The sequence below is a fragment of the Talpa europaea genome (assembly GCF_964194135.1).
Source record: "Talpa europaea genome assembly, chromosome: 9".
Lineage (NCBI taxonomy): Eukaryota > Metazoa > Chordata > Mammalia > Eulipotyphla > Talpidae > Talpa > Talpa europaea.
The window spans coordinates 101,205,970-101,350,148 of record NC_140076.1 but is presented as its reverse complement, the minus strand read 5'-3'; the positions used below and the strand labels follow the sequence as shown (position 1 = coordinate 101,350,148).

The following is a 144,179-nucleotide window of genomic DNA, read 5'->3' as shown; positions in this document are numbered from 1 at the left end:
CTGCTGGTTCGCACAGTCTCCAGCAAGAAAGGTCCCTGCTGCAAAATGGCGATGCGGGAACGAGCTCCCCTGCACGCCCGGTCTCCACGTTCTACATTTCTTACCTTTTTGAGGAGAGAGGACAAATTGCGGCAACAGAGAAATCTTTCAAAGAGGTTTGGAGGGCCTCCCCGGTGGCGCAGCAGTTGAGCGCTGGGTTGCGAAGCTGCCCGCAGCTTCTGCAGCGCCTGTTCCATCCCTGGCTGCTCCCCGGCCACCGGAGGAGGGTCCCGCATGGCGCGCAGACCTCTCCTGCTGCCCACTGCTCCCCTCAGCAGTGTATTTCGGTCCTTCTGCCTGCTCTGCTCCCCGCTCTGGCTCTGGTGAATTCTCTCACCCTCCCGCACTTCTGACTGTACCCAGTGCTTGTATAAATAATAAATAAATAAATCTTTAAACAAAAAAAAAAACAAAAAAAAAAAACAAAGAGGTTTGGAAATTAGAAAAAATGTACTTTACTCTTTTTCTATTATAGATAGGATAAATCATTGGGCTTTATTTCAAACAAGTCAAAAGCCTCCTAGTGTTTTCAAATTGCAAAAACCAAAATATATCAACTATCATCGCAAAGCAACAAATAGCCTGGATAACAAGTACAATTTTCTTTCTAGACTTATTGAGCTATGATTGACAAATAAACATTGTATATATTTAGGGCATAGAACATGAGTTTTTAAAGGTGTACAATGGGATTATTTAGGTATAATATAGGTATACAAAATGAAATGATTACCACATCAAGTTAATTAACACATGGTTACCATGTATTTGGTATGTCGTAAGAAAAATTAATATCTTAGTAAATTTTAAGCATATAACACAGTATAATTAACTATAATCATCAGATTCCCCAGAATCTGTTCATCTTGTAACTAAGTTTGTACCCATTGATCAACAACTCCCCTTCTCCCCTGCCCCAGGCAACCATGATTCAACTCAATGGTCCTATGAGCTCAACTTTTTAGATTTCATATACAAGTGAGATCATACAACATCTCTCTTTCTCAGTCTGTCTGATTTCACATAGCATCATGTCCTCCAGGTTCATGCATGTTGTTGGGAATGGAAAATTTTCTCTCATTTTTATAACTGAATAACATATACTTCATTTCGTTTATTGATTCATCTATTGGTGGACACTCTTTGCTTCCATATCTTGGTTATTGGGAATAATTTTCAGTGAACATGGGAATACAGCTATCTCTTTGAGAGACTAATTCATTTCTTTTGGCTCTATACCCCAAGTGGAATTGATGAATTATATAATAGTTCTATTTAAAATTTTTTGAGAAGGGGCCTCCCCGGTAGCACAGCAGGTTGAGCACAGTGCTGTGAAGCTGTCCACAGCCTTTAGAGTGCGGGTTCGATCCCTGGCCGGCCAGGGAGATACCCACATGGTATGGCAGACCTCTCCTACCTCGCCCGCTGCTCCCCTCAGCAGTGTCTTTGGTGTATCTGCCTGTTCTGCTCCCCACTGTCTCTGGTGAATTCTCTCACCCTCCACACCTCTGACTATACCCCAGTTCTTGTATAAATATATCAATCTTCTAAAAAAAAGTAAAATTTTTTGAGGAACCTCTACATTTATTTCCTATTTACATTCCCACCAACAGTGCACGTGTTCCCTTTTCTCCACATCCTCGCTATTACAACACCTGAAAGGTGATTATCTCATTGGGGTTTTGATTTGCTTTTCCCTGAGTGATATTAGGCATCTTTTCCTGTACCTGTTGGCCATCTGTATATCTTCTTTGAGAAAGCATTGATTCAGGACTTTTGTCCATTTCAAGAGGTTATTTGCATTTTTTGCTATTGAGTAGTAAGAATTCCTTGCATAGTTTAGATATTAACCCCTTAATAATATATGACTGGCAAGTATTTTTTCTCATTTCATAGGTAGCCTTTTTGTTTTGTTGTTTGTTTCCTTTGCCACTATAGAGACACTTTATTAGTTTGATGTAGTCCTAACTTTTTCTTTTGGTCACCGTGCTTTGTATGTTATATCTAAAAATCACCGCCCAAACCAATATCAAGAAGCTTTCCCCCTGTTTTATTCTAGAGGTTTTATGGTTTCAGTCTTAATCATGTTGCATTGATTTTCTCATGATTTGTGTAACAGTCCAATTTAATTATTTTACATGAAGTTTGCATTTCTTTTCATGCCCATACAGTGCTCAAGGGAGCAATGGTAGAATGGGTAAGAACAACAATTTTGGTGCCAAGCAAATGAGTTCAGATTCAGCTTCTGGAACTCACTGTGTAACTCTGCATGAGGTTCTCAGACTAAATGCTTTATTATTTTAAGGTGTTTAGCATGGTTCCTGGCATTTGGTAAGCACTCAATAAATAGTAGCTTATGTACGTACACACACACACACACACACACACACACACACACACCATGCTAGATCTGTGAAATGAAAATCTTAATAGAAAAGCCTGAAATAATAAAGGAAATATTAAATTAAAAACAACAGGTATTCTTAAATTTTCTGTACTAGTAATACATAGAAAATGACAAAACTCAGATTCTCAATACAGTTTTATGAATTAAGAGTTGAATCATCTGGCATTTACAAAGCACTAGATAAATGCCAGGGAGATGCAATACCTAAAATAATTCTTCTATTACTGTTTAATTAAAGTGTCCCAATATTCTATCAGTTCAAATGCAATATTAAATGTTGTGTTGTCTGTTACTCTATACTTGGTTTTAGATTAATCATAATAATTATAGGCTCTAAAATTATTTGTTATTTTTAAGGTTTTTATTTAATAGTGATCTGAACACTAGGCTTAGCTTCAGTTACACAGATCTTTTCAACATCACACAATTATTGTTTTAAACTTGAAAGTGCATGTACAAATGTCCAGAGTGTGGACAGCTGTCTGGACAATAAGAACTCTGTGTATCAGGACAGATGCTGTTACTATCCCCCAAATTCATAACACAACTGTTGCTTTAGAAAAGAGTTTAATAACCATTAATAATAGTTAAGTATCCCAGTTGTAAAACAAAGCAATGAATTTCAATTTATTCCATTCACAGGAATCAAACAATATTTAAAAAAAGGAAAATTGAAAAGTTTTTTTAAAAATTATAAGCAGTTGTATACTCCTTTGTAGAGAATTTGATACTTTATGATCTCTGATTGGGGATATTTATTGCAGCTAGGTGAGAAGCTCAAGATACTGCTTCAAAGTACTACTATACATCATCTGGCATGCTTATAAAATCTGAAGTATCAACTTAATTTATAAATTGTTAAGATGAATGAGTGACTTCAGAGCAAGGACCATCTTACTCCTCATAGTTTTGTGAATCTAAAGCAAATTAGGCACTGCTGACTGAAGACATAACCTACTGGAATAAAACCCATGTCATGGTCAAATTGCATCACTCCCTTGGATTAAAATCAGTGGCCAGATGACCAAAAGCAGTGGTTCTCAATTTGGCAGCAATTTTTTCCGCTGGGGGACTTTTGGCAATGTCTGGATCATTTTTGGCTGTTACCAGTATGTGGGGGGGGGGCTGCCAAACATCTTAAACTTATAGGACAGCTCCCCAAATAAAGGGCTAAAGGGTTCAAAATGTCATTAGTGCTGAGGTTGAGAAATTTTGTTCTAAAAGTTACCTGAATAGTCATGATAGCATCAGCCAGCCACTCAGAGCAAAACCCACTAAATTATACCTTGTTTAAATAAGTTTCATTATAAAGTTCAGAACTTGTTCTCCAAAAAAAAAAAAGAGAAAAGCTTCTTTTTTGGAAATATACAAGTAGAAGGAAAGGTCTTCCATATTCTCACTGTTAACAAATTGTTAAGCACCTTTATGTTGATCACTACATGTGCTGTTTAGGATCTGAACATAAGTGATAACAGAATGCTCACACACAGGAGTTTTATTTCACTTAGAAAATACATTTGTTAGTGAGAGTCAAAAGACATTAAATATGGAAGGACTAGATTTTATACTTAATAAGAAGAAAGAAATAGGAAAGGTGAAGGTGACAATGAAGACAGAGATAGTTAACAGCATCTGAGTGCTTTCAATCTGCCAGGTACTCTACTAAGCACTTCATGTGTATTTTCATTTAACAGGCAAGATCTATCAATTTCAGAAACTCAGTGTTCCAGAAAGATTATTAGGTGCTCATTTATATATATATAAAAAAAAACCAATTTGTCTTTGACATGTCCCTCTCATCCTCTAGACTGGGTTCTTCTATGAGACAGATCTCTTGTCTTATTCATGACTGTATCCCATGGCGTCTGCATTTTATCACAAAATGAGGGCTTCATTAGAGCTTTGTTAAGGGACTAAAAGAGATCACTGCTCAATGAAACTTAGATTTGGGGAAATGATCCACATTCTGAGGAGGAGAGAGGTTGTCACGAGTCTAGGCTGTGAGCTGCTTCACGAGCAGGATCTGATTTATCTCTGCAGTCACTAGAAGTCTAATTATAATAAATACTTAGAATATTCTGAATTGCATTTATCTTAAGACTGTAACTATTTAAAGTTTTTCCAAGACAGGGAACTGGGATCCACTCCTTTACATGGATCTCTGCTCAGCAAATAACAATCATTCCTTTTTACACACACACTTGTTTACAGCTCTTGTATGCTTCCCGCCCTTTACATGTTCAGTTCTAGTAACAACTAATGGCACTCGGATAAGGTTAAAGGAAGGAAATATTTCACTTGGGCAATTTCTTCAGTGAGCTATATATTTGTTATTGTGAGGTGCAAGATAGTCATGGAAATAAAGACAAATATTCTTTTTGAAATCTAACCCAGAGGTCTACATCTGCCCAGTTAGATTTGTTGCCTTATGTGTGAGATATCCTGCAGTCCTGTGGTGGATACCTTTCTGGTGGAAAAAAAAAGAAGAAAAGAAGTAGAAAGAACTAAAATGTGCCTGAGCAGAAGTGACATTTCTATTGGGCATATCAATCCGAGGCCACTGTCACTCGACCTACCTGATGTTTTATCAACAAAGAATTACATCTCTTCTCTTTATTGGCCACTCAAAACAACGCTCACTAAACCTCAACAATCAAGCATATTGAACAACAGCAACTATAACATGTTTGTTTGCTGTTAGATTCAGAAAGGATTTTTTCATTCCATTCAAGAACTGATATTCATGAAATATTATGCTTCTCGATCAACTACCACTCTGCTAATGTTAAACAGAAAAGTTTCCGGTTTTGTAGGGAGTGAAGGAGAGAAAAAAAGAAGTTCATATTCCCTCCCTCTAAAACATCATAATCAAAAATAATATAAAAATTATTATTGTAACCAGGTAGTATTGACAGCAGTAGAGATTTCACCAAACTGAAAGGAGACTATATGCTCTCAGAGGAAGAAGTGGGTGAGTAACCATGAAATATAACACCTTCCAACTTCTTCCAACACAAGTAATTTCTGTATTTGTTGATTCTTAGATGGGGGCGGAAGGTTCTTTAGATATCTGATCACTTCGGACCAGTCTCCAAAAGCAGATCCCTTCCCAGTGTGCCACCCAATGTGTGGAAAGACCCCAACGTGGATAGTCAGAGAGCTGCAACACATGCAAAGCACTTACAATCATACTTGTTTTCTTATTTTTCCTGTTTTCATTGGCAGAATTATTTCCCTGCCCAAAGCTGAGCTGCAAATGAAAGCAGCTGCCCCAAGTGGAGGAAGTTCAAAGAACAGAGAAGAAAGAGAAAGGAGGTGGAGGTCAAATGAGGAAAACAACTGAGGACAACAAGAAGACTCTTGGCAACTCTGCTTTATACAAAAGTCTAAAACCGAAAACATACTGGGGGACAGATGGACGGGTGGCAACCATGGGGCAGAATATGACCTCACAGGCTTTCAAGTCACTTAACTGAGTTATATTTTTACAGACTCACGGAGTTCCAACGACAAGAAATATTCCTAAATACTTTCCTGGTCACTTTTTTGGTTCTTACTATATATTCATTTATGTTTCTGAATATACTATAAATGAAAGTCATTTCAAATTGCCGTGTGAGCTTTTTCTTTTGATTTCATTACTTATAGTATATTGAGAAAATATAGTTATGGTTATTTTGGAATCTGACTTCAATAAATACATCAACAGGAATTAGTGTATATCTAGAGCTTATTTTTTTAACTACAAGGTTTAGCGCTTCATTCAATAATAAAATTTAATCTTGAAGTTATTATGAAAGGATTATCATTAAAATATCGCAATTGATTTATTTGTTTTGATGGAAAACTTAAAAAGTAAAATAAATACAATTCGTGGGACACTGCAGAATACATTTTAAAAACAGATTTAACAATTATAAATACCCTACTGTATTGTAGGATTTTAGAATTACAACTTTTTATGCAATTTAGTTTAAAACTTAGTTTATGCTAATAACACACAAATTTTATTAGAATGCTGAATTCCAAAACAGACTGGAAAACTCAGTGGAGTGCACAGATGCTGGGAGGCAACTTCTGAATGTATTTGCAAGTTCATGTGCCTACATTTTTAGCACAAAAAATTTTCGATTGCCCTAGGTTCTTTAAAAACTGTATTTACAATCAAGAATGATTGTGAAATAAAACCTACAAATGTTTGATCTATGCAGAAATTTCAGGAACGTAACTGTGGAACAGTAAACACTTTTTATAGACTTACTGCCAAATCTAGAAGCCTTTTCTTTCAGTCAACACTTTCCCACCATCGTGAGAACCATTTCTCATTAACAACCAAATTGTTTTCAGATGCTGTGCTATAAGGGGTTTCCTTAGAAACCATTTGGTAAAAGACTGTGGCTTTCTTCCATAGAAATCTCAAGCAGTGAAAAGGCAGATTTTCTGGCATAAATCAAACCCAATTTCTAGGGTTCACTAAACCCTTTCTCCTCAAAATAATGTTTTGTGACTTGATCTTAGCAGTTAATAGTACATGCAGGAGAGCTGGTGTGAACCAGTTTTAAATGAATTTTATTCTATTTCTTTTGTCATTCAGTTGAAATCACTTCCAGGGCTTGTTATACCTTGATGAAGGTTTAGCTGCACAACTAATAGAATAACTAGTACAAAATGTCATTTTTTTCTCCACTAAGTTTGTACAGGCAAATTAATCTTTATAATGTTCTAATTTCAGAGTTGTTATAGCTTAAAATATATATTTTTTAAAAAAGAAGTTAGGAAAACAAATAAGATTTTGCACAGAAAAAAAGTTATTTCAACTGGCTAAGATATATTAACAAATATCAGTAATGCCTAAGATGTTTCTAGATGCATACAAATTCATAAGAAAGACACCAAGAAGAAGCATACATATCCATTATTATGTCTCAAATGTAACTTGGTACTTTAAATGGAAATAAAAATGGAAATAAAATAAAAATGGAAAGCACCACTAAGCTCCTGGTTACACTTGAATATCAAATAATTCTACCTTAACCAGTAAGGACTATAATCACACTTTTCTGTATCTCCATACTGTTTGCACATTGTTCCTCTGCCAGCAATGTGCACCTGCTCCACAAAGAAATCATTCCTATTTCAAACTCTGCTCAACCATCTCCTCATTCACACATACAATAAATTTTTACTAAGCACCTATATTTGCTAGATTCTGTGCCAAAAGCTAGTGAACAAGACAAAGTCTTTTCCTCATGGAGTTCGTGGTTGAATGTGAATCATCTATCTTTCCCAAACTTCTTCACACCCATTTCACAAGGATCTAACAAGCACCAACTAAGTACTAGTCACCTGCCCAATCATATTATAATTGCTTAATTATAAATGTGCATTATCTACTAGATTGAGAGTTTTGTGAGGAAAGAGCCTTTATATGTGTTTGCATTTCCAATACCTAGCACAATTCCTGAAATAAAATTGGTACAAAGTAATGCTCATTAATGATGCAAACTAAAACATTCTAGCTGAAAGAACAGACTTTTTACTATTTGAAAATTATCAACAGCATGCCTTAGATTGATAAAAGTATTGACCCTGATTTGCTAAAAATGTCAGCTGAACATTTTAGAGATGTGAAGGATGGAATCCTGAGAAACAGTCAAGCTGTTTTGAGAAGTTTGGCAACTAGAGTCCCTGCCAAATTGCCAGGCAGGCAAGTCTTTCCCAAGATCACATGAATAAGTTAATAGGATGATCCATCCAAGTTTAAAAACGAATTCAAAAAAGAAATTAGTCCCTTAGTTAGGTAACACAAGACTTGTGACAATTTGGTTTGAGTTAAAATTTGAATTACATTTTGAATTAAAAAGTGCAACCCTTTGCTTCCAAAGGTATCTCACCGGGAGTTAATTCTCCAAATCTCTACCTTAACCAGTAAGGACTGTAAGATCTGCCACCTTGCCCCAGCCTCTCAGACCTCATTTCCTGCCTTTCCCCCTCTAACTCCTACCACTAAGCTCCTGATTACTCTTGAATATCAAACAATTCTACCTTATGATCTTGACACTTGTTCCCTCTGCCTGGACAGCTCTTTTCAGGTATCTTCAAGGTAGACTCTCTCCTTCCTTCAGATCTCTGTTTAAATATTAACTTTTCTTCCAGCCCTTCCTTGACACCATCTCAAACAGCAGCCCCATCTACTCCCAGCATTCCCTAGCCTCTAAGCCTGCTTTAATTTCTTCATAGTGTTATAGGGCAGCCCCGAAATGGGTGAAGCTTGGAAACCACGTTGGGCGCCAGCTGTTATAGGGCAGCCCCGATACTGAACAGGTTGCCTGGCTGTGGGTCCTCACCCGCACACTTAAAAGGGACTTATGAATACTCCACTACAGGCACACACAAAAGGTTAATAAAAGGTTTATTTACAAGGGAAAAGGAAATAAGGAAAATGTACAACTCAGGGAGAAAATAGGGAAATAAAGTCTTTAATGCGTCCTACCTGATCGCCGACCTGGAAACCCAAAGTCACTCTCAGAGCTGGCTGGACGCTGCGAGCTGGCGGAGAGCCAAAATGGGGGATCCCCTCCAAAGCCCACGTGTCTGGCTTTATACCAACCTAGCTGCTTAACCCCACCCTCAGGTCCCAGCCACCTTCCCTTTGGTGGTGATGGGATTTGGAGTTCCCAGTGTCTTTGGCTTTGGCCTGGGGTGGGAGTGGAGTCCACAAAGCCTGTATGAAATTAGCTTTAGGACATCCTTTCCCCCTAACAATAGTGCTGACATACTATACAATTATTTTTCTTTCAGTCTCTGTTAACTACTAGAATATACCTAAGGCAGGTGTTTTGACTGTAGACTTAGTAATCAGAAAGCTGCTTTACATATATAAGACAGTTTATAAATATTTGAATAGTTGTGTCTTCAGCATTAACTCTGTTGTACTGTGCTAATAATGAGTGTGGACTGCAAAGGTGGCATTAGAAAGCCCTGTAATTTGTGAATTCAGAATTTACTATTTTCATTATCTGCTATGTACCCTGAAACTGATTCACAAGCTCAAACCTACCCACTATAACTGTACTGCTGCATTTTCATCCCCCACACCACCCAAACCCAATCTTGCCTCAAAATCATTGCACTAACAAAAGCACTTTGGGGTTCACCAACAGATTTCTAAATGTTTCTTAGTTGTCCATATGACAATGGAGATGCAAGTAGGAACATGATTTCTCCCACTGGGTAGTTTCAATCCCGCTAGCAACCTCAAAGTGAAAGTACCATTTCCGTTACAGAGAAATTCTTATGAGAAAGTCTCAAGTATAGCTAATTATTTCTAAATGGAAAAAAAGCCTTTATATTATGAAACTCATTTCATTGACAATTAAGAGATATTTTCATCTTATTAAACCACTTATGCAAATAAATCAGTGGTTGTAGTCTGCTTAGTCAAAGTCGTCAAATGCAAGAAATTATTATCATGAGGTTGTAAAGAGACAATTAAACATTCCTAAGACATTTAAGATTCATTAAAAATATAAATTGTCTTTAAGTTTTAAATAAAAACATCTAGTCATCTCTCCCTATTTTTGATAATTATCCAATGCTTCTCAAAATTCCCTGTGAAATATTGATCTATTAAGTTAGGAATAACCAATTATTTCATTTGGATTTATATTAGATATTATACTAGGTTCTTATAGAGACATAATAAAATGCACCCAGGACTGACTTAATGTTAAAAAATAAAATTGAGACTAGTCTATTAATAAAGTAATTCTTAGTTATTAAGCTGCTTCCTATCTGTTATATTCAGTTGCTACCTTATTTCTAGTGATTTCCTCCCAGTTTTTAAATAGCATTTAACTCTCCCCATACCTAAATATACACATACATGCATATTTACATACTAACACAAGAAAAAAATTTTGGTTAAAACCTACCATTTAGCTTTACCTATGACATCATATAAACTTTTCATTCAAGCCATTTGGTTTTCTGGTCCCTGAAATTTTTAGGTGGCAGGCTGTTTTAATTTGCAATCTGGTATTGTTTTTAATTTGAAACTAGCTTGCTATTCTCACTCAGCACACACAAATACATTCCAGAAATTCAGCTGTCAGGTATATTACATCTTCTAATCCTCCAGATCTTCAGAAGACTGATAAACTTAGATTAGGGTAAACTGCAGATATGCTGAGACTTCAACAACGAGGGGAGGAGTCTGGACCAGGCTGGTGATAACATGAATAACTCATCCTACTGAAGATGGGATTTTCCTATGTCCCAGCAATCCCTTTAGTTCTAGACAAATCAAGAAGTTGATTACCTTCTGGGTGACAGGCTGAAGGAAACTAAACTGACAGGAGTACAATCTCTTAGGGAAGTTCAGTGAGCTACTTCCAAAGGACTCGTATGTGCAGATGTGGCTCATGAGGAGTCAGGGCTAACAGAATATAATTCACTTGATAAGGCAGGATGGGCAAAGACAGCAAAAAACGAGCCCAGCAATATGCACTGAGTTAATGCAGACTTATGGTATTTATAGAGCACAGGACATAACGCTTGTGATAGGAAGCTAGCCCAGGTTCCAGTAATTTGCTAATACTGATGGCAGTGAAACACTCTCTGACCTGCTGGAACTTGAGGTTGCCAGTGGAGAATTTCCATTGTATGTGAAGTACAATGGAAGACAGATATGGGTGAAATAAAGATTCAAAGGGGCGTAAGGATATGTAGTTAGGACAAAGCACAGCTAAAATTTAACTTAAGTCTTACCCACCCCAGGATTGTTGCTTGAGCATTCTTTAAAAAGGCTATAAAATAAACTCTATTAATGGAAATCTATTGTCTTGTAGTAGTTGTGTCCACATCATTTCCTATTTTCAGATTTTTGAATTTTTTAGTACTAAGAAATATTTCTTATATATCTTTGCATGCTTTCACTAGTCAAAATCTCAGCAGAGAAAAAAGTTTTGATATATCATGGTGAATAAAATTAAATGAGAATTTTACATTCCTACCACCTTGCTTTTATTCCTTTGGGATTTTTATTTATTTATTTTTTTTTTGGTTTGTTCACGCAATGTCCTTCCTCAAATTTTATTTAACTTTCAAAGTTTAGCTTAATTTCTAGAATCTTTACTTGAGGTTATAAAATCTCTCCTTTTCTGAACCCCACCTCAGATTTTATCTTTTCATGTATTTAAATCTTATTATTGCAAAAGGTGTATACTAGCTCCTTTGTATTCTTCACTGTTACATTTACAGCGGAGTAGTTAACACTTGAAATCCAGAAGCAAAAGTCTGTAAGTAAATCTGTTGTTACTCAACAATCCACAAGATGAACCACAAACTGAACATTCAAAACAGGAAAAGAATTCTAAACTTCCTAATAGCAGCCTGACATTACTATATCCTGGGTGTTGCTATTTAGTGTAGAAGACAATGTCTTCTTTTGGAACTTAAGCTCCACCACATCTGAAACATGGAAACTGCTAGCATATTGATAATTTATCTTTTTTAGGAAGAAAGCATTTCCTTATGAAAAGAAATTTTCAGTATTACTTAAAATAGGAAAATGTTGATATGTAACTGATATTAATACTATTAAAATTTTTTAAAACTTGCAATAAAAACTAGTATGAGCCCAATTAATTTTGGAGATTTAAACTGCAACAAACTCACTTGTGAAAATCACGTTTTTCTCCTCATATTTCCAAGTGATGGACGGGGGTAGTCAAATGAGACAATAAACATAGAAGAACTACACCACTTGTTAAGTATGAAAGTAAAAACAAATAAGCACTTTCTACTTTACTTTTGAATCAAAACATTGGCTTCTTTGTTTTGTAATCATTATAATTCTGCATTGCACATGGACTGAACATTTTTTTCCTCAATCCAAGTCATTAGTAAGCCCATTTTTTCCTACAGAGCCAAGGACTACTTAGTATACAACTGATTTTTGTCATTCCCACTCGTAGTAGGCATTTTCACATTTATATAATCATTTGTTATTCTTAAGAGATTTATATGTGTCAATTATTATTAGGTCAAAAGGAAAAGCTATGCTAGTGAAATGTACATACCACCACATAGGAACAAGTAACAAATATAAAACCGAACTTCATTTAGATGAGTGTATACCTAGTCAAAGGAATAATGTACAAAGGATTCCTATAGTGCCTGTGAGGGCAGTTGATAGCCTAAGCAGGTCATTTTGGTTAGAAAATATGAGAGACTCCCTACTAACTCATATTTAGGGCAAATGCCTGAAGTGGTTCCAGACTATGGCATAGATCAAAGAGCTTCTTTTCTTTTCTCTCTACTTAGATTCATTGGAATTTGAAAATGACAGAAGCGTTGTTCCCATTGGTTTGTTTTCAAAAGGGTAAGATGGTTTCTGAGTCTCAAAACTGCCCTTTCCAGACACTGGGGGCATAGTTAGTGCACTGACTCAAGGCAGACCACCTGGGTTCAAATCCTAGTGTGACCTGTGTTTTTAGACAACCTCTGTCTATATTCTTATAATCAGAATGGTGATTTTAAGAATTAAATAACTGGAGTTCATTCCAAGATGACAACACAAGAGGTTTCTGAATTCAACTCTGACCACTGTCGTGCTAAATCTATATATAGTTAAACACAGAGCAATTTCCTCAGAGCAAAATCCAGAAACCAAATGAGTGACTCCTTCACTTTGGAAGAATAAGAAAATACCCATATTGAGATAGGTAGAAAAAGTTGAGAAACACTTAAACTCCACCTCTGGCACATGACACACAATTGTGAGGGAACTCACCCTAGTGTCTCTGTAATGAGGGGTTTAGACCCAACATCCAGTGATCCAACTTTTAAGACTTACACCTAAGGGATGAGCCCTCAAAACAGCTAGCTCTGAAAACCAACAGAACTTGCATCCATGAGACCCATAAGGCTCTAGCAGAGAAGTAAGTAGTTCATTAAAAACTATAATGGACTTATAAATTACATTAGTTTTAGGCATACAGTATAATCTAATACATCCATATTCTGAAATTAGTGTTTAGTTAACATCAACGTAGTTATGATTTTTTTTCCTTGTGATGAGAACTCAAGACCTAGTCTCTTAACAACTTTCAAATACACAACACAGTACCATTAACTAGTCACATTTTATCCCCAGGTCTTATATCTCTTCTAGCTGTAAGTTTGCATCTTTTGACCACTTTTATTCATTTCACTAATTCTGACACTCAGCTGTCCTCTGTACATGAGTTAGGTTGGTTTGTTTTCAGATTCCACATTTGAGTGACATGTAAATATCTGTATTTACATATATACATATGCAGGTATGCATGTGTATATAGACCTCTCTCTCTCATTTTCCTTAACCATTCATCCATCCATGGACACTTACATTGTTTCTCTATCTTATAAATAATGTAACACTTGGGGAGAAATAACCCAAAAGGGGACACCTGTTATCATAGCCATATACATCTTGCTATTGGTTAGAATTCAACCAAGTGCTTTTATTAAAATAACCATTTATCATTTTTTTCAGTATGCTTGCTTTCAATGTAGTAGGAAAATACAGGTTCCAATCCTGGGCTTACTTTAAAAATACATAACCTATATCTACAATGTGAAATCAGACAAAACAATGGGAACTAGAGGATATTATTCTAAAGAATATGATTAATAACGGCCATGTGTTTTTCAGGCTTTTACTGGAACTGTAAAATAGTTTGTCTTCTTATCTCAGAGGAACAGTTGTCCTATTGCCTTTTCAACTAACCTCCCACCACTGTACTTGATAACCTTCCCTTCTGTCTCCCTGACCTGTGTCTAAAAACTATGCCTAAGTTTAATAGCTATCTCTCTCTGTCCATGTCTGTATTTATTAACCTATGTCTATTTAATATATCACCATACCTCTCTTTGTCAATGTGGCTTTTGCCTCAAACTACAATCCTGTTTCTCTTTCACTAACAAAGTTCTGGGGAAAAGTGCTCACTAACTCATTCCTTGGTGTCTTGCATTTTATATTCCTACTTCACCACATCTCTGAAGAAACTAAAATCCTTTGAAGTGGGGTGAATAGTATCCCCCCCAGATTCACACCCGTACAGAAGCTGGAGAATGTGACCTCATTTAAACAAGTCTCTAAAGTTCTTTTACTAGCAATGTAAGAGAATTCAGTTCTTTCACATCCTTGCCAACATTTGGTGGTATGAGTTTTTAATTTTAGCCATTCTAATGGGGATAATGTGCTCTCTTGTTAATATTTTCTTTTCTGTAATTAATAGTGATGCAGAATACCTTTTCGAAAACTATTCTTATTAGTCATTAATCAATCTTCTTTAGTGGTCACTCAAGTGATTTTTAAAGACTGAGTTATTTTTGAATAGCAATGTAAAATCGTAATATACCATGTCCTGAAACAGAGCTTCTAAGGCCTTTGTACTTTTCTAAGTGATAGGTGCATCTGACACTGAGTTCTTAAATCCCTTAGAATGTCTTGGGTAATAGGAACTTGTTTTGTCCTAATGAGGTGACACAAGGTGGGTTCCTGAAAAGGGATTGGTCACCAAAGATCAAGCTGTGAGTAGCAGCTCACAATTTTTAGCTTGCCCTCCCCCCCAATCTCTAAAAAGAGGAGAAAGGCTAAAGTGGAGTTAATTACATCGCATATCTATATTACATAGTATGAAGTTTCTATAACAATTCCAATAGTCTGCTTCAGGGAGCTTCCAAGCTAAAACATCCACGTGCTAGAAAACTCCCAACTTCTATTCCAACAGGAATAGAAAAGCTCCTGTACTTGGAATTCCTCTGGACCTAGTCCTATGTTATCTTTTCATCTTGCTATTCCTCTGTATCCTCTATCATATCCTTTATTATACAACAAGCTTGTAAACATACATGTAAATACACATGGATCAAATCCAAAGAAGGCACTGTGAGAATCTTCAATTTGCAGCCAAGTTGGACAGAAGTGTGGATACCTGCTGTGATACTGTGCTTTTGTAGTAAGATACTGTGCTTTTGTATTATGAAATATATGAGGTCTTTGTCAGCTGTTCCTGGCACATGATTCTTAAAGCCACGTAATTTCCTGCATAAAACGATAGGTGCATCTTTTGATACGGATTCCTAAATAGAGAGCCATAAAGGTGAAAGGACTGTCTTGTTATTCACAAGCCCCTTAACCACAAACAAGGTTAGGTTAATGAAGTGACTTAAGGATGGGGCCTGGTTATCAAAGGAACCATTATTAAAGGGTTTGAATCATCAATTCCACTGTCCCCAGCCCTTACTGACTAAAAGGGAGAGAGGCTAAAAGGTTGACTCAATCACCAGTTGCCCACGATTTATTTATTTATTTTCTTAGTGTTATTCATTTTGTACATTTGATTTCTCCCATCAAGTGTAGGCCCATAGTTCTCCCATCACCCATGATCCATCACCATAGTCTTATGTGGTCTTCCCTTCCATTTGAACCTCTTCCCTCCTCCTCCCCTGATGTATGCCTTAGATCTAAGGTCTGCTTGCAAGTTTTGTCTATTTCCTTTGCTTGGTTCCTGTATATTCCACAGGAATATACAGTATATTAGTAAAAGCACCCGATATTTTTCCTTCCCATTGATTACTTAGTATAATCTCTTCCAGCTCCATCCATGTTACCACAAATGGCATGAGTTCATCTTTTTTTGATTGCTGAGTAGTATTCCATTGTGCATATATACCACATCCTCTTGATCTCTCACCTGTCTGGGGCATTTCTATTGTCTCCATGTCTTAGCTATTTTAAATAGTGCTGTAATAAACATAGGAGGGTAGGTTTCCTTTTGAATTATTGTTTTTGTGTTCTTTGGGTAGATTCCTAGGTGCAGAATCAGTGGATCATATGGTTGATACATTTTTAGTGTTCTGAGGAACCTCCACACAGCTTTTCATAGTGGCTGGACCAGTTTGCATCCCCACCAGCAGTGTAACAGGCCTCCTTTTCTTCCACAAACTCACCAGCATTTGTTTCCAGTTTTTTTTTTTTCATATGGGCCATTCTCACAGGTGCAAAGTGGTATATCTCATTGTGGTTTTGATTTGCATTTCCCTTATAATTAGTGATGCTGAACATTTTCTCTTATGCAATGGCCAATGCTTTAATCAGTTCTGTCTAAAATGCTGCCACCATGAAAACCCAAAAGAGGGGATCTTATATAACTAGAAGTGTGTAATCTTTTACCAACCTCCCCCTATTTTCTGCAATCCCCAGCCCCCTGGCAACAACTTTTCTCAGTTTTTTGTTTATTTTTTAAGATTTCACATTTAAGTGATACCATCTCTTTCTCTGGCTTATTCCACTAAGTGTAACGTCTCCAAGGTCCATTCACATTGTGTCAAATGGCTAGATTTCCTTCTTTTTCATGGTGGAAAATTATTCTACTAAATATATACCACATCTTCTTTATCCATTCATCCACTGACCAACAATTCTATACCTTGACTATTATGAATAATGTTTCAATGAAATATTTCTTCCACATCCTATTTTCATTTGCTCTGGACCTTGGCCCTATATTGACAGGCTATTGGAGACAATTCTGAGCTATCAGCATAACTTAGGTTTCGATGATCATGCTTGGTTTTTATTTAGATGGTCTAATACTGTTGTATAAAGAATGTGATTGACCTCTATCTCTGGTTCCCATAGGATAGTTTCTAAATTATTGCAATTTCCCCAGTGATAGAAGTAAGTATCTTTGCTATTCAGTGTGATCTCTTAAAAAGTACACTAATGAGATGACTCAGCATGGGGACGGGACCGGATATGGCAGAAAGACCAATCATATGATTAAAAGGCTGGGAATCTGAGGCATACTATTTAACTTCCAGGAAGGTGGGAAGATGAAAATTAAGTTCAACTGTATTAGCTAATGATTTAGTCAATTATGTCTATATAATGGAGTCGCAGCGAAAACTCTTGACACCAAAGCTCATATCACCTGATTGGTGGTATGTTACGCATTATCATGTATCAACGTGGGATGGTATCATGTTCTGACTCCATGGAGAGAAGACACAAAAAGTTCATATTTGGGACTCTCCCAGACTTCACCTTAAGTGTCTCTTTTTTTGGTTGGTTCTGATTTAAATCTATTTTTCTGTAATAAAGCTGTAATCTTAAGTGTTTTCCTGACTTCTGTGAATTGTTCTAGGAAAGGGGTCATGGGGCTTTCCTAAGCTTGCAACCAGTTAGTCAGAAGTGATGATAGCCCTGGGAATTCCCAAGCTTCCCGATGGTATCAGAAACGAGGTAAGTTGTGTAGAGGATGATGCCTTAACCTATAAAATTTCACCTAACTCTGGGTAGGCTGTCAGAATTGCATTGCAAAGATTTTACTATACTTACTGCCACTTTTATTCCTAAGCTACTTTCTCATATCTCTAAGTTTTCGGCATATATAAGAGTTGCAATGATTTTTAAAGTGTAAAAACTGTTCTGCATTATATAAAAACAACGAATCATGCATGGTAGACAGTGTGATTATTTCTGAAGTAAATCATACATCAGCCATATTTTTCATCCAACAGACTTTTATTAAGTATGTTCCATAGGTTTATTCTAGTTGGCAAGACACAAAGATAAAATACCTAATTCCTGCTATCAGGGAGCTTACAGTCTATGAAAGACTCAGACAAACCATGACGGTAGGATTAATCAGTGTTATAAAAGAAACATGAAACAAGATGGCAATAAAGATGAGTGAATAAGAAAAAAAGAAGCAGAGTACTTGAAGATGTGACATCAGGATTCAAATACGAGTACTAAACAGGGCAGTCAGAAAAAAGGAGTAAGTAGCATGGAACAGTAAACTGGCCTCTGGGACCTGATACAAAGTTGAGTTACATCTAAGAGAGGTAAGTGTTATAGTTAGAGTGAAATCTGAAGCCACAAAATAAAATGCCTTACATACACTAAGTTAAGAAGTCTGGATATTATCATGCATGCAGTAAGGAAGGATTTCAAGCAGGGGATTAAAACAGTAATAAGAGATGTGTTCCCCCCCACAAAAAATGTGATATTTCAGAAACACATATTTTGGGAGCAGTGTGATGAAACAGATCAAATAAAAAATGAAATTGGGATCAGTCTTAGGAAGTGAGGAGGTAATATGGGAGGAAAACAAGCTTTAGAATGACGATACTAAGAAGGCAAAATTGGATTGGATTCCATTGAATTTGAGGGCGTAAGCACGAGAGGTATCAGATTTGGTCTGGATCATGCTTCTGTTTACTAAAGGAATTCAGGTAGAAAAATATCTATGGTACAAAGAGTACAGAGTTCAGCTTTGCACATATTGAGATGTTGTGGACAACTAGATGTTACAGACATGCAGTTGAATATAAAGGAGGGCAGCTTAGGAAAGAAATTGCAAGTGAAATATAAATATGAAAGTCTTACCTTTAAAAGTGATTTATGGAGTCCTGGGAGTAAATATCATCAAGTTGGAGTTTGTAGAGTGAAGAAAGAATAAGACCAAGAAGGGAAATATAAGAATATGAATATTTGGGAAGTAGAGGAATGAGAACATAAAGAAATCCAGGAGAAAATGGTGTCAGAAAAAATAGGATTGAGCAAAAGAAACAAAATTTGCATAAATTCATAGCAGAAAGTCTCCTGGTTGCATAAAGTACAGGCAAGAATGAATTCATTGTAGTAGAGATGGAAGTCAATAAAATGGATTAACAGCAGGAATGAGGAATTTGTGATGGCCTCTAAGTTTCCAGAACATGCGTGTGTGAAAGAAAGCTTAGGAAGTAGCCAGACGTGAGCAAAAATTAGAGGAAGGTTGTTCTATTTATTTAAGATGGGTACATTCTCATCTTTTGGAGGGGGAAAAGCCAGTGTGCAAGAAAAAGTTGCAGTTATGGAAGAGGATGATGGAAGCAGCTAGGTCTCTGTGAATGTGGGGAAAGAGACTCAGAGAAGATGAAGAGAAATACATGCTCAACAAAGGAGAGAAGAACTACTGCATTCTGCGTGAAAAATAAACAATGACAGGGTGGCAGGAGAGAAAAAAGTCACAATTCAAAGAAAAACCACATACAGGGGCAGGGAATTCACTGACAGTGAAAATCCCACCAGTCTGCTAACCTTTAAAAATGATACCAAACAGGCAACAATGTATGTACATATGAACAGCAACTGGACTGTAGCTTAACCAGTGCTTTTTTTTTTTAAGATTTATTTATTTATTTATACAAGCACTGGGTACAGTCAGAAGTGCAGGAGAGTGAGAGAATTCACCAGAGCCAGAGCGGGGAGCAGAACAGGCAGATTGATGGAATACACTGCTGAGGGGAGCAGCAGGTGGCAGGAGAGGTCTGCGCGCCATGTGGGACCCTCCTCCCGTGGCCGGGGAGCAGCCGGGGATTGAACTGGCGCTGCAGAGGTTGCGGGCAGCTTTGCAACCCAGCGCTCAACTGCTGTGCCACCAGGGAGGCCCTAACACAGAGACAGAATGTCACTATGAAAAGGTAATTCCAGAAAACAAGGAACTTGAAGGCTATGGGGTTCACAAAAAACCCACTAACTAGAATGTCTTGTGGAATTAATATTTCTTTATGCCTTTCAGAATCTAGGTAATATTATACCCACTTACTTGTTTGGATTTTATGCGCACCAAAATAACCTTCAAAATAGTATCTGAAAAGAGGGGTGTCCTAATTAGGAACACACATTCCTCATTTCTCCACAGACCCCAACATAGTTGACAAAATGGCAGTCAGATTTTTGTATCATAAACAGGCGATGTAGTTAGTCCATTGTTAAGAAACTGGCATTCTGGGAGAAATTTATCCAGTTAACATACTTGCAAGGTTGAAATCCATCTCCAACAAGTTGGGATCCCTGGACTGTTATACCCCAACAATACAGTTCCCTCAAACCATGACATAAGTAAACTTTGGTTATTTGGTGACCAGTCAAGCATCCAGAAAGAGGTTCCATGTGTTACCTAGATATCATAAAGAGAACAGAATTAGACCAAATGATTAGAGTAGTATCCAGTTCCATTAATCTCTGCCCCCACCTTCTGATCTCTCACTGTGTTACAGAGCAACCCCGAATGCATCCTACCCATTTCACTGACCTGGAATCCCAATGACCTGCTGAGAGCTGGTGAAAAGCTAAGAACCGTGAGGCCAAGAGAGCAACCCCAGCCCACTTTCCTCTTTCTGGGTTCTCTGTCACTCTCCCTCTCTCTGCTTCTCTTGGCCAATATAAATAGTGCAGCCATGGCCCACAAGAGTAAACGACACAACTGAAAATACCAATGTAACAAAATGCAGGTGCCCGCCATCAACTGTATTGTTCTCACCTCTACAGAGCATGGATGGCTCAAGATATGTTACTGTGCCAGACCGAGGGAGCATAGTCTATGTTGTTTTTCCCACTTGCAGGTAATGAATGAATAGCCTCTGCAGATAGTTATACTTCTTTTAATCCCTGAGAATACAGAACGCCTAGCCTGACATAAGACAGACACTCCATAAATATTTGTTCCATTGAACCAGGCACAATTAAGGTCAATTAGGTTTATAATTTCAAATTAATTGTAAAAGGAATTAACTAAATCTCTGCATAAACACTCATGAATATGCAAAAGAATCTTTCAAAAAAGTGATCCTCCAGAGTAAGTCAGTCTAGTTCTCAGGTAGTTTTTTAGGAGAAGAATTTGAAATGACTTACAGAAATGAGTAATAATCTCTATTCTTTATGCCTATTTATTCCTGTGTCTAGCTGGTTACACGAGAAGAGAAAAATTCCGCAACGCATTCTAATTTTGTTGATATTTCACCAGAATGTGGAGTTTATGTTTATAGCAATCAAGTGTTATGATAGTCCTGGGAAGAGTAAATGAAAGCTTTTCTAGGATCCATTTCTTTGTGGTTTTAAACATTATTAAACTAAACGTAGAGTACTGTTAACTTAGATTTGAATTTATTTTTATTTTTTTGACAGATTACATAAACTTCTAAAAGAAAGAAAGGTTCCAGTTTGGATTAAAGTCAGGTTTTAATCAATCCCTGCCCTCCCTTCCCCCATTTAATTATATTCATGGTCATCCACATTGATTTATATAATCAACACATCTCAATTTATACTGCCATTGAGTAGACTCAAGGCTTATTGTCACCTCATGCATAAATCACTGCGACAGTTTGCCAAATCACTTTTGAGCCTCTCCCCTCCGGGTGCCATTAACTATATCAAATAGACTGCTCACTTTCACCAGGACATTTTACAAATACTCATTTTGCATCTTTTATGAGCAAAGCACTGATATAGGTGACAAAATAAAAATAAAACATTGCTCTGGCCCTTAAAAATCCATAGGCTGGCTAGAGAAATAACATGCAATAGTAACAAAATATTAAAGGAAATAAAAAAGTGGAAGAAACAACGTGCAGCTTTGGTGAGGTGGGAAGATACCATATCTGAAGGACTTCCACACTAGGATAAGGTTCCTGTGGGATAAAGTAGGGGTGGAATACTGCAGGTAAAGGTGACAACACTGAAAATAGATCGCTACAAAATTGGAGACAAATTAACCAGAAGCAAGATACAAAGCAGATGAGATCAAATAATTAAAGATTACAAACACTGGACAAGAATCTCAGCACAGGACCTTCCTGGTAGCACAAGGGGTTAAGACGCAACCTATGAAGCTGTCCGCAGCCTCTGCAGCGCAAGTTTGATCCCCGGCCAGGGAGCAACCAACATGGCGCAGCAAACCTCTCGTGACATGCTCGCGGCTCCCCTCAGCAGTGTACTTCGGTCAATCTGCCTGTTTCATTCCCCACTCTGTCTCTGGTGAATCTTCTCACTCCCCCAGCCCCCATCATTGGCCTGTACCCCAGCTCTTGTACACATAAATAAATCTTCTAAAAAAGAAAGAATCTCAGCACATGTCCACTGAAGACCACGCTCTAAAAGTACTCTTCCAGCAGGTAGTGGTATAGCATATAACATTAACAAAAACAAAACCAAAAAATCAAGTAACACAAGATCCAGGGTATCTCTCTAAGAAGCAGCATAGCAGATGATCAACAATAGTTCAAAAAACTGGCAACTAGTCTCTGGAGCACCACAAACAGTTAAGCAGGTTGTTCGCAGTCCATTCGAACAGCATTTTCTGTTGTTTTGTTTTTTAAAAGATATATTTATTTTTATACAAGAATTGGGGTACAGGCCAGAGATGATGAGGGTGAGAGGATTCACCAGAGACAGAGTGGGGATCAGAACAGGCAGTCAGACCAAAGTACACTGCTGAGGGGAGCAGTGGGTAAGTCAGGTGAGGTCTGTCCCGCCATGTGGGTTTCTCCCTGACCAGCCAGGAATCAAACTCAAGTGGAATCAAACTCAAGTACTGCAGTGGTTGTGGATTGCTTCATAGGTTGCGTCTTCACCCTTGCACCACCAGGGAGGCCCTCGCACAGCATTTTCTGACGCAGTGGAGAACACACAACCTGCTCAAACGTATTCACTGACCCTGTCAGTTTCAGATAGGTAAGTGCCTAGCTTATTCGGGCAGGTGGGAGGGCTGGGGGGGTGTTTAGCATTGCAAAAGGGAACTCATTCATAGTGAGAAGAATAAATATTGTTGAATAATGCCAACTATGAAGACTAATATGATTCTGAATGTAATTTCCATCTTAGTATTATAGCTTCTTTAAGAAAAAGATTGGTTCCCAGCATCTCAAACTATTATGCCCCAAACACCCCCAACCTACTGATGGATTTTAACTGGCTATAACAAAATTATTAGCAAGTAAAACATATTATGACATCATTATTGGAGAAAAAAATGTTTAAACATTTATTTACTTTTTTAAAGATTAATATGACTTTCTGCTTCCTTTCATTTCAAATTAACATGTCAGCTATAATTTTTAAATAATTTTTAAAAGCTAATAATTTTTAATAATTTTTAAAAGCTATAGCTTGAAAATGCATCTTTTCTGACTGCTAGATATTTTAACTGCAAATTCACTTTCTGTGGGTGACAGAGAATGACTCTAATGTGCAATTTTTCTTGGACATATAGAAATTAGGGTAAAACAAATTGGCCAGACAACATCTTTGTCTGGTAGCAATATCATCTTACATTATGTACTACATTGGCAGGCCCTTTGATATGCACTTTACCTATGTTATCAGATTAAATCCTCACAAAAATCCTAAAGATACTAATGTTTATAATAGCAGCTAACATTTACTGAATGATTAGTAAGCACAAGACACAGTTTAAAGTACTTTACTATGTAGTATTACCTCATTTAAACCACAACAAGTCCTATGAGATAAGTAACTAATATTTGCACTTCACATGTAATATAATGTAATATAATCTATATAATTAGGGACTTGGGTACTTTCCTACGGTCACATGGCTAGTAAGAACAGTCAGAATTAAAGTCCTGTGGTTTGACCTTACGTCAACTAAAAAGCAAAGAGTTATTTCACCAATGAAATGGGTCCATTCCAAAACAACAGCAAAAGGCAATTTGAAAAGTATGAGACACATACACACTTTCCAGATCAAGAGCCAACACTCCTGTATGTAGCCTCTGGAGGGGCTGCTGAGTAGAGGACGTCTTCCTTCCTTCCAATGGTGTGTGAAAGCAGGTATCAATTCCAGTCAGAGATGGAAGACATGCTAGGTCCTGCCATTTGCTGACAACCCAAATGTGGGACCTCTTTTCTAGACCCTGAACCTTATTTAAATAGGGTCTCTCCATTAATTTTCAGACTCCAAAGACCAGTCTTGATCACAGCTTTTTACCACTTCTGCAATTGACATAAATGGAATAAACAGTATTTTTGATAGTACTGTTAGAATTTCTTTAGAACTTAAAGTATTACTTAATGCATGGCCAAAGACATGATTAAAGCAGATTTTATGAGAGTTTGGATCCTACTGAGCCATCATTTTAAAAAAATTTAACAAGCTCCATAAGGTGTTAAAAATCCCTGAAAAGAAACAATGCTGCTCAAACTTACAACACCAACTATTACTGCAAAACAAAGAAAATTCAAATAAAATAAATAGCTGTCTACTTAGGATTCAGGAAATGCAAACCAAATCCACTCCAAACTTAAGTTTATATAAATGCTGCAACTTGATATAGCAAAGGGTTTAATTTTGGTTGAAAAAATTTCTTACTTTATCATGGAGAAAATCACTGTATCCTAAGTGACCACACTGCTAAATCTGGATAACTCAAGTTCTACAGTTTTTTTGGTGTATACACTTAATAATAACTTGCATGGTTTTAAAAACAATTTATGCTGATTTCCAAGCTAAGGAATTATTTGGTTGCTCAGTATCAGTATTTGGTTGTTTAGTATCAAAATGTTAAAGGAGGTTAACGTAAGGAAGGCGGAAGAGGACAAATAGACTTATTATTGGGGTTTAGAATCACAAAATTAAGCAAAGCCCTGCAAGTACAAAGAGTCCAGCTTGATTACTAAGCTCATATTCTTTCCAGTCTAATCAGATTCTTCCACAGCAGGGAGTTTCTGAAGTTTACAGTGTTCTAGACATCACCAGCCAGATAGCAAAAAAGGTCCAAACCCACAGTTATTGCTAGCAGTGCCAGAATAAGTGAATATTCTGACCATGGCAATATAGTCTCTCTGGGTATAACAATATTCATTTTTACTGTTGTTTAATTTATTCATACAAGATCTGGGGTGCAGACCAGAGGAGCAGGGGGTGAGAGGATTCACCAGAGACAGAGTGGGGGACAGAACTGGCAGAGTAATCGAAATACACTACTGAGGGGAGCAGAAGGTGAGTCAGGAGAGGTCTGCTGTACCATGTGGGTTAGCTCCCTGGCAAGGATTGAATTCATGTCACAATGGCTGGTGATAGCTTGATAAATGCTGAGACTTTAACCCCTGTGCCACCAGGGAGGCATCATAGCATTATTCTTAAGGCACACAGTCATCAGAGCATGCATACTAAGACCCATTTAAAGAGAGTATGGTACTTAAAAGTATGTTCACTTCACTTAAAAGTATAGGTTCAGTACTTAAATCATTGTGGTAGGGGAAACAAATACTTATGCCTTTAAACAATAAATTTACCTAGAAGAGTTTTCAATTGATACTATCTTTAAAAACACTTTAATCCAATACAAAATTGATATTGATTAATTAATATTAAATCAAATTAAAGAATAACTCCACAAAAGATTATGTATCAGGTAATCACCATCACTAGTCATCAGGGAAAAAAATTAAAAACATAATGATAGCATGGTCACCGCAGGGGCAGACTGCGGGTGCAGGGAAGTGCCCTCCTGACTCGCCATTTTATTTTTTAATTTTTTTATTATTAATTTATTTAAAAAAAAAGATTTAGTTATTTATTTATACAAGCATTGGGTACAGTCAGAAGCACGGGAGGGTGAGAGAATTCACCAGAGCCAGAACGGGGAACAGAAGAGGCAGACTGATGAAATACACTGCTGAGGGGAGCAGCGGGCGAGGCAGGAGAGGTCTGCTGTGTCATGTGGGACCTGCGCCATGTGGGACCCTCACCGGTGGCCGGGAATCTAACCGGCACTGCAGAGGCTGCGGGCAGCCTCGCAGAGCAGTGCTCAATTGCTACGCTTCCAGGGGGGGCTCTGACTCGCCATTTTAGAATAGGGATCTTTGCCTCCAGAACCCACCAAGACTGTGTGAAATTGGGAAAGGGCTGCCCCCACAGCCAAAGGTGAGCTGAAGGCCCCCACAAGCCAGGGCCCACCTGGCAGGAAGTCTCAGCCCAAAGGGGGATCCAGCCACCCCACCTCCAGGGCAGTCTGTGGGACCTCGACACACCTTTGGAATTAAACTAATACAGAAGGAGGAGATATTCTGTGACAGCGACCATTGACATATTCATAGTACCACTGCCCTACGGACATCTGGCATAACAGTATTTGACTCAATTGGACCACCAGTTCCCGACATCCCAGAAAGAGCACACCAAAAAGATGATAGCCAGTACCAGCGACACAGTGTCCCAACACATTGGACAAAATAGAAAACAAGCAGCAGGGAAAATAAAAACTATAAGCAACTAAGCAAATCCTCAGAGAAAAGACACACCACAAAAAGATAATCACCTACCAGACTGCAACAACAGTGACTTGGAAAAACTTCTGAGCCTTCCAGAAAGAGAATTTTAAAATTGCCATCAATAAAAAACTGACAGAAGTCATGAAGGAAAACAATGATAAGGGAAAAATAATCAACAATCAGAAGAATGAAATTGAGTCCCTTTAGGGAAGTGAAATAAATGCAGGAGATCAAAGGATTAATGGAGGAGCTAAAGAACTCTGGGAAAAGCAATGAAAACAGAATAGATGAAATGGAAGAATGAATAAGTACTTTCGAAGACACAGAAATAAAAAAAACCAAAACAGAAAAGGACAGAGAAGTACGAATGAAGAAAAATGAAGAAAGACTTCGGGAACTATCTGACTCCAAGAGGAAAGGAAATATGAGTTATAGGAATCCCAGAAGGAGAGGACAGAGAGATAGGAACAGAGAAAATATTCAAGGAAATAACTGAAGAGAACTTCCCAAACATGTAGAAGGAGCTGAAATAGACATACAAACAAGCAAGAACACCAAACTTCCATGATGAAAGGAAAAATACAGCAAGATACATAACAGTAAAGCTCCCAAGAATCCAAAACAAGGAAAAAATAATGAAGCTGAGAAGAGGGAAGAAACAGATAACATGCAACGGAAAACCAATCAGGCTGACATCAGACTTCTCCAAAGAAACACTATCAGCAAGGAGAGAGCACAGGGATAGTCAACAGATTCCAAGACAACAAATGCCAACCAAGAATACTCTATCCCACAAAGCTTTCCTTCCTCTTGAAAAAAGAACAAGGACCTTCCCAGACAAACAGAAACTCCGGAACCCCCGCTCCAAAAAATACTACAAGGATTCCTAAAGCCAGAACCAACAGAGAGATGAATAAGAATGAAATAAGACAAAAAATTAAAAAAAATAAAAAATAAATAAAACCAGAAAAAAGACAAACAAAATGGCAAATACAGATGCTAACATATCAATATTAACTCTAAATGTGAGCGGACTAAACTCTTCAATAAAAAGACACAGAGTCACAGGCTGGATTAAGAAACAAAACCCAACCTTTTGCTATCTCCAGGAAACTCACTTAACTACAAAAGATAAAAATAGACTAAAAGTAAAAGGATGGAAAATAATCCTACAAGCAAATGGACCAAAAAAGAAGGTAGGAACAGCTATACTTATATAAGATAAAACAGATTTCAAACTCAAAAAGGTAAAAAGAGACCCAGACGGTCACTACATTATGATCAAGGGGACAATACTTCAAGAAGAAATAACACTCATTAACATATACTCACCAAATGAAGGCGCACCAAAATATATCAGATAACTATTATCATCTCTGAAAACACACATCAGAGAAAACACTTATGTAGTAGCAAACTTCAACACACCACTATCAACAACAGACAGATCAATGAGACAAAAAATAAGTAAGGACATTAAAGCTCTAAATAAGGATCTAGACCTCATGGGCTTAATAGAACACTAAACCCAAAAAAATCTGAGTACACATTTTTCTCAAGTGCACATGGATCATTCTCCAGGATCGATCACATGCTGGGACACAAGATAAACAACAACAGATACACCAAGATTAAAATCATGCCAACCATCTTCACTTACCAAGAAGGCATCAAAAGAAATAAATCATAAAAAGAAGGCAAGGAACACTACCACCTCATGGAGACTGAAACCCAAAGTACTGGAAGACCACTAGATTAATGAGGAGATTAAAGAAGAAATTAAAAAATACTTTGAGTTGAATGACATGGAGGACATCAATGTCCTAAATGTATGGGATGCAGCGAAAGCAGTAATAAGAGGAAAATATATAGCAATACAGGCTCACATCAACAAACAAGAAAGAACTCAAAGAAATAACCTAACCTCATATCTCAAAGAACTAGAAAAAGAACAACAACAACAAAAAACCCCTAAAACCAGTAGAAGAAAGGAAATAATAAACATCAAAGCAGAAATAAATGAAATTGAAACTAAAAAAACAATCCAAAAGATCAACGAAACCAAAAGTTGGTTCTTTGAAAATATAAATAAAATAGACAAACCCCTAGCCAGGCTCACAAAGGAGAAACAAGAGAAAGCACAAATAAATAGGATCGAAATGCAAGAGGAGAAATCACAACAGACACAGCAGAAATCAAAAGAATAATCAGAAACTACCATAAACAGTTATATACAAACAAGCTCAACAATCTAGAAGAGAAGGACAAATTCCTACAACTCTACAATCACCCAAATCTAGATAAAGAAGAAATAGAACACCTAAACAGACCAATTACAAGCAGCAAAACTGAAACGGTAATCAAAACCCTCCCCAGAAACAAAAGCCCAGGACCAGATGGATTTACAAATGAATTCTACCAAACATTCAGAAATGAACTAGTGCCTATCCTTCATAAACTCTTTCAAAAAATTGAGAAGGAAGTGACAATACCAAACACGTTCTATGAAGCCAACATAACACTAATACCAAAACCCAACAAGGACAACACAAAAAAAGAAAACTACAGGCCAATCTCCCTTATGAACACTGATGCAAAAATCCTCAATAAAATTTCAGCTATCAGAATCCAACAATGAATCCATAAGATAATTCACCACGACCAAGTAGGATTTATTCCAGGGACACAAGTATGGTTCAACATCTGAAAATCAATGTAATCCAACACATCAACAAAAAGAAATATAAAAACCATATGATAATATCAATAGATACTGAGAAAGCTTTCCACAAAGTACAACACCCATTTATGATAAAGGTTCTTGAAATTCTCAGGATACAAGGAACATACCTCAACATCATAAAGGCTATATATGACAAGCCTATAGCCAATATCATTCTCAATGGTGAAAAGTTGAAAGCATTTCCATTAAGATCTAGTACAAGACAAGGATGTCCACTCTCACCACTGCTTTTCAATATAATACTGAAAGTGCTACCTAGAGCAATAATACAAGAGAAAGACATATAAGGAATCCAAATAGGAAAAGAAGAAGTCAAACTATCACTATTTACAGATGATATGATACAATACATAGTGAACCCCAAAAACTCCACAGAAAAACTAATCAAACCAATCGATCAGTTTAGTAAAGTAGCAGGACACAAAATCAACACACAAAAATCAGTAGCCTTCCTATAAGCAAACAATAAATCTGAAGAAGAAGAAATCAAGAAAACCATCCTTTTTATTATTGAAACAAACAAAAAAATCAAACACTTGGGAATAAACTCAACAAAAGAGGTAAAGGACCTATACAAAGAAAACTATAAAACACTGTTAAAAGAAATAGAGGAAGACACAAAGAAATGGAAAGACATACCCTGATCATGGATTAGAAGAATTAACATTATCAAAATGGCCATCCTACCAAAAGCAATTTATAGATTCAATGCTATTCCAATAAAAATTTCAATGACATTCTTCAAAGAAATAGAACAAATATTGATGAAATTCATATGGAGCCACCAAAAACCCTCAATAGCCAAAGCAATCCTAAAAAAAAAAAAAAAGAAGGGTATGGAGGCATCCACTCCCAGATTTCAAACTATACTACAAAGCCATAATAATCAAAACTGCATGGTATTGGAACAAGAAAAGACACATGGTTTGTGGTCTTCTAGTGAGTCCTGGACCTGGGATGCAACGGTGAGGGAAATCAGACATGGGGGACTGTCATGTCCAGCATGCAATAAATCTTTATTGTCTTAGTGCTCATTATATACTATTTTAATTGCAGCAGATGTAACATCAAAGCATACCATATAATGATAACACATATGAATGCTTAGTCTACTTTGTTACTATTATCTATTTACTTCAGACAGTAGGGTACCAGATGGTTAGTTCTCACGCACATAATCTTATCGCCCCCTAGCTAGAGCTTGGGAAGTTTGCTCATTATTTTTGTTATTCTTAGACTGTGGAGACATAGAGGCCTGACTCCACGCAGGTCACATTCCGGGCACTCAACACCAGGTCCTGTCACTCAGAGGCTTTCCTCCAAGACACATGTGTTTTCACATGCCTTAGGGACTCAGGTCAAGGCCCTTCTGCTCACTGCACGGGATCTCTCCCAACATCAGATCAATGGAACCAAATAGAAAATCCAGAAATGAACCCACAGATTTACAGTCAACTAATCTTTGACAAAGGAGCAAAGAATATGCAATGGAGCAAAGAAAGTGTGTTCAATAAATGGTGCTAGGAAAACTGGGTTGCTACTTGCAAAAGAATGAAGCTTGACCACTACCTCACACCATACACAAAAACCAACTCAAAATGGATTAAAGAACTAGACATAAAACCTGAAACCATAAAATATATAGAAGGAAATATAGGTGAAACACTACATGACATACGCCTCAGTAACATCTTTAAAGACTCATCACCCAAAGCAGTGATAGCGAAGGCAAAGATAAACAGTTGGGACTACATCAAATTAAAGAGCTTCTGGACAGCAAAAGAGACAGTAAGCAAAACAAATAGACACCCCACCGACTGGGAGAAAATTTTTGCACACAACACTAATGATAAAGCACTGATCACAAAAATCTACAAAGAGCTGAAGAGTCTCAACAAAAACAAAGTAAATAATCCGTCAAAAAATGGGCAGAAGAGCTAAAAAGGAACTTCTCCAAAGAGGAAATGTGAATGGCCAACAGGCATATGAAAAAATGTTCAACATCACTTGTAATCAGGGAAATGCAAATCAAAACTACATGAGATACCATCTAACACAAGTGAGAATGGCACATATTAAAAAAACTAGCAACAACAAATGTTGGTGAGGATGTGGAGAAAAAGGAACTCTCCTGCACTGCTGGTGGGAGTGCAAACTGGTCCAACTACTATGGAAAGCTGTGTGAGATTCCTCAACCTACCAAAGATGGAGCTTCCATATGATCCAGCAATTCCACTCCTAGATATTTACCCAAAGGACACAGAATCATTAATTCAAAAGGGCACCTGCACCCCTATGTTTATAGCCGCACTATTTACAAGAGCTAAGCTATGGAAACAACCCAAATGCCCAAAAATAGATGACTGGATCAAGAAGATGTGGTACATATACACAATGGAATATTACTCAACAATCAAAAAAGATAAACTCATGCAATTTGCAGCAACATGGATGGAGCTGGAAGGGATCATGCTCAGTGAAATAAGCCAGAAAAAAAAAAAAAAAAAAAGGAAAAATACTGGATGGTCTCACTCATAGCAGGAACTTAGAAAACCTAAATAAGGGACCAGGAAAAAGACTAATTATAATAAAGCAAAAATCAAAATCCACAGGGAACTATAAACCAGAGAAACAATACTGGGCGGGGGTTAAGAAGGGATTAGGGTCAAAATAAGGGGGGTGGGAATTGCATGGGGACTATAACCAAGATGAAAATGCATACATTGTGCAAAAATGAAAAATGATGTAAAAATACATAAAATAAAAAAAGCATAATGCTAGCATGGTGACTATAAAATACTGTATTGTATAGTTGTAAGTTATCAAGAGAATAGGTTTTAAAAGTTCTCATGACAAGAAAAAAAAATTGCACTACCTATGGTGGTGGATGTTAACTAGACTTATTGTGATCAGTTTGATGCACTTAAATTTTGAATCATTATCCTGTATATCTGAAACTAACATCATGTTATATATCAATCATATCTTAATTAAAAGAAATGAGACATTGCTATACACCCAGTAAGATTCCAAGGATACATAATACCAAGGATATAGAGCAACTGGAACTCTCATTCATTGCTGGTGGGAATGGAAACTGTACAATCACTTTGGAAAACTGTTTGTCACTATGTGTTTATGTAAAAATGCATATGCAACTGCATTTCCTGGGTATGTCTTCCAACAGAAACGAGCAATCATCGCCACCAAAAGACAGATAAAAGTATGTTCACAGCAGATTTACTTGTATTGGAACAACAAATAGTGATAAATAAAAAAGATAAATTAATTGTGATATGTTCATACAAGACTATTACTCAGCAGGGGATAATTGCTACACAAAACAACAAGAAGCTAGTAGGTCTCAAACCATTCCCCCATGCATTGAGGGTAAAATTCAATGGAGCTTCTGATGATCCAGCTTTTCCATGGGCATGGCATTCAATACACTAGAGGCCTAGAGCGGCCTTCTTGCACACCCGCTGTGGGGATGTGAGGCTATGACACACAGCTGAAGCCAGCATAAACTGTCTTTTCAAAAGTTGGTGCCATCAGGTGACACAAATGCAAAAGGCGTAGGCTTTCCCTGTATTCTTTCCAGGAAGAACGGGTTCAATAGCGCCAGTCAGCGTTGATGGGCAAGCTCTCTCTTCTTTCCTTTGAGTTTCTTGGATGCAGGGACAAATCTGCCCACTCATTAGGAAAAGGAGTCAGGACACGGGCCATGTCCTCATCTAATTACTTCTTTTGGTTGAGCTCGGTCACTGATGTTATATTTCATCAAACAACATGAAATTCAGCAAGGATGCAACAGATATGGAGACAGAGTCTCTTGTTAGGGTTGTTGTTCAACATTTCTCCCCAATTTCTCCTTGAGACAGGGTGAGAACAGCACTTTCAGATGTCACCATGCAGAACCTTACTGGTAGATTTGTCCTTTACCTGAGGGTTATACTCCTTAAACAGAGAGTACCCCGGTTTGCTCTTGAGGGTGCACATGCAAGCTTAAGCAAAAAGAAAAAAAATCAAACTATGTAGCCCTGATATCTTTTAAGCAATGTTTTGGAGGAAGGAAGTGCAAAGTATAAAAATGGGCTAGAATTTAAAAAAAAATATTACTTATACACACACACACACACACACACAATCATAACGGGGAGAGACTCAAAAAACACAGGACTCTAGATGACTTTCTTACAGTCAATCCTTATGGTTAACTCTCTCACAATCTACTTAGCCAAGGTTAATGACAATAACAAAATTTCCATATTTTTCACTGATATAAAATGAGTAGATGACTAGATGGATTACTGAATTAAAAAAGTGACTTTTTCCCTAAGCAAATGCACAATAAAATAACTTTAAATCTTTTCTTAATATAATTCCTTTTCCTTGAGTAAAGCTACCTTTAATTGCCACTTATTTAAGAATTGTTAGAAACTGATGACTGTCAATCAACTCAGAATCTCTAAGCTCTATAAATTTTAATCAAGATTTCCTCTAACAAAGAGGCAATCTCGGGGAACATGTAGGTTAAAAGGGCAGCTTTAGAGTTAAATAATATTCTCTGTTCACAATAAGGTCAGATGGAGTTTACCCAATAGCCCTGATGTCTGCTTTTCAATAGACAAACACTGAGCTCAAACAGGAAAAAGGAAGGATGACTTCTTTTAGATGGGGAAGGTAATTACAATTTGCCCATAATGTTATACAGTTTCAATTGTTATCACTTTGAAAGCACTGTATACTTCAAAACAAAAGTACTATATGACATGTACCACAATGGAATGGAAAAGCCAAAAGTTTTAACTTCTTATGACTCTCTCTTTCTTATTTTATGATTATCACTTGAAGGTCTCTGATAAGACAGGAAGAAGAACTTCTGATAGTGAGAGTACTGAAAAGAATTACTGCAAAAGCTATAAACACTTCTTAAAGATCTTTTGGGTAAAGATCTTTCAGGGATGACTTGGGATCATCGTACCTGAAATCAGGAATATAAAGTAAGTTTAAACTCCTTAGGCCTTATCTATTCTCTCTGTTCTTTAAACTAAAAACATTTTGACTACATCCTTTTTATATTCCCCTTGAATCACTTTTCTCCATAACTACCCCTCTCTGCTAGATATGAGATTTTAGTTAGGACATTATAAATAAATATGTACTTAAAATAATTCCACAATTTTGACTAAAAACTAGTTTGAAATTTTTAAAAGATCTATCTCAAAGCCCACCTAAATCAGGTGCAGAAATGGTATCATTTCAGCTATATGCTTAGGTATGTTTGTTAATCTGTTACCTGGATGAAGGTAACATAATGCAATCACATATACTTAAGCCTACAATCCCTTAGATGTGCATCAAACAATAAAATGTGAGAAAGTAAATCCAGCAACTAGATTAACAACTGGAGAACCCAGAAACTGGCTATATAGGGATTTACAGAAAAATTGTTTCAATTTTTTTAGTTGAAATTTTAATAATAAATTGGGGGAAATGCAATAATAAATGAAAAGCTGTTTTATTTATTTTTTTGGATTAAATACAATTTTTTTAAATTTAAATTTCATTTTTATATTCCCCATACAATTACAACCCCCTTATTTTGACCCCAAGCCCTCCTTTCCCCTGCGCCCCACCCCCCATAGAGTGTCTCTGGTTCATAGTTGCTTGTTGATTTTGATATTCTCTTTCTTATAGTTATTCTTTTTCCTGGTCCCTTATTTAAGTTTTCTAGATTCCTGCTATGAGTGAGACCATCTGGTATTTTTCTTTTTCTTTCTGGCTTATTTTGCTGAGCATGATCCCTTCCAGTTCCATCCATGTTGCTGCAAATCGCATGTGTTTATCTTTTTTGAATGCTGAGTAATATTCCATTGTGTATATGTACCATATCTTCTTGAGCCAGTCATCTATTTTTGGGCATTTGGGTTGTTTCCAAAGCTTAGCTATTGTAAACAGTGCTGCTATAAACATAGGGGTGCAGGTGCTCTTTGGAATTGATGTTTCTGTGTCCTTTGGGTAAATACCTAGGAGTGGAATTGCTGGATCATATGGAAGCTCTATGTTTAGTAGGTCCAGAAATCTCCACACAGCTCTCCATAGTGGTTGGACCAGTTTGCACTCCCACCAACAGTGCAGAAGAGTTCCTTTTTCTCCACACCCTCGCCAACATTTGTTGTTGCTAGTTTTTTTAATATGTGCCATTCTCACTGGTGTAAGATGGTATCTCATTGTATTTTTGATTTGCATTTCCCTGATTACAAGTGATGTTGAACATTTTTAATGAAAAGCTGTTTTTACTGGTGAAATATTCAAGTCCCACAAAATACTACTACAAAAAAGGTTAAGTCTCAACACTATGAAGCTATCAGCAGCTACTGCAGCAGGAGTTTGATCCCCCGCCAGGGAAGTGACCCACATAGTGCAGCAGACCTCTCCTGTTTTGCTGCTCCCCTCAGCAGTGGATTTCAGTAGATCTGCCTGTTCTGCTCCCCTCTCTGACTCTGGTGAATCCTCTCACCCCCTGCACCTCTGGCCTACGTCCCAGCTCTTGTATGCATAAAAAGACTAGGCAAGACTTTTCTACCTCTATTTGTTGAGTTAGAGAGGAAAAATAGAGTTATCTCTAACTCTATTTGTGAGTTAGAGATAAATGCTATGACATTTATCTAATTTCACAAAAATTCCCAAAATGTAAAGTCCTATTGAAATGAAAGCAGGCAGAAAGGTTGGTTGGTTTGTTAAGAATTATATAGCAAAAGTAACTTCTTTTGAATGACTTCTGAAGAGTAAACACTAAAATTACTTCTGTACTGAAAAACATAGTATTTCCTTACCTACTCAAGACAACTTCTCTTTCAATATAGGTAATTCTTGGAGAAAATGAACATCTTCCCTTAGGTTAATTTTTAGCAATGCCCTTTCACTGTGAATCTACCTGAAATTATTCAAAGAAAATCTGAAACAAACAAAAGAAACCCATAAAAAATAACTAATGTGCATATGCAGTATATGTGATGTGTCCTAAGCCTTTCAGCATAAATGACTTTTTAAGTGATAAGTGCAAGGTCTGCTATGTTTGATATTTCTACATGACTTCTTGGTAGTTATCTAAAACGCATCACTCCCTACATGTCACAGAGATAGAAAAACAGATCATAACTCAAAGATACTGTTTAGATACTACAGATACAAAATTATCTATTCAGCACTTATTGAATACCTTCTATATGCCAGACATAGCGCTACAGGGATGAGACTATGAATGAGATACAGTCCCTGACTTCATGAAATTGATGGTTTGGGAAAGAGAACATACAAATGGACAATTACAACAGACTAACTGGTAAATACATGGAGTATGATTGTAATAAGAAGGAGATACCTAATTCAAGGCTCTTTGGGAAGGCTTCTTAAACTTAAGTCTTAAAGAGGAACACTGATGTGCAGAGAATGGAAAAGAATAGTTCATGATGTGGTGGCAGCTGGACTAAAAGCATAGAGGCACAAAGCATCATGTTGTGGGCTCAGAACAATACTGATAGAGAAAAACCTCATGGTATGGAATGGTGAGAAATGAAGCTAGAAGAACACAGCGGTCACACAATGGATGACCTTATGGGATATAAGGAACCTGGAATTTCTCTTGATTAAAAAGGGATTTTCCGGAGAATGATGTCTGCAGACTGTATGTGAGCCAGATGCTTGCTCTCTGGCCCCTGAGAAAGGGATGAATGTGAGGGTGACTACAGGGGTGACATAATGAAGACCAGAACCAAACAAATGTTGTGATGGGCAGTGTGGTTTCTACAGAGAAACTGAGAGATATGTCAGACAGAATGTGGGGTGACTGCCAAGTATCTGGTTTGGATGAGAGTATACAGATGACAATGCCTTCCAAAGTAGATATAATATAGAAGGAAAAGCCAAGTTGAAAGGAAAAGATGGAGTCAGTGTTTTGGGTGTGTTGAATCTGGAATGCCTCTTGGTTTATATGAAAGATTTTCAGTTGAAAGTTAAATATAGGAAGCTACGGGAGACATCTGAAAGGGAGGCTGAAATTTGAACAAAGTCTTAGAAATACCTGAAATTATGAGGATGAATAGTCAAGGTTTTTTATTTTTTATTTTGGACAATCCTCAAAGGTACGTAATGGTATGTCCTTGCAGTTTTAATTTTTATTTCCCTAATATGTAAGGGCATTTAGCATCTTTTCAAATACTTATTTGCTACTCATATACTTTCTTTGGGGATGTTTGTTTTTTTAACCTATTTCCAAAATTACTTTATTGTATTTTTAGAGTTCTTTATATAGTCTTGATTCAAATCCTTTACCAGACAGGAGCTTTAAAAAGATTTTCTACCAGTGTGCAGTTTCCCAGTTGTCTTTTGAAAAGCATACCTTTTTATTTTGTTGAAGTCCAATTTATCCATTTCTTTTGAGCACCAATGCTTTTTGATTTTGCACCTAACAAATCTTTGCCTAAATATAAAGTCACAAATTTTCCCCTTGCACATTTCATAGTTTAGGGTTTTCTATTTCAATCCATATCCAGTTTTTGTTCATGGTGTAACGAATACGACACTGTGAAGAGAGTGGAGAGAATCCACCAAGAAGAGCGTTTAGGATGAGACATGAAAAAGTGGATGGAACTACAGAAGAAAACATAAAACCCAGGCTTACAGAGGTGGGAGTGGGCAAAAAACGACACAAGTAATTGTTGGATAAGTACCAGGGATATCCAACACTGTCTACTATGAAAAGCAACGGAAATTGTCTGTTTAATTGAGATGAGGTCTCTGGTGATTTGAAGAGCATTTTCACAAACCATTCCGAGAAGAGCATTTACAAACAAAGTCGTTCCTACAGGGAAGCTACTTTTTGGGGGGTAGGGGGGGAGTGTTATTTTTTATTTTTTTGTTTTATATATTTTTTACATCATTTTTCATTTTTGCACAATGTATGCATTTTCATCTTGGTTATATTCCCCATACAATTCCCACCCCCCTAATTTTGATCCCACTCCCTCCTCACCCTCCCCGCCCCCCCGTAGTGAAACTACTTCTAACCAAGCACTTCAGAAAAATTCCCCCGGTAGATGCAATCAGGGAGAGGTCAGAAACCCCTGGGTACTCTTAAAGGTCACTTCTTAGGCACAGGCGGGTCTGGACTTCCCGACAGTGCGGGCGACCAAGGCCAATCAATCCCAGGCGCACACACCCCATGGAGACCTCCCAGAGATATTGGGGACACCGAGTAATCACTGCCCCCCTGGGAAATCACAACCACCCTCCTCACCGGGTAGGCAGCTGCTGAAATAAACTACAGTGGAACGAAAAGGCGAAGATGGAAATCTGCGTACTAGCACATCCCGGGCAAATTTAGAGAGGTCCCGCCTACCTGCTCCCCTGTCCCTATCCCCGCCCCCCAAAACCTCGCGTGTCTGGACCGGCGGAGGCGCCAGGCGTGGGAATCTCCCCGATCCAGGGGACTCGGCGGCCCAACCTCGGGTCCGCCCCGCCGCGCGGCGGCCTTGAGACTCACCTAGTCGCAGGGTGGGAGACATGCCCTGGGCTGAGGCCGCGGCGTCTCCTAGAGGCCACGCTGGGGGTCTCTGGGCCGACTCCTCCCGGCCGAGTGACCTTTCGCCTCGCTGCCCCAGGGGGTCGCGTCTCGCCATGCCCCGCCCGCCGCCCGCCCTTCCGCCCGCTCTTCCGCCCGCCCTTCCGCCCGCCCTTCCGCCCTTAAGCTACGCGGGTCGTAAAGCGCAGCCGACTCGCGGCGTTTTGCGGCACCGCTTGGAGGCCGCGGCGTGCGTGCTTCCGGGTTGCCAGACGCTGCTGCTTCTGCTGCTTCTGCGAAAGCCTGTAGTTAACCTTAGGGGAGATCAAAGGTCCCTGTTACGATTCCCTCAGCGGGTCGTCCACTGCAGCTAGGTTCGTGTAACCAGGAGCAGGCGGGGTGGGGGTGTGTGGAAACACTTGTTCTGACTCTTACTCCAGAAGCATGAAATGAGGTCCCCCAACCTCACGCCTCCGACAGGTTGCCCCTCCTCGTGCTCCTTAGGTTTTTTGTTTTCGTGATCATCCCTCCATTGTAGGTGTTCCGGGTGTAGCTGACACATGCTCTTGTTTTCCACTTCATCTTGCAGTCTCCCTTCCCCCCGGATTTTGAAATGCTTTACCTGATCGGCTTGGGCCTGGGAGATGCCAAGGACATCACTGTCAAGGGTCTGGAAGTTGTAAGACGCTGCGATCGAGTGTATCTGGAAGCCTATACCTCAATACTCACTGTAGGGAAGGAAGTCCTGGTAGGTGCTTAAGGTTCTCCGGCTTCCAGAACAGAGAGCTATCTAACAGCCGGTTTTTGTTACACTAAGTTGAACCGAATTTTCCGATCTTGCCTGTTCAAGTCCTTTAAATCACACCCCCTGCTCATTAAGGATCTGAGGGGTGCAAGGATGGAAATCGTGTGCCAAGTGACTGGGAAAATGAAAGTGCTTTGTCTTACTTTACAAGTCTAATTTTGTGGCTTTTCTGGTAAATAGGAAAGTTATTTTACGCTCCTGGGGATAGTTATCAAAATCCCTTATTTCATGAGATAGCCAAGAAATCCTTTCTGAGTTGAGTGCTAATGAGCTTCTGACACAGCCTTAATGAGTTAGTTATGTATTCAGAAACCAAGCTGGAACCTTCTCCCTTTGAAGTATTTCCATAGGGAATGATAATCTCCTTTCTGTCTGCATCATATCGAGAGAGGTCTTATCTTTGAATAAACATCTCCCAGTAAAGCTTACACTCATACACTTGTATATGTCAAGTGAACCTGGGACTTAATAACCTTAAGATTGTTAGTGTATGATACATTTAGCAGACTCATTGAAGGTTCAGTACATTTTGGAAGGAGGGTCAAGTTCAAGTTCTTTGTCAAATCCCCATAAAACATAAGTTAAATGAAAAGACTGAAGGATATAGGGAGAGGGAGTGGATTTTAAAATTCATATATGAAGTCTTCCAAACCCAGAGGTGATCTAGAGGATTTAAGGTTTGCCCTCTTAGATTCACAGCCCAGAGAATTCTGAAGGTCTCTTAATTACTTTAAAATCTTAAAGAAGTCACATTAAAAAAAATAATAAAATCTTAAAGAAAGAATTAAGGACTGCTTCTTGAATTTGCCATGCATTGAAATGAAAGTTGTGTCTAATGTTAAGATGACTTATTTGAAAGTGCTTAAAATTTTAAGTACCAGCTAAATTTTAATTTTAGTTACTATAATTTTTTAAACTTTTTTTATTTTTCCAAAAACATCGTTAGACAGGGCCTCCCTTGAGCGCCGCGCTGTGAAGCTGTCCACAGCCTCTGCAGCGCCAGTTTGATCCCGGCTGGCCTGCGAGGGTCCCACATGGCGCTGCAGACCTCTCCTGCCGCGCCGCTGCTCCCCTCAGCAGTGTATTTCGTCAGTCTGCCTGTTCTGTTCCCCGCTCTGGTGAATTCTCTCACCCTCCTGCACATCTGGCCTGTACCCGGGCTCTTGCATAAATAAATAAATAAATAAATAAATAAATAGATCTTAAAAAAAAATCGTTAGGCAACATCTGGGGCTGGGCCCAACTTAACCTACAAGTAAACCGTGTATACCTTGTTAGGGTGTTAGAATATCCGTTCCTCCACAATGATAGGTATTAGTATTTACACAGTACTTACTATGTACTATTTTAAATGCTTCCCATATACGACATGATTATTGCTCTGTAATTGTAGTTCACATTTTACAGGCACAATGAAACTTCCCCAAGGTCATATAGGGAGTGAGTGATAGAGCCAAAATATGAGCCAAGTCTGCTCGAATTGCAGTTCACCACTCTGCATTCTTAGAGAATTGTATTGTATTGTATCTCTGTATTCTTAGAGAAAGATAACAGCTTCACAAAATCAGGAAACTACAGAGAAGATAGGATTAGGATTCAAGCAAAGTAGTCAATCCTGGATCCTGCTGTCTCACAAAATTCTTTTGGTCTCTACTATCTATGACCTATATATTAGTCCTTAGTTCGTGTTCTTTCTTGAGCAGCTTGCTATACAACAGCAGCCATCTTAATGAATCATTTTTGGAATAAATTAAGGTCTAAATAAATTAATGCTTATATTGTCCAATAAAATCTCAAAGCCACTTTCTCTTTAACCACTTCCTGCCTTCCTTCTTTCCTGCCTCCCTTCCTCTGCCTTACCCTCTAGTGGTCCCTCCCTCCCTGCTTTCCCTTTATGTAAGTTTCTAAGTCTGATTAGAACAAAAAAGTGACCTATGGGGGGGAAAAAAAACCACCTCTGAACAGCCATTATCTTCCAGTCAGAACAAGTGAGCCAGCAAAGGAAGGAGTGAGAAAGCCTATTGTTGCCTCTTAGATGTATTTTTGTGGATGGGAAAATTCCTGAATGGGAATAGCTTGAAGCTTGAAGTGACTGAATCACTAAATTTGCCTGACTGAGCTTTCTACTATGGAGTAGAAGTGGAGACGCATGAAGGAAGTCAGAGAGAGAAGACAGCCCAGAGCGTTAACCTTGCGTAAAAGGAATGGGATTGAAGCATGAAAGTCATTATAGAAAGAGTGAAGCCTAAATATTTGTAAAAATGGCAAATACCGGAAAAGCTTTAGAGGCGAAATAATTTTTACTGGAAAATTAATCCGAGGTTCTCTTCCCATTTAAGGCTACTGCCTTAAACCTTTTCTTCTTTCCTCAGGAACATTACTTTCTTCTTTGTGTTTGAGCTACATTAATACCCTTCTTCCTTCAGCCTGATGCCATATTCAGTATACATTGTCCATTCTGAAAACTCTTCTCTTTTTAAAAAGTGTCTTTTTCCCACAGTTATTATTCTGTTACTCTTTATCCAAAAATTTTTTGAAAAAGAGTTTACTTTTGTTAACTTCACTTCCACTCATGTCTTAGATGCTAATAGATCAGCTTCCATTCCTCTGAACTATTTGTCTGTTGAATAATTATTTAGTAGCTGAGAACTCCAGAGGGTGGTTTAATTGATCTGTTTTACATCTTTTGACACTAGCTTGAAACTAGTTTTATTCCTACGATTCCATTTTTCTCAGTTCCCTTTGTAAGCTCATTTCTCTGTTCCTTGTTTAAATGTTCGTGGTTTTTAAAAAGAATTTATTTTCTCATTTGTTGTCACATACTACTTTGAACCTCTACTTTTCTAATACATCAAATGGTTTGAAATTCAAAAGAACTAAAAGATACACACATTGAAATATTTCAATCTAAGTCCTCTTTCCTGGAGGCAATCTTTACTAATTTTTTGTATATCCTCCCAGAAATATCCAAAAGTAATTTTAATTTATTTTTTTACCTTTCTCCCATGAATAAACCTGCTGACTTTAAAATAAGAATGAGTTTTACCATCACTTTCATAAATGGAGATTAGGACTGAGAATATAAAACCAGATTGGCCGATCAGCCATTGGATAATAGACAACATAAATTTGTATCATTTGTTAAATGGCATGCTTGTTTTTTATTATTTTCCTTCCCTGTCCCTTAGTATGTTTGATATTCTTACAGCAGATATATTGTGGTAGTTAATTCCCTTACTGGACACTATGCTCCACAGGGCAGGAGCCATGAAATCTCATTTACCTCTGTTTTCCAACATCAAGTATAGTGTTTGCATGGTGACTGTACACAAGAAATTTTTTTTGAGTGAGTGAACAAGTGGGTAAATTAAAAACAATGCATTGTAAGTCTCTTACTGCTTTTGCTATCACTTCCCCCCTTTTTTTTTAAAAACAAAAATTTCAAGAGGATCAGCTTTGAGATTATACTGGAGTATTCGTATGTATATTTCTCTTTAAAGGAGATTTTTGACTAACAGCCTATTTCTAATTAGATAATGAAATTATCTTAGGTTAGGATTAAGTGATAAATTAATAAATATCATAAATTAGATATGATATATGTTTTTAGGGTAGGGCTTTCTGTTATATTATTTATAAAATAATCAGCTAAGATTATTGCTAGCATTCAACTACTAGCATGTGCTTATTGATCTTTAAGAACTGTTACAAGTTGGACCTCTTTGGTGGCATAGAGGTTAAAGTCTCAGTGCCATCAACTATCACCAGCCACTTACTGTTGAATGAGTTCAATCCCTGGCCAGGGAGGTGACCCACATGGCGCAGCAGACCTCTCCTATCTTGCCTGTTGTTCCCCTCAACAGTGTATTTCAGTAGATCCTACTGTTTTGCTCCCCACTCTCTCTAGTGAATCCTCTCACCCCCACCCCGACCCCTGGGCTACACCCCAGTTCTTGTATGCATAAATAAATAAAAATCAATAAAAAAAAAGATATGGGCCTCCCCTGGTAGTGCAGTGGTTGAGCCCTGGGCTGCGAGGCTGCCCACAGCCATTCCCTGGCAGCCAGCAAGTGTCCCACAAAAAAAAAAAAAAAAAAGTTACAAGTTCAGTTATGTTAGAAGTTCTGAAAAAATACATTGTTTCCTTAACTGAAGGAAACATTTAGATATGTTCACATACTTATGAAGAAAAATATATTTAATGATTAAGAATATATATAGTAAAGTGAAAATAAAAGGACACTTTGTCTATAGAATCATTGTCATTGGAAACTTTTGGAACATATCTTCAAGAAGATATGCCGAGAAAAGGATGAGATCTTTGTCATATTTCAAGAACAGATTCTAGTTAAGTTTCCAGAAATAATTGCCAGATTTGGAACTATAGCCTTTATCCTAATCATTTGGTGATTCACTCATTTGCTTGACAAATGTTAAGTGCCAGATATTCTGCCATTATTATAGCAATCCTTATGATTCAAACAAACTTCTTAATATATAAGGAATGTTATTATTTATCTTTGCATTCATGCACTTTTACTTATTTGAATTATTCTGCAGGAAATCAGTTATAAGATTCTAGATCCCACATAATAGCTTGTAACCTCTATCACATAACCCACACTATCTTCCACTCCTTACTTACCTGCTGCTGCTCTAAAGTCAGCCTCCTGCATTTTTCTTTAGAGGTGATCTCCAGGGGATTAGTTTCCAAAGCAGTTTGTACAGAGACTTCATATTTATTTATAATTCTTTTCTTTTCTCTGCAACTTTGCCTTTTTAGCAGGAACTAGGAAATACAGTTTTAAATTAGTCTTTCCTGCAGTTATAAAAGAATGTTTGCTGGTTCTATGAACAACTATCTTTATTTTCTATTATTTCTCATTGAAATTACCTTTGGGTCCTATAGATTTTCCTATGGAAAATGTATCAAAACCCAAACTACCATGTGCATTATAATTATTATATTTATTCTGTATTCTGCATTTCTGAAGTAAAGCTCGTGCATACATTATTTTCTCTGTTCATTCTACAATGTTCTGCCTGGCCTGTTAGGCCCAAAATTAAAGGTAAATTTAAAATGCAAAAAGCCTCAGATGTTAGAAGGTCTACCTCCTCTTGGGATATTCAGATAGCCCCAAAGACACAGTTTAATTGCAACATGATATAGAGTGCTAGCTCATTGATGAGTTGAATTCAGTGATCTGTTTGGATGATTGCCAAGAGTTGCACCCGCTCCAGACAGATTGAGGGGTGAGGTGTGTGTGTGTGTGTGTGTGTGTTTTGAAATGTTTACCTGCTGTTTCATTTTTATCTTGGACTTAAATCTATAGGAAGAGTTTTATGGAAGAAAATTGATTCTTGCTGATAGAGAGGAAGTGGAACAAGAAGCAGATAATATTTTAAAGGATGCCGATGTTAGTGATGTTGCATTCCTTGTGGTTGGTGATCCATTTGGGTAAGTCAAAGCTGATATTTTGAAATTTTATTCATTTCCTTTTTTATTCAATAAGAATTATACTGTTACATATAAAACCTTTACCTGCAAGAGCCTGATAAGAAGATTCTGTTCACTTAGACTCTATCTAAAGTTTCATCATTTGACTTACAATCTTGGAAATTAATGAAGAAAATCTGATTGGTCAGGATATCATCTTATGTATCACTTACATAAATTATTAAGTGTCATCTCTAAAGTTTTTATCATTGGTTCTGCTGTTCTTTTAGGTCATTTAGATTAAATGGCTTCATTAGTATGTCACTATTAAATAGATGCATTGCTTTATCAAGAGTCATACCTACCTTTTGTTTAGCAGGTAATTGTCAGCATCTTTTTTTTTTTGCCTAAGCTTTTTTCCCTCCTTTTTTAATCATCTAATATTTAGCAATATTGCTGTCACTTTCCTTGTCAAGCCTCAGATTTCTATTTCTTATATCCATTGGGAGCTCTGTTCTTCTGCATTACTAAAAAGATGGCCTTCTACTTGTCTAGTCAAGCATCATCAATCTCTAATGTCAAACCAAACAGAAGAGTTCTTTGTCTCCAGCTGGTGACCCACGATTTATGTCACAGATTTAAGGAACATAAGGACAATTAAATCTCTCTGAGCCCACCACCAAGGATGTTTTTCAAAAGAATGGAGTTAACATGAGCATGTGTCTGTCGAAAAGTAATTTATTTCAGTATGAGGTACCAGGGACTGTGTCATTATCACACTTAGTTGCAAATGATGTTGGATAATCATACACTTTGAAATACTTAAATAGTCCATTTTAGTCTCTGATCTTGTTCTTAGAAAAAGTAAGGCTTCATCCAAATTAGCAGTGTATAGCTTCCCTTTTCTAGCCAGAAAATAGTAAAAAAAAAAAAAATTAGGGTAATGAAAACTCCCGTATATAACATATCTTAAGGGATTTTCCTAATACTATACCAACTTCTGCTGAAGTCCCATGATTTCTATAGGGACACATTCTGACACATTCTGACCCACCAAACTTCCTGACTTGTTAGTGTCTTAATTCTTTCACTTACCTACACTAGTAATCTCAGCATCCCCTTTGACTTTATGGCATCCTGTTGCTGAAATGAAGTACAATGAACCAACATGACACGGAATGAAGTTTGTAGACCGGTGCTAATGCACAAACTTTCACTTGTCCATGATGAGGTAACTACAGAAATAAAGAGCAAACATTTAGAAACATTCCTATCAATTTTAAAAACGATTTAGCTCTGCTGAATTCAGTAATTTGGAGCTCCTGTTTTGTATTATTTTCTTTTTCTTTACATTTTAAAAGGAATTATTAGGAAAAGGAAAAAAGGGGCACCTGCTAGACGCAGGTGGGCAGAAAACTGCTATTTCATTTTCTGATAGTTAATTTTTTACTGCATTTTATATAAAATTATTGCTCCGTGACAAGTTAAAGGGATATTGGCCTATCACCACAGTAAATTTGAGAAACAATTGATATCTACTTCTGATATCTACTAATGCCAAGTATTATGAAAGATACTATGGAGATTAAAAAGAAACTGTGAAGAAAATGGAGAACAAATCTAAAGAATAGATGTATCCATTTATTTAAAAAAATGCACTATAGGGATGGCAAACTGGTTGGTGTGAGCAGGCTTCAATACAGGAGTGGCAGGTCACAGGTTAGAAGGGCAGGTTGGACAGTATTTTTCATATCTGCCCTTTTTCTCATTTTGAATCCAGGTATGAATTTGAGCACAGTATAGGTAGACTTCAAAGTTTGTACTCTGACCAGGAGAAAGGCTACTAGAATAATCCAGGGTATATATGATGGTAAGACCTTGCATTAGGCAGAAAGGGGACAGCCAAAGTAATGAAAAGATGTGAAACATTTCATGAAAGAAGTCAATAGCAGGGCGTCCCTGGTGGTGCAAGGGGTTGAGTGCCGCACAATGAAGCAATCTGCAGCCTCTGCAGCATGAGTTCGATCCCCGGACAGCCGGGGAGCTACCCACATGGCACAGCAGACCTCTCCTGTTTCACCCCACTGTTCCCCTCAGCAGTGTATTTGTCAATCTGCCTGTTCTGTTCCCCACTCTGTCTCTGGTGAATCCTGTCATCCCTCCACACCTCTGGCCTGTACCCCAGTTCTTATATGCTGTAGGGGCAGGATGGGCACAGTGCTGGTTTTCTGAGAATTCAAGTGGACAGGTAAAGAAGAGTCCTGCAGCCCTCAGTGGCTTTCTCAGGCTTTTGTTGAGCTTCTACTTATAGTGCAGCAACCAGGTACACGGCAGGCAGGAGGCCCCGGGGGTGCCTGGAGGCCAATAGGCCTCCAGAACCCCCCGGAAAGTCTTCACTCTGGGCTCCTTGTGGCGCTTTCTCCCCTTCTCTCTCCTGCCTGTTTCTCTTGGTGACTATTCCAATACTGCAGTCATGGCCCACAGAAGTAAAAAATACAACTATAACAATGTAACAAAATGCAGGTGCCCCCATCAGGCAGGGCAATCCTGATGGTGAAGGGCAGAAAAGCCTGAAAACCATTTACCCTTCACATGCATAAATAAATAAATTAAAAAAAAAAAAGAAAATCCTTTCTGCAGAGGTGAAAATGAAGTAGTATCTAAAAGACAAGAGGAATAGCAGTAGCAAAGAACATTCTGAGCAGAGGGAGCTGCAAGAATATTTTCAAAGACGTGAAAGGAAAACCTGGTGGCACAAGGGGTTAAGCACCACCCACACTGTGAAACTAGCCACAGCCTCTGCAGCACGAGTTCTATCCCAGGCGGCCAGGGAGCTACCCACATGGCGCAGCAGACCTCTAGACCTCTCCTGACTCGCCCACTGCTCCCCTCAGCAGCATATTTCAGTAGATCCACCTGTTCCACTCCCTATTCTGTCTCTGGTGAAACCTCTCACCCTGCACCTCTGGCCTGTACCCCAGTTCTTGTATGCGTAAATAAATCTTTAAAAAATAAAAAGAAATGAAAGACTACACTTGCTGAAGCATAGTGAGTGAGGGAGAAGAGGATGTGAGAAAGAGTTAAAGAGGGAGGCAGGAGACTAACTGTGGCAGGCCTTGGAGGGGGTAAGGATTTTGTTTGAAGTACCGAGGTAAGCCTTTGGAGAATTTTAAAAAGTTAAGCATCACAGTTTGATCAAAATTCTTTAAAGATTATTCTAAATGCTTGGGTGGATGGATTGTAAGGAAGCAAAAGGTGGATCTGGTGGAAGAGAAAAAAAGATACACTGGGAAAAAGTTAGTAGGAAGCATGCTGGCATGTACATAGTAGCCTGAAAGGAAAGAGTGGCCAACTTTGATGAAGTAAAGGAAAGAAATATGCCAGGATTCTGCTTTTGTATGGTTTGCCCTACTATCCCAAAATAGAACATTCCTACGTGGTATAATTTGGGTAGGCAATTTTTTTGGGAACCCTTAGTATTACTTTATATGGAAAAATTGTCTCCAGACCCCAAAAGTAACTTACTAAGTTAGAACATTATATTTTCAGATAGCAGGGAAAATGTACAACTGAGTTTATGATAGTGCCACTTCTTGAATTGATGAAAACCAGTAGGGAAAAGGATGGGGGGAGCAAAATTAGTTCTGGATGTTTTTAGTTTGAGTTGTAATGTGGGATACTCATTATCTGCTACTGGAGCTCAAGGGGGAGGGAGGTTTAATCTGGACACATGACTTTAGAAGTCATTAGTATAGGGCCTCCCCAGTGGTGCAAGGGGATAAGATGCAGCCTAAGAGGCTATCCGCAGCCACTGCAGCACAAGTTTGACCCCTGGCCCGGAGGATACCCACATGGCACAGCAGACCCCTCCTGACTCGCCTGCTGCTCCCCTCAGCAGTGTACTTCTGTCAATCTGCCTGTTCTGTTCCCCACTCTGTCTCTGGTGAATCATCTCAACCCCCACACCTCTGGCCTGTACCCCAGTTCTTATGTGCATAAATAAACAAACCTTAAAAAAAGAAGTCATTAGTATATAAAGAGTATTTAAAGTCAGAGGAATGGATGGAATCTCTCTAAGGAAGAACAGAGGAAGAGAAGACCATCTAGGATCAATCCATAGGAATTGATGGTCCATGGTCTAGTAAGTGCCATGGATGAAGGAAAACCTAGTAAGTTAGTGTTATCACAGAAGCCAGCAAAAGAGACTGTTTCAGAAAGGAGTGGCTAACTTGGATATACTGGTGAAAAGTTGATTATAATATGAGGTCATAAAGTGTTTGTGTGAATGTAAAGGCATAGTGGAATTAATGGAATATGCCTTTATGGAGGATTTGGTGCCTGAACAGGGTCTAGGGAGAGTTTAATAGTTGGAGATGGTGGGGTTGACCTGACTGTAGGGGTAGGGGGCCAGGATGAAAGGGAGAATTCCATGTAAATTAAAAAAACTGAGGTCTAAAGAAAATACCTTGATGCTGTTACTGTCTGCTCAAAATCCCTCAGTGAATTTTCATGACAATTTTTTAATGGTATCTACTTTTTCCTTTGATTATTTTTTTGACTATGCTAGGGTGAAATTGACCAACGTTGGAATATATAGTTTTTGCAGTATTCATCCTCCACATCTTTGCTCATGCTTTTTTCTTAAAACTGTACCAGTTCACGTGCTTCCAGCAGTTCACAAGAACATTGATTTCACCATAAATCACTGAAAATATTAATGAATTTCCATATCACTACCTTTACCTCTATCAAATGTGGTGGTACTATGTCTACAAGCTAATGTTATAAAATCAAATTTTAAGTAAGCATATCAGATCTTATATATTCAAACTGACCACCTTTATGTACTTCATTTTTATTGATTCCATTGATCAAAACATTTTTGAATCTCCTCTTTTGAAATTGCCTTCATAGCAATGCCAAGTTACAAGCATATTAAAAAGACAAATGTGTTACTATTTCTGGGCATGTGGTTTTATCCAAAATTGTGTACGTGTGCGTGTGCATGTGCGTGTGTGAGAGAGAGATATTTTGGAGTGATCCACTTGCCTGGAAAAAGTAATCCATACATCTTCAAACACACATACTTTTCCAATCACCATAAATAAAACATTTTCATGAACTGCTCACTGGAAAGAATGCTGCAGGTAATGATTTAAGGCTTTGTTTCAAACCACGTTCTTCTTTTTCATGAAGCAGTATAATCTAGGTACTGGTGATGATGAAATACCAATTTTATCACAATCTTTCACAGCAGAAATCTGAGGGACTTAATTTAAAATAAATGACATTTATGGAAGTTTCAGAAAGTCAAATCATTTTGCAAGGTGATTAAATCTTCACTATACTGACCACATCTGGCTATCTTAAATGAACTTGTAAGGAGAGATGTAATTTGAAACGTATTGTTTTTTTTTCTGCTTATTTGTTTACAATACTCACCAAGTAACTAATTCATTTTCCTTATCTTAGTGTTAAGTAGTGAAATTCTACCAAAGGTCATGCTAAAAACATTCTTTACAGCTGGCAATCATATTACTTTTAAAAAGCTTACTCAAAATCAAATTAATGAGTTTTTCATACTAGTTTTTATTTTATGTATGTGATTAAAAACAGGCTTCCCTGGTGGGCATTTGTTAATCTGTTTCTGACTGCCTCATGGGGTGAAAGCCCTTGATGTTCCTACTTGGTATGCATTGACCAGTTGACAGGTCCTGCTTGTTTGTATGTAGTTTCTTAAACATGCTAATGCAGCTTTCCCCAATAGAGCCTGGAGTTTTCATCAAGAGGGTAAAAAAGCCTTTAATAAGGAAGTTCTAAATGAATGTGTGATTACGTTTCACAGTATCCATATTTATATTTACATATATTCTCTCTCTACCCCAATCTATCTAATTATAATCATTAGATTCATCTTTAAAAATAAGGAAAAGAAACAAGCAGAGGATGCACACATATACACACATAACCATTACACTTATGTGTAACCAGACTAAAAATATGTACACATGATTACTAGATAGATGTAAAGTCCAACCAGGATTCTATTGGATTTAACATTTCAGACAAAGATTGACAGGTTATTAAAATATTCTGTATTCTGCTTTGTATTTCAAAGTGCAAAAATAAAACCTTCGAAATAGAGCAGAAGTCAAGGAGTGGGTCTAGGTGCTATAATTTAGAACTTCAGTCATTTTAAGAGTTTAAAGGGACCTCAAACAAAAATGTTTGAGAATTGTTGCTCAAGAGTCAAGTTGCTGAGTTTCTATTCCATGCATTTCTTTTGCAGGTATTAACAGGATGAAAAGGCAAGTAAAACACCTCTTTTTTTCCCTGTAACTGCCAAGGCTACTTCAAGAATTGTACAGGTGCAGTTCAACATTGGGAAGGACACGTGTAGATTTAGACTTTTCTTGCCAAAAGCCCAGATGACAGCCCATACAGTCACCTAGCAGAATTTGAAGCCAAAAGCAGTGGCTTGACCTTTTGATTGAATTGAACTCATGAAATATTAAGCTTTACTGTCTTAAAAAAATCTGTGCTGGTTGCTTTAATCATACCTGCTCTTTTTCCTCTCTAGGGCTACAACACACAGTGATCTTATTCTGAGAGCAGCAAAACTGGGAATCCCTTACCGAGTTATTCACAATGCTTCCATAATGAATGCCATAGGCTGCTGCGGTTTACAGGTAATACTATAGTGAAATGTATTTTTTAAATTTGATTTACCAAAATAACTTATTTTGGTCTAAGTAGATTTTATTATGTTTCATTAATTATAAGGCATTAGTGGTTTTTTTTTTTTTTTTTTTAGATTTATTTATTTATGATTACAAGAACTGGGGTACAGGCCAGAGGTGTGGGAGGTGAGAGGATTCACCAGAGACAGAGTGGGGAACAGAACAGGCAGATAGACCGAAGTACACTGCTGAGGGGAGCAGTGGGTGAGTCAGGAGAGGTCTGCTGCACCATGTGGGTGGCTCCCTGGCTGGGGATTGAACTCATGCCTCAGAGGCCACAGACAGCTTCACAGCGCTGGCTCAACTCCTTGCCCCGCCAGGGAGGCCCGTTCACAGTAATTTTTTACTTGAACTTTTTACATATCTGATCCTCACAACCCTATGGGTGGGAAGGACGTATTTTATCACTATTCCCATTTCAGAGATAAAGACTTAGCCAGAGTAATGTCACATAGCTAACAATGCAGAACCAGAATTTGAGACCAGATTTTTTCAGTGTGAGATTTGGAGTTGGACTCACTTAAGTGAACTGTGCAGCTAGCCTGAACTAAGCAAGCTTCTTACATATAGAATGGATGAGAGGGGTGCATTTGATGGGAAAGGTTCAGGAAAAGACCCTCATTATTGAACTCCATAGTGAGAGAACAAATAGGGGCTAAAGTTAGACAGTAGAGGCTGGAGTGAGTATACAATGTGTAAATTTTTTTAAAAAAAGATTTATTTATGCATACAAGAACGGGGGTACAGGCCAGAGGTGTGTGGGGAACAAAACAGGCAGATTGACTGAAATATAGTGGTAAGGGGAGCAGCGGGCGAGTCAGGAGAGGTCTGTTGCGCCATGTGGGCAGCTCCCTGGCTGGGGATCGAACTCCTGCTGCAGTGGCTGTGGATAGCTTCATAGGTTGTACCTTAAACCCTTGCGCCACCAATGTGTAAATTTTACTGAGCTCTTTTGGTGCCAAGGAGTACTTCCTAAGCGTAAATTTGTGTTTCTTTATCATTACTAATTAGTTGTTTGAATGTGGGCAAATGTGTTGATCTTTCTAAGCTTTGGTTTCACCTCTGAAATGAAGATTATAATAGTAACTTTGTGAACCCTGCTGTGACTACTCAGAAGTCTTTGGGGAACTTATTTCAGTATTTTTAGAAGCCACAAAGCTAAATCATGACTTGGTTACATATGTTCCTATACTCAATGAAGAAATACTAGAAGCCTACTACTGGAAGGGCCTCAGAAAGTCACCAGCCACTAGGCACCAAAGAGAAATGTCATTATCTCTGTTGCAACAGATTTTATCCCTGACCCATGTCAAGTCTGATTCCCACTTTTTCTTTCAGTTGTTATTTATGCAATTATAATTAGTGAATTTTTCCATCATTAATTAATGCTTTTATTTTTTCCAGTTGTATAAGTTTGGAGAGACAGTTTCTATTGTTTTTTGGACAGACACCTGGAGACCAGAAAGCTTCTTTGACAAAGTGAAGAAAAACAGACAGAATGGCATGCATACCTTATGCTTACTAGGTAAGGGCTTCTTAGAACCATTAAAAATGGGGGTATGGGAGAGAAAGTGGCATTTATCTTCTAGGAAGGTTTTGGAACTGCAATTAGAAAATCAATTAGCAGATATTTACTGAATGTTCACTTTGCTCAATGGGGAGGAAGATTCTTTTGGAATACTAAGAAAATATTAGACATGGGTCCTGCCTTCAGGGTTTGAAGTATACTTTTTAACTATCATGCTATGTACATGCAAATTGAAGATCAATTGGACAGGCAGGAAGGACAAACCAGAGTTTTGGCTCCTAAGCTCCCTTTCTAAGAGCTGCCTCCTTTCTTTGCTTTCCTGGGAAAAGACAAACAAGGTTAAACAATATATCGTCCTTGTTCCATTAACAAAAGCAGGAAGAAGGTGTGAAGTATAAGATACCATGATTCCTAATCCTCAGATGCATCATTTAGCCATTTGGAAGTCTAGTCATTTAAATTAGTATGTATTTATTGAAGCTTGCCTTGGGCCCAACTCTGTAGGGATTGGTGTGAATATATCATGGTAGGAAACTACAGGGAATTTAAAGTTTACTTAGAAAGACAAGACTGACATATGATATAATTAGAGATCAATAAAATTTAGCATTAATTGTATAGCTATTTCAAAGAAAGAACATTTGAAGGGAAGTCAAAAGTTTATGAAGGAGTTGGGACCTAAGCGACTGAAGGAAAGAACAATTTAAGATGAGCTGGGGGTAGATGGTAAAAGTATCATGTGAGCAAATTTACTCAGTAAACATCTTGAGTAACTACCGGGTTCTTTGCATTATGCTAGGTCCTGGTACTAAGATGTATAGGAGATACTTATATTCTAGCAAGTAGAGGTACAGAGAAATAATTATGCCCTGCGTGTAGACAAGAAAAAGTTTTATTTAGATTGGTCTGATTTGAGATTAATTCGCTAATGCAATCTTGTTTGATTAAAAAGCATTTGCCTGTAAAAATTCTCCCTAACCATCTTTAAAAATCAGATTCTATAGTGCATATCATTTAAAATAAAAATATTGAAAATATTAAATAAAAAGCTTACTATCACAAATTTCAGAAGATCGAGATGAATATGTTGACTTTTAAAAAAATCTTATAAAAATGCAAATACATCATATAAAGGAAATCTAAGTTGCCTTATATTATTAATCATAACATAGACCACATTTTCAGTGACTGATGATAATTTTTCCTATATATGATGGACAAGTGAAAGTATTAAATAATGATATTTCAAAGCGGAAAAATGCTTTCACCTTTGGTTCTAAGCATATTTAGAAATACATGTATGAGTTTAATCTCTACTATATTTTCCAAGCAAACTGTTTTGTATCCTTTGTAAGAAAAGCTTTTATAATCACTTAATAGGAGAGTTGTAGAAGTCTATCAGAAAGACCCCTCCGTTGTACTATATTTATTTTTTTATAAACAAACTTTGGCTGAACCACTTGTTTTCAGCATGTAGAACAGGAAACAGCTGTTGCTCTTTCTGTTGTGAACAGAGTTCCTGTGAGGATGTAGTGATCTTGCTTTTTTACCTTTTACTAATAGTGCAGCTGAGCATCCATGATTAAATTGTAAAGTGTCAAATATTTGCAATGCTTGAACTGTGAGGCTTCATGAGAGCAGACTGCGTGTGTTCTGCTGCTGTGATAGCCCTCTATGTGCAGGGAGTGCCAGCCCTTTTAGAAATATATTTAGCTTTAAAGTGTTAATTCATAAGTTATTAGGTCATGTCTTACCATTCAAAGAAAGCAAAAGTTCCTTTCAAAATGTGCTAAGAATTTCATCTGTTGATGTTACATACATTCAAGCTTATATTCTGGTGCCTAAAAAATAGACAAGAATAGAAACATATCAAGACTTTTCAGTTGGATTTATGCAGTCACCAGCTAGTAGAAATGAATACAAAGATTTTGATTAGCTGTTAGGTAGTGTATATGCCAACATTTATCTAACTCTTTCCTGTGTCTTCTTTCCCAAGAGGAAATTAGGTCCTTTCAGGATGGTCTCAGGGCCGACTTCAGCTTGTTTTCTAACTTAGGATCTTTAAACAAACACAGACTTCCATTCTTCTATGTATTTCCATTAAAAAGTGGCTAGATGTATATGTGAGGAAAGACTCACAAACTCTCCAATGATATTTTGGAGACTGGTGAAGAAGTCCCCCAAAATTTAGATAATGAAACTGAAGTTCACCCAGAGGGTTTTGGATAAAGTGCTAATTAAATTAAAAAGAACTATTTATTGCTTCCTACAGACATCAAAGTAAAGGAGCAGTCTTTGGAAAATCTAATCAAGTAAGTTCTTGTTCTGAGAATACTTAGATTTCTTTTAAAACCGTGAAGAATTCAATTCAGTAAATTCTATTTAAGTGCCATTGTTGTAAAGATTGCTGAAAATCAACTTTTATTAAGTTAAAAACAGAATGAATGCTTTTAATCTTTTAAAATGATAAGCAGTGTGATAGAGTAGAAATAGCAATAAATTTCATAGATATAATCGGGAAAATAGTGAGTGGCACTTAATAGACACAGTATTTGTGCAGTGACATGCACTAGGAATCAGAAGACATACGTTTGAGTTCCACCTTTGCCTCTGGTTATATGCTCTTAAGCAAGTTGTCATTTTTCAGTCTTATTTTCCCCCTTTATGTAATGAGAGGACTAATTCTTTTTTACTTAGAGAGGCAGTATCTAATAGACTAGCTTCATGTGACTGACGAGCACATGAAATATGGCCAGTGCAACTGAGGAACTGAATTTACAATTTAATTTTAATTACTTTCAAACTATTTTTCAACTTAATTATTAGAAAACTTTTGAGAATATTTAGAAAAACTTCAATATATGAATCTATTTTTACAACTATAAATTTTATGACATCTAAATACAGATCAAGTGTTTCCAATGGAAATTTGTTTGAATTAATATGTGCTATGATTATAAAATACATACCAGATTTCAAATTTCAAAGATTTAAAACAAAAACAATTTTTAAAATTTTTTTATAGGAATAAATGTTGACATACAGTCTTTTGGATATATTGAATCTGTTGGTTGGAATAAAATATATTATTAAAATTAATTTTGTCTTTTTCACTTTTGTTAATATAGCTACTAAAAAATATAAAATCATGTTTGTAGTTTGCATTATATTTCTGTTGGACAGAGCTGACTTAGAAAATTGTTGAGAGTAAAATAATCTACATAAACTTTTTATAAGCTACAAAGCTATATTTTTTATTATGATCCTTGGGCAAACCTGGTAGACTTCTGAGCATATAGAATTATATATATCTTACCCTCCAAGATTTCTAGATATTTACTGCTTTTTTTTTTTAAATTCTGAGTTATTATTGCATTAGTTTACTTTTTCTTAGAGGAAAAAATGCAAAGAGAACTATGTGGTTTAAACATGATAATAAAAATGTGCACTACAGAGCTTGAGTAAGCTAGGATATAGAATATATTTCCACTTATTTTGAGTCTGCTTTTTGCCTGAGATAACACTTTGGGTGAAAGTAACTTTGGTTTAGATATTTATCTTTAAGTTACTGGACTTTTACTTCCTCCCAACATATCAGGAAGATCAATAAGCAGTTGAAATAGAATAATGAAATAAGCTTGAGAAACTAAACATAAACAATCACTGTATCTGTGCTTGAGTGTATATTTAAAGTGGGAATCTTGGGAAAGCTTCAAACAGAAGGTAGACTGTGTACCTAGGGGAGTAATTGCATTAATAATGTATTATATAATTTCATGGCTAGGCACAATGGCATCTAGTTTTGTATTTACAGGGGAAGGAAGATCTATGAACCCCCTCGTTATATGAGCGTAAACCAAGCAGCCCAGCAACTTCTAGAAATTGTTCAGAATCAAAGACTACAAGGAGAAGAACCAGGTACTTGGGACCCTAAAATAGTTCTCATTCTCCCCTGGTGCTGCACTGAGATGTGTATCTGATACATCATCACACACATGAACACCACTGAAGTAAAATTCAGTGTTTCACATTACTTTTTCTTGTCAATTTTTCCCTTTATTAACTTAAATCTCATATGCTGAAAGTTATACTGGAAGAACAATGGCTTTCTAGTCCAACTGATACCATAGAAAGTAAGCATTTTTTACAAACTATAAATCAGATTTGATGCAAATAGATTAATATGTAGATATTACAGAACTTCTATTTTAGCCCAGATCTGTGGTGACCTCTGTCCTGCAAAAAATATATTCTTTTTTTTATTCTCAACACGGACACCAGGAATAGCCTGTTTCAGGATAAAAACACAAGGATTTATCCTTGAATTCCTAGTATCTAGATCCCGCATGTGGCATAGAATACAATGTTACTGTCAATAAATAGTTAATGAGAGACTCTTCTATGAACCTGTTACCATGTTCTAAGTGCTGACTACCTTTCAATATCTACCTTTGATAGAAAAGATGCACAGAGATCTTGAGTGACTGCTGCTTAGTTGACTGTCTTCGGTGCACCTTATTAAAGTCATGAGACAGTCAGCGAGGGTGCCCTATATCTGTAACTGTGCAGAGCTCCTGGGGTGCCTGCTTCCCTTCATATTATCATTTATCCCATTTTGAACATTGTTCACTTAGGACAAATTTCTCAACTAAACAAGAAAGCCAGAAAGGGTTTTGACCCAGAGTAAATATTGTTAAAGTTCATTAATGTTGGTAATTTTGAACTTAAAAGCATAAGGAGTGTCAAAATTACCAACACTGTTAAGAGCCCTAGAGTCTGCTAAGTTCATATCTGTTCTGTGCTCTTACCCCTTAAAATTGCTGTTTAAGAAAGATATTATTCCATTTTAAAAAATGAGAAAATTTAAATTTGTCATATGCTTATTTAGTATTGAAGCACAAAGTCAAATTTAGGTATTAATATTTCATAACATCATGGTTTTTCTGGTATATCTTGGTCAATGTGAACATATTTCAAGAAATCCATTAAAAAATAAAACTTATAATAATAATAAATATTGTTCATTCTGAATCTGTTTGAAGACAAATGGTATGCAATCATAAAGTATTGGATATAAGTTATTGTTTATCAATTGTAAGATCTTAAACTATGCTAAACCTTTGGAATTTTGAAAGAGCCAAATTGGGAAGTACTACTTTATATGCCAGCTATTGCAAAACATTTAAAAATCTCAGTTAGGGGCCTCCTTGGTGGCGCAGGGGTTTAGGATGCAACCTATGAGGCAGGAGCAACCCACATGGCACAGCAGACCTCTCGTGTCTCGCCTGCTGCTCCTCTCAGCAGTGTACTTCAGTCAATCCGCCTGTTCTGTTCCCCACTCTGTCTCTGGTGGGTCCTTTCAGACCCCCACACCTCTGGCCTTCTTGTATGCATAAATCAATCTTTGAAGAAAAAAAAAAAAAAACCTCGGTGAAATAAAGTTCATAATGAGTGACTAAGGGGACTTAATATATTTAGGGCTTCTTTAAATGTACTTTTGGTACTACTGTTAGTTTGAATGTTAAACATGATAATGCATTTGCTGAACTGAATGGCACTATCTTACCTTTTTTTTTAAAACAGCAATCACCGAAGAAACACTCTGTGTTGGCTTAGCCAGGGTTGGAGCTGAGGACCAGAAAATCGCAGCAGGCACTTTGCAACAAATGTGTACTGTGGACTTGGGAGGACCACTGCATTCCTTGATTATCACAGGAGGCAGCATGCATCCGCTGGAAATGGAGATGCTAAGTCTATTTTCCGTATCAGAAAATAGCTCAGAATCCCAGAGCACTGATGGACTCCGAACATAGACATTTCCTTCTGTGTATGCACAGACATATTTGTATAACAAATGCATGGGGTTTTTTGGTTTACTAAATAAGTATAAAATAAGTGACCAAGAAGATGTTGACTCAGCAATTCTTTGTTTTCTGGTCGCAGAGTTTTTCCCTGGGATACATTCAGTTGCTGCTGCTCTTCTGGCTGTCTTTCAGGAAGAACACATTTGAGACATGTCAAGCTAGAGAACTTGTAAACAGACATCCCTAGACAGAGTTGTGAAAAAGCAATTTTTGCTTATGAAACCAGTTTATGTAAGGTGAAACTATTCTTTGTAAAAAAAAAGTCAGGAACCTTCTTGACTGCAAGATGGGTTGCTCAGGCAGCAGAAAGTATGAATGTGAATCTACGTGGTGGGAGGAGTAAGTCCCACCCCCGCACCCCCTAGGAGCTCTTGAAGCTCCCCTGAGCACATGCCATCAAATGATGTTCTTCTGAATTTCCTTGTTTTATTGGACTGACATCCTAATTATGTGGCTCATGATCTGCTGTATTTAGGAGGTTATATAATTGTTGAATTATGAATATTCCATCAGCCATATACAGTTACCATTTGTTTTTAAATAGCATTTTCACATTCAAGCTGATAAGTACAAAACTTGCTGATTACACAATTTAAAAAAATTTAAACTTGAAGACAACAGATTACTCAAGATTTTTCATCCTACTTAGTTAACATATATATATGTGTATACAAGTCATCACATTCTTCTTACTAGTTCTAAATAACACTTCATTTGTTATGTTTCATGACCCTGGCATTTTATAATGTTAGTTCATAACAGAAAGAACTTTGCTACAGGTGAGTTTAGTAGATCTCAGTGAGTATTTCCAAGGTCTAATCAACTTATCTTTGTTCAGTAAATTTGTTGAACAAGTATTTCCCTATTTCCTGGAAGCATCAGTTAACGAGATTAGTTTGACACATTTAATTTCATTTGAGATAAAGGATATTTAAATATATATGAAACATTCCATGTTCAATCTCTTGGACACAAAAGGAGACCTAAGGGCATTTAAGTAGTGGTTCTGCATTGTTTCCTTCTTAGTCATTAAACCAAGCATTTAAGATTTATAAAATGAAGGACTTCCAGATTTAGTAGTAGTGGAATAGCTTGTAATGTACAAACCCTCCCAATTATAAACTGTGGGGAAAAAACATAATAAATATCTGTCCAAAAGCACTGGGAAGTAACCAAGCCAAAGCAATCTGAGAACTTGCTAATATGACTTTTCCCCTCAGAGCATTCCCCAGGCTGACTCGCAAGAGATGTCTAAAAGTCAAGAGTTAGTCTGACGTGTTTGAGGTATTAGAGGAATTGGGGGGCTGCTAGAGGAAATGAAGGATGAAATTCTAGAAATGAAGGTGGCATGGAGACATGTAATACCTTAAATCTTTGGCTAACTCCCACAGTGTGCATCTGAAGGGAAAACTTGAAACAAAGTTAGTGGAAAATCAAATAGCTGGAAGGCTGGAAAAGCTGAGCAGAGATTATTGCTCTTCATTGCAAGCTTTAAGTTTGAATCTCAGCAAGTCAGAAGGATTTGATCAGCACTTTGGGCTTTGCAACAAATCCCTAGAATGACAACATATGAATAATAAAGACTGCCTACATTTGCGGATTTATGTAGAAACTAAGGACAAGGAATTTAATGTAATGAAAAGCATAAAAAATCAAGTATAAAAATTTCATTTTTCATGCTGTTAAGAGACCACTGACAATTTTTTTTTATTGAGTAGCACAGGCTTAGAGCCTGTATGTCACTCTACAATCACTTCTAAATGTCCGTCACCACCTGCCACCAATTATTTGGCCCCTCTAGCTTAGTCCCCTGACTCTTTGGCTCAGGTAACCACCATTTTGTTAACAGACTCTAAGTTTGGGGTTTCTTTTTTTGTTTCTTTCTATTCCCCCAGTGAGTGAAATTCTGTATTATTTCTTTCTCCTTCTGACTTATTTAGTCCATCCATGTTCATTTTAATATCCCATCTTTATCCAATCATCCACTGTTGGGCACTTGGTTTGCTTATGTATCTTGGCTATTATAAATAGTAGCAGTGTTCTTTTGTATAGATAAACTATAGATGTTTATCCAGTCACTATTGGTTATATAGATACACTACAGTTTGTTTATCCAATCACGAATGGCTGTTCCCTTCTAGCATTTGGTATAGTTTTTTAAACATTCACATACAGATTTTTGTGTGAACATAAGGTTTATTTCTCTAGAGTAGATCAACGGGCCATATGGTAAATATAAATAAAATTTTTAATAAACTGCCAAGATGATTTCTGAAGTATCATTTAGAATTCCCACCAACATTATAACAGTCCCCATTGTTCTTTGTCAACACTTCATAGTACAGTATTTTTTTTAACAAAATTTTATTGATTACCATGTTATATAAATTTCAGGGATACATCTTTACCTCTCCATGTTGGAAGTCAGTGGGAAATTGGCTCCAATTAATATGACTACAAATGCAGTAACTTTGCCTTGCTCTGAGGTTCTGTACAAAATAATATGACTTGTGTACAAAGTATTAAGGAGAAGTAGTATGATGAACACACAGGAAAGATAATCCCTATGAAGTTGAATAAGTCTGAGCTAACTTAGTGGCTTGATGATGGCAAATCAGACAGATGTTATTTTATTTATAATTTTAGAAGTGGTTGTAGTATTTTCAAAAGTTTAAGCCTAATGGCAGAGTTCTAATTGCTATGAAACTATGCCTTAGATGTGCATTTGAATTTCCTATTTACTAAATTTACTTACGCAGCGTCGCCCTTTTTAAAATACTAGTCTGTATTTGGAAAACACTTTAGAGTTGGTATTTTATTGTATTGTTTTGTTTTTAATCCTTTGGCTTTAGCAGTGACTGTCCTACAAAAAAAATATACTTCGGGCCTCCCCGTTGGCACAGCGGTTGAGCGCTGGGTTGCGAGGCTGCCCGCAGCCTCTGCAGCGCCGGTTCGATCCCCGGCCGCTCCCCGGCCACCGGAGGAGGGTCCCACATGGCGCACAGACCTCTCCTGCAGCCCGCTGCTCCCCTCAGCAGTGTACTTCGGTCCTTCTGCCTGCTCTGCTCCCCACTCTGGCTCTGGTGAATTCTCTCGCCCTCCCGCGCTTCTGACTGTACCCAGTGCTTGTATAAATAAATAAATAAATAGATAGTTAGATAAATAAATAAATACTTAAAAAAAAAAAACAAAAAGAATATACTTCACTTTAACAATCTACACAGAACCATTTTTCAAAGAGGAGCTAAACTTCATATTAAAAGCTAATTCAGCATTTAAAAAGATAAATTACATAAAACTATGCCAGACATAATGCATTTGAGTATTATCTTACTGTTATCATTTTAGTCCTCTTCATTTTAAGAATTTAGCAGTTAATGCTGAATTGTACAATTAAATGTTGGTAGCATGTGCTAAGTCTGAACTTCATGGTAGATTAATTTTAAGCCTGGAAGTAGTTAAATGAGCTGGCAGATGTTTGAATGAACTAGAATCTCATTAGAATACGATTCTGTTTTTATAAAATGAAAATGCTAAATTGCTGTCATTCTATCTGCATCTATCTATTGGACCTGCTTGCTCCTCCCCATTCTGCTGTTTCTCTAGTCGAGCTTAATGAAAAGTTTACCTAGTGCCACAGCATGGATAATGAGATTGAGTGAGAGGAGAAAAAACATGAGATTCTAAAGTTGTTCAGAGGACTGTGTCTTTGATGAGCCCTAGAGCTCATTAAGCTATTCAAGATTCCTGAGCTGGAGAACTAAAAGTAGAAATTGAGGAGTTTACTTATTCTATCAGTTTATTTACCACAGGGTGGCTTGTGGGGAGAAGGAAGCAAAACTCTAGGTAAGGTAAGACTGGGTAAGGAGGAGGTATAGGATATAACTGGCTTCAATCTATATGTAAACAGAAAGGCTTCTGGAAAGGGGTGACGATAGGTCACTGTAGACTTCAATCAGGCCACAGGCTAACTCCAGAGAACACAGGAAAGGCAGGGAGGACCTTGCAGGTGCTCCAGATCTAGCAGGTCAAAGACCAATATGCAGAAGGGCCAACAGAAGGTAGTCAGGAAACCTGTGTAAGGGAAATGTTTTGAAAAGGCCTGGGCAAAAGTCTGATTCAGCAGAAATTCCTTGTACTTCCTGCTGAAGGTCTGAATTATTTTGGTAGGGGGTGGGGCTAGGATTGGTGGTGGGGTGTTGAAAGGAAGGTGGCTAGCTCTGGGAATGGACTAGAGGGAAAGCCAGACATTTCCTCAAAGTCAATCTGCATTCAGGCAACAATGAAGTCGTGGAAAAAAAGGACAGTGGGAAAAGGTAAACTTTCAAGATTTCCAAGAATAAAGAAAAGGACTTTTGTGAAAGGGGATTCAGGAAATAGAAGTAGCAAAGGCACCGTTTAGATTTCTAGTAAGTTTGTAAAGAACTCTGACAGCAATTAGTAGTTGAGAAGAGATTTGAATACGGAAGATAAATATATTTTCTCTCTGTTGCATTTGAGATGCTGGTAGTTCTGTCCTATATTGATAAGAAGCCATTGGTGGCCTTTGATTATTAACTTCTAAGAAACAGAGAAGAGTAAAGCCTATTACTAGGATCTATGGAAATGGTTTGAAAAGAGGTGGAAGCAGCACACGTACACCACATACATAGTGTCTGACGATAGACACCGGGAATAAAGCTTTTATTGTGTGGCAAGTGTTCATAGACAAGAGGTAAGAATATGTTTGAGAAGGTGGGGGAGTGGGATCTCGGGTTTTGTAGCTGTTATTTTAAAGAATTGCTTCTGATAAAAGGGGAAAAGGTAGAACGATAAAGGAGGCTTGTGTCAGATGCTGTCTGTCTTCATTTCCTATAAACTGAAGTCATCAGAGAATGAGTTGAGAGAGCAGTTTGGGATTGGTTACTTCCATTAATCAACGGAAGTATCTGAAAATAAATTCATTGAGATGTGTTCATGAGGTAAAATAATAAAAGCTACAGTGAGAAGCTAGACAGTGTTATTACTAACCTTCTAGCATCTCTGCTATTCTGATGAATTTTGCTGTTTTCTGCCCTTGAATATCGTTCTTTCCCTTTCCTTCGTAAATCCTTTAGAATCTACTCCAATAACTGTCAAGCTCACGGTCTTTTTTCAACACATCAAAGTTACAGACACATTCAAGTAAAAAATTTTAAACAGAAATTTTATTGAAGAATTTTGATACAATTGTTTTTTACTCTTTTAAATACATCTGAGATTAAACAAAATATATACATGTTTTCAAGTAGAAAAAAGTGAAATATACATATGGATTTGTTGTATTTTACTTAGGCAAATCATAATTTTTCACTTAGCATTTTCAAACCAACTTATAACAGTCTTTGGAATTTGACATTCCAACCCAGCCTTCTCCACAATCTTCTTCAAAGGAATCAAGCTCAATTCAACTTGGTCATATTATTAGAAACCATTAAAGACAGGGAGGTAAAGTGTTGTAGTGATGTTAGAATATACTAAGTCATTTGGCAATTTTCATTCACAGTATTTCTGATATTAAAGATTCATTCTGTTTATTGGTCAAACTTACAAATGTTGGGGCAAAATATCACTCAGGCAGAAATGTCACTGAATTTGATGTTATTACCTGAAGAAATGGATTACTTGGTGAACTCTTAAAAGGATATATCTAGCTAATTATAGAATCTTCAGTGAAGCTAAATGATGCATTATAAACACAATTCAAATGTTAAAATTCAAAATCAAGCTTTTGTCCTCCACTAATAAAATGGGAAAAGTTTTACAGTGGCAGCAGCAATGTAAAGATAAAATATAAGTCAATAAATATAGCAAAGTTCCACTAACATGTAGTATTTAGAGGGGAAAAAGAAAAAAAGCAAACTATCCTGGGATATTTTAAATCACTTACAGATAGTGGTTTTTTTTTTTTTTTTTAATAGAAGCACCTTCAAGAAATAACTGTGGGCTTAAGATGACAATTATCTGGGGTTCAATGACAAGACATGTTATACAGAGGCCTTTAAAGTAATATGAGTATGGCAATTTTCCATAGAAATAGGAGATAATGTGGTTCCTTACTGAGCTATACAGAATATAAAAGTTCAAGTGACCAGGTCCCACAGACCCAGCTCTGCCAAAATCCTGTCCAACATGCAAGCATCTCTATACCTCCACTGTTCCTGTATTAAAATGAATGACTAGCTCACAGGGCTACATGAAAAGAAAGACAAACCAAAAAGTCCCCTATTTGTGCAAAAATGCCAAAGAAAAGCTGAGATGTCTTCTGTAACAAACTGCAAATTATTGGTTTTACCTGTCCCCAACGCTTATGTTTGTATCCACTACTAACTATAATATTTACTCAATAGTTAACCAAACATTTGTCAAGCATGTAATATAAATTCATGCTATTTTAGGATAAGGGAATGCATGAAACAAATACTTTTTTTTTTAAACAATCTTGATAACATCATGATCAAAATTATATCTTCAGTCACGGTAAGAGTTCAGTCAGACATTAAGTACAGACTTCTTCCTTTTGCAAAAGTATCTATGTCAGTCAAATCCTATAATCTCTCATATAGCATAAAATTATTTTTATTTCTTAGAAGACAACTCCTTAATAAACTTAGTTACTATCTTTTGGCCAGGAGTTGTTTCTCTATCGTTTGAGTCAGTCCCTTTTAAGCAGCTTGAGACTCTGTATTAATAAAACTTGCTACTTAAAAAAAAAAGTGCATTAGGAGTCTGATTGCTCTTTTTAGCTTGCACAATTTAAGTTCAAAGGGTAAAGGTAGGAAATAAGCATAAAGAGCACTGAAAAAAAACTGTTCTCCCATATCAATTCTGTCATGGTGATCATTCACTGATGTTACAGGCGAATTGGCTACAACTTATCAGAGCTTTAAATCATTGTAGAATGACTTATAAAACAGAACAGTCCTCAAAAAATGTGCTAGATTAAGTCTGTGCTCTACTGCTGGCTCTCCCCTAGGCAAATCATTTAAATTCTCTCCCATCAGTGTCATCATCTCTTAAATAGGGTTAGAAGTTCCTTCTTCAAAAGGATAAAAGGAAAACCAGAAGAGAAAATGTGTTTGAAAATGCCTTGTCAATTATAAAATCATGCAAAATTCTTTATAGAAATAAGGAGGATTTTAAATGTGGTAACATGAAAAAGGTCATACAAAGCCTGGCACATACTTAATAAAGGTTAATAAACCCCATTTTTCCATGTAATTTGGAATTAGGAAATGTTCAACAGAAACCAAAGATGCCCTCATCAAAAAGAATTACATTTACTTGGCCTTTACATGGAACTACTCTGCAAATACTTTCTTGATACGTAATTCGTCATTGTATTTAATCTTGAGTCTATGGTAGAGATCTGGATCACAAAGGCTTTGAGGGGAATCGGATTTTGAAACAATCTTCCATTGAAGGAACTCTTAATGAATGCTTTTCAAAGAAATAATTTCCTTTTTTGCCAAACTTCTTGTAAATTGGAAAATAATTTGTTTTAAAAATTATGACAAAGAAAAAAGTTTACTTTCTCAAGGTAATGCTCTTATGAAAAACTGAAAGTCGCACTTTTTAGCATCTGGGATTCTGTAAAGACTTCAAATTTTACTCTGCTGAATTAAAAGATTTGTTCTTTTTAACACTTAATGCCCAATTTTACATGGCTCTGCAGATAATCTTAAAAACGAAAAAATTCTCCAGTGACTGAAAACTACAGTAGCAAAACTGAAATGGTATGACCTGTGAATTAGCCTGGTTTCTAAAAAAGTACTTGTTCACAGAATTTAAACAAAATAAAGAAACTATGCAATCCGTAAATTGGATTTAGCCTTGGGCAATTAACAGAAAAAAAAAAAACTCAAGTTATAAGTATTCAATGCACAGAAGTCATCATTAAAAAAAAAAAAAAAACAGGAACTTTTCACAAGGGTAAAATGTAAAAAAAAAGAGTATAAAAATTATATCTTCCATAAAGATTATGGAATATGCTAAGCCTCATAATTAGATATGAAAAATGAGGCAATAAAAATCCATTTGTAAAGTGCCTTAGTATACCAAAAATGGAGGTCAGCTGTCCTTTATTTACAAATGCTTTTTGTCACATTTACAGAAAGGCAAATACTACATGGGAGAGGCAACATAGTAGAGTAGAAAGAACTTTCCACTTGGATTCAGAAGATCTGGATTCTAATTTTGGCTCTGCCACTAATTATCTCGGTGACCTTGAGTAAATGACAGCTTTTCTGGACTTCAATTTTCTCATCAGTAAAATGAGAGGTAGAACAAAACTGCTTTGATGTAAAGCAGTCTCCTTAGATGTAAAATTCTATGTTAGGCAAGGAAATATTTTTGTTCTTAAAGCCCACTATTATATAACAGGATGCTACCACATTAACAATCACTATAAAATGGCTTATTCTAAGTAGATAAGACATTATAGAACTATGACCAGCTGATTTGGAATCAATGATTTAGCTGCTTTCCAAGGATACACAAAGTCACAGTATTTTGGTAACTGGTTTGTAAGTGTAGGCTTTGAAAAATGCTGAAGTATTCTTAAAAGAAGGAAAATCACAATGCCAGTAACATGTTACCACTCATGCTTATGCAAATGACAAAGTAACACTGAGCTATAGATTAACTAGACACTGTCTTTCATAAAGGTACACAGAGAGGCAGCAAAATAAGGAAGCTGTACATATTTTAAGCCCTTTCATCTTGATTCATAAAATCCAGACTTAAAAACACACAAATAAATAGATATATTTCTCTTTGGGGAAATTTACTTGGCAAGGTAAACTTACCCTGAGCAATAAGAAATGTGTTCTCCAGAGAATATTTTATTTTTTAAAATATGAGCAAAATTATACTTTTTTTTTTTGACAAGTTAGACCAGTAGGGACATTCTAGATTTATTTTATAGCAATAATCACATAGTATTTCTCATTGAAACCATGTGTTTTAGCAGTACATTTGTGCCAAGAACTTGAATGTAACAAAAGTATATCCTAAGAGTGAGAAAAAAAGTAACATTTTTCTCCAATTTTTTACTGCTGCAGACACAGGCTTAATTAAGAACATTTAACTAAAGCATAAATGTTAATGCCAACCTGCTAAATGATATAAATTAGCAATCTCCTATAACAGTGACAAAATTAGAGTTCCATCAGCCAAGTACTCTATACATGCTACAAAAACACACTCATGCCCTTATGTTTTGAGAATACAAAGATAAAGTGATGCATCTTTTGACAAAAGCTTCACTTTGAATGGAGGGCTGCTCAGTGAAAGGCTGAACTGGATCTTCAAACTGCATTGTTGAACTTTACAGGCCAGTGCAAATACTATTTCCACACGAAACATCAGTAATATTACACATAATTAGCTTTTAAAGGCACACATTCAAAATCCCTGCCTTCATCTTAACCTGCTGTTTTCCCTAACATGCCAAATTTCCAGGGTTCTATCAGGCTTGGTAGTGGTTGCAAACTCCCAAATGACTTATTATACTTATAAGGAAAAAACAATACCATTATCAGGACTTGTAATTTTTTTATACTTTCCTCCTGAAATATCTCAACACTTGTTTCATTTATTTAAGTAAATTTTATTATGGGAATTCTCAGTTTTAGAATTGTCTGGCAGTAAGTAGAAATCTTCTGAAAACACTACTTAATCTGCAAAAAGAAGAACGTTCACAGTTCGCTACAATCTGCAAGAGTTTAGAAAAGCATAAAGTGGTCTAGTTTCCTTATATGGTGTACATAAATTGCAGGTTGGAAGTCGGGAAATAGATAGCTTGAAATTAACAGTGATTTCTGCCCTGTCAGTGAAAGGGTGCTTATGATTAACCTACATTCTAAACAATCATTTCCATACTGCAGGGTTTTTCCCCAACAGTTTCATTTTCTTAAAGTTAAAAGGGAATATACACAGTGATGAAATGAAGTACAATGGGGAGATGTTTATGCAGATCAATATTTCTTTGTAAAACATCAAGAACATTTGAGTAGAATGTTCAAAACATTTGTCATCTCAAATTGCAATTTTATTTTTCAAATACACAAGAACCTAGAAATCAACTTATTAATTTCTAAGATACCTGTGTTAGAAGAGTTCCATATTACCACATTTGTTCCGTAACTTCAATAGTTTGAATTCAATGAAAAGATTGCTTTAGGATTCCTGAAAGCAAATGTATTTGTGCAATACTTGCACAGAAAAACAAATTGCATGACATGGCATTTTGAAGAATAAAAAAGAAAAATAACATTGTCACAACTATTTCTGCCTTTCGTCTACACTGCTTTTTCTTTCTATTAATAAAATCCATAAAAACAGCAAGGAGAAACGCTTTTCACAGACACACTAGGCTTTATAGAAATTTGGAATTTAGTGGATGATTTAAGGAAGTCGACTGTCTTTATAACAGATGCATTTGCAAAGGTTTGAATGCACAGTCCACAAAGTCTAAAATGTGAAAGTTGAATCTGATTTCAAAAGCAAAATAACACATTTTATTTTTGATAAAAGGAAAAATTTCACATCTCTAACCCTAGGCTGGAAGTACATGAAAGACAACCTGTATACATTACTAACAAGAGTCTTATTTTTTACAGATTACAGAATATCCATTAAAAAAAAACAAAACACATATTACCTGTGATGGTAGAATTCTATGCTGGCACATACATTTTCTGATACAAAGGCACTTTGAAAACCCAATATGGTTTGGTTCATAAGTTTGCAAGGTACAAACAATTTTACAAACATATGATTATACTGAAGAACGTCAACAAACTGTGACATTACATATAAAACAGATTTCTGGTGTATTTTTTTCGAATAACACTGGTTTTGTGGGAATGAAAGTAGTGGTTTCCAGCAGTTTCACTGAAGACATTCCAGGTGATCGGAAACCTACAATTTGAATTTCTTGCTGGCGAGGATGAGGGATGGGAGTGAGGGCACATTTAAAATGGAAAAAAAAAAAGGAAAAAACAACACCCTGGAATAAAAGCTCAGAAATGAAAAGGATTTGAAGGGAAGTGTACAAAAGACAAGGCCGGAAGTCCAGGAAAGATCCTGTTAATTCTGATCCCTTAGTTGTGAGGTCCTGGCAGAGTACAAATGGCTGACTCTACCTGGTCTACTTGGTACTAGGGAGTTGTAGTGATGATTTCTCTATTTTAAAAAGCTGGGTACAATGTTTTGGATTGTACAGTACCAGAAAAATTAGGTCCCCCAAAAAGCATAATTTCTCTTTATTCATTACATGGCTGCGAAGTCAATCTGTACATAAAGCTGTCTCACTCCAGCCTGAAAAGTTTAAAAAAAGAAAAATTAGAAACCAATAAAGTCAATAACAGACTATATGTTTCAAAAAAATAGAAAGAAAAAAATCTCATTCTTTGGAGAGAGGCAGAAATTATTTTTCTATTCTACTTCTGGGAAATCTCCATTTCTCATCAGAAAGCACTAGTAATTTTATTTTAGAAACAAGTATATCCATAAGTTCCAAAAGATACTTCATGTACCATTACAGAAGCCAGTCATGCTACCAATCACATACTTTGTCCAAGTGATATTTAGAAAAATGAGGTGAGCCATCTACCATTACCCTGCTAGAAAGCGCCACAGTGCTTTGCTACTAAAATCATACCCAGTCTAAACCCTCCTGTGATAAAAGGCTAGTAAACACTTAAATATCTATTGGTAACTTTCTTACACTCCAACCCTTTCAATTTTAGATATGAACTTGCTACTCAAAGACACTGCTCTTAAAATTGCTCCCATCTCTCCTTGGTTATCAAGTTTTCTTATTTGCTGTCTCTCTTTTCTCTTGAACCCATTCCAATGCCAACTTTTGCCACCTACCACTTCCCAAAGATGTCTGTTAAGGTCACTTCCAAGTCGCCCAGACCAAGGCTCAATAATCAGTCCTCATTTTAATACTTAATTTACCAACAAGGACACAAGAGATCACTCCCTCCTACTGAAACATTTTCTCCCCTCTTGGATTTCAGATAAAACTCACTGGTTGCCTTTTTACTTAACAATCTTGCTCGAGTCCTTTGCTGGTTCTTCCTCCCCTTTTCCTCCCCATCTTTGTACACCCAAAGGCTCAGTTCTCAGATCCTTTTCTACACTTGCTCTTTAGATGAGCTCATCTAGCAGCGAGACTTTCAGTATATCTATACACACACACATTTCTATGTCCACAGATGCGTTGCTATATTTATCACTCACCCACCATTTACTTGACCAGCTCCACTTGGATGTCTGACAAGCATCACAACTCAGCCAAACTGAACACTAGCCTCCCACCCCCCCTTAAGCCCATCCATTCTGTTTTCTACAGCTCAGTATCATCTTTAATGTTGCAACTTAAAACAGCCTTCTTTCTCTCACACCCAACCCATTAGCAAAACCTGTTTGTTTTAGGGCCTCCCCAGTGGCGCAGCGGTTGAGCATTGGGCTGCGAAGCTGCCTGCAGCCTGTTCAGCACCGGTTTTATTCCTGGCCACCAGTGAGGGTCCCACATGGTTCAACAGACCTCTCCTGCTGCACCTGCTGCTCCCCTCAGCAGTGTATTTCGTCAGTCTGCCTGTTCTGCTCCCGGCTCTGGCTCTGGTGAATTCTCTCACCCTCCCGCGCTTCTGACTGTACCCAGTGCTTGCATAAATAAATAAATAAATAAATAAATAAATAAATAAATAAATAAATCTTTAAGAAAACAAAAAACCTGTTTGTTTTATCTTCACATAATGCAAACCCAGAATCTGACCACGTTATATTACCTGGTCCATTGCTACCACCTGACCGAAGCTACCAGTATCTCTATCTTTGCCTTCCTTTGGTCTGTTTTCAGTGGAGCAACTGGAGAGATGCCACTCCATTACTCAAACCCCACAACAGTTTACCTTCTTTAACCCTTACAAAGCCAAGTTCTTAAATGACCTACAAATCCGCTCTAGATTTGGTCCTTGATTACCCCTCTGATCTCACTCTTATTCCTCTCCTTTTCACTCTGCTTCAGTCAGACCTGCCCTTCTGCCTGGTACAATGTCTCTGGAGACAGTCAAACAACATATTCCTTCTCTACTCAGACATCAATGAGGCCTACACTGATCACCCTATCTAAATGCATTCAATTGATTGACACAACAAGTACTTTCTGGGCATTTATTGTATTTTGGGGGCCACTCTGCTGAGAACACAAGAGGGAACCAAATAGGTTAAAAATATCCTTGCCCTTATGGAGTTTATATGCTATTTTGAGGGGAGATGATAAACAAGTAAGTAAGTAAATGCTTTGCAACCATCCCAGGCTGGGTATGTTCATGGTTGGTTCTAGCAGTTTGAAGGAGAATTTTGGAGACCTTGGCATCATTTTCACAGTTTTTTTTTTTTTTTAAAGATTTATTTATTTATGCATACAAGAGCTGAGGTACAGACCAGACCAGAGATGCGTGTGTGTGCATGTGTGTGTGTGTGTGAGAGAGAGAGAGAGAGTGAGAGGATTCACCAGAGATGGAGTGGGGAGCAGAACCGGTGGATCTACTGAAATACACTGCTGAGGGGAGCGGCAGGCGAGTCAGGAGAGGTCGGCTGCACCATGTGGGTAGCTCCCTGGCCGGCTGGGGATCAAACTCGTGCTGCAGAGGCTGCGGATTGCTTCATAGTGCAGTGCTTAACCCCTTGCGCCACCAGGGAGCCAGCAACTTAAGCCCCAGTATATCTTTATGCTTTCTCTACACTCTCTCTGGCATTCTCTCGTGGCCTCTTCCTTTCGTAGCCGTCATTCCTCCTCTCGTAGCCGCACTCCCATCTCTGAGTAGCAGCGCCACCCTTATATCCCTCGTAGCCATCTCTGAGTAGCAGCGCCACCCTTATATCCCTGATCTCTAGGCTAAGGTGCACACACTTGCGCATGTACACACTGCCATGCTCAGGTGTCCAGAGTCAGGCACAGGTGCCCCACACGCCAGTGCCCTCTGTGTTAACAAGATCAAGGTTGCAGGTGATAGACACAGAGCCCAATGGCATAAAAGTCTGACTATCTTCATTTACCCTACAATGTAGTATGTCAGATGATGAGAGATATATAGGTAGGTAGGCAGGTAGATATATGGAAACTGCCTCAGCACTCACCATCTCCCTACTCTGTTCTTCCTCTCCATAACATTTCAGACCTTCTGATATAACAGTATTTTGCTGTGTTGCTATATTATGTTCTCCCATCATAATGTAATTCTAAGTTAAAGCATTTCTGCATCCCTCCACACCCTGCTGTAACAGGGATCTAGACTTGGGACCTAGACTTGCTTGCCTAACCTTCCTGTTATTGAGGCCCTCAGGAGAACAGATTTCAGCCAAACACAAAAGCACAAGTTAAAAACAGGCCTTCCACCCTCCAGAGACTTCCTGCGTTCCAGCAATGGCTCCAGAACCAGCAGAAACCTGATGGCTGACCAGACTCAAAAGCAGAAAGCTGTCACAGACATCACTGAGGACTCATTAGCATGCTAAAATACCCACCCCTGGGTGGAGACTTAAGGTGCTAATGAGACATTTGATGAAAGAAAAACAAGTAACCCACTGGGCTCCAGTGTAGCCCAGGCTAAAATACACTGTGACTCTGCCCACCCCCTCCCCCACAAGCCTGCCTTGGTTACCAATCCCGTAAAACCAGGAACCCCACAGCTCTCAGGCTAGAGTGTGGCTCAGGATAGTTGCTGCCCCTTTCCTAATGTGTATCCAAAATAAAAGCTCTTCACTTGAAATCTATTACTGACCATTAAAAAAATCTGGGGGAGGGCCTCCTGGTGGCGCAGCGGTTGAGCGCTAGGTTGCGAAGCTGCCCGCAGCCTCTGCATGGCCGGTTCGATCCCCAGCTGCTCCCCGGCCACCAGAGGAGGGTCCCACATGGCGCTCAGACCTCTCCTGCCGCCCGCTGCTCCCCTCAGCAGTGTGTTTCGTCTGTCTGCCTCTTCTGTTCCCCGCTCTGGCTCTGGTGAATTCTCTCACCCTCCTGTGCTTCTGACTGTACCCAGTGCTTGTATACATTAAATAAATCTTAAAAAAAAAAAAAAATCTGGGGGATTAATTGGTGGAAGCTGGATGAAGACATTTTATAATTCTAACACAAATTACCAGAATCTCAAGTACTACTCAGCACAATGTAAGTGAATAATACATATTCATTGGTTAAATTGAAATGTTATAATTTCCTTCTTTCAAATAAAAACTATTAAAAAATAAAAGCATTAGTTACAAGAAGTGTTTTCTTGTCGATACCTTAGAATGAAAGGTAAATTAGAATATTTAATGGAAAGGAAAAACCAGAGTGGGAGATAAAATATGAACACTACTTCTTGCAGTTATTTCTAGCATGGCATTTTTTTCCTAATGCTAAGTAGAAGGACCCTGGCCCAGCACTAATGAATGCTTAGGAAGAGTTAGAAACTATTCTAATGGAATAAAACTCTGAATATGCTCTAAGAGCTTACCAAAACAGGAAACTTTTTAGGTTCTTTGCCTCATTGAAGAAAAAAAAAATCCTTGCTGTGGCAAAATTAAAACTCTCTTTAAATGCATGGGAAATGCATTTAATAGCACCTTCTCTTTATGAAAGAAGAGAACTTAGTATTTGCAAGACTTTGTGCTAAAAATTAAAGCCAAATCCATTTTTTCTCATTTTAAAACTGCTGATGAACACCAACCTTACTTTCTCACAAAATTATTATATATTCATCCAATATTTGACAAATATTTAATAAATCCTTGCTACATACCAGGGACAATTATAAGGAGCATGGGAATAAGAATTGCATATGCTACAAAAAGCTATTAAAAGAAATTATCGTGATTGATTGCAATTATGTTTTGTTTACTCAATCCAGTCAGCTCTTAAAATAACTATACTTAAGAATTCTTTAAAATGTTGTATGTCTAACCTTAAGAAAAAACAACTATTGCCTAAATGAATTATCTTAATTTCTTTCTCTTTTAGCAAATACATAGAAGTAAAATGGGCAAAAAAAAAGCTATTATCTCTGCCATTTTACCTCTACTACAGTGAAGACGGTAATGAGAAATGAAGTAGCCCAAGGCAATAAAAAAGAAAGGAAAAACAAAAAGGCTAGGTAAATTGATCCTTGCATAATCATGAGTTAATTACTCAAGCTGATATCTCCCCCCCCCCCCCCCCAGGGGCTACAGCTTTACATAAAAGCTCAGACTAATAGCAGAAAAAGTCATTTTGCTTCACCCATCTGTCCTGATGGGGACAGCTTCAAATTTTCGAGTTTCCTATTTTCTCTTTTCAATTTCCTTCAAAGTAGAATTTCCAAGGAATCCTGTGGAAAGTCACCTACTCCCTAAATGAAAACTAGGTTGTCTATATAGTTTATTCATACCACAAAAACATGACAAATACTCCAGCACATCAAAACAGTGCTTGGTTCTATCATATATCTACCACTTGGTTCTATCATATATCTACCAAGAATCAGAACTGGCTGAGGGATTGTCCTTAGAATGCAAAAAACATATAATATTCATACTGAGAATAATGTACAAACCATAATCAACACTTTTTAAAACTGAAAAGACAATTTAGTTAAACAGATAAGCTTCTATGAAAATAAGTGTTAACCTGGACTACTGACTTAAAATATCCCCAATAAATATTCATTGTTGTGCAAAGGAAAACAAATCAAAAGTAAAAAATTTAGAAAAATAAACATGGCTATAGAAAATTATAGTTTGTATTTTCTACTAATTTCTCAAAGATTAAAAAAAATTGCTGTTTCAGTTTTTAACTAAGGATATATAATATTAATCTTCGTTCTTAAATGAAGTCTTGAAAAACAATTTGACTCTTCCATGTGAGAATTAAGTAAGTGAAACAGCAAGTGGGTACGACAATATCATGTGTGGAGAACAATACTGTTCCCAGTTCCTTTTTCTGTAAACAGAGTATAATCGTACTTGTCTTGTGCAGATGGGTTGATGGGATAGGTCCCTTACAACCTGGTGGGCATTCAACAAAGGCCAGTTGCTGCTGTTATTATTTCCACAACTAGCAACCAACCAACAAACATTTAACTGTGTATTAAATAAAAACAATAACCCTAGAAATTTGTTGGTCACATTCTATGTTCATCTCAACCTCCACATGAGGTGATGGACATCACCAAAGGAATTGGAAATACTGGTAAGAAACTATTCCAGAGCACACAAGTAAAATCAATACTTATAAAAGATTTAAGTCCCTTACAAAAAGGAAAAGCAAATGGAATGCGCGGAAAATCAGAAAGCTACCAAGAAAGGGGCAAATACCTTCTCCTACCTACTCTCTCCTCTCACCTGCCAGAAGATGTTAGGTTGGATGAGGTATGTGGTAAGAGACAGGAAGGATTCTGAACACAGGAGAAGTTTCTGAAATTTGGGGAAACTCCCACTTGGGCTTGTGAGGAGGTTTTCTGGTTCCTTCCTTGGTATTAGTGTCAACTCATCTTGTGAGGCTAGAAAATGGAGCACCAAAAGCTGAAGGAGATATCTGGGGCTTTAAGCCTTAATAACAGAAATAGGCAGAAAAGTATGAAAGGAGGAGCAAATATTACGTATTAGCCTTTAACTGTCTTTTGTGGTTTATGGGATCAGGAGGGTAATGAACACCAAGCACAGTCTGTATTTTTCTTCAAACAATACTTTTAACAAAAAATGTATTTTAAAAGTTTAAGGTTATAGTTATAATTGTGAAGTAAACTATAAAAAATTAACAGATATCCTCCAGTTTTAAACAAGAAACACACAGTATTAAATGGCCTTCCTAATCCACTATCCCACTCCCTCTTCCTGTTCATATGCCAAACATAAAAACTGTGTTTTCTAATTCATCAAAATTGCCAAATAACTCATTTCTTAATGCAAGAGGTAGAAATCTGTGAGAGAAGATTTTTTCATGCCAACAGAAATCCTTCCACATGCACTGTTTTATATTTATGCATAGGAAGTTAACTGCATTGACCATTAAAGCGTAACTACTAACTATGGAAAGTGAGAATTAAAAAAGACATTCCTAGTGCACAGTTCTAAAATAGTGACAAAGTTTACAATTTTATAAACAAAATAGAAAATTATAATTTTCAAGTTTTTGTTGATCTCTTCAAAGTTATCCTCACATATACTTCAACATGAACAAATTTTTAACCAAAACTAATTTTTTTAAAAATCAATTATTAGATACTTAAAATGGTCATAAAACCAGAAAGTATAGCTTACTAATGAGAAAACCCTTTTTGCCTTTTGGAACTAAGGCCACCAATGTTTACAGTTGCTTGATAAATATACCTAAAACATAAGCACAATTTTTTCTAAAAAAATTAAACAATTTCAGTTTAATAACTTCAATAAGTAGAATCTATGAATAAGATGCAACTTAAAAAATTTTAAATTTAAGTGTTATTTTATGAAATGAAAATGTTACTGCAGGGTCTGGGATTTACTTATATAGATACACATTACTAGGATAAACAGAAAAGGAAACTATATTGATAAAACATTTCACTTTTGCTTATGTCAGAACCAAAAATAAAAGATGACAAAACAATTTTAAATCATTCAATGTTTGGAATGAAAGACTTCAGTAGAGTAACTGTTAGGGGGAAAAGGATGTCCTAAAGCTAATTCCATACAGGCTTTGTGGACTCCACCCCCACCCCAGGCCAAAGCCAAAGACACTGGGAACTCCAAATCCCATCACCACCAAAGGGAAGGTGGCTGGGACCTGAGGGTGGGGTTAAGCAGCCAGGTTGGTATAAAGCCAGACACGTGGGCTTGGGGGGGGTTTCCCCCATTTTGCTCTCCGCCAGCTCGCAGCATCTGGCCAGCTCTGGGAGTGACTTTGGGTTTCCAGGTCGGTGGATCAGGTAGGACGCATTAAAGACTTTATTTCCCTATTTTCTCCCTGAGTTGTACATTTTCCTTATTTCCTTTTTCCTTGTAAATAAACCTTTTATTAACCTTTTGTGTGTGCCTGCAGTGGAGTATTCATAAGTCCCTTTTAAGCGCGCGGGTGAGGACCCACAGCCAGGCAACCCGTTCAATATTGGGGCTGTCCTATAACATAACCTCTCCCTCGGGGGTAAAAAAATGGGTTTAACCATCTTCACAGCAAAGTACAAAGAGTGCGTAGTCTCTGGCAAGGCATGAAATCAAGTTGGCTTGATCTTAACTGATAAAACAGGTTTAAAATATTTGTCAGAGCTTAAAATTTTCAAAAACCAAATACAGTTTCCAAAACCAAAGCAGCAGCTGAATAAACTTTCAAGTTCAGCCATTTTAAAAGCCAAGATTTCTAGGGTTACCAGAAGAACCTCTCTCCACAACTTCAATTACAACTTCAGCAATTCCTAAGCACAGACCAGCTGCTTTGTGCATTTCTAAACCAAGAAACTACATTCCTTCTCAGCAGGAAAACTATGACTAAGTGCTACAGTCTAGGAGATCATGGGGTATCCTAGAGGTCAACAGAAGCTTGAACCATCAGGGTGGAAGGATATATAAGCAGGAGAAAACTTGAGGTTTGAGGAGAGAATAAGATCTAACAAAAACAGCAGAGAAAAGCAAGGTTATTGTCAGCTGAGCTTTCATTTTGCTTCTAGAATAAAGAAGAGCTGTGCAGATTCAGACATATGTGAAGAAGTTGCAAGCTTCACTATGAAAGTCATTATGATTGCAGTTATTATAGTATTAATTGAGAAGCCTAATTCTTAAAAGTTCTGGATTAAGTAAGTAGTCCTAGTACTTATTACTTTGGTAGTATTAACTCTAGCTATCACCTACATAAGATTACCTCATTAATTACTCCTAAAGGACCCTAATCCTACATTTCTATTTATCAGAGAGGAAGAAACATTTGATCTATGCTAAGGTTCTGAATTTAACTAAACTGCATATTATGGTTTGTTGTCCAAGTCTCTCAAGCACATAAATGATGTGTAAGCATATACACATTTGCAGAGAAAAAGTTAACAACTGAATTGATCTTTACATTAGAGTAGGATTTTGTCTCACACAGAAAAGTAAATAGCCCAGTGGGTGCAGTGTATGACACAGAGCTGGAGAGAGGTTTGAAAAGTGACACTGACACTTTACAACAATCCAGGGTAACAGCCCTGTACAAGTTTTGACAAGCTGGATTTGTCTGGTTGTTTGTTAACGCTGAGATCCACATAATCCACTTCTGGCAAGGTACCACTCAGGCCACGTTATATACTTTTTGTTACATCACACCAGGAGGCACATGTCAGTTTTTAAGCACAGATTTTTAAGGTTTGGAATCAGATTCCTCATTAGATCTGAATAGTAGATAATTTTGGCAGGCATGTTGACATCTAGATTTTTTCACCAAATATTTCCAGCAAACTAGACTGAAAAAAGAAATTGTGTTCTCTCCCTCCTTAGATGTTACTGACATGATGTTCTTATTCTCCCGACACATACAGAATAGCAAAATCATCCTTACTCCGATTATCAATCACATGACTATGTCAACTCTTGATGGGGCAAGAATTAACTGAAATAATTTGGTTGCAGGCATGCACTAACTTATGATTCCAAATACACAATTAAGAGAAATCTAATAGCACAGTGAGCTGTTAAGTCATACAGGAGTTAAACATGGCTTTGTTATCACACAAAAACATTAACTTAGTCCAGCTAAAGCCACTGACAAGTCATTATTCTTATTCCAAATGCTATTTTAGAATTTTTGCCATCAAACAGCATGTCTTATAAGAAGTGTATAGTAAGGAAGAATCTAGCTTTTCTCACAGTAACTCAGATCAGTGCAATGATGGGAAAATAGGACTATGAGCATTAAAAATACCAGCCAAAATAAGGATCTCCCAAGTTTGGCCCTGTACTTGGGAAAAAAAGTACTTTTATGCCTACCTTATAGCACACATTTTTAAATAGTAAATATTTTTAAAGTTTACAGGTAACAAATTCAAAGATCCTTAAAAGAAATTAGTAAAAAGTCATACCTGAGTAAAAATATTGTGTGTTTGGCTTAAAATCCATCTGGCGTCAGCATCAGGTGCTACCACTAACTTCAAGGTCCCAACATAAACGTCAGAACATAAGGTCCAGAAATGCTGTTCTTGCAAATTATAAACTCCTTGCAACTGCTGCACCTACAACATAAAGGACAGATTTAATGTAATACCCAAGTATATGTGCAACACAGCAACAAACATGGATTCTACTGTCCAGTTTAAAAAAAATGGAGGGGGATATTTGAATTTACTAGCAAATACCTAGTGAGTAGCCAGTATGTGCCAAGGACCATGACGGGTGTTTGGGAAACATGAATGAACACATCAAAATTTGCAGGGCACAGCTGAAAGGAAAATTCACATTTCCAAATATTTTGACCAGCAAACAAGTATAAATACAAATAAGACACTAGAAAAAGAACAACAAACTTTAAGAAATAAGGAATAGAGAAATTGATGATCCAGAAATTTAGAAAATGAGAACTCACAGTATCACAGAACTAGTTCTTTGAAATAATGAGCTAGAGGAATAAATGTTTCCTAATGAGGGTTTATTTTGGACAGGACAATTCTACACCACGTGTAACTGTCAGAAGCAAAAGGACCTTTGTATCCCCAGGGCCCAAGGAATTAAGGTCCAACACATAACCTCCTACATATCATGTAACAATAGAAAAGTGAGGGTTGTCTCTAAGTTTTTCCACTGGCTCCTTAAATCTTTCACAGCTTAGGTGAACATTAACAAGACATATTTCTGATGGAGATTAAGTAGAAGCCAAACACTTATCATCATCTGCCTAGCTATCAGCTTCATTGAAGTCAACTTCATTTCCAGTCTTTCTGACACCTCGTTCATTTACCCTCACTATTGAGGGAGACCCTGCTATGTTAGGATGTACCACTCCCTCAAAATTTTCCAGTGGCTTCCCATCTTACTGAATAAAAGCCAGTGTGCTCACAATGACTTAGTGGACCCATGTCACATGGCCCTTTATGACCTATTCTCCTGATCTCCTAGTCCTCCCTCTTTGTCCCCTCTTGCTCAGTTACACCAGCATTCTTAGCATTCCTTGAAAAGTCAGGCACTCTCCTAACTCAGGGGATATGCTATTTCTGCCTGCAGTGTCCTTCTGTCCAGATTTCTGAATGGTTCACTTGGTTTCGGTTTTACTCAAATGTCATCTTCTCGGGGGCCTCCCCGGTGGTGCAGTGGGTTGAGCGCAGCCCTGTGAAGCTGTCCACAGCCTCTGCAGCGACAGTTCGATTCCCGGCTGGCGAGGGAGCCAACCCACATGGCGGGGCAGACTTCTCCTGCCTTGTCTGCTGCTCCCCTCAGCAATGTCTTCGGTCCTTCTGCCTGTTCTGTTCCCTGCTCTGTCTCTGGCGAATCCTCTCACCCTCCCGCGCCTCTGACCTGTACCCTAGTTCTTTTAAAAAAATAAATACATCTTAAAAAAAAGCAAGCCATCTTCTTAGTAAGCCCTTCTTCTCTTATACTAAAATACCCATGTTTTCATTTCTATATTTCTCTGTTTTGTTTTACTTTTTGGTACCTAGTGTCACACACTATATTACTTATTTACATGCTTGATATCGTTTATTGCCTGCCTCCTCTAGCATATTCTTTTTTTTTTTTTTAAGGGAATAACTGGGGAACTCTCTCTCTCTCTTTTTTTTTAAAGATCTATTTATTTGTTTGTTTATACATGCACTGGGTACAGTCAGAAGCGCGGGAGGGTGAGAGAATTCACCAGAGCCAGAGAGGGGAGCAGAAGAGGCAGAAGGACCGAAGTACACTGCTGAGGGGAGCAGCGGGCTGCAGAAGTCTATGCGCCATGTGGGACCCTCCTCTGGTGGCCGGGGAGCAGCTGGGGATCGAACCAGCACTGCAGAGGCTGCGGGCAGCTTCGCAACCCAGCGCTCAACCACGCCACCGGGGAGGCCCAGGAAAATGATTATTTTAAATCCTTTCTTCTCTCTTTGTACAACAATTGCATTAATTTTTTTTTTGCACAAGTTTACTTTCTTTGCCTTTGTTCATGGATAGCTATTAGTTAGTGCATTCACCCCTTAACAGTGTGGGATACCTGGTTTGAGTGCTAACACAACTACTAAAATGATATTTCCTCCAGAGTTACAATGGGCATTTCAATTTCAATGTGCCTAGAACTCTTTCAGAATTGAGAGGATTTTCCATTCTCAAATCTCCATTAACACAGACTCAAGCTCGAAGAGGGCATTAGCATCTATCTACTTACCAGTCAACACTTTCTCTCCCCTTTGCTAATATAATCTAGCTCAAAAATGTATTCCAAATATCTAATTAGCTCCATCTCATTGCTACCACTGTGGTCCAAACCACAATTTTTCCCCACTGTCAAGGAGCAAAGTTTTCCACCCCAAAATGTGTCTCTTTTGCATGAGAATTATTTTGCAGACTTGTTATTTTCAAGTAACAGCAGGAAAGGAAAAGCTCTGAAAACCGGAATGCATGCCCTTTTAAAAGAAATATTTGCATGTATAAAGGCAAATCTCCATTTGTAAGTATCTCCTCCACTGTATGCTGAAGAAGGGGATGATCAAATTTCTATTATTAAAGGAGATGATGGCAAATTAAATATGCATAGCAAATACACCTTTGCTTACTGTGACTTCTGGTAACCTCCCATAACTGACCTTTTTCCTTTCACCCCCCTCGCTCCCTCCTTTGCCCCAACATACTTTGTCTTTAGTTACTGAAGGAGGTGGCTTAAGCCATTTCAGCAAGTTACTCAGTTTTTCTGTATCTTTCCAAAGTAAACAGATGGTATACATGTTAACCAAACTTTCGTTTGTTTTTCTCCTGTTAATCTGTTTTTTATTATAGGGACATCTCAGCCAAGAACCCAGAAGGAAGGACAACAGCTTATAACTGCTTTTCTTTGCTTTCATTCTTCCTAGAATTCAAAGTATTCTAGTTTAACAGCAAGAGCAATAATCTTTACAAACAAGTTTAATGATATGCTTCCTGGCCAGAAGCCTTCTAATGGTTCTTATTGAATTAGAATCAAATATAACCCTCTTGTAAGACAAAAATCTTTATATGATCTGACTCCTGCCTGCCATTCTCTCCCATCTTTCCAGCTCCTCTTCCTTTTATTTATTATGTTTCAGTCATAATGGCTTTTTCCCTCTTCTTCAAACACACTAAATTAATTCCAACCATAGAACTTTTACATCAGTATTTTTCTTTGCCTGGAATACTCTTCTCCAGGATTTTTATATGGCTGGCTCCTTCTTATCATCAAGGTTTCAACTTCCCTGAATATGACTTACTCCATGAATTTAATGCAGCCGACTATGCCTACCATGTCATCTTTTTTCTATTTAACAATTACCTCTGATTTTTTTTTTATTTATTGATGTACTGACTAGTGCCTCTGTTCCCGCAGTAAACAATAAGCCCTTTAAAACAAAGTCAGGGTCTGCCTTGTTTTCCTTTACATCCCTAGTACCTTAGAGAAATAACTGGCACAAAGTGGAAACTAAAAAATAAATGTTGAGTACATGCCTATATCATCTGTTATTCATATCTATATTTCAAAAAAAAAGCTCAATTTCTAGACAAGGACAATATCTACCACATTTTCTTAAGTACAATTCAATATTTTCCAATGATTATATTCTGGTTTGTATAAACGGCAGTCGTGGTCAGCATTCTATCTTGGAAGAAATACAAAATTATACACACATGCTACCCATATTTGTAGAAGTTAAAAACCCTAATAGTTTGGAAACAATATAAAACCCAATGGTTTGGAAGATTAAAACTTACCCTCTGATAGCATTGAGGCAGATTATTTTCCAACAGGGGAGGAGTTCTTTGCATTAATATTCCAACAGACTCTCTTAAAAGAGGAATAACACTAAAGAATAGAAAGAAAACAAATTTATCAAAATAATGATCTGACAACCTCATCTGGAAATAAAATAATAGTATACCATTTTCTAGTAGAATATAATATGATTAATTAGAATAACATAAGGAAAAAGAATCTAGTTGCTATTCCAAATTTTTCATGGGATCAATAAGTTATTATCCAAAGTAAAAGAACTAGATAAAATATATCAATGTATGAAAAGACTAAAATTATAATAATAATGAATAGTACTGGAACACCCCAAAAAATCTAAATATAAGTCATTCAACTTATTTAAAACATGACTTCAAATGAGGAGAAATTTCCAAGATAATCTGTGAACAATATCATGACAAACTAGACCCTCACATTTACCAAATAGTTATATGCACTTAAATGACTTGTGATATTAATTAAGGAAAATACAAAAACATTAATATATGTGTGTGTGGTCTATTATTAGTCCACTCACTCAAGATTTTTTTGGCCTGATTACGTATCAGTCTTATTTCATTAAAAAAAAAAAAAAAAACTTGGATAGAAGCACAGATTAGTGAACTAGCTGCCCTATGGATAAGGCACAAAAGTTTGTATATTAACTTAGAAAGCCTTCAATCAGTATTTGGAAATTATGCTTCAGGTGATTTGGATGATTAAATATACACAAAACAATAGTATAATAATGAGGGTGATGCCAATGCAATAGTTTTCTAAACCAGTTACACATCAAATTCACTTCAGGGTATTGTTTTCATTTCTGACATACTGAATCAGAATCTTTGAGGGAAAGTTCAAGCACCTAGCTTTTTGCAAAAGTTTAAAGGTGATTCCAGTGAATCAGGGGGATAAGGTGTTGCTCTAGTGTTTAAGTCAACTGAGAGGGAAGTTAAGAAATCGTTTCATTACATTTGCAAGTTTAAGCCAGGGCTTTCTTTTATAGTCCCAGGGAGGCCTACTAAGTGTTGGTCACCAAGGAGGTCCACAATAAATACTTGGTTAAATGAATGGCAGAGAGCTGAAAATCAGATTCTCTATAATCTGAATTAAAGACAAGAAAAGTCTTAGGGGGAAAAATTATGAGACTATTCCCATATTTTACGTGCACCGTGACAAGCACTTGGACAAGGGGGATTACAATACGAACAGAGGCAAGTAGGAAAATTAGACAGATATTGAGAGAGTAACTGGTATCTAACTAGAAAAAAATGAAGTAACATAAAGGAAAAGTCCACATGACTGAAAGTGTAAGGGAGATGGCAGTAAAGAAGATGAAAAGCTCCAAGTGAATAGCTCCAAGGTCATATTTTATGAAAATAATTTTTAGATAGCTATTTATAAGTCAAGAATAATTACATGCAACCCTATTTTCTTCTTCTCCCTTAAAAGCTCATCCTCTAAATCATTAAGTTCTTATGATTTAACATCATAAATAATTTCTCGACTCCATCCCTTCTTCATTCTACTGCACAAGCCTATAATAATCTTCACTTGGATTATTATAAGACTCCTACATGGTCATTTTGTTCATCATATCCACTGTGATAAGCAGCTTTAAAGAAAGATCTCAATGAATACTGCCTCCCTTGTATTCATGCTCTTGTGTCATCCCTTCCTCAAGTGTGGGCTGGACCTAGTGACTTGCTTCTAACAGGACGACAAAAGTGATGAGATGTCACTTCTAAGAGTAGGTTAAAAGGAGTATGGCTTTCAGGGCCTCCCTGGTGGCGCAAGGAGTTAAGCACAGCACTAAGAAGCAGTCCTCAGCCTCTGCAGCACAAGTTCGATCCCCGGCCGGCCAGGGAGAAACCCACATTGCACAGTGGGCCTCTCCTGTCTTGCCTGCTGCTCCCCTCAGCAGTGTATTTGGTCTTCCTGCTCTGTTCCCCACTCTGTCTCTGGTGAATCTTTTCACCCCCTCAACTCTGGCCTGTACCCCAGTTCTTGTATGCATAAATAAATCTTTAAAAAAAAAAAGGAGTCTGGCTTTCATAGTTCACTCATAGCTGCCATGCTGTGAGTTGTCCTATAAAGAGGCCCACGTGGCAAGGAACTGGGGGATACCTCTGGAGTGGAGCCCTCAGTCCAACAGCCCCAAGGAGACCAATACTATCTACAAGTGCTTCAATGAGCTTAGAAGTAGATTCTCCCTCAAATGAACCTGGGAATGACAAACATGGGCTGATACCTTGGTTGTTTCCCAAGGTCTCTAGCTTGAGTTATAAAGTCCAGTTAGCTATGCTCAATTTCAGTTCCTGAACCAAGACACACAGTAAGATAATAAGGTGATGTTCAGTTACTAGGTTTTTGTGTAAATTGTTACACATCCATAGATAACTAATACAATCATATTTTGTAAAGCTAATAGAACCATTTTTGTAAAGCTATTAAACTATCTAAAACCAGTACTTAACCTATTTCTTCCTGTTAAAAAAAGTCTGTTAAAAGTTCCACACTATATGAGATTAAATTAAGCTCTTTGACATGGTATATTTTTGAATTTAGACTCGTCTAACTTCATCTCTTATTGATCTTTACTTCACATTTTAAACTTTGTAAACATAAATATACATACACTTTATCTTCTGCTGTATCTTCCTGACATGCTTTGATCATGCTGTAACCTCTGCCTGTATGTTCCTGAACCGCCCTTTAATCTCACTTCTATTCCTTTAAAGTCTCAAATGACTTTAGGGTCATCCCTTTTAGGATCTATTTCCTGATCCCAAAGTACCTGCCAGAATGTATGAAATGTCTTTTCTGTACTCTTACAAAAAACCTGAGATATGTATGGTAAGGTTAGAGGGGGGAAAAAAAAAAAAAAGCAAGCAGAGGTGGGGGGATTTTTGACAATGAAAGAATATTGGTTATTTCTCATCTAATCTGAAGGACAGTGTCTGTTTCTAACTACTGTGATGTTATTGAATCAAAGAAGAGTCCCTGCATTTATAAAAAAAAGGTAGAGAGAAATATCAAGGTAGACTAGCAAGCTACAGTTCAACCATCATGCTCTTTCCTTCTTCCTCTCCATTCTCATCTCTCACCAAACAGAAAAGGTCACAGAATATTTTTATATACCAAACATCATTTTTATGCTTTCCTGCTTTCTTTAATGTATTTCTCAGACAATGATGCAAACAAAAAAGTTTTCCTAAAACTGCTTGCGAATAAGAAAAGTTTTTTCTCTGTATGCCTCCTATATGTTTATTTTGGTGAGAGGATTCACCAGAGACAGTGGGAAACAGAACAGGCAGATCTACTGAAATACACTGCTGAGGGGAGTAGCACGAGTCAGGAGAAGTCTATCAGGAGAGGTCTGCTGCACCATGTGGGCAGCCCCCCGGCCGGGGGTTGAACTCGTGCTGCAGTGGCTGCGGACAGCCTCACAGTACTGTGTCTTAACCCCTTGCACCACCAGGGAGGCCTCTATTTTGATCATTTCTTCTCCAATCATTAACCCAAGCAACTGCTAATAATGCCTGCATATATGTGAGATGGAAAATGCACTCGAATGGAAATCTTAATACTTGGATCCTAATACTCCCATTAAATAGTCCTGGAGCATCAGTTAACTCATCTATAAAATGAGAGAGTGGATTAATATCTAGATATTTTTTCCCAGCCTTATTTTTCATTTAATAAGAAAAAAATAGGTCAAACCACAAGGAATACTGGGAAGAGAATGAATTTGTTTATTCCAATTATTCTAATTTATAATTATAAAAAGATAGCCTCAGCAAATGAGATGCAATATAGTGGCAAAGTGATTTACTCCACCGTTAATTAAAATGAATTTTACCAAGTAATTAACACAAGTAAGCAATTATTAAGCACTACTTACTGTATGTTTTACTAGGCATCATATTTTTTAGAACCAGATGGAAATTTACTCTAGAGTTGTGGAAATGGAGGTCTAGAGCACAATAACACAGCTAATGTGTGGGAGAACTAGAATAGTAAGACCAGATCTTTTAATTCAAAATTCTAGTGAAGAGTTCATCAAAGCAGTTATTATATGCCTACCGTGTGCCAAACATGTGCTAGGAAGTGCAAATAAAAAGATAAATAATACATGATACCTTGCTTCAAAGGAATTCCTAAGTATTGAAAAAGTCTATAGACAGTGGTCAGTGGGAAAAGACAAACTTTTCTCCTAAAATTCACTTTGACAATGGTTGTTAGTTTGAGGAGGCTAGACTTGATGAAGATGTTCCATTATGACAGATTAAATATTATTAGAATTAACAGGGAATTTATTGTAAAGTTCAATTCAAAAACCATAATGCAGATATACATTTTAGTCAAATTAATGTTAGCAGCAAACATTTATTTTAAAGCATTTAAAAGATATTTTGACTGACATAAGAAAATAACAAGAGTGAATTTTTTTTAGGAAGGGCAAATTGAAGTTTTTACTGATTTTGCTATAGAATTTGAAATGGTTGACTGCTTAGGTAGAATTAAAATGTTCACATTCAAGAGAAGCAAGCATTTTACCAAAGCACATGGACGTGTCACATTAATTTTTCCAACAGTAATTTTAAAATAATGTCCAGCTGTGGGAGCTAGCTAGGTCATGAAGTTGGGTAGCAAGGTGGGGAAGAAGAAGGTATTTGCTAAATCACATGACCTTATTCAATTCAGAACCAAGGTCAATTTCCATAGTAATTTCAAAGGTTATAAAAATGTAAAAAGTCTATGGAAACTCTACTTTTGCTGTTTAATATTGTGTTTAGTTCAGAATTCTGTGTACACATTTTTTTGATTAACTATTGTAAAGGGGAATCATAAACCAGATTTCACCATGGATCTATCTAGCCATAATGAAAGGATACAGGGAAAAAAGACAAGCTTAGCAAATTCCTGACTGAGCTAAGACTTAAAGCTGCATCCAAACCCAAAAAGTAAGCATTTGGAAACAATTAGAGGTTCACTTCTGGTTGACTAATTCAATTCTCGCTTTAACAATGAACCACCATTTTGCTAGCATATATAAAAAGGAATGAGTCATTGGTATATGAGTTTACCAGTAACACAGTGTAATGTTAGTCCTCAAATTCTGAAGCTAAATCAAATTTATAATCATAAGTATAAAATCAATGTGAAAGCTTAAATGCTAACAGATTAAATAAGCAACTGCTAGTTATTATTCTTTATTGCCAGTAACTTTGCAAATGAAAATATATTCAAATGTTACTACAAGGAGCTTTTAGTGAGTCTCACCATTTCAATAGTAAATAAAATTACCTAGCAGTAATTATAAAGATAGGAGGGTATATATATATATATATATATATATATATATATATATTATGGGAATTACTGAAGAATAATCAGACTAGTGATAATCATAATACTTAATAAAATATTTCAAAGAGTTGAAGCAAACTATTACTTAGATCTGAGAATAAACATGAAATAATAATAATTAAAACATAACTGATTCAACATTTTGAATCGGCTTATGCACTAAATCTTCCTGCATATATCAGGGGTTCTTATAATCTATAAATACAGAGAAAGCAAGCTGAATTTTCTAAAAGAATGCATAAATTTGAAGGTCTGGTATATGTCACGTACTTAAAAATGTTTAGTGGTCAAAAAAGCCAAAAAAATTGACACCAAATTGTAATATAACCTACATTCCGACATAGAATGGTTGTAAATACGCTGCCGTATTTGCATAAATACAATTATTCCATAGTGATAAACAATTACCTATTAACCCAACATTTGATAAGCCTAAAAAAGTAATGACAAATGTAAAACCAAAGGGACTGTGGTTTAGCTCATACATGTTTCCAAAATCTATTGCTTAAATCAATGCATATTTACAAGAGTACCTACTTAACTCAACAATGATTATAAGAAGGTAGCCCTAAAATACCTCTAGAACTTGGAACCAAAGTCATAAAAAAGTCATCCTTTTCCTTAAACTTCTGGAACATAATTATAACACCTACTACATCTAGACTTTGGGCCAAAACCATTAGCAAATAATGCCAAATTCATAAATAATTAGTAATGACTTGTTTAGACAACATTTAATATCGTTTACAGTGCTTTCATAATTTTTTTCTAATTTGAGTCTCACACAATCTTAAGTAACCTTAAGAAAAACATTCCATTCTGCAATTGCAGAATGTCAGATGAAGGCAAAATCTACAGAGATCATTTAGGCCAATTCCCTCATTTTACAGAGAAAAAAAAAAAAACTCTTGGAGAGATTAAGACAACTTGTTTTTTGTTATACACTGCGAAGTGGCAGTTGAACATGATAACCTAAGGCCAAAGCTCCTTGCACTATACACTGGTATTCCATTAGTGTTAAGTCCACTAGAGTCAGAGATCATGTCATATTCTTTATATTCCTAGTGCCCAGCACAGTGCTTGAAATATAGTAAGTTCTTGACACTGCTGTATGTACAATCTTTCAAAATTTCAAACACTAGAGAAAATTATTAGAATACAGGCTGGATCTTGTTTGACATAACTGTCAACCTTTCAGAGTAACAGCTAAATAGCAAAACAGCAGAGTCTCTCAATTTAGTCACTCCCAAAAAAGAATCTCTAAAAAGTAATAGCAGATGTATCTTATCCTCTACTCAAGTATAGGTAAGAAAGAATTATACTTAAGCAGCAGCAATCAGCATTCCCAATTCTTTGCAATTTATTTTCTTACTAACAGCTCTTCATTTTCATGAAAGAAAGTAAAATCATACCAGCAATATCAGAAAAAAATTTGATGATGTATTATCAATCCATGAAGAGCAAAGGAACAAAGAAGAAAAATAAATGAATGTGAATTCACAATAATATCTTATTAAGAGGTAGGGAAATGGGAAGAGACACTGGAATCAATGAAGCAAGATGTTAAAAAAGCTCCACAAAATTTACATAGTTTTGAAAGAAGAATGGGCAGGAGTAAATTCAAATTATTCATAGTAAATATGGTAATATTTGAACTGAAGAGCTCTACGGCACTTCCCCACTATCAACTGAAGCAGTTGCTAGACTAGCATAGTGGTGGACTATGGGCAATTTGGCGGTACACTATGGTGGTAATAAGTGATGGAGAGAATTCTAACATTACCACAATTTAAAAATATTCAAATTTTAAAAAGTGAAGCAGCAGGACCCTCTTTAGAAAAACAAGATGAGACAGAAATAAGTATTTCTGAAGACTATCAAAATCAATAGCTTCATGATTACAAGTTTAGCTCAGAACAAAGGGTCTTATAATCAGTAAGGAAAATCCAAGAGGAACAGGACTAAAGTGCTGATTAATCTCCAAATTCAACAAGGCTATTAGGAAAGAGCTCATCTGTACGTATTTAGTTCAAGTTAAAAACTGGTTGATTTGTAACTGATCCAATCTATGTGTTCAAACTTCATCATTTCCTCACAATTACTAATGGGCTTTTAGTTTAGATGGCTGAGTGTATTTCGCAGAAGAAATTCAATATCCAGGAAGGATACTGGGGAGAGGTAGAAAAGAACATGCTCAAAAGTGAAGCCACCCCTTTGACTTCTTTTTCTTTCTTTAAATTTTATTTGATTTTAGAGTAGAACTGGGCTGTAGGCCAGAGGTGTGAGTGTGTGGGGAGGTTTGAGAGGATTCAGAGACAGAATAGGGAGCAGAACAGTTGGATCTCCTGAAATACACTGCTAAGGGGAGCTGCGGGAGACAAAGAAGTCTGTTGGGCCTTATGTGGGTCAGCTCCCTGGCTTCGGATTGAACTCATGCCTTGAACTCATGCAGTAGTGGCTGATGATAGCTTGATGGTTCTGACTTTAACCCCTGCCTCACCAAGGAGGCCCTAATCTGTTTACATTTAATTTTCATAGGGAAGGACTTACTAGCACCATTTTGTTCATTGCTTTCTATCTTTTAGCTTTTTTTGTTCCTCTTTTCCTCTTGCTGTCTTTGTGTTTCATTGATAATTTTGCAGTGATGCATTTCCCCTCGTGCTTATTTTATAAATATTTTTCTTTGTGGTTATCATTTCAAATTACCCTTCTCTTGCTCCTTTCAAGAGTCTCACTTTATATATATATCTTTAGACAGTGCTGAGGATGTGTCTTGACGTAGTTATTTTTAGATTTACCCTACATAGTTTATAAAGTTTCTTGAATTTGTACATTGTTTCTTGCTTAAATTTGGGAAAGTATTGACCATTGTTTCTTCAACTAGGTTCTTGCTTTCTCTTTTTCTTTATTTTCTGGGATTCTCATAACCCTGTGTATCCCATAAATACTTCATTTTCACTCACTGTTTTTATTTTTATTTTCTGCCTTGATATTTTGAAAGTCCTATCTTCAAGACTTAAAACTAAGCCTCAGATATTTTCTCTTATCTAATGTAATTAGCTAATGATCATTAGCATTCTGTTAAATAGCAGGGGCAACAGAAAGAATCCTTGTATAATCATGATTTTAGTAGTAAAGACTCTGATATTATCCCATTAATAAAGATGGTGATGTTAATTCATTCTTCTCTTGGTCAAATCTGTCCTTGAGTCCCTCCAGTGAACTTTTCAATTCAGTCACTGTATTCTTTAGTTTCATAATTTCTGTTCGGTTCTTTTTCATAGTTTCTCTTTGTTAAAGTTCTCATTTTGCTTATGCATTATTTTCCTAATTTCATTTAGTTGTCAATGCTTCCTTTTAATTGTTGCAATTTATGTCTGCCTTTTTGCCACATTTCCTTTTTATAGGTTGGGATTCTAGAAATCAAACTAGATCCTTTAACTGTGTCATGGTTAACTGTTTCTTCATATTTGTTACTCTCTGTTGTGGGAACATCTGAAAAATCAGCCAACTCTCCAGACTGTTTGATATGGTTTAATTCAGGGAGGAACTTTTTCAAAATAGCCTAGTTAGCAATTCTAGAGACCCCTCAAGTCTTTTTCTGGATATATGTCCTCTCTGGGCTTTTTGAAGGGTTATAGATTTCTAATCAAGTGCTCCCCTTAGTGTCTGTCTGTGAAAGCGCAGCTTTCTCTGTTGTAAACCATGATCCTGGGGTTCCACCTACTGTATGTCTGTAACACTGCACATTCCAACAACAGCTGATTTTTTCCTCAGCAATGCCCAACCTGGCACCCCATTTCTGTCATTACTTAGTAACAAGCAAAAAAATAAGTAAAAATAAAAAATAAAAAACCAAAAAGACATCAGACTATTCACCAACCCTCCTAAAAGTCTGAGATACATTCAACTCCTTTCCCTCCCCAGGGAAAAGGTGTGTATGAGTTGGGGGTTTCTCTCAAAAACACTTGACCCCAAGTGTGTGAAGGGGGTTAGTGGAGAGTTGCTCTAATGAGAATGGAGAATGTTATGAATTTCCAACTAAGTCTCCAACTGGCTGTTTTGCTTATGCATTATTAAATACCAGAAATAAACTGCAAACATAAAGAGCAGACAAAAATTGCCACAATTAAAAGGAAGCACAGATTGACAACTAAATGAAATTAGGAAAATAATGCATAAGCAAAATGCACTAGCCTGGTATTTAAGAATCTTTTAGCTACTCTGTGGATTGTTCATAGAGTTATTTTGTCAGTTTGCTGTATTAAACCCTTGTCTCCATGAGAGGAAAGAGAGTCCACAGCTTCCTATTCTGCCATCTTGCTGCTGTTATTTTTTACCCTTCATTCTTGCTTTTTTTTTTTTAAGGCTGCACAGAATTCTCTTATTGATGGAAATTTGCATTCTTTTTTGATCTTTGACAATAACAAATAAAGCCACAAAGGATAACCTTACATGAAATATATCCCTTTACATTTTTGCCAATTTATGTATAGGATACATTCCTGGAAATAGGATTGCTTAAATAAAAATAAATACACACTTATTTATGGTAATTATTGTCAAATTTCTCTCCATAGAGATAATACCATTCTCATTTTTTGAGTAAGTTTAATGGAATGTGATACACCAGAGTATGTAAGATATATAATCAAAAAGTTAATTCTTTATAGAAGCATATAATCTTCACAAAGATGTCTTTCTAGTTTAATTTTATAAGAGGTGTTTAAAAGTAGACATTAACTCCTTATCAAAATCCCACTGATATTTATTCCAGAGAGAAAAAAATACCAGATCCTCCATTTCCATATGTATTCATGCCTAAAACTGACCAGACTAACCATTCATCTAGTGAGAGAGTGCAAAGGGGAAGAAATGGGAGATTTGCTCAACTCAGAAATATTCTAAATAAATGGATTGTTTATTGATGGTTATGAGAACTGAATTAGTGCCTGATACTGTATCTTCAAAATCTAAGAAGTGTCAAGGACAAACAAGTGGTTCAATTCCTTTGAGCTTCACCACACTTGCTCTGTTCATTCTAATATTTCTTTCTCTCTTTTTTTTTTGAAGATTTATTTATTTATTTATACAAGCACTGGGTACAGTCAGAAGCGCGGGAGGGTGAGAGAATTCACCAGAGCCACAGTGGGGAGCAGAACAGGCAGACTGACGAAATACACTGCTGAGGGGAGCAGAACAGGGCGCGGGCGCGGCAGGAGAGGTCTGAGTGCCATGTGGGACCCTCGGCGGCGGCGGCCAGGGATTGAACTGGCGCTGCAGAGGCTGCGGGCAGCTTCACAGCCCAACGCTCCACTGCTGTGCCACCAGGGGAGGCCCATTCTATTATTTCCAAGACCATCTACCAACCTTTCTTTAAGAAAGGTTCCTCATCTGAACCATCAAAACCACAAAATAATTTTACTATTTCTCAATTCCCTCAGGGATAACATTACTAGTACTTCTCTAGATGCATTATGAGAAGTTCACAATTACACACAGATGGATACCTTAGGACATAATGGCATTCTCTCCCAGAATGCTGGTTGAAGAAGGTGGTTTTATTTGTTGGTATTAATGCTCCTATTATGATGATTTTATAATGTACAAATATAATCATCATGTAATAATGTTTCCATATGTTAAATTTAAAATATGACACATATACAAACACAAAGTAAGAATCTTGGGAAAATGTTTATCTTTTATGTTAGCCCCCAAAAGTATAGCTCAAAAACTATAACCACTTAAAAAGAAAACCACAAAGGAAATTGTAAGGCAACACCCAAACCATTAAAAAAAAAAAAATTCCACAATTTCTCGTATGTATGATGATTTGAAGATATGGTACTTTCTTGCATGTTAAAAAAAATGCTTGCTTTTTACTTACACTCGGCCACAAATAATTATCTATTAACCATGGAATCAAACAAGATTTATTAAATCAGTATTTGGTCCAAATCCTGTATTCATGAACAATGACAATCACCTATGATTTTGAATTGAAACTTTACAATTTTGCTTTATTTGTGTATATTCTTTCCATTTACATGTATTTCTGACCATTACCTATCATTCTAAAGCTTGTATTTTAGCATGTTCTCTAGAAGTTGGGTTATTTTTTTCTTTATATCACCATATATATATATATAACCACATGTATATATTAAATATATACATTAAAGTATATTTACTATATATAAAAATAATATATAGTAAAATATAATATATAATAAAAATATATATAATTTGAAAACCCTTTGTAGCTAACAAAAATACAATTTGTTTTACTTGAAAAGCTTTTTTTAATATTTACAAATGATTATGGTAAAAACGTATGCAGTACAAGATGGTAACTTGTAAGAATTTTTTTTTCTAAATCCAGCAAGGCTTCAGAAATGCACCAGTGACATAGCTTCTTTCTGCATCCTGTTTATATATATTTTTTCCCATCAAGTAGCTACCATTTTATTTAGGGGAATTAAAAATCAAGTTACAGGTCCATGTAAACCATAACACTTTTATACCAGTGTAATTAAAGCTACAACTGTTTGGATTTCTGCACGTAAGTTAAAGGGGGTGAGAACAAAAGCACTCTGAAATCTTTAAAAGGTAAAGTTAATTTTTCAGAAGATAAAAAATATAATTTCATTGTCACACTCAATCTGCTACTTTTAATTGGGAAACAAACTTTTCGTAGCACAACCCAAACATTTATATCTTCCTTGCCTGTGTTAGAAAATATTAAGAAGAAAATTTTTTTCTAAGAAACAACTTTCACTGTGAAAGTAATAATGGAACATGGCACACCCCAGAAGAGACGGACCTATACTTTCAGTACATTCTAAACTGAGGAGCATTTAGATCTAAGAATATATATAAAAGTGTCATTAGTTCTCTTGTTCTTGGTGAATTGCCAATACGCATAAACATTAAAGGTAAGAAACAGAAGTAATTCCCCTTATCTTTTATATTTATGAAGCTTTTTAATGTTTCATATTTCAATAAAAAAGGTTTCCCTGTGTGTGTATATTTATTTACTTATCCATATTTGTGGAAACACAGGGTGGGAATAGAACTAAGTAAGAATTACCTGTCTGGAATTAGAGAAAGCAAATAGCTGAGGCTGAAATAACATGAATTTAGTTGGATTCAAATCTGAGGTGTAACAATCTTTTGTCTGGCAGTGTCAGGGGTTGACTTACAACAACAAAGAAACAGTTGACTCTCCTGCAGTTTATGAGAGACAATAAGACAACTATTTAGATATAGTAACTAAAGGCCATGGGAGGAGGAGTGTGAGGTAGTGTAGGTATCCTTAATCCAGTCTGATAGGTGCAAAACATAAACTGGAATGAGGTGAGAGAAAGACTGAAGAAGTAAACGGGTAAATTGTGAAACCTGCCTAAGGGATTCAGACGTTAACCTGAGAGTAAGAAACAGCCATTGAAGAATTTAAAGCAAAGTAATTTTTCCCTGTAGCATAATCTTTCTTAAAGAAAGATCACTTTGGCCACAGTGAAGAGAAGAGTTTAGGAGGGAGACAGAGAGGCCAACCTCTTCCAAGTAACCAAGGACAGGACGATGGAAATAACAGTGGAGACAAAGCAAAGTGAGTATTAAGTTCCAACTCTAAGACCAATCAGCAACAACTAAGAATTACAATTAATTACAATACACGGAAAATGAAATGATACTGAGGTGCAAATAAAGAGGAACATAAGTTATCAAATCTATCAGGAGTTAAGTTTCATAGAATATATAATATCTAAGTTGAAATTTCAAGGTAGTAAGATTTCCAAAAATGAGGAAAAGGCATCCCAAACTTTCTAAGAAACTTTCTACACAGCAGAGTTGCTTCCTAGTACAAATCATTTAAAGAAATTTTAAAAATAATCTGCATGTTTAAAATGTATATACTGTTTTTAAAGCAAAATAAAAAATCTTTAGGTCTAACTGATAATTTACAAGATTATAATTTCAGTTTACTACACTTAACCATATAAGTTCTAAAAATCACCAATGTTTGCCCTCCAGCAGGTCTTTATTGTTATTAAAAAAGAAAGTTTTACTGACAATGAAATCATATAGATAAATAAAAACAGTTAAATCAAGATATATCTATATAAATAATTCAAGACTGAAATAAAGGCACATGTCATTCCATTATCTGGTAAAGATAAAAACAGTAATAAAATGTATCTTAGGGTAAGACAAGCTTATGAGATAATAATACACAATATAATTCAAATATCTATTGAGGATTTATACCCACATTTGTATACATATTAGCTCTATGTAGGCAACAGAGCTAAAGAATTAAAAGAACGTTCCTCAAGAATTTACAACCTAGATAAGGAGATAGACATATACTTAGGTAAGCATTTTTATAAAACTGCAATGATAATGTGAATTTATAAATAAAAATAGTTGTAGAAGTGCTTTTTACTAACATTTGCATGTGATAGCACAATATCTTCAGGTCAAAAGAATAAAATTCTAAACCATAGTTTTGTTTCCAATGTTCTATTCTACAAACAGTGTTAGATTACTGCTGACTTGAGTTACATGCCCAAAAGACTAATTGCTAAATACTAAAGAGAAACAACAAACCCTGGGCAAAGTGGAAAAAAACTAGGAAGATGAGAAATTACCTTCCTAAAAATGTTAAAGGCCAAGGGAAAATCAACATTATAATAATTTAGACCTGTAATTTAAATAGCCAATTTATCAATTCTCATCTCAATACTTGAAAGTAACAAACTAACACTTACCTTACAACTATGAGCATGGCTATCAGGATTGAACAAATCGGATCCGCTATCATCAGACCAAAATTTTGCATCATGATGGCAGAGGCAATTACCCCAATGCTTCCAAGTGTATCTGCTAGGATGTGTAAAAATACACCTGGAAATAAAGCATAGCCAGAATCAAAATAGTATCTTCTGATCAATTGGAAATATGAATCTCTTAAAGCTACATTCTTGATTTTATATATAAAAAAAGAAATATCAATTTGAAAATTAATAAAAATTTAGATTCACTGTTTAGTAATGAAGTCATAGTAAGAACCATTGATGTGGAATTCTGCATCAGGTATTATACCAAATGTAATTCATCCCTCATTACCTAATGTACCTTTTCATTTGCATTGAGTAACGACCTTTATAATATTTCTTCAAAAAGCTAATGGCTCTTTTTCTGTAATAAAAACATTAGGTCGGAAATCCACTTTATGAAAGATATCCATTTCTCTGGGGCAATATAAATGACAAAGAATAAAGTGTTGGGACAACTTAGAATTTTAAAATAAAACTGGAGAAAAATGTACACTGAAGTAGAATGAGAGTCCCGAAGTTTCAAAACTCTTATATGTGATTGTAAAAGCTTATATTGGTAGGATAAGAAATAAAAATAGCCCTAAAGACTGAAAGAAAAAAGAAAAGAATGTTCTTGATTTTCATGTGATTGGAAGGTCCCTGGCTACATTTTATTTGCTGACCTGAAAATTGGTTTTATCAGCATTATTAACTATCTAAGTCCTTCTTACTTCCCAGTAACTGTCTGAAAAGGAAACTCACTAAATAAAGAAATCTAAATTAACATGTTTAACTTACATAGACGTTCAAAGTCTTATAGGGCCTACAGGATACTGACACCTTAACTTACCAATGGCCTAGAAAGCTAAAAGCCACATTGAAGAGACAACAAATAACTAAAATATTTTTTATGTCAGAGTTTTAAATCCTTCAACTATCTACTTCTCAGAAACTATAAACTAATTTTTATAATAACATGTAGAAAAGATAATTAGGGAGACAAATCTAACCTCCCTCCCCTCAGTTTTTAATGATTTTCAAAACCAAGAATAAACTATTATCAAAGGTAAGTTGTAGCATTGGATAGAGATGCATTACATATACTCTATCTCAGCGAATACCATTCTAAAACAATTCTACGTATTATGCACATGGAAAACTCGTGAACAGACGACACATTTAAGTCTCCTGAAATAAACTCAGTTTGGAGGACTACATTCAGAGGGGAAGAAAAAAGCAAGAGTTGTATCAGAAATATTACAGAAAAATAGGTGTAGTAGAGATTGAATCATAACCTATTGAGGAAAACTAAAGTCAAATTGAAGTCAAAAGTTAATAAAGGCAAGAAGATGGGGGAGCTGGGAATTAGGGAAACTCTGACAATGAACTCTAAATGGAAATTCAGAGTCAAAGATGGAAGGTTCACATCTCCAAAAAGAGACTGCTGTATAGTTCATAGACAAGATATTTTTTTCTGGTTTATAAAATTTTGTGACATATTGCTTTATTTTATTTTTATATTCCCCATACAATTACAACCCCCTTATTTTGACCCCAAGCCCTCCTTTCCCCGCCCCCCAGCCCCCATAGAGTGTCTCTGGTTCATAGTTGTTTGTTGATTTTGATATTCTCTTTCTTATGTTACTCTTTTTCCTGGTCCCTTAAGTTTTCTAGATTCCTGCTATGAGTGAGACCATCTGGTATTTTTCTTTTTCTTTCTGGCTTATTTCGTTGAGCATGATCCCTTCCAGCACCATCCATGTTGCTGCAAATCGCATGTATTTATCTTTTTTTGAATGCTGAGTAATATTCCATGGTGTATATGTACCACATCTTCTTGATCCAGTCATCCATTTTTGGGCATTTGGGCTGTTTCCAAAGCTTAGCTATTGTAAATAGTGCTGCTATAAACATAGGGGTGCAGGTGCTCTTTGGAATTGATGTTTCTGTGTCCTCTGGGTAAATACCTAGAAGTGGAATTGCTGGATCATATGGAAGCTCTATGTTTAGTAGGTCAAGAGATCTCCACACAGCTCTCCATAGTGGTTGGACCAGTTTGCACTCCCACCAACAGTGCAGGAGAGTTCCTTTTTCTCCACATCCTCATCAACATTTGTTGTTGCTAGTTTTTTTAATATGTGCCATTCTCACTGGTGTAAGATGGTATCTCATTGTAGTTTTCATTTGCATTTCCCTCATTACAAGTGATGTTGAACATTTTTTCATATGCCTGTTGGCCATTTGCATTTCCTCTTCAGAGAAGAGGTTTCAAAACCTCTTCTGCCCATTTTTAGCTCTTCTGCCCATTTTTTGACTGGATTATTTTCTTTGTTTTTGTTGAGTCTCATAAGCTCTTTGTAGATTTTTGTGATCAGTCCTTTATCATTAGTGTTGTGTGCAAAAATGTTCTCCCAGTGGTGGGGTTTCTCTTTGTTTTTGTTATTGTCTCTTTTGCTGTGCAGAAGTTCTTTAATTTGATGTAGTCCCAGCTGTTTATCTAAGCCTTCACTATCACTGCTTTGGGTGATGTGTCTGTAAAGATGTCTTTGATGTGCATATCGTAGTGTTTTGCCTATGTGACATATTGCTTTAAATGACAAATTCCTACTTTGGTAGCATCATCTGATGTTCACTGATACAGACAAGTCTCATTTTGCACTGATACAGACAAGTCTCATTTACATCTTGCATTTCATTTTTAAAAATATAATATACTTCCCTTTTTTGGACGATCATTTGATTTTTAATGTAATTTATTTATATATATTTTACATCATTGTTCATTTCTGTACAATGTTTGCTTTCTCCTATCAGTGTAGTCCCCATAGAATTCCCATCACCAATTCACCTCTGCACCATTGCCATAGGCCTTTGTGCTCTTCCCTCCTGTTTTGATCCCTCTCCCTCCCCTGTGCCTGCAGAATGTCTCTGATTTATAGCTGCCTATTAGTTTTTTTAATTGTTATTTTTCCCCTGATCCTTTATTTGGTTCCCCTATATTCCTTCTATAAGTGAAAACATCCGATATTTTTCTTTTTCCTTCTGACTTATTTCACTGAGCATAATCCCTTCTAGCTCCATCCATGTTGCTGCAAATGGCATGAATTTATCTTTTTTGATTGCTGAATAGTATTCCATCGTATAATTATACCACATCCTCTTGATACAGTCATCTATTTTTTGGGCACAATATAATTTACTTTTTAGAGCAGTCTTAGGCTCATAGCAAGACTAAATGGAAAGAACAGGTATTTCCCCACACATACTCTTTCTCCATTGTCAACATTCCCTACCAAAGTGGTACATTTGTTACAACTAATGAAACTACAATGACATTGTCAACTGATAATTCACATCAGGATTCATGTTTGGTGTTATGCATCTTAATGGGTTTGTCTGCATTGCATTCTTAGTTCCCAAATTTTCCAAATACATATTAATTATTATTCTTGGAAAAATCATTTAATAATCAAATGAAGGCAAACATACTACTACGGTGCTAGTATAAGCATAGGCATGCATATCATTTAAATAGTATAGTGTCCTGAATATTTTAATCTCATTAAATCTGAGGAAACAGTTAAGTAACATTTAAATATGTGCTAATATACCTAATGGAATAGATTTAAAAATCATTAGGAAGGGTAACATTTTATTTATTTATTTATTTTAACTTTTTAAAAATTTTTGCATCTTTGTTCATTATTTATTTATTTTTAAAAGAGGCATGTATTTTTATTTATTTATGATTTATTTATTTATTTGTTTGTTTGTTTATACAAGCACTGGGTACAGTCAGAAGCACGGGAGGGTGAGAGAATTCACCAGTGCCAGAGCAGGGAGCAGAGCAGGCAGAAGGACCAAAGTACACTGCTGAGGGGAGCAAGGGGCGGCAGGAGAGGTCTGCGCGCCATGTGGGACCCTCCTGCGGTGGCTGGGGAGCAGCCGGGGATCGAACCGGTGCCACAGAGGCCGCGGGCAGCTTCGCAACCCAGCGCTCAACCGCTGCGCCACCGGGGAGGCCCTTCTTTGTTCATTTTTAAACAATATTTGCTTCCCCCAGTCCCTCAGGTGTAGTTCCCATAGAGTAAGGCTAACATTTTAAACATAAATACCATGATACCATTTTCTTGAAGAAAAACTTCAGATAAACTCAAAACTATGAAATCAGTTTTAGAAAACTAAGACATATACAAATTGTTTGTCATACCTTGTAAAATCTGTCTGCTGGGTCCTGTTGTTTCTTTTAGTGAGGGACCATCTGTAGAAAGTTAAATAATTTTAAAACATGTTTTTAACTCCTGATTCAATTCTTCCAATTCAGAATACTTTTCATTCAAATGTATTGCGAAGGCTGCATCACTATATAGCCACATCAGACCTATAAAGTTATATTTTAATATAGTAATTTAATGGAGACAGACAGCAATTTAAAAATGTATCAACAGTACAGAGTATAGAAAATTACTGTATCAAGCAAATTGGAGGGAAAAAAAGCCACAGTAAATTAAAATCATTGTGAAAGTCTTCTAATATTCATTACACACCTTATATAGCTTCAAAGCTAATTTTACAATTGGAAAATTCAGAAAAAAACAAGTCTGCTTAAAGTTTGTAAGAGTCTTAGAAATGAAACCAGGATAAATGAATTATGTGGTTTTCCAAAGATTCTACTGATAGGTGGATGTTGCATGCTTTTCACACAGGAGAGATCCAAAATACTTTTTCATTTTGCTATTATGATGAAGTAATGAAAAAATATTGCCACCTATATACTTAAAGAGCTGACACGCTCTTGTCAATACAGCTTTGACAGAGCACTGTAACAATGCCAAAAGAGGTATGAAACATGGCTGGACAATGATTTCTGTTTGGATATGTCACTGCTGTGTGGTGAGAAAGATGCTGCTACCTTGAATAACCCTGCTGACAGTCAAAGTGTAACTGTTCTAAAAATCCAGCTCCTGATTAAGATATCAGATTTCTATCTAGAGATAACAGATCCACATAGATAGTCATTTCTGACACAATTATTTTGAAGGTGTATTCAGCTATATTAATGTAGTAGCTGCAAGACAACATAATTCCCATCTATGTAAAACAGGTAAGTCTTTCTGGAAATAAAATTTATTATCTATGGTAGAGAGTGGCCAAGTTGCTTACTAAACTACTTCTTCCTTTTGGTGAACAACTAAACTGCATTTCCCAGGTTCCCTTGATAAAATGGTATATATAACTGAATTATAGATGAAGGAAATGAAAGATAAACTACTTTCAGGCTCATAAGAATGTCCCACATGATTTTCTATGTATTCTTATCTCCAGTTAGGTACAGAGATTCCAGTGATAGAGTCCAAAGGCTAAGAATCCCATCAAAGGAAGAAACCTGGATCTCTGAATTGCCATGGGGAACACTGTTCCCACCTTCTACCATATCAACTCAACAGAAAGTAGAATTGGAATAAAAACAGGGTAAAAAGTCTTATGTTTATGCAAAGTCTCATGTTTCTAGGAATAAAAAGTTTTAATTTATTTATATATTTCAGTTAAGAAGTATAATGTGTACAATTAAATTTCAGACATAACACACTCCATTATTATAAAATTCCCCATTATTATAACTCTGTAAAATACTCATTATAAAATTATAAGAAAAAACAGAATGGAAAAAGAACCCAAGGACAAACAGTATGCGGTAAAATTTTTAACTGTTTACGTATTTCTGAATGGTTGATAGTGGCTCTCAGATCACCAAGAGCCACTGAATACATTCAACAGAGTAAAGCAGGAATTTAATTTCTAAAGGAACATGGAGTTATCAGGTGATACCCATCAAATAAAAATGTGAAAAATTAAAATCACATTTTATATACCTATATATGGCAGTAAATGCTTCACCATACTTTTAAAGATTATGATTTCCCTTTGCTAAAATGCAAGTGTTCCTCATTCATCGACTCATTTAAAATAGTGGCATTTTTAACATGAAATTGAGGGGAAAAAGCTACATCCAGTGCCTTCAACCAAGTTGATTTCATTATATACTAAAAATATGCTAGGTCTGTGAACCATTTTGCCTAATTTATTAGAAAAAAAGTTGACTGCAGTATCTTTTCTACAGACTACTTCAACTAGGAAAAGTATTCTATACAATTTCTGTTTATTTGGAAGTCTTTTTACTTGAAAGTCTTCAAGCACAACTCACCATGTGAATGAAAGTGTCCATGTCCATGAGCATGATCATGGCTATGTGCAGCACCATGCTTTGGTCCATGACTATGACTATGATCTCCATGGCCATGTGCTTGATCCAGAGCACCATTAAAGAGGGAATGACTATGTCCATGTCCTAAAAAACATGGAGTATTAGAACAAAACTTCATGTCAAAATGCACTATATAAAAGGTCACAATAATACTGATATTAGTGAAAAGAATTGGCTCTAAAATCAGATTCAATCTAATATATGTTAACATAATGAAGTATTATAGATTCATTAAAACCATACTGACGGAGTTCTTATTACAGAGTACAGGAAGGAAATGAAAGAAAATAGATTTATTGGGGATGAAGACAGTGAGAAGTACTCAGAAATACAGAGAGTAGATAATGTTATTCAATCATTCAAGAAATAGTTATTTGGGACACACTATATTATAGACATTGTACTAGGCATTAAGGATAAAGTGGTAGAAAACACAGACAAAAATACTGACCAAAATTTTACAAAATACTCTTACACGTATTATAAATGTATGCACATGGTTGTACTGAAACAGGAGCAGGAAGTTGCTGCATTTGGTAAAATGTTTTGTAAAACTACATTAAAGATGGCAGAAACCTTAGGAAAACCAAAATAATGCAGAATCCTCTCTCCATAGTAGATGGAAAACTAAGTCATCAAAGAAACATCTTATGCAAGCTATTCCAGTATAGAGAGACTTCCAAAAATCACTTATAGTCACAAAATTCCTGAACACCAGTAAATCCAAGTCAGCACTGTATTATATGAAAAAACATGAATAATGGGGAGCATCCAGAATGGTGGAGAAGGAATGTTGGCAAATTACTTCTCTTCCTTTAAAGCAACAATTTAACTAAAAATTAAGCATTTCAGAACTCTGGCAATTAACCAAAGCCAAAAAATAAATCTATCCTCACTCTGCTTTCTGACCCAGCTTAGCTCAAAGTAACCCAAAGTCAGAAGCAGCAATTGATAATTGGAGAGACCTAATTTCTTTTGAAGCTTTATTGAAATGACCCTCTCCAGACAATGGTAAACACTTGGTCCAGACTTGCAGTTCCCTGGAAAAAATCTCTATTCTCAATGTGGTGGCTATTAGACTCAGAATTCAGTTCCAATAATTCAATGGTCACAAACTGTAGGAAGTGAATTAGTTTAAAGAAGTCACACAACAAGAAAAACAACAAACACTGAGAGGAGATACGACTCATTATAATATAAAATACTTAATTTTTCAACAACAACAAAAAAGAATTTCAAAGAAGAGAGTATGTCACACACATCTGGGGGGGGGGGGGGGGGAAAGCAGCAATGAAATGTTCCTGAAAGGAATCCAGATTTTGAACTTAGTAGATAAGGTCCTTAAAGCAGTTATAAACATGCTCAACGAACTAAAGGAAACCATGTATAAAAAACAAAAGCATAGCAATGATGAACATCAAGGAGAGAAGATAAATGAACAGATAAAATTACAAAGAACCAAGTAGAATTTCTGGTGCTAAAAAACATAATAAAATATCCACTAGAGGGACCCCAAAACAGACTTAAACTTCAGTAAAAGCAAACTCAAAGATGGACTGATAAAGATTATTCACTCAGAGCAACGGGAAAAAAAAAAAAAAAGAACAGTCTTAGAGACCCATGGAAATACCAACTGTACCAAATTAAGTCAAACAAAAGTTCCAAAACAGAGAAAAGAAAGAGACAAAAATACTTGGAGAAATAGATGGAATCTCCCAAATTTGATGAGAAATACTAATTCACATATTCAGAAAGCTCAGAAACTCCAACCAAGTTGTAAAACTTCAAGGAGAATCATATCTGGGACACAGTTAAATTAGTGAATTTGAAAGTTGTATATTATGATAGAAATGAGTTATTATATACAAAGGAACTTGAATAAGATTAACTGCTGACTTTTCCACAAAAACCATGAACGCCAGAAAACCAGTCATTTCTTGGAAAAATCAAAATGTTAGAAAGATTCAACCAAAAATTCTAAACTCAACTGAACTCCCCTTTAAAAATAAAGCAGAAATTTAGGCATTTCCACATTCCATATAAACATTCCCTGCAAGTGAAATGGAAGGACACTAAGCAATAATTCAAATTCACACAAATATGGAGCACTGGTAAAGTTAATTATCAAGGAGAAGATATACAGGTTTTTTTTGCTTATAATGCATTTCTTCTTCTATATGTTTTAAAAGATAATTGCACAAAGCAATAATTATGAAAGTATTGATGGGTTTATAAATACATGTAGGTATTATTATTATTAATCTGAGCTAGACTGTTTTAAGTTAATATGGTATTTGTAACCCCATGACAACAATGAAGATAATTTAAAAGATATGTAAAATAAAAGATACAACATGAGAATTAAGTTACACTAGCAAATTTAAAAGATCAGAATTGAGAAATAAGAGGAGTATCAAAAAGGACAGATGATACAGAAAGTAAATATTAAAGTAGCTGATGCAAATGCTACCTTAGCAGTAATTACACAATATATAAATTGTCCAAACACCCTGATTAAAATGCAGATTGTCAGGATAGATTTTTTAACAATGATCCAATTATAGATTATTTACAGGAGATTTAGATTTAAAGAGTCTAATAAATTTAAAGTAAAAGGATAGAAGATTACTACCCACATTAGCAGTAAAAGAAAAAAGTTAGAATGACTATCCTAATACTTAACAAAATAGACTGCAAGTCAAAAGTAATTTGAGAGAAAAAGAACAACAATGAATAACTGGCTCAATTCATTAGGAAAATATATTGATGATAAGCATACATGTACTGAACAGCAAGCTACAAAAAACTAAAAGAACTGACTGGAAAAATAAATTCAATCAATCAATCAATAAATGAATAAATTCAACAATGACAACTGGAGACATCATTATCCTACTTTCAATAAATATCTGACAATTAGTCAGGAGACCAGCAAGGAAACATGACCAAATTAGACAACAGGTACTACAGAACAGTCCACCCAATAACAGCACAACTTAAATTCTTCTCAAGTGCAGAGGAATATTTCTGAATAGACCAAATGCTAGGTCATAACCAAGATGCAATAAATTTGAAAAAATTAAATCATAAAATGTATGTTGTCTAATCACAATGGAATTAAACTAGAAAGCAACAACTGAATAAAATCAGAGAAATTCGCAAATACAAAAATTTAAACACAACCTAAATAACTGATGATTAAAGGAGAAATCACAAGGGAAATTTTAAGAATTTTAATCTTTGAGATAAGAAAAACAGAAACATGATATACCAAAATATACATACCAAGGTAAGATAATACTTATTTCAAAAATTATAGTTGTATAAGCCTATGCTAAAAGAAAGATCTCATATCAATCACCTAATCTTCTATCTTATGAAATTAGAAAAGCATACCAAACTGAAAACAATAAGAAAGCACATAATAATCAGAGCAGATAAAATGAAATAGAGATGAGAAAAACAATACAGAATGATCAATCAGTATAACCAATAGAGGAAATTTCGGAAACTGACAAAGCTTTAACCAGGCTGCCTAAGAAAAAACGAGAAAGGGTACAAATTATTAAAATTGGGAAAGAGAAGATATCATGGTGCTGACCTTATGGAAATAAATAAAACACATTCTATAAACAAGAACAAGGCAAGAAATTAGATAGTTTAGATGAAATAAACAAATTCTTATAAACACACAAACTGTTTAAACTGATACAAGAAGAAATAGAAATCTGAATAGACCAGTAATAAGCCAAAAACATATGAATTCAAAATTCAAAAAGTTCTACCAAAGATAACTCAGATGACTTCACTAGAGAATTCTATCAAACATTTTAAGAGTACCAGTAATTAGCATTTTAAGAGTACCAGTAATTAGTACCAGTAATTCCCCCAACCCCAAGCTAAAAAATAGATGGGGACATTTCCCAAGTCATTATATAAGGCCAGTATTACCCGAATACCAACTGTAACTAAAGATATCAAAAGAAAACTAGAGACCAATATTACCTAATAATACAGACAAAAATGTCTTCACAATGCAATACTAGTAAAGTAAACCCAGCAATATAGAAAAAGGATCATAAACCTTGGCTAAATGGGATTTATCCTCAGAATGTAAAGGCATTTTAGCATCTGAAAATTAAACAATATACTATATTAATAGAATAAAAGATGATCAAAATTGATCATTGAAGAAAAAATAAGTCATCTACAAAATCTACTATCCTTTTATGGTAAGAATACCCAGTGAGCTAGGATCAGAAAACTTCCTCAATCTGATATACAGCATTTAGAAAACCCCCATTGCTAACCCAGCTAACATCATATTTAAATAAGAACATCTGAATACTTACATCTTAAAATCTGGAAAAGGACAAGAATATTCTAAAGAATCCATGAAAAAACACAGTAGAATAAGGAACAATTTTAGCAATGTGGCAAGACACAAGATGACTATACCAAAATAAATTGTGTCCCTATGTACTAGCAACAAGCAATCCAAAAATGAAACAAAGAAAACAATCCTATTTATTACAGCAGCCAAAAATAGTCTAGGCATAAAGTTAACAAAACAGTGATATGTGTACACTAATAACTATAAAACATTGTTGAAAGAAGTTAAAGAAGCTATAAATAAATGAAAAACATCCTATGTTAATGGGTCAGAAGAACTGACAGTCTTAAAATAATACTTCCAAAACTGATCTCCAAATTCAACTCAGTTCCCAAGCAAATTCCAGCTGATCAGATGATCCTAAATTGTATATGGAAATACAAAAAATGACAGAGAATAACTAAAACAAACTTAAGAAAAAAAAAAGTTGGAGAATTCCAATTTTGATTTCAAACCTTCCTCCAGTTACTTTAATCAAGACAGCACAGTACTGGCTTAAGGATAGACATACAGAACAATAAAACAGAACTGAGAGTTTGGAAATAAACTTCCAATTATTGTCAATTGATTGTTCACAAGGATGCCAAGACAATTCATTGGGAAAAAGCTTTTTAACAATTGGGACTAAAAAACTGAAATATCTACACACAAGAAGAAACTGATATTGGACCCATACCTCACAACATACATAAAAATTGACTCAAAATGGATTGCAGACCTAAATGAGTATAGTTTAACCACCACATTTAAGGACAGCTCCTCGTTAGAAAATTATCAGTGCAATTATTAATTTAAAATCGACTAAGATTTGCTTTGTGTTTTGATGTTTATTTAGCTGTTTTACAGAAATGGTATTATGCTAAACAGATGAGCTAAAGCTGTCTGGAAGGATCCACACCAAAGAGATAACATATATAACTCAAGAAGGCACTGAGAGGAGATATGGGAGGGATGATTCAGGAGACATTGAGCATATTAACATATTTACTTTTGTTATTAAAAATCAAAATAGAATTTAACTTTAAAATTATCAATAGATCTTCAAAAGCGAATAATTATGATGGAAATGAGAAAATGAAAAAAAAAAAAAAAAAGGGTTCTAACCATCATACCAGAGCCATGAGAATGTCCATGACCTCCATGCTTGAAAACAAATATTCCTACTAGGTTTACCACAAACCCAAGCACTGAAACAAGAAGCAGTCTTTCATGGTGCACATCTGGAGGGGCTAATGCTCTCTAGAAAACACATAATACAAATAGCATTGATATTATTTCTGATTGATCTACTGGTAAAAACAAAATGTACTTTTACAAACTGTTCACTTTCAGAATTAAAAGCATTCCAAAAATATTTGCCACAACAGTTTATAGAAATAAATCAGTGCTTACATACTGTAGAAAAGGTAACAATTACTGTTTTAAAATATAAAAATTTGAAAGCATACATTTTTATCTAAAACTACTCCTTCCTTGTTATCTTAAAATACTGTCATTCATTTTAAGTTCCTCACTCTTTAAATTTTCTCTTTCCTTTTTTTTTTTAAAAAAACCAAATATTAAAGATTCATTGACAAAACTCTCAGTTTCTATTTTAAGAATTCCTCCCAAGGAACCTCACTACCCAGATTGTATCTTTACTTTTCAAAGTGTCAACACTTCATTCACAGTTTATAAAGCACTCTTACTTGTTTTCAGTTTCCAGTAGTTTCACATATATTTAATTTGTTCAACAATTTTGTAAGCTTTCCCTGTACACACAATATTTTATCTCATCCAAGACTGCCCTCAATAAACACTTAATGACAGTGTGAAAAAACAACTCTAAACATGTATCTTTAGTTAATAAACATTTTCACACAGGAATGCAATTTACTGATTCTGGTCATTATCTACTATACCTCAACTCCTTCTGAGAAAATAAAAAAAGCAGTGAAGATCAAAAATAGGCCATTGACAAAGCCAGCCAGAACTTCCGCTCTAACATACCTAAAGAAGAGCAAAGTAAACAACTAATTATTATTTCTCAAAAATCCAATATAAATTTACATATGTTCAGATTGTAAGCTATATTATATAAATAGTTATAAGTGGCCAGCAAAGTCCCAGTATTTATAACACAGTATGTTGTATGTTTGTTGCAGAAGTGAGGAAATGAAATTTAATTATTACGAATTATGTTTAATAGCAGAATGCCATAAAATGCACAGATTTCTACAGGCCAATCAAAAGGCCTTCTTAGAGTAAGTAGGTTTAGAAAGAACCTTCACAGAAATGTAAATCTCAAGTTGCCACTGGAGAAGGAAGAATAAGATCAGACAATGGGCAAGGGAAGGAAGGGATCCACAGATAAAAGATGAAGAAAAGAGCTTGAAAAGGGTTTTTATAACTTAATCCTCTTCTAAAAACTCCTTGTTTTCTACTTTGTACCTTTTAGCTTTCACATACTTTCAAAGTGTAGCTTTGATCTGAAGGAAAATAAAATTATTTCTGAATGATCCCAGAAACAACTTGAGATTTATATTTCTATCATGCTTTCTATAAAATTAATAAACTTAGCAAAAACTTCTCAATTACCTATTTTAGAATCATTTATAGCTTCACAGAACTCTTATTAAACTATTTTTTAAAATACCTGTCTTTTTCTCCATGGACTTCTGAAGCTTTCTGCTTCCTACCTGTGTGTGAAGCATTGGGGAAAGATTTTATTTTTCCATGAGGCATATTTGGTTTAGTTAAAGTCATTAGAAACAACTTTAACTTGGTAGTTTTACATGTTCAAACGTTATTCAAAGGGTGCTGACAGAAGTTAATCACTCTGGTGCTTAAACAATGTGAGAGGAACATCAAAAATACTGCTTTTTCTAGCTTTCAATGTCAACTTCTAAATAATGCAATTTTTAGTGTAAAGAAAACTATCTCTTCAAAATATATTCTGTCTCATTATGTTGGAGTTTGCCCTATCAAGAACATTCTAACATAGCATCTATACTCAGAAATAAAGCATATTTCTACCTTCTAACAATGCAAATAAATTTATAACATTATTTGCCAAAACATATAGTTGTTATTCAAGAGAAAAAAGGTCACTAGTCAAAGAATTCACAACTTGCTTTCCTAAATCCACGCTTAAGAATTTATGTAGTTTATCAGCATATCATTCTGCCCCACCAAATAAAAAGCACTATCTTTTAACCCACTCTCCTAGTCACACAGCTAATATTTGATTGAAAGACTTTGTCTTTAAGTTCCATTACTTTTCCAGATCAAAGGCAGGGATGTTTTTCAGTCATTTTTTTGGTCCCTAATGCCTTAGCTTACTGGCTGCTTCATAAATTCTGATTAATTGTTGGACTAAAGTAATTTAACTAAACTTAATATATTTGCTCAAACTTGGTTTCCCTTTAAAATAAACAACTTGTGAAACTAGATATATTTGCCTTTATAAATGACCATGTTGACTTGAAGAGCTTGGAATTAAAATATATAATTCATGAATGTATTATTGCCTAATAAGCATGATGGTATCTGAAATCTGTAAGGGGAGGGGTAGATGCACATGTGTACGTAAGTACCAACATACACATCTACCTACCTACTGAATCTCTATTACCTTTCATGCTGGCATTGCTATTTCAAAAATAGGACTATGACAAGACACAAAGATGAATTTTATATAAAGAAATCTGTAAAAATCTTTGATGACGCTCAGATTCCACATATTATTTCCTCTTTTGCAGACAGTCTGTTATAATTAACATAAAGAACTGAGGTTTTTTTCAGACTATCCCTAGTCTTAGCCTAATTGTGGCATTTCTACAGAACTGTTTCGCCATTAAACCACAAGTTCCTCCAAGGCAGAAGTCATGTATTATTCATCTTCATATCATCAGAACTAGCAAAGTATTTGACTCACACTGGGCCCTAAATACATAGCTGAAGAGCACAAGAGCATGTGTAAAATAAAGAGTGTGTGTGCTTGCTCAAGACAAAAGCACGGCTAGAGAGAAAAGAGGAAGGGGTGAGAGATGAGCAAAAAAAGAGAAAGAGGGGGCATAAGAGACTGTGTGTAAGGGAGAGCTCAGGGAAAGAGAATCAGTAGGAGGAGAAAAGAGACTGGTTAAGGGAGAGAAAAGGGAACTAGACCTGAAGACATCATGGGAGAGGAGAGAAGAAAAAGAAAGCGCCTGAGGAAGCAGTGGAAACGAGGAGAGGAAGCTAGCAGGAGAAAAGAAAGAATAAGAGAAAAGATGTGAGGAAGGGAGGAAGAGGGAGAGGAGAAAGTAAAACACAGAGGCAGGGAGAAAGATTATGAGCCCAAGTATCCAGAAAGAAATAACAAGTTAGAGGGGAGGGGAGTTCAGGAGGGATAAGGAGGAGATGAATTTGAGGATGGATCAAGAGTCAGAGACGAGGACAGAGGAAGAACAGAATGAATGAGAGAGCACACAGGAGAGGCAGACAGAGGAAAGGGAGGATAAAAAGAGGGGAAGAAGCAACAAGTAAGCAGGAGAGGAAGAGAGGGAAAAAGAGAGTGTGGGCTGGAGAAAGGTCCTGAGTGTCACTTACGCATTAATACAATTACACTGGAAAATATTCTATGAGCTCAGAATAAAAAATGTTCAGGCAAAGTAAATCCAATAATAGAAAATCCATTGCTTCCCCCAATCAGAGGTGGTAAAAACTAAAAGTTGCTTTTAAGGGTACTTGACTCAGAATTAAGAACAGATTTTGCAATCTAGTTCAGCATAAAAAACACTCTCCAAATATTTGGTTGATCAAATTCAGAAAGACTATGAGAAATATTTTATGTAACAGCAGAGCTGAAGAGGATGATATAAAACCATTAGGAGAGATAATTTAAAATAAATTAATAGTAAAATATCCCCTCAAAGAAGAAAAAGAAATATAACCATTTTTATATGCTGAAACATTTTCTTTTTCTTCTTGAAAAAAAAAAAAAAGTAGTTAAGAATTGAGGAATTCCCCTAGGTAATAACAATCTAAGTAAAAATCTTTGGTAAAATCAAGATGCTCTACCTCAAAGCAAAAGAATTCAGATGCAAAAAAAAGTGCATACTACAGATTCAAATTATATACTGTTCAAAACTAATTAATGCACAGAGTTAGGAAAGTGAATAGCCTTAGGGAGATGAGTATGAAGGAACTCTAAGGAGGCATGAGGAGAGTTTAAAGGTTCAAGTTATACAACTGAGTTCAATCTGTGAGATTTGTGTATTTTTCTACGTTTCTTATACTTCAATAAAAAGGGTTTTTAAAAGTCTTACCCATAAGAGAAAGCATCATTATCTCTCCATTTTGAAATAACAGATGCTGCCAATCCAGCCAAAATGGCAGTGCTATCGAAAAACATGTGAAAAGAGTCGGAAATCAAGCCTAAGCTGGAAAAGAACAGACACATCGGCACATTATAATAATAACCAAATAGTAAGTAGTCATCCTTTCAAAATCTAAGATTCAGCCTCTGCTCATAGGAACTAATCTTTTAGAGAAACAACAATGATATACATACATAGAAAGATATTAAGGATAATTTTTGAAATATCCTCACACCTTTTGCCCAAGGAAAAGCCCAGCTGCCACTTAGAGAGAAAAAAAAAATCTGCTACTGGCAGCAAGGCTGAAGTGAGCTCGGACTTAGGGTCTTTCAAAGCAAACGTCCTCTGTTGTTAGAACAGAACCAGGACTCTAGTTCCTTCTTTTGACACAAGGCTGCTGGGAGGCATGATGGAAGGGACAGCAACATTAGGAATACCCACTCTGGTACTCAGGTATAAAGAACCTGCCTAATACTAAACCTGTAAGAGAAGAATTAAATACCCTCTCCTCTCCCTCCTCCACCTCCTCCTCCTCCAAAACCTTGATTAAAGAACAATAGCAATCTACAGCTAAGAGCTGAGCAAGAGTACAAAGATTCCCTTATGGGGCAGGTGTGCAGGGCTTACTGAAAGCTGAGTGTGTAGTGAGAACACAGAAAAAAAATCCTTTAGGATTCCAAATCCCACATTAATCACAAGGTGCAGGAATTACTAAAAAAAAATTCAAGTGGCATGTTGCAATGAATTTGTGCTAACAAAACAAAATCTGTTCAACCACTGACCAGATAGGTTCAAACCCCTGTCTCCCCAACTAATAACCTGACAAAAACAGATATGCACTTTTCTTGACATAAATACAACTTCTCCCTGCTAACCAAAAGTAGAAAAACATTACTGTTTGCTTGATTAGATAGGTTAGTTTTTGGGTTTGGGAATATTATTACAATTAATTTATATGGATCATTTTTTGAGCATTCCCACACCCAAGAAGTAATCCACCAATCATACAAAAAGCAATGTTCTACTTTCACATGGAGGGTAAAAAGGGGGGCGGGTTAGGCCTGTGCTATTAACCTTGGTGTTTATTTTCTTTTAAACATGTCTAGCACTCAGTAGTATTTATAACACTCATAACAAGATCTAAAAAAAAAAAAAAAAAGCACTGTTAAGAGCTAAAGCAGTTAACAAAATCCGAACCAGAAATGGTTGAAGATTAGAACTATCAGAGAGGGACTTTGAAACAAATTTGATTAAAGGGTGTGGTATAAAGCTTGGAAAAATTCATGAGTAAATAGGGTCTTTTCACAAAGATAGAAACCATAAAGATAGAAATTATAAAAGAATCAAATATATATTAAAATGTTTTAATAAACACAATATTGAAAACAAAGAACAACAGACATGGGTTTCTGAATGGACAGTACACAGAAAGAATCAGTCAGGTCAAAAGAAATTATCCAAAGTAAAACAAAGAGAAAAAAGAATGCAAAACACAGAACAAAACATTAAAAACTTGTCAGATTATCACAAAGACTAAAATACATATATTTGGATTCTCAGTTATGGAGAAGAACAGGGTAAAAATGTAGTTAAAGAGAATATGCTTAATTTTTTAAAAGTAATGCAAGAATAGGAATCACAAATCAAAAGGCTTAATGAATCCCAGGCAGGATGAAAAACTCCCCACAATACTCTACAAATTGCTGACTATCAAAGAGAAAGAAAACCTGAAAACAGGAAAAAAGAAAAACTGGATAAGAAAGAACTATTAATCATACAGCATAATTTTTATCAGAAACTACTTAAGCCAGAATGTAATGGAGCATGTCTTTAATTACTGAAAGAAAAAAAGTGTCAAACTAAAATTCAGCAAAATACATTTCAAAAACAGAGGCAAAATAAAAACTTTTCAGACAACCAAGGCTGAGAGAATTTATTGCCAAAAAAACCTAAGCTAAAGAGTAAGTTGTTCAAATCAGAATATGATATCAGGGCCTCCCCTGGTGGCGCAGCGGTTGAGTGCTGGGCTGTGAAGTTTCCTGCAGCCTCTGCAGCACTGGTTCGATCCCCAGCCACCGGCGAGGGTCCCACATGGCATGACAGACCTCTCCCGTCATGCTCACTGCTCCCCTCGGCAGTGTATTTCGTCAGTCTGCCCGTTCTGTTCCCCACTCTGTCTCTGGTGAACCCTCTCACCCTCCCGCGCTTCTGACTGTACCCAGTACTAGCACGTATAAATAAATAAATAAATAAATAAATAAATAAATAAATCTATCTTAAAAAAAATCTACATTATATAAAAAAAAGAATATGATATCAGATGAACATTTAGATTTGTATTAAAAAAATCACTAAAAATGATAAATATGGGGTCTCCCTGGTGGCACAAGGGGTTAAGACGCCACCTATGAAGCTGTCCACAGCCACTGCAGCACAAGCTCGAGCCCCCAGCTGGCCAGGGAGCTACCCACATGGTGCAGCAGACCTCTCCTGACTTGTCCGCTGCTCCCCTCAGCAGTGTATTTCAGTCAGTCTGCCTGTTCTGTTCCCCACTCTGTCTCTGGTGAATCCTCTCATCCCCTACACCTCTGGCCTGTACTCCAGTTCTTGTATGCATAGATAAATAAATAAATCTTCAAAAAAAGGATAAATCTGGATAAATATAAAAGAATTTTTTTTTTTACTTTTAATATCTTTAAAAGATAAGTGAGAATAGTAAAGTAGGAAAAAATACAAACCAAAAGGGGGGGGGTGTCTTTGAAATTACCAACAATTAACAACCCTTAACTAGAATGACCAAGAAAAAAGACTCAAATTATGAAAATCAAGAATGAAAGAAGGAATTTATTTATTTTTAAAAAAATATTTATTTATTTATGCATACAAGAACTGGGGTGTAAGCCAGAGGTGAGAGACATGAGAGGATTCACCACAGACAGAGTGGAGAATAGAACAGGCAGATGGACCGATGACACTGCTGAGGGGATCAGCAGGCGAGACAGGAGAGGTCTGTTGTGCCATGTGGGTTGCTTCTTGGCCGGCAGGGGATCAAACTCACGCTGTAGTTGCTGGCAGTAGCTTGATAGTGCTGTCTTTAACCAGTGCACCACCACGGAGGCCCTATTTTTTTTTTCAAGATTTATTTATTTATACAAGAACTGGGGTACAGGCCAGATGTGCGGGAGGGTAAGAGGATTCACCACAGACAGAGTGGGGAACAGAATAGGCAGACGGACCAAAGACACTGCTGAGGGGGAGCAGCAGGCGAGGCAGGAGAGGTCTGCCGCCCCATGTGGGTTTCTCCCAGCCGGCCGGAATCCAACAGGCGCTGCAGGGGCTGCGGACAGCTTCACAGAGCTGTGCTCAACCCGCTGCACCACTGGGGAGGCCCAGAAAGAAGGAATTTATTATTGGCCTTGCAGAAATAAAAGGGATTATAAGGAAATATTGTGAAAAACTATATGCCAACCAATTAGATAATTCAGAGGAAATATGAGAGATTCCTAGAAATAATCTAGCCAAACTGACAAAAAGTAATACAGTTTATTAAAAGCCAACAGATTTTGAATTCATTTTAAAACTTCTAACAAAGAAGACCCAGATTGCTATGCTGGCAAATTTTACCAAATAAAAAACATTGAGTATCAATTCTGTACAAACTCTTCCAAAAAACAGAATATGAAGGAATCTTTCCCAAATCATTTATAAGGTCAGTATTACTTGATACCAAAATCAGAAAAAGAAATCACAAGAAACTATAAATTAATATATTTTTCAAATACACAGAAATTTCCTATACACCACAACCAATCAATATCATATATCAATGGAAAAAGGACAAAAACCACATAATCATCCCAATAGAGAAAAGTACTCAACAAGATTTGATATTTCTTTATGACAAAAGCACTCAAAAAGACTTAACACCATTACTGCTTAAAGACTGATTGTTTTTCTCTAAGATCAGATACCAAATTAGGATGTCCACTCTTGCCATGTCTACTTAATATTGTACTAGATGATCTAACAAGGCAAGAAATGAAATAAAAGACACCCAGACTGGAAGGGATGGAGTAAAATGATCTCTATTTGGAAACGACATGACTTGGTCTGTAAAAAATCTGAAGACTCTACAGAAACTATTAGAACTAATAAATGAGTTTGGGAAGGTTGCAGAATACAAGATCAACGTAAAATAATGAACTGTATGTGAGAATGGCACATATTAAAAAAACTAGCAACAACAAATGTTGGCGAGGGTGTGGAGAAAAAGGAACTCTTCTACACTGTTGGTGGGAGTGCAAACTGGTCCAACCACTATGGAGAGCTGTGTGGAGATTTCTGGACCTACTAAACATAGAGCTTCCATATGATCCAGCAATTCCACTCCTAGGTATTTACCCAAAGGACACAGAAACATCAATTCCAAAGAGCACCTGCATCCCTAAGTTTATAGCAGCACTATTTACAATAGCTAAGCTTTGGAAACAGCCCAAATGCCCAAAAATAGATGAATGGATCAAGAAGATGTGGTACATATATACCATGGAATATTACTCAGCATTCAAAAAAGATAAACACATGCAATTTGCAGCAACATGGATGGCGCTGGAAGGGATCATGCTCAGCGAAATAAGCCAAAAAGAAAAAGAAAAATACCGGATGGTCTCACTCATAGCAGGAATCTAGAAAACTTAAATAAGGGACCAGGAAAATGAATAACTATAAGAAAGTGAAAATCAAAATCAACAAAAAACTATGAACCAGAGACACTTTTTGGGGGGTGGGGACTGGGAGGGGAGGGATTGAGGTCAGAATGGGGGGTTTTCAATTGTATGGGGGAATATAAAAATAAAATTTATTATTTAAAAAAAAATGAACTGTATTCCTGTACAGTAGTGGTGAACAAAATGAATTAAAACACTATTTCAATTTATGATAACATTATAAAGAATAAAGTATTTAGAAATATACTTAACAAAAATGTAAAACTTAATACTCTGTAAACTAGTAAATATTGTTGAAAGAAATTAAAGAAAACCTAAATAAATGAAAAGATGTTCATTTTATGGGAAAGAAAATACTGGCAATACTTCCCAATTGATCAACAAATTCAACTTACTCCCTAGCAAAATCCCAGATGATGGAGAAATTGACAAGCTAATCTTGAGACTCATATGAAAAAGCAAGGTATATAAAAGAGTTAAAACAATATGGGGGTGGGAGAATGAAGCTGGAGGATTCATACTTCCTGATTTCAAAACATATTACAAAGCTACAGTAATAAAAATAGTGTGGCCCTGGCACAAGGATAACCATACAGCTCAATGAAATAGAAATTAGAGTCCAAAAATAAATCTTCACATTTGTGTTCAGCTGATTTTTGACAAGGGTGTGATACTAATACAGTTCAATGGTAGGGAAAAAAATAATGTTTTCAACAAAATGTGTTGATACAGCTGGATATCCACATGTAAAAATTTATTTAGAAATTTTATTTCATACCACACATAAAAGTTAACTCAAAACGGATCAAAGACCTAAACACAGATAAAATATTCACAATCTTGGACTAGCCAGTGCCTTCTTCTATATGACACCAAAAGCCCATCAATAAAAGAAAAAACAGGTAACACAGACTGGATATCAAAGAAATTTTAAAACTTTTGTGCCTCAAAGTGCACTTGTAAAAATGTAAAAAGACAATGTGGACGTGGGAGAAAACACCAGTTAATCATCTATCTGATAAAGGCTTATATTCAGAATATACAAAGAACTCTTAAAACTTCAACAAATAAAAACACTTAATTTTAAAATGAATAAATGGTCTGAAGTTTCTCCAAAAAACAGACAAATGGTCAATACGCACATGAAAAGATACTCAACATCATTAGCTGCACTGTAGGGACAAGCAAATCAAAACCACAACGAGAAACAACTTCATACTCACTATAGTGGCTATAATAAAAAGAAAACAAATGTTGGTAAAGATGTGAATAACCAGAACCCTCACATACTACTGGAATATTATTTGAAATATTGATACACGTAGAACATAGATGACCCTAAAAACATTATGCTAAGTGAAAGAAACCAGTCACAAAGCATCATATACTATATGACTTCATTTATATGAAATGCCCAGAATAAGAAAAACTACAGATGTATAAAGATATGCAGTTACCTAGAATTGGTAGCACTGAAGTACCATTTAGCAAGGGATGAGGAAATTAGAGGATGATGAGTAGGGGTAGTAAGGTTTCCTTCTGGGGTAACAACAATGTAAATTTGTTGTGATGCTTTTACAAATCTGAATATACTAAAAGTCAATCAAGTGTATACTTCAAATGGGTGAATTTTATGGTATGTGACTGTATCTCAATAAAGCTATCAATATTTTAAAAAAAGATAATTTACTGTTTAAGGCAGAACTTGGGAAACCAGGCCTATATATGCCAAACCTGGATCACTGTCTCTTATAATAAAGCTCTATTGGAACATAGTTATGCTCATTTATTTATGAGCTGTTTATGGCTACTTCTGTGCTACATCAGCAAATGGCAAAGCTGAGAGAGGCGATATAGTCCTTAAAATCCAAAATATTTACTTTCTACTACTTAGTGCAGAAGTTAGCTAACCTCTGATATAAAGCAAAAATAGGAATGCTATATTATGAAATTAATAACAAGTCAAAGTGAAAAGTATCACATTAGCACAAAAGACAGGAGGAAACAGAAGTATATCACTGTAAGATTCTTACAAGATACATGAAGTGACATATTATTTGTGATAAGTTAAAGATACATGCTAGAGTAAACACTTAAAAAAAAAAAAAAAGCCACACATGGAGGGCTAGGAAATTTCACTGGGGATGATAGGCTTCTGCATCAACATGAGGTAGATATTTTGCTACCACTAGTGAAGAAGCAAGAAACTCACTCTCATCCAAGACCATCGACACATTCACGCAGAGTTTGGTTGTTATGAAAGGAGGGGTAAAATGTTGGGGGGCGGGGGGAAGCCTGATTCTCAAGATCTAGGCTCAAAGCACTTACCTAAGATTGAGGGTGAGTCAAGTTAAAGAAGAGCCCTCACTACAAACCCAGCTAGCGTTGAGTAACAAGCAATACCAATCTACAGTTTGGGGGGCAACAGTTGGGGAAGGGACAAGGGTGCTCTACTCCAGGAAAAGAGAGCTTCTGTGACACATTGTGGTGCAAGCAAGGCACAGAGCAGGATCTCTAAGATCCGGGCAGACAGGTAAAGGAGAGTCCTGGAGCCCTCAGTGGCGTTCTCAGGCTTTTACTGAGCTGTTTCCACCACTTGTAGTGCGGTAACCAGGTACACGGCAGGCAGGGAGACCACAGGGCCAGGAGGCTGGCAGACCTCCCAGCCCCTGGTGAATCCTCACTCTTTCTGGGTTCTCTGAGTTCTCTTGTGGTCTCTGTTTCTCTGCTACCACTGCTGCCACTACTGCTGGAGTCCTCGTGACACCGCCCTTATATGGCCAGTCTCTCAGCCCAGGTGTGCCCACCTATGCATGTCCACACCCTACACCAGGTGTCTGCCATCAGGCACACATGTAGGACCGCAGGGGTCTATCAATAATGCTAATGGCAGGAGGGTGGAAAAATCCTGACAATTTTCACTTACCCTACAGACTGCATATGGAGAAGACAAAAGCCTGAGCAACTAATGGCCAGACATGAGGCATGCCTCTTTCTAGTCATAAGTATTATTACCTCAATATATTGTTTTTACTCACAATGACCAGCCTTTGATCAAAAATTTTAAAAAACAGGTGGAAAAATAATTCATTATAAAGAGATAAAGCAGCCAACAGAATCAGACCAAGATATTGATCTAGGTATGGGAACTATACTACAATATGTTAAAGGATAGATGGAAAAGGTGACAAAATGCATGAATCAATGAGGAATTTCAGGAGGGAAATGGGATATATATAAAAAAGATTAACTGGAAATGCCAAAAACAAACAAAAGAAAAACAAAACACAAAGCATCAGTGACAAAGAATTCTTCCAATTGATTTATCAATAGACAGGACACAACTGAACAAAGAAATCAGTGAATGTGAAGATGGGTCAGTAAAAATGGTCTGAAAACAAGCACATCAGCAGCTCAGTATTTATCAGAATGGTTAAAAGTATTACCTCTGAAGTCAGAGTATCTGGGTTGAAAGCCCAGTTAATTCTCATTTACTGGTTTTGTGATTATCAAGTTGCTTAACTACTCTGTACTTCAATTAGCCATCACTTCCAGAGCGTAATAGTACAAGGTACCATAATTTATAATAACTTAGTCGATATATATGAAACACTTATCACAGTGCCAGCCACATCAATACTCCTATTATTAATAAGTCAATATACTATTACTAATATCTTGTACTCTCTGGTGTTCTCAGCATGACCTGTAACACTTAATTACAGGAATCTTCACAAATGTTAAGTGTTACAAACTAAAATTCAAAATCGTTGCTCTGCTAAGTAGAAAAAGCACTAGAAAAGGAGTTATTTTCCACTTACATTCCATTCCAATTTAAATTTCCTCACAATTTACAGTAACTATAAAATTAGAAAGTGAAGTGAAACACATTATTCACTCCCATAAAAAGGTACAATAACATAAATCTCTCTCAAATCATTAACATATTGCGGAAAAATGTCTTAAATTTTATCATAATAAATAACCCTGTATGTTTTATTCAAATATAGCTGCATAAGACAGCTTAAGTACTAACTATACTCATCAGACACTTAAGGCAGAATGAGAATGAGTGAATAAATGAAAAGACTAAATGAGAAAATTAATACTTGAGGACAAAATAACAGTCCTGTTATTGATCAAACTCTCTAAATTTGTTAAGATTTCTCCTGGCATAATTAGCTCACCATAAAACCATGAAAGTCCATAAAACACCTGGACCTTAATAACTTGTAACAGTGAAAATAATAATCCAAATTTATTATATTTTGAGGTATGAGAGACACATTTGAAGAATAGCTCTGCAGTTATAAAACCTCTGAAAAAGCCATTATTTATGATTTTGTTTTCTATGTGATGATAAGAAAAATCAAGATGGTAATTTTTAAATTTTGGTTTAAGAAAACTCCCTATTCTGATAAAATGTTATAGTTGTACCGTTGTATAATTTCTGACAAATGGAGTTTTTGCCCATCCTGTTTCCATTATTGTGTCTTGACTTTACGGAATTTCACAAAGTAAAAGTCAATTTCAGTAAATATATTAGTCTTCCTATTTAATAGGTTTATTTTTAAATGACTATAAATTAATTGCAGAAGGCTGGATATTCTTTCTAAATAAATATAAATAAAAATATTTACTGATTTATAGATCTATATAAACATTTAGTAAGACACTGTTATGGGCTGAATTATGTTCTCCCCCAAATTCATAAGTTAAGATGCTCCATCTCCAGTACCTTAGCTTATTTACAAATAAGGTCACTGCAGGTATAATTTACTGAGTAGGTCATTAATGGAATGTGACTACTGTCTTACAAAAAGGGGAAATTCTGAGATAGACATGGACACAGGAGACTACCATATGCACGTGAGCTACAGATCAGGTGATGCTACCAAGGAACATGAAAAGATTGCCAAGATAACCATTAAACCTCAAAAGGAACAAACCCTGCTAAATTTTTTATCTCAAACTTTTAGCATCTAGAACTACAAGGAAATAAATGTTTGTTGTTTACAGCTAACAGTTTGTGGTATTTTTGTCTTAACAGCCCTAGCCTATTTATTATACACATTATTTTTCTCACAACAACTTTATATTTATTTTAATGGAACCAAATATTGCTTTAATAGGAGAAAAGTGATAAACCTCAGAATACTATAGCAATCCAGCTCCTTTTTAAAGAAGCTAAGATAGCATAGCAACTTTAGATAGCATAGCAACTTTAATACTCATCAAAGTGAGATTTTTATTTAAATTTTAAATAAATATTATTTGCATTAAAATGTTATTTTGAGTATATTATGCAATATACTGAAAAAGACTCCCTTTTCTGAGGTAGGACAAGGTGTTTTCTTAAAGCACTGGGATATGAGATCTTTTCATTTATACCTGGTATCATGATTTGAAAACTACTTAACAGCAACAATGTCGGCAAACTTACATGAAAAACTGTTTCTAGTTTTCTGCTCACATGTCTTGTATCAAAACACTTCTGATGAGGAATGACAATTTATCACTCACTTTCAATATTAGCAAATGTTTCTGATTATGAATTACCATTTAAACCACCTGCCTAAAGTTTCCTTATGAAGGCTGCATAAGATATATATAAGGTTATATAATCTGTACAACAAACGTAACTTGATAAAGAAAAATGGGTAGCTAAATTAATTGCTTTAGGTTCCATCTTTAAACACTGCCAATTTCTAAAAAAAAAGTGCTTTTAAAATTTTTTATAAGAACACCACTCTAATGATACTTTGGTAAGGAAAACTTCTTAGGACATAAAGGACATAATCACTGAAGCAAAATAAATAAATGTGAACAGAACATACAGCAAAGAAATATTTGGAAAGGATTTTATTTAAGGTCTATTGGAGGCAAAAAGGAAAAAGAGACCCTGTAAATTGAGACTTCAAGACCTATCAACCAAGTACTATGCGTAGATCTTTTTTGGATTCTGATTTGTAAAAACAATTGTATATAGAATTTATGGGACAATGAAGAACACAGAACACTAACTGGGTATTTGATATTACATATTCCCTTTCTTGCTTAGCAAAGAATCCTTGACTTTGATCACAGTACCTGGCTGACTAGAACAAAGATGACATTTGCAAGACATGAATGCATTATAAAGACATGAATGCATTATAAAGTTATAGCCACTGAAGTGTAAGTGAAAGCACTGTATGTTAGTGTCCAGATGAATCTCCTTAAAAGACATTGTTTATACCATTTAAAGGCATCCTGCTGCTAGAGATGGCTGGAACTCTTAACAGCCATCTTGGAAATTAAGCTTTATCTTGTTTAAACAACCACTATTTAGGGCTTTTTGTTTAACTGGAAAACAAGCTTTGTATTACATGATACAAAACCACATTCTTATACTACATTACCTTGAGATTAAATAGTTACTCAACAATAAGGAAATGACAACAGAAGCTGAATGGAAAAGAATCCTAGAAAGAAAGATCACATATATTATTCCTACCATTTTCCTCCTAACTTCTATAAAAGAAGAATTTAATATTTCATCCACTTTCAATCCCCTAGAAGAAAAAAATTAAAGTTCTTGACTTGTCACATCCCTACATCTTGAAATTTAATTTTTACTGAATAAAACTGAACATAGAATTGACTATGACAAATAAAAGTTTTGATGAGAAATTTACTCAAAGAACATAATCTCTAAATAAGTCTTCAGGAACAGATAACAGTCATATGAAGAAACTGTTGACCAATCAACAAAAAGAACTAAAAATTTCTGTCTTATTTAAAGACACAGAAAGCCTGATTATGAAAAAGCCCAAACACTAAATTTGCTAAGGCTTCAATATGAACACATTTGTACTCTCAATCCAAGATAAAAAACTAATTTGGGGGAATATGTGGATATGAAAAGTAAATACCTGCTGAATGATCTAGGTATGAGACCTGTCTCAAACCTAGATTTCAAATCTGGAAGACAGCACAATAAAAACCAGTAAAGGTAGGCAAAGAGCGCCTAAGGGCAGAAACCACCTAAGGGCAGAAAAGCAAGTCATTTGTTTTCCCTATGAAATGATACATATTGACAAAAGGCTTGGAAAACAACGGTTTTCAGAATTTCTATGACAGATCTCTCTGGATCAAAAGAGTTGCTACCTATCTAACATTCCACAAAAGAGGTGGTTTAGCCACTTCAAATATAAATCCTCCAAACAACATATTTCACATAACTCATGAAATGAAAGATGACAGTGAAATGCCTTGCAAAACAGAGTAACAGTAGCAAAACTGCATATGAAAGCCAAAATAGTCTTGATACAGTCAATATATATGCCAAAAAGACATACCCTCAGAGGAAAATATAAAATATATTATCAATATATTTATAATAAAGCAAGATTATTCCAATAAGACAATATAGTATTTTTTAACATGTACAATACATGGAAGGGTGTTAACATTACAGAATTTAAAAAAGTTTTCAGATACATGTATCTGATTCCCAGAGGACTCAAAATAGTTACAATGTATAGGTAAGGACTTCACTATATTGTAACATGTTTTTATATCCTTGCAATTTGCTGCATATTTTGAATAAAGTTAAATTGATGTTTAAATTGAAGAGGTCCACTTTTTCATATATAAGTATAATCACAAAACTATTAATATTATGTAATGTCATTGTTCAATCTCATAAAGCTCAAGGACAGCAACTTTATGAAAATGAATTTTAAAGTACAGAGACTAAGTATTCGTAGGAAATAAAGCATAGATGGCACAGATTCTCAATCTGGGGTCCAAGACCTATTCCAAGAACACCCTGAGGTTTTATTAAAAAATTTGAGTCTTGCCTATGATCAGATTCTCGATGAGTATGAGACTTAAAGAGGAATCACCACATCTAAAAGTCTGGTCTTACAGTGAGCTAAACAATTTTACAAATTATTTTGTAAATTATTCAGCAGCAAGTACCTGAGCAACACTTCATTTTCCTTACTCTAGATTTACTTCTACCAAAGCAGTTTAAAATAAAAAAAAAAAAAAAAAAAACACAACAAAACCCAAAGGTGATATCAACAACCATGACTCAAGAAACAGAAGTTGAAAAAAAAAAAAAAGACATGGGATTTGCTCCTGCAGTCAAGACCAGAGGAAAATCATGAGACAGTTTCAGAATTAAATTAAAGAAAGAAAAGAACGACACAGATTTCTCCGGATATCCCTTTATAGACCTCTTCTGCATACCAAGACCTAATAACAAATGAAGTAGAACATCTCAAAGAGTCCCTCTCAGAATCCTAAGGGTGAAATCCAAATGCCACTCCCCCCCAGAGAGGCAGGGCACACTCTTGCACACAGAGGCAAGAAACAGGTTTCTCCCAATTGGAAGAAAGAGAGCAAAGCTAAGGTGTGCAGAGGCAAAACAGTTTTTCCACCAAAACGAATAGGGGATGATAACATTCTTGCGGGGCCAAGTGGTGGTGGGTGACCCCTATCCTAAGAACCATGCAAGAGGTGGGCCCTGGATCTTGAGACCTGCAGCCAGGCCACCAGCCGTGGCCAGGAGAAAGGAGCCACCAGCTGAGGGGGTGGCCTGGCAAGACCTGAGCCTCCTGGAGAGCAGCTACGTGGCACTAAGCAAACAGCTTTCCCCCACCCCGCTTCCGCCCAGCCCTTTCCCCTTTGCTTACCAGTTGCTCCAGATGCCGTAGAGGAGTTCCACAAAAGCGAAAGAAAGATTCAGGCACAGGAAGAAAAACAGGTTCCGGGACGTCTTGTCGGACAGGATAGACCTGGGCAGGACACAAGCGGGGGACAGCCGGGCGCATCAACCGGGTGTCAGGGCCGGAGCCCGGGCTCCCCATTCAAGACCCCCCCCGGCCCACAGCTCCCCTCCCAGGGCGCGGGCGGGCACCCCCACGCTCCCCCCCCGGACCCGGGGCGTCCTCAGGGCTGGGCCTCGCCCCCCGCGGGGCACCACCCCCCAGCCCCGGCCCCCCGCACCTAAACCAGCCCGAGATCTTGCCGAGCAGATTGAACTTGGGTGGTTTGTACTCATCGTCCTTGATGGACAGGGGCAACATCTTCTCCGCCCGGCGAGAGGCCGGGTCTGCTCCCCTCGGAAGCGGCTCCGCGGGGTGGTGGTGGGGACAGGGTGACGCCTCCCCAGCGCTCGCCGGGCCGCGCGCCGCGCAGAGACGGGCGGACACAGACACACTCTGGGGAACTCGCCGACTTCCGGCCCGGGCCGCGCAACGCGTCCTGGGACGGGGAGGGGGCGGGGCCTGGGAGGCGCTGGGCGGGGCTCGCGGCGGCGCTGGGCGGGGCTCGCGGCGGCGCTGGGCGGGGCAGCAGGTGCGGGGCGGGGCGGAGCTGGAAGTGACAGCTGCTAGGTGAGCGGACTGTGCTCCGCCACCTGGAGGGAGAGCCCGCGCGCCGGTCTGGCGGGGAGCTGTAGGGGCCGCCCTCGCCCGCCAGGGCCGCCTACCCGCGCTGTTCCCGGATGCTCTGGCACCCAGAGCCTGCGCCCTGCCATTCCCCCACCCCCGATCGTGTTAATCCTACGTTGCCAGCGGCAGTGCTTGGGAATTCAAACTGCCACGTGTTCTCTTGCTGCCAGTGCCCAGGAAGCGCAAATGATGCATTTGCTGGGTGAACTCTATGGGCACACAAATTCTAGTAGTCCACGCCACCACCAACCCCCAAACAGTGCCTTACCCCTCTGCACTGCCAGGCAGGAGACAATCCATAAATGTGTGTCCAGAGAATGTGCAACGTGTTTTAAAAGAAACCCTTTCTTTTTTTTTTTTTCCAAAGATTATTTATTTATGCATACAAGAGCTGGGGTACAGGCTAGAGGTGGGGGTGGGGGAGAGGATTCACCAGAGACAGAGTGGGGAACAAAACAGGCAGATTGACCCAAGTACACTGCTGATGGGAGCAGCTGGGAGTCAGGAGAGGTATGCTGCTCCATGTGAGTAGCTTCCTGGCAGGGGATCGAACTCTTGATGCAGAGGCTGGAGAGGTCTGCCGTTCCAGTTCCATGTGGGTAGCTCCCTGGTGGGGCATGCACTCTTGCTGCAGAGGCTGCTGACAGCTTCATAGATTGCGTCTTAACCCTTGAGCCACCAGAGAGGCCCCATATTATTATTGTTTTAAGATTAATTTATTTATGCATACAAGAGCTGGGGTACAGGCCAGAGGTGGGGATGCGTGTGTGTGAGAAGATTCGCCAGCAACAGAGTGGGGAGCAGAACAGGCAGAGTGACTGAAATACACTGCTAAAGGGAGCAGTGGGCGAGTCAGGAGAGGTCTGCCGCACCATGTGGGTAACTCCCTGGCCGGGCTGCGGCTCAAAATTGCACTGCAGAGGCTGCTGACAGCATCATAGGTTGCATCTTAACCCCTGCGCCCCCAGGGAGGCCCCTAAAAGAAACCCTTTCAACAGGGCTACTGGGAGACCGTGTTTGAACTGAGGTTTGATAAATGCAGTTGCGCGGACAACCTCATTTTGCTGATCCCACAAAACTCGAGCTCCTACCAGTCCCCTTCGCTTCCAGGTCATCCCAGCGGCTGCAGCGCGGCTGCAACGCGGGCAGAACCTCACTGGCCATTTCAGGGCCACGAAGAGCAGCAGACCCGTCGGGAGCAGGGGTAGCGCGGGGGGGGCAGGAGTCGTCCCGCGGGCCTGGCCTGGGCACCCTCTGGGACGCCCATCGCGCGCCTCGCTGGGGAATTGTTTGGGTAGGTCCGTCACGGGAATGATTAAAAGTTGTTGCTTTGGGGAAGAAAGCAAAAAAAAAAAAAAAAAAAAATGGCTTTTGGAGGTGGGCTGGAAACTACAAAACCGAGCTTCTTGGGAGCTGTAGCCTGACAGGAAGTGGGGCGTCACCGAAAGGGAGGGGAGCCTCCGGGGACGGTCCCCTGCTTCAGGCTCTCACTTTGCGGGCAGCGATTTTACCAGGGGATCAAGACGGGGAGTGGATGGAGCAGGGTGCATGCATGCTGCTACGTTTTTTAGGGGGAAAAAAACCAGCAAGCGAGACGCCCCTTCCGTTTTCTGATAACCAAACGGCTGGCTCCACTGCAATCCTCTGCACTTGAGGTAAGGAAATAGCAATTTGCTCTCGTGTTAAAAAATTGTTTTGCAATGAGGATATATGCACGTTTTGTTCTTGTTCTTGGAACTTTGTGCGTGTGTGGGGTAGCGATTCGGTGGTTATATTCTTGCAAATATAATTTACTTATTCTACCGTTTTTAAAAAATGCTTATGTTAATTGAAACTTGTGTAAAAACAGCTAAATTTCAGAAATTAAGTTCTGGAAAGAGCATTTTTATCTTTGCTATTCTTGACGTATATTTCAGTATTTTAACACAAACAGAAATACATATTTTCAATTAGTTGCATTTACTTATATATTTTAGGAAGCTTTCCATTTGCCATAGACTTTGATTTTTACTCTGCTGCACTGCTGGGAAAACAAATTAGCTTAAAGATAAATATTCACATGGCGATTTTTTTTTTTTTTTTACAAAACTGCTTTATTTCCATATGATGTAACTTGGTGAGGGAGTATATTTAGAAATAACCAAATTTCAGAAACTGTTTTCCTGCCTTTTCTTAACTCAAGGTCAGCTGCAATTTGAGCCTGTGTTTTTGTGTTTTGCCTTTGAAAAATATTCTGCATTTAATCCTATACTGACAAATTGCTTAGCTGGTTTATGGAGAAATCTACATTAGCCTTTTTCAAATACTTTTGAAATAAGTTGGTGAAACTGAAGTTTAATTTCCATTATATTGGTTTCCTGGGCTCCCCAAATTCCCCCAAACCTCACACCAAAGATCTACGATTGATATTTCTGTGAGGGCCCTTTCCTTTCAAAGAATGGCAATGCCATTTAAACTCTTATTGAATGGCATAATTACCACCTTCAATTCTAAAGATATTTCATTGGAAATGTACATTGAAGAGTCTCCCCTGGTGGGGCAGCGGTTGAGCACTGGGTTGCGAGGCTGCCTGCAGCCTCTGCAGCGCCAGTTCGATCCCCGGTCACAGGTGAGGGTCCCACAAAAAAAAAAAAAAAAAAAAAAAAAAACCCGAAATGTACATTGAGCACTATTTAAAATGACAAAAAATTCTATGAGTGGCAAATGTTTGTGTCTCACTTCTTTTGTCATCCTGAAGGAACATCCGTCCCATGTATGTTAACCAATATATGTTGTCATATTAAATCTAAAGTTAGTTTCTTTCATTCAGTCAATAGTCATTTAATAAGTATCTACTATATGCTAGGTTCTCTATGTGAGCCTAGGGAGGTGGGAAGGAAGTAGATTACTAAAACACATAAAATTCTTTCTCTGGACTAATTTTAAGGCAAATCAATTCGGGACTTTGGAACTGTGTGATGTTTAAGATTTGTACCAGGGGTATCCTTGATGTATGGAGGAGAACCTTCTATCAGTGAATCTTTGTATACATACTAAGCCATCCTTATGCCTCTCAATAACTTGGATCAGGAAAGAACATGACTTTGGAAAATCAGAAACGATGCTTTACCTCTATTGAGATAGTTGTTATAGATTCAGTGTCTTGATGGGCTCTAACCAGAATTCTTAATTCCTTCACATATGACAAGATTAAATGGGTTTATAACATCATAAAACGGATACAGTAATGAACATTTTAAAACAAATAAATGGATTTCTACCCTGAACTTTTAGATTTATTTAGATCATCTTCTACTGATAAGTTGTATTAGATTAACTATGCAGACTGTAAAGTGTGAAAAACCCTGCTACTCAGACCTGTCATTAAGGACACTGAGAAAGGAAAGCACAGAGAGTTAAGGTGCACATGAAACTCATCCCCAGCTGAGTTCCAGCTCCTCTTGATCAATAGCCAGTGGAAGAATAGGAAGATAGGAAGTAATCAACCCTGGCATTTATCTGTAACCCTATTTTAGAGCCAGTGTTTATTTTTAAGTTGCTTTTAATTGAACGTCCTGTGAAACTTTATTGAAAAAAGAAGTTGTAACCATGGATAGAACTATAGACACTTAAAAAATCTAGAGATTGAATGCAAATATAAATTGATAATGCTTTCCATAGCCTATATGTTCTGGCTTCAAATGTGTAAAAACATTAGTTGGAATGATGTGCGTTTATCCTGTTTCTGGATAATTAAGGGAAAGATAAAACAAAAATATAGCAGTGTTGGGCCTCCCTGGTGGCGCAAGGGTTAAGCACTGCACTATGAAGTAACCCACAGCCTCTGCAGCATGAGTTCGATCCTTGGCCAGCCAGAGAGCAACCCTCATGGTGTGGCAGACCTCTCCTTTCTTGCCCCTTGCTCCTCTCAGCAGTGTATTTCACTCAGCTGTCTGTTCTGTTCCCCACTCTGTCACCCCTCTCACCCCCTCTGCCCCCCTGCATCTATACGCCAGCTCTTATATGCCTATACGCCAGCTCTTATATGCATAAATAAATAAATCTTAATATATATATATATATATATAGTAGTGTTAGCATCAACATGGTAGGAAGGCAGAATCTACCTTATTGTCTAATTGTAATTTTTAGAACACAGAATAGCAATTTTTAATTTCTGAATGTTATTTGAAGCCTAGGACAATGGCATAAAAGCATTTTTTAAGCAGTTTATGCTGATTAACAAAAACATCACAGAAAATTCTTTGATTTCCCTTAATAGTGACCAGAGAACCTGTTCCTATCAGTTACTGAAGCCATAAGGAAATGTTTTATAAATATTAAACCTTTTCCATAATGAGGTAAGTACCATTTTTTTTTTTTGCTTTTTAAAAATTGTGGTAAAATGTGCATGAGATAACATTTGCCATTAACCATTTTTAAGTGCCAAATTCAGTAGTGTAGTGTTACGTTGTTCTCATATTGGTGAGCAACCAATATGTAGAACTTTTCCATCTTACAAAACTAAAACTAGGGCCTCCCTGGTGGCTCAAGAGGTTAAGACGCAACCTATGAAGCTCACCGCAGCCACTGCTGCATGGGTTTGATCCCCGGCCAGGGAGCTACCCACCATGGCACAGCAGATCTCTCCTGACTATCCCCCTGCTCCCCTCAGCAGTGTATTTCAGTTGATCTGCCTGTTCTGTTCTCCACTCTCTCTGGTGAATCCTCTCACCCTCCCACACATCTGGCCTGTACTCTGGTTCTTGTTTAAATAAATAAATCTTTTAAAAAAATTTTAGGGCCTCTTCTGGAGGTGCAGGAGGTTGAGCGCCGTGCTGTGAAGCTGTCCGCAGCCTCTGCAGAGCCGGTTCAATCCCGGCCAGCCGGCGAGGATCCCACATGGCGCAGCAGACCTCTCCTGTCTCACCCACTGCTCCCCTCAGCAGTGCATTTCAGCCAATCTGCCTGTTCTGTTCCCCACTCTGTCTCTGGTGAATCCTCTCACACTCCCATACATCTGGCCTGTACCCCGGCTCTTGTATAAATAAATCTTTAAAAAAAAAATTTTTTTTAAAGTACTTTAAAAAAATTTTAAATTAAAAAAAAAAAACCCTAAAACTATACGAATTAAACAGCTCCTCATTTTCCCTTCCTCCTGTCTCCTGGAAGTTCCATTTTACTATCTGTTTCTCTGAATTTGACTACTCTAGATAACTCAAATAAATGGAATCATAAAGTATCTGTCTTTTTATGACTGGTTTATTTAGTGTAAATCCTAAAGTTCATCTCTCATGTCTTGGAATTTCTTTTTTAAAGACTGAATAATATTCCATCATATGTCTATACATTTTATTTATCTATTTATCTGTTGGTGGACATTTGGGTTGCTTCTGTTTTTTGGCTATTGTGGGTGATGGTACTGTAAACATAGGTAAAGTACCAGTATTTTTATCTGAGAAATATTATATTTTGTAGAGGTATGTTTACTTCTTTGGAAATAAAAGTTCTTACTTGAGCCAGGGTCTATTAGAAAATACTGTCAGTCCTCTTTTAGGTCTTATGCATTGAGACACCAGTCCAGATTATGTAGTAAAGTCAATATCCATAAAGCTGAAATAATCTTTTTTTTTTAAAGATTTATTTATTTATGCATACAAGAGCTGGGGTACAGGCCAGAGATGCAGGGGTGTTAGAGGATTCACCAGAGACAGAATGTGGAACAGAACAGGCAGACTGACTGAAATACACTGCCGAGGGGAGAAGCCGGCAAGACAGGAGAGGACTGCTGCACCTTGTGGGTTGCTCCCTGGCGGCCAGGGATTGAACTCGTGCTGCAGAGGCTTTGGATTGCTTCATAGTGCTGTGCTTAACCCCTTGCGCCACCAGGGAGGCCCCAAGCTGAAATAATCTTATAGACTTGAACAAAGTTGACAATATGGACTATGTAGAGGACACTGAAAATACATACTCAAGTATGAGTCAGGAGTATTTACTGACCAACACGTTTTCTGTGGCTCAGGAAAAATCATTTAATATTCTGTCTTAGCTTTCCCATCTCCAAAATAGAGTATATATATTTTAATTCCCTTCTTTCTAAAGATTTATACATTACTGATTTAAGATATAGAGCTTTAAATGGGAAGGGATTTGACAGCTTTTATTACTATTGCTGAGTGGGAAGGCAGGAACTAGGACGGCCTAATCTTCAGCCTTTCAAGGGCTTGACAGTGCTCCATGCCTGTGGTGAACCTGTCCATGTTTGTGATTATCCATGTTTGTGATGGACGAACATATACCATGGATATTTTGAACTTCCTCTCATATGAATTGGAGTTACTTGCATATGCAGTTTGATATCTAAAGCTATAAATTATATTCGTATGTATGCAATAGATTTTGCTTAAAGAAGTGATTTTGGAATGTCAGTCTATTAATGAAAAGCAGTATTACATAAAAGGGAGAAAGTTCTATACAATATTCCAGGATCTATTACCTAACATTATTGCCACTCCTCCATCATCCAGTGACTAAGATAAATTCAAATGAAAAGTTCTAGTAGTCTGAAGCAAAAAATATAACATATATATATATATATATATTTGCAGATGTACTTGGTTTCTTTTTGACCCATTTCTGGAACTAATTTTATATGGTATTGTGCTGAGCTAAAAATTCTTTTCTATTTCTAGGGTTTCTTCTCAGGATGCATTGACTCCTTGGGTCCTTACAAGGCTTGGTGGTTCCTTTTAGGAATTAAGTCCTACCCTAATATTTGGGCTTGGTCATCTCCAGATGTTATCATTATCATCCCAATAGCTATAATTATTTGGCAGTTCCAGGGGAAAGATGCAAGACTAGAAGGACTTTTTATCTAGTTTAATTCACAACTGTGTACTTTGGGGATAGAAAATCTCAATAGAGAATCTCACTGTTTACCTCAGTAACAAATGGCTGGGTTCAAGGAGTCGGTGCTTTAAAAAAGATTTTATAATATCTATAATTCATTTCCTCTTAATGATGATAAAGCAAATCTAGCTAATTGATGGTAGCTGTCTGAAGAAATGTTGAGAGGAATATAATATGTTGTAGTGGCTTAGGAGGAAAAAAATGTCTGACTTTGCTATGAATAATGGGATGGGTTGGGAAGAGAAGTAGCTACATAGGTTTTAAATGCTGTGCTGTTGTTTATTTTACCTGATCTATCTATAAAGGAATGGCTCACTCCTGTTTGCTAACAGGACTTTATCTTTAATTTAGCCAGTACAGAAATTCTTTCCTTACAGCTTGCAATGAGAAATGACTTGTTACAGCAGCATCTCTGTATTTAAATGTGAATGTTGTAGAAAATGTAGCCATTTATCAGTACGTTTAGCAAATCTGTTTCAGTACCATGATCTCAAAATGCACAAAGGACAGCACTAAACCTTATAAATGACAGGATTTAAATCGGCAATTAATGATCATATTGTTAGTGCTCCAAATCAAGGGGCACCCAGGGACACCCAAACTATTAAGGGGTGCATGCTCTAAAGGGATGCGACCATCCATGTGCACAAAGACAAAGGATGCAGACTTTTAGTGTAACAGATGTTTAATAGAGTTAGTGTGCATAGAGAGGGGAGAGAGGATATTCCTAATAATAATTTCCCAATAAAACTTCCAAAATTACCCATCCCCTTGTAGACAAATGCCCATCCAAACAAGGTTGGCCCAAAGCAGGGCTGCTTAGGCCCAAAAGTGTGCCACAAGTCTAAGGCACCTTCTGGTGGGGAACAGCAAGAAAGGGATAAAGGCAGTTCTCAGAAAGCTGGGACAAAAGGATTATACTGTATCAAGACAATAGCTGCCATTGTCAGCTTCCCCACTTGTTTCTTCTGGGTCTCTTGTCCAGCCCTCTTTACCCCCCAATCCTTGGGGGCAAGCCAAAGCTGGAGAAGCAAGATCCCAGAGCCCACCTACCTTCCACTTTATATAGCTTCAGTTCTGCCCCTGGTACTCAGTAGCTCCCCTGATGAGGAAGTCCAGTTCATGGCACACTGAGATCTGTAGTCCATGGTGGCTTTATGAGCCTGGCAGTGGGGAAAAGGGCTCTTCCCCTTCTGTAACAATATATATGTAGCCATTTGTATTGTCAATAGAAAAGATGAATCTTTTCAACACTAATAGCCAACCCATAACACCATTGATCCAGATTATTATTACCTAAATGGTCTACTTGGAACATTGTACAATTGATCATAAACACAGCAAGATCACAAAGTGAATCTGTGGCACTATATGGACCCTTTAATTATTTATTATTATTTTAAGTCTCTTCCTATCCCTGCCTTTCCTTTTCCTTTAAAAAAAAACACAAAACTTTATTATTGGGCCTCCTTGGTGGTGCAAGGGGTTAAGACGCAACCTATGAAGGTATCTGCAGCCACTGCAGCATGAATTCAATCCCCAGCCAGGGAGCTACCCACATGGTGCAGCAGACCTCTCCTGTCTCGCCTGTTGCTCCTCTTAGCAGTGTATTTCTGTCTGCCTGTTCTGCTCTCCACTCTGTAGCTGGTGAGTCCTCTCACTCCCCACACCTCCAGACTTTAAAAAAAAAAAAAAAACTTCATTATTAACACAAAATAATTTAACTTATTTTGATATATTTCAACTTGTGAAAAAGGAATGGGAGTTCAGAAAAATCTGAGAATACATGGACTCTTTCAGAGTAAAAACGAGGGGAAGTCATTTAGGAAGGAGAGGGTAGCATTGCTAGAAGGTGAGAAAAGCTGTGTGGCCTTTCTGAAATACAGTGGAAAGTGAATTTCCTGAATTTGGGGAAAATAATAAAGGCAAAAACTCTTACTAGATTACTCTGTAGCACCAGGGGAAGATCTGTGAAATTAAGTGACCTTTCAGGTACTATTTCTGGCATTCTGTATTTTGCAGTGAAGCAAATTTTAGTTTATGCTGCTTTAATATTTTATGGAAGAGACTTGCTGTGGACAGTAGTGAACTGATCGGGCTAGTGTTCTGACCTCGTTTTCCTTTCCTGCCAACTGTCCTAAAGTTTATAGGTTTTTTGTCGATATCTGAGCCCAAACTGAATTTTCCTTTCTCAGCTAGGTAAGCCTTTGTTATCTGTTTAAATCATGTCTGATACCTGCTGGATTAAATAATAATGGGTTTTTTTTTGTGTTCCTAAAAAAGTTTGGGGAAATACACAAGGATGATTTTTCCCCAAGGCAAATCAACTCATTCTCCAATAGCTTCTGTTGAAACAGGGATATTAAAAGGCCTTTGAATACAGGATATCTTGAAATGATGTGAAAGAAAGCAGCATTTTCGGACATCTTTTATACGTCAAGTTGCTTGGTCCCAGAATTAAAAGTGAAAAGGTGACTTATGTGACCAGTGCTTGAGTCCACATTCCATGAGTTGCTATCTTTGTCACCAAGATGAGTGTCAGGAGGGAAACTAACCTTCCTCTACCCTCTAGATGCTGGGTTCATAACATAAATTGACATGAGTTATAGAAGAGACAAGAAAAGACAAACGAATGAACTAATGTGCACACAGGGAGGAAAGGCTGCCTATAGAATATGAACCTGCTTTTTTTTTTTATTTCATGCCAGTGAAATTATATCCAGGTCTCTATAAAGGGGGCAATAGATTAAAGTGGGAAAAATAGAACAACTTTGCAATTTGAAGAGGAATTTTGCAGTGTTCATCTACATATGCATGGAAAATCTTTAAGCCCTAGCCCAGGGTGATTTGCTGTGTTATCTCGCAGACCACTGGAGATTTCTTGTTCTTTTCACCAGCACAGCACTTAAGTACCTGTGGGGGCAGCCATCTTTGCTCCCAACAAGAGAATACTCAGGTTTTTAAACCAGGGGAAGGTTTCTTGGGTACTGCCTACTCTTAACTGGGCCTTAATTTGCATTTAATGAGAATTTATTCTGTTGATTTTTCAGCCATTTCTTATCTATTGTGAAGTTTAATGCAATTTAAACACAAATTCCTTCAAATTGCCTCATTCCATTCAACCACAAGGAATTCTGAGCACTTTGGGCCAGGTGCTGTTCTGGATTCTGAAGACTAAGGGAAACTACTTTCATGATGCCATCAGACTGAAAAAGGAGCTGGAGACACAATAAATAGTCATAATTCCTGGAAACAGGTCTAGTGGTACTGTGTTCCAAGTTCCCAAGGATGCTGAGGATGGAAAGTGATGAAGAAACATTCACAAGGGGAGGGAATGTTTGAAAGAGATTTGGAGTGAGGTGGTGGCGTGGAGAGGAGTTTTTCAGGTAGGGAGAAGGGAGGGCTGTGTAGATAGAGAAAATGGCACCAAGCAACCCATGGAGTCATGGATCAGGAGGGCTGTGGGTCCCTTAAGAGGACACTGGTTTGGGAATTTGGCACGAATGCCCCTTTACCTCCTCTTGAACAATGTCTGCCATCTGCACACCATGTTAGAAACCAGGCCAGAAACTGATTATCAAAGTCAGAAGAGTGTCTCCCAATTCTTCTTGCGTTTGTGGGGTAAGGGAAATGCAGGTTCTGCATTTGCCTCTGCTTTCCACCTTGGAATGAGTTATCTCTGTCAGTTATCTCTGACAGCTGAGGGCCTTTTTCTGAGCAGCTATATTCTATAATCATGAGTTTTTAGGCAATCTGTTCAATATGAGGCAAAGCTCATAGCGAAATGGCAGAATAGTTATCATTTTCCAACCATCTGTGGCAGCAAAATGAAAATGAGGGTTCAGTGTACATCAAGCTGTTTATTGCATTTCTAGCTCATGAGTCAGAGGACATAACTGATTTCTGCGCGTGTTGTGCTCTGGTTTGTTTGCTTTTAGCTTCTGCCTGGATCATTATTGCTTTTTCAGTCTGATGGAACTACCCTGAGAAAAACTCTTTTCCATTCAACAGCGTTCCTTCTAGGGAACTTTGATTAGATGATATAATAAACACCTTAATAGCAGGTCTTTGAAAATCCACATGGCCTAATTTAACACCATGCATTACAGATTTTCTAACTTGCTTATTAAACTATATATTATTTACTTTCTTACTCTATCTTATGCCCACATTTTAGAAAATTTCTTAATATTTGAAATAAACTCTTCCAAAAACTACTTTAAATTCTTAGATATTTAAATTTTTTGATATAGTCACTGAGCAGTTTCACTCCTTGGCTTATATATCCAAGAGAAATGAAAACTTGAGTACATAAAAATTTGTACTTGAATATTCATAGCATTATTCATAACAGCAAAATGTGGAAACAACCCAAATATCCAGCAACTAATAAACACACAAATAAAATGTGGCACATCTATACAACAGAATGTTATTTGGCAAAAAAATAACAGTAATAATAGTAATAAAAGAACAAGGAACTAACAGGTACAACAACATGGGCAAACCTTGAAAACATGCTAAGTGAAAAAAGTCAGATACAAAGACTACATATTGTGTGATTCCATTTATATGAAATGTTCAGCACACCCAAATCTACAGAGAAAGAAAGTTGACTAGTGTTTGCCTGCTGCTGACCTGGGGGTTGGGGAAAATAGGAGTGAGGAGTGACTGCTAATGGGTAAGGAGTTTCTTTTTGGAGTACTGAGATGTTTTAAAATTAGATGGTTACACAATTCTGTAAAATATACTTAAAGCCACTGAACTGTATGTTTTAAATAGGTGAAACTTTTGGTATGTGAAACACATCTCAATAAGGTTGTAAAAAAAATCCCCAATATATTTGTATTGTTTCACAGTTACCTTAGTGACAGTCTTGTATACCAATTTTTCACACATCCTTGCAGAATTTGCTATAATGCAGTGGAAAGAACTATGGACTGTGTCATCAGGAGATCTAGAATCTTGCTCTGGCTCTATGGCTGGTTAGCTGCATGCAACTGCAGACCCATAGGCAAGTTCCTTATGCCTCCACCTTGCATTCTTTATCAATGAAACAAGGAATTTGGCATAGGCAGGCTCTGCGCTCTCAGCTTTGAGTTAAGTGTATGCATAAATGAGACCTATAAATATTGGGGCAGTTTTGGAGACGTGCTGTAGGGTTTTCAGAGTCCACCTGATTAGCATTCTCCCCATCATATCAAGTGTGTCTTACTAGGCAACGCATGTAGAAAGGGTTAATGACGCCAGCATCATTGGCACATTAGGCTAGACAATTCTTTGTTATGTCTAGCAGACTGTTCTGTGCATTGTTCTTGTTTTTCTACTTAGCAGCAACCCTGAGCTTTACCCACTAGCTTTGCAACAGTATCTCATATCCAGTCCTGACAAAAGTGTCTTCAGACTTCCCCAGTGTCCCCTGAAGAGTAAAATCATCCCCTGTTGAAAACTTTTGGTGCAGAAGATGCTAGTCTAGCAATAGCAAAATAACTAGAGATGTGATCTCTACCTGTGAAGAACTAATATGTTAACAAAAAGTTTCATTTGGGTATCTTTGATTTTTCCAGGTAATTAGAGAAGAGGAAACTTTTTTATATTCTTTTGCTGACATTGACTGTTTATCAAAGTCACACATAGTATACCGCGATCTCGGAGAGGAAAAAGGCAGGAAGGTAATAGACCAAGGACTGACAGATCCTTTTTGGAAAAAGGCAGGGTGCCAATAAATATATGTAGATATGACTTTAAAAAGAAATAAGGAAAAACAGAACCTAGGAGGATACTTTAGCAATTAAGTACAAGAAAACTATATATTTACCTCTTAGTTCTTTCCAAGTAAGATGTAGGTTATCTAAATATATTCTTCCTCATACTGCCCATTCAAAGTTCAAAGCTGTGAATTAGATGATAGGTTCTTCTCTAGAAGGAACAAAAGAAAACTATAAACTGAAATCTGAATAGGAAAATAGATGATAATTACCCTATCATTACTCTCCTAATTGTTCTGAAGCTGTTCTAATGGACTCACCAGAGAGTTCCAGACCTCGGTGGCTCTCAAAGTACAGAGGTGTCATTTGCACTGCAGTCTATAAAGTTCTTGTTCTTGCTTTTCCATACAGACTGAAAATTTTACATAATTGTATTGGGTTGCATTATTTAATAAATACTATATGAAATATTTACATTATATTACTAAAAACATAAATTATTCACATCTCCCAGAACATTTTTGATAACAGTACAACAGGGAACTAGAAGCTATCTGAAAGAGAACATTTCCATGATGGATATTGAGATAAACTCCTATTTAAAAGTATAGAGAAAAGTGAAACACTCATACATGTCTCTGACAATGCATATTTATATTAGGCTATAGTAGTAAATCTTAATTACTTTTTCTAGACTAAAATTGCCAGATAACATGTTATCAGTGTCTACTGCAGAGACTAGAAATACTCTACATTTTACAAGATGCTGTTTGTACTCAGCTACAGAAAGTGAACAATGATTTTAATCAGGGTATACTTCAGTGTGATTATCAAATGAATCTTCACTCTAAGTGCTTACAAATAACCATTTTATGCAGAACTTAAAATATGTTTCATAAGACCAGCTTTTTATTCAATATTAGAAGGATTTAAGGCCTTGGAACCAATATTTTTAATGCAGAATGGTTAATTTTTGGTTGACTGCATTAACAGCACATGGTATTTTAGTAGAGGGGCTGCGATGACATGTTACTCTAAACCCTTAAATTCCTGCCCTTGAAAAATAGTCATGGTAAAGTGAGGTAACTTCAAAAATAATTTATTTTTCTGGGCCTCCCTGGTGGCGCAAGGGGTTAAGATGCAACCTATGAAGCTGTCCGCAGCCACTGCAGCATGAGTTAGATCCTCGGCCAGGGAGCTATCCACATGGTGCAGCAGACCTCTCTTTTCTCTCCCGCTGCTCCCAGCTGGAGACCTCTCCTTTCTCTCCCGCTGCTGTCAGCAGTATATTTCAGTCTGTCTGTCTGTTCTGTTCCCCTTTCTGTCTCTGGTGAATCCTGTCACCTCCCACACCTCTGGCCTGTACCCCAGTTCTTGTATATATAAATAAATAAATCTTTAAAAAATAATTCATTTTATTCATGTCTTAGAGTGAGGCCATGACAAAAGAGGAAATACAAAATTGCTTTGCTTAACAGAACTGGCTTGCAGACAAAGTCCAGGAGAGAATATCCTTGCAAGCTCTCTGAAAAGGTGACCACAAGCTAACCTTTCTTTTCAGACCTGGGCTATTGAAATGAAGAGCTGCTGAGTGACAATCACTATTTCTTTGTCCTTAAGAGTAAACTCTTCGTTTTCTTGTACATGCCCCACTGCACTCATGTCATTGAGCACCTGCCCCTGACCCCCACCCAGTTCCCATTATTATAAACTTCAAAAGAAGATCTTAAGACATGGTCTGTACAGCTTCCCTATTTCTTGCTGCCTTATAGACAGAGAAGTTGGTTCCACCATTATAAATACATTTCAAAACATGAAACAAGATCACAGAAATGTGATTGTCACTTTAACCCAAACTTGCCCAGTCTCGATGAGAAACAAAGGTTGATTGTACATTATTTGGAAAGTAGAGCTTGATTTCACCAAGAGAGAACTGAATCTGTTAGACAGGATTTAGACTGCAGTTTTAGGATTGCCTGTGGCCTAGCTGGAAATGCCAGACTTCATCTACAAGGTGTGAAATCAAGAGCTTAGATATGCACACACATTGCACCTCCAGAAGATGGAGAACCAAAAATAAACTGTACAGAGACAGTGTTATATAAAGAACAGCAACAGTAGCTCTGTACAGTTAGCATGCCACAGCTGTGAGTTAGCAGTAAGAAGTCTTTTTCAGCTTTATCATATTTGCCTCTGTTTAGGAATAGATGAGGATATCTGTTTATTGTATAGCTTCAGAGAAATTGTATTAAGTTAGTAAAAGAATAGACTAGGGATCAGTTAAACTCATCAAGAATAATATCTCATTCTTTCTGGTTCTAAGAGATCTGGTTTTCCCTAAATAGTATCCTTAAAATATTGTTTAGAAACTCGTGGTTGATCTTTCATTGTTTTTGTAAGTTTCTTTGAAAATTCATTTTCCTCATTCTGGCTTTTGTTCTTGAAAAGAGGAGTAGAAAAGCTCTAAAAATACATTCTGAGGTTTATGTGACTATGAATGCTCAGTTGCAAAATGCAAAATAAGCACATACCTAAAAAGCTTATGGAAGGGGGCCGCCATGGTGGTGCAGGGGGTTAAGATGAAGCACTGTGAAGCTATCTGTAGCCGCTGCAGCATGCGTTCAATCCCCAGCCAGGGAGGTGACCCACGTGGCACAGCAGACCTCTCCTGCTTTGCCTGCTGCTCCTCTCAACAGCATATTACAGTCAATCCGCCTGGTCTGTTCCCCACTCTGTCTCTGGTGACTCCTCTCACCCCCCACACCTCTGGCTTGTATACCAGTTTTTGTATGCATAAATAAATAAATCTTTAAAAAAAGCTTATGGAGGCTTGTGGAGGAGCAAGTGAAGTCGAGTTAAAAGGAACAGCAGAATTAAAACAAAACAAACAGCAACAGTTGAAAACTAACAGTCCTTAAGAAAGAAGCAGCAGAGCTGATAATGAAATGAGTATTGGAGGTCAGGAAATCCTAGTTGTAGGTCTCTGTAAAACTGAGGTTTAGCTTTGCCCTACATGTATGATTTACACTTATGATTAAACTAATATTTGACCAGGA

General features: G+C 36.9%; 2 protein-coding genes across 2 annotated transcripts; one reads left to right on the top strand and one right to left on the bottom strand.

Moving 5' to 3' along the window:
* Positions 1-39,482: 39,482 nt before the first annotated feature.
* Positions 39,483-59,192, top strand: DPH5 (diphthamide biosynthesis 5; the record flags this gene model as incomplete). Its single annotated transcript, XM_084242440.1, has 7 exons — positions 39,483-39,617; positions 45,008-45,132; positions 51,692-51,800; positions 53,256-53,376; positions 55,652-55,691; positions 57,194-57,297; positions 58,963-59,192. 7 exons carry the CDS (start codon positions 39,483-39,485, stop codon positions 59,190-59,192), a joined length of 864 nt encoding a protein of 287 aa, XP_084098566.1.
* An 11,343-nt stretch (positions 59,193-70,535) lies between these two features.
* Positions 70,536-128,161, bottom strand: SLC30A7 (solute carrier family 30 member 7; the record flags this gene model as incomplete). Its single annotated transcript, XM_084242097.1, has 11 exons — positions 70,536-70,583; positions 80,321-80,470; positions 84,147-84,237; positions 98,313-98,448; positions 102,571-102,621; positions 104,566-104,709; positions 110,131-110,257; positions 110,920-111,007; positions 114,307-114,420; positions 127,769-127,870; positions 128,082-128,161. The coding sequence occupies 11 exons, from the start codon at positions 128,159-128,161 to the stop codon at positions 70,536-70,538; spliced, it is 1,131 nt and encodes a 376-aa protein (XP_084098223.1).
* Between the last annotated feature and the right edge of the window lie 16,018 nt (positions 128,162-144,179).